The sequence below is a fragment of the Phoxinus phoxinus genome, assembly GCF_949152265.1.
Source record: "Phoxinus phoxinus genome assembly, chromosome: 18".
Lineage (NCBI taxonomy): Eukaryota > Metazoa > Chordata > Actinopteri > Cypriniformes > Leuciscidae > Phoxinus > Phoxinus phoxinus.
Genome location: NC_136893.1, coordinates 23,525,090 through 23,638,872, shown reverse-complemented (window position 1 = coordinate 23,638,872; position 113,783 = coordinate 23,525,090). Strand labels below are relative to the sequence as shown.

Here is a 113,783-nt window from a genome sequence, read left to right as displayed (position 1 = left end):
CAGATGACAACGAGTGACGACAGGTGATGAAGATGATGATTAACAATGACTAATTAACTAAACAGGTGACGAGAATGAACTAATGAAAATGACGACAGAGATGATGAAAACACTGAAGATGGAAAACAAACTAAAAGTCCATGATAACAACAGAAAACACATTAACAATGTGACAGAACCCCCCCCTCCCCCCAGGCGCGTCCTCGCGCCGTAAAACATCCAAAGGGGTGGGAGGGTGGGCGCCCTGGAGGCTGATGAACAGGTGGCCGATCTGGAGCAGGAAGTCTCCAGGGCGGAGCAGGACGTGCAGGTGGGCAGGGCGGAGCAGGATGAGGGCGTGGCCATGGCGGAGCAGACGGACCCTCAGGCGTCCAAGGTGGTGAGGACCCTTCGGGCGGCCACGGCGGAGACGACCCTTCGGGCGGCCACGGTGGTGAGGACCCTTCGGGCGGCCACGGCGGTGAGGACCCTTCGGGCGGCCATGGCGGTGAGGACCCTTCGGGCGGCCACGGCGGAGACGACCCTTCGGGCGGCCATGGCGGTGAGGACCCTTCGGGCGGCCATGGCGGTGAGGACCCTTCGGGCGGCCATGGCGGTGAGGACCCTTCGGGCGGCCATGGCGGTGAGGACCCTTCGGGCGGCCATGGCGGTGAGGACCCTTCGGGCGGCCATGGCGGTGAGGACCCTTCGGGCGGCCATTGCGGTGAGGACCCTTCGGGCGGCCATGGCGGTGAGGACCCTTCGGGCGGCCACGGCGGTGAGGACCCTTCGGGCGGCCACGGCGGTGAGGACCCTTCGGGCGGCCATGGCGGTGAGGACCCTTCGGGCGGCCACGGCGGAGACGACCCTTCGGGCGGCCATGGCGGTGAGGACCCTTCGGGCGGCCATGGCGACCGTGTCGGAAGGGCCTCCACGATCCCCTCAGAGGACTCATTGCCCCCCCCCAAAATTTTCTTGGGGAGGTCAGCACTGGACTGGACCAGCGGCGAAGAGGGCTCTGAGCTGACCGGGGCCAGCGGCGAAGGCGGTCCTGGGCTGGACGGGACCAGCGGCGAAGGCACTGGGCTGGACGGGACCGGCGGCGAAGGCTCTGGGCTGGACGGGACCAGCGGCGAAGGCTCTGGGCTGGACGGGACCAGCGGCGAAGGCTCTGGGCTGGACGGGACCAGCGGCGAAGGCTCTGGGCTGGACGGGACCAGCGGCGAAGGCTCTGGGCTGGACGGGACCAGCGGCGAAGGCTCTGGGCTGGACGGGACCAGCGGTGCAGGAAGCTCTGGGCTGGACGGGACCAGCGGTGCAGGAAGCTCTGGGCTGGACGGGACCAGCGGTGCAGGAAGCTCTGGGCTGGACGGGACCAGCGGTACAGGAAGCTCTGGGCTGGACGGGACCAGCGGTGCAGGAAGCTCTGGGCTGGACGGGACCAGCGGTACAGGAAGCTCTGGACTGGACGGAACCAGCGGTGCAGGAAGCTCAGGGCTGGACGGGACCAGCGGTGCAGGAAGCTCTGGGCTGGACGGGACCAGCGGCGAAGGCTCTGGGCTGGACGGGACCAGCGGTGCAGGAAGCTCTGGGCTGGACGGGACCAGCGGTGCAGGAAGCTCTGGGCTGGACGGGACCAGCGGTACAGGAAGCTCTGGACTGGACGGAACCAGCGGTGCAGGAAGCTCTGTGCTGGGCAGCGATGAGGGCTCTGTGCTGGGCAGCGATGAGGGCTCTGTGCTGGGCAGCGATGAGGGCTCTGTGCTGGGCAGCGATGAGGGCTCTGTGCTGGGCAGCGATGAGGGCTCTGTGCTGGGCAGCGATGAGGGCTCTGTGCTGGGCAGCGATGAGGGCTCTGTGCTGGGCAGCGATGAGGGCTCAGTGCTGGGCAGCGACGAGGGCTCTGGCGCAGGGTCAGCGGGCTCAAGATCTGGCTGGACGCGAAGATCTGGCTGGACGCGAAGATCTGGCTGGATGTCTCCCACAGTGAGTGAGGAACCACACACCCAAAGAGCTCTGTCCATAAACTCAATAAAAGGTCTATCTAAGTCCCTGAGCAGCAATATCTGGGCTAGAGGATCATCAAGTCCTCTCCAGAACCGTTGCTTCAAAAACTCCTCCTCCCAGTAAACATCCTGATGAAGATGAAGGTACACTTCCACCAACTCCTCCAATGAACTCCCATTCTGATTGAACAGAAATGCCTCCATAGCGTTTTTGGTCGGTCAATCTGTCACGGGTATGGTGCGGATGAAGACAGGCAGAGGCCTAAGGTTCCAATTCAAACTTTTACTATAATAAAACTTAAACAAAACTGGTACAGGCAAGGGTAACACTCTCCATACAACGTAACATAAACAAACAAGCATTAGCATAAGCATTAGCAAACATAGACCGACCACTGAAGGGTGAGAGACAGGAACTTAAATACACAGATGACAACGAGTGACGACAGGTGATGAAGATGATGATTAACAATGACTAATTAACTAAACAGGTGACGAGAATGAACTAATGAAAATGACGACAGAGATGATGAAAACACTGAAGATGGAAAACAAACTAAAAGTCCATGATAACAACAGAAAACACATTAACAATGTGACACCTGGTTAGTTTCCGGGGCCTCAAAACTGTGCGTTTTTACGTGAAAAAACACGCCAGACAAAATTCATACCTCAGTTTTAATCGGCACTTTTCTTTCTATTTCTATCAATCCGCGCTGCTGTCGACGTAAACAGTGCGCACGTTCCGATCAGCTGTTGATAGCGCGACTCGCTGACAACATGTCTGACTACGAAACTTCTGATGATGAAACCAATTTTAGTATATCCCTATATACTGTTTTTATATTAGACTTCTTTTCACGTGATTTCCTCTGGAGTCTAAACATCAGCTTGTTTACCGTACAGTTTAAACATGGGATCATAAAGTTAGCTTACCCGTGGTACTGGTACAGCAAAACTCTTTAAAATTTGTTTTCCTCCTTGGTTGGGGATGTAATCGTCTTCGCTGAAGTGAGCACTGCACACACGAAAATCCTTGATTCTGGAAATTTTAGCTCCCTCAGAGTAGCCGATGGCAACCAGCCAAAGCTGTCTCAGTTATATCCGATACAGGAAAACGATGGAATCTGAACGGTGATGCCGGCACATTCTTGTAGTCACAACCTGGGAATTTACAAGTTCGCACCATTGTTAATTTTCGACTTTTTACGTCGTTGTCATTCGATTGTGTAAACACTATAGAATAGCTGATCGGAACGTGTGCACTGTTGACGTTGATAGCAGCGCGGATTGATAGAAATGGAAAGAAAATAGTGCCAATTAAAACTGAGGTATGAATTTTGTCTGGCGTGTTTTTTGTGATGTAAATTAATCAAGCTTTGAAACGCAAATAATTTTTTCACGTAAAAATGCACAGTTTTGAGGCCCCGGAAACTAACCAGGACTACTTTCTTGAAAAACTTCCAGCGGCCAGAACTCTGACCAGGGAGGTGACCACAGAGTGGGTCCGTGTGTATGCACTACAGTGCTAGTAAGGATTGCATACAACTTCATGTCTTAAATGGGCGAACTAACCCTTTAGGGCTCAATTCTTGTTCATTGCTCAGGCCCGGTTTACACCTGGTGTTAAGATGGGTTTAGGTCGATCGGATCACAAGTAGACGATGGAGACACATTTCCATTTACACCTCTTTTCCCGTTTAGAAAATATAGAGCTGATTATCATCGGCATAACAGTGAAAACTAATCCCATGATTCCTAATGATATCTCCCAAAGGGTAGCATGTACAGAGTAAACAGCAATGGTCCTAGTACTGAGCCTTGTGGGACTCCATACTAAACTTGTGATCGATACTTTGCTGCTACAAACTGATAACAGTCAGATAAGTATGATTTAAACCATGCTAATGCAATTCCACTAATGCCAACAACATTTTCGAGTCTATTTAAAAGAATGTTGTGGTCAATGGTATCAAATGCAGCAATAAGATCAAAGAGCAAATAATTTGTAACTCTGAGAGCAGTCTCAGTACTCTGGTACGCTTTAAATCCTGACTGGAAATCCTCGCAGATTCCATTTCTTTCTAAAAAGGAACCTAGGCTAAAGTATGTCCCTCCTATCCACTCTGATAGCACACAATAGTTTTAATGTTTCATTTGTCCTTGCGGCCTTCCATAGTTCTATCACATGCAAACGCCTAATAATCTTCGGAAACACTACGGCTGCGTCCCAATTCGCATACTATCCATCCTAAATAGTAAATTAGAATTAGAAAGTAGAATTAGTACATCCCAAATCGTAGTACGTTGAAATGAGTGTTCCAAAGATACCTGAATGGTCCTAAACTCACCCCTAAACCTACCAATCTTCACTCCATGATCCCTAAACCCACCCCTAAACCTACTAATCTCCACCCCTTAGATCTGGATCCAACTCTGCCCCCCGGATCTTGTGTACTTAAGTGAGGTGCTACTGTTGAGATGAGCAAAATCTGCAGAACCGATCACCGGTGATTAGCGCAAGATGCATGCCATTTAGAAATGTGTCTGAGTGCGGTCCGCCTTGCTCTGATGTCATGCTGACGTATGTACAATGTTGTTGTGACTTCTTTACTGTGAACAAAAATTTGATTAAATAAAAAGACAAACTGACCTGACCAAAGGCTCAACTAACATCCGCCACAAAGAGGCATATTTATAATGTTACAACTTTTTTGAAACTAGGTTGTTACTATAAAGGCGGGTACTACTGGCTAGCCTAGCCACATGGGCAGGTTTCATCAGCTCAAGCTCCACTGTTTCTGTGAGAGGTACAGTGGCTACAATAAAATGCATGTATAATACATAAATAAATGTAGTAATATGCACTCGCATGTAATCATGGCTATGGCACAATTTGGTGCTACATGGAGAGACTAACCTGATGCTCCTCGATAGGCTAAAAAAAGTCAGTCACTCTTCTTTCTCTTTGATGTGGCGGGCACCTGCAACTAACACATGTAAAATAGTTTGGTGATGTAAGGCTTTGGACTACATGGAAATATAGTTTCTTACTGTACACACACACCTTTTTAAAGTCTATTGTTTGTACACACTATATTATGGCAAGTTGCAACGCGTACTTTCGACAGTTTCATGGGATCTGTAAGCTTATCTAATAATACATTGGAAGTAATGCAATATATCTCGCATTTGTTTGCACATATGGATGCGCTCATAACTGGTGATTTGTTGAATGTGTGTATGTGCAAAATTAATATATATATCGTTCAGACAGTTCAGGCCAGGGTAAGCTCACTAACGTTAGCCACCTAACGTTATCTATAAAACGTACTACAGGATCCGAAATTGAAGGGCATTGCTTTCATCAGGAGTGCTCACACATGATTCTAACATCACATTTACCATTAGGCCTATAGCAAACATGTATCTCTAAAAAAAGTTAGCAAGCGCTTAGCTCACTAGCCACCTGGCTACAAACGTACCTTGACGTACCCAAACAAAGTTCTGACGATTGTATGAGGGTGTAACTTAAAGCTACAATATGTAAGAATTTTGTAATAAAATATCCAAAAATCACTTGCACAGTGTGATATTATATTTCCTGCAGTTGTGTACTTACAATATCCCAAAAGTCTCCAAATATTTTTTATTTCGGAGAAATTCCAATTTTAAATAATGCCCCGTCCCGGAAAAAAAATGTCACCTGTCAATGACGCAATATCGCGCTATCCTCGGTTTCCTCGTAGGCTACTGCCATAGCCATGACGTAACCATGGCGACAGATGTGGACAACTGCGTAGTGCATAAAGTTTTGTGGCATGCTGTTCTTACCATGGCAAGCAAGCAAACTTTGGGACAAAAAAGGAGAACTAAACCGAGGATCAATATCGGCGTGGCGTTTTCGAGATGCAGAGCTCCACGTCCGTGACAAACTTGGACTTGACAGAGCTTCACGAGTCACGACTTGACAGCGACACCGCTCTTGAACATTCTTTATTAGACAGGTGAGCAAATGTACATAACACAAATCAATGTTATATAGCTCAACATGATGAAATGTTAGAATATGATCTGTATGTTATTCTAATGTTGATCTAGCTTACTAGTAAGTTTCATATAGCAAACGAACTAACACATATAATAACATTATAACTTTCAATACATGCTGTTTAGTACGATAGTGTAACGTTAGACCAAGTGAAACAGCGCTGCGTTACCTCACAAGTTTAATTTGTCAATTCCTCTACTCACCTGTGTGAGTAGTAATTCATCACTAGCGAGTAGTTCGGTAAAATAAAATATCCTTTTTCCTTTATCCACGGGACCTGCGTGTGATATCTGTCTATTATTAGCAATCGCGACCTGCTTCATACCACTGTAATGTTAAAAAACATGAATGTTTTCATCCATTAACATTATTAGATCCATCCTTGCTTGACAGCAAGTCCCAGCATTCAGCTCGTCACTGCGTAAACCTACGCCTTTATTGTAAGAGGTTAGCGACCCCCTAGCGGCGAAAACCATTACTGTAGCTTTAATGAACTTCTGCCAAATCATCCAGGCATTAGATTATATCTGTCCTACTGGCGTCATAAGCGCTCACATGATTCTAACGTTACATTTACAAAAAAACGTATCATATGATTCAGTAAAACGACATGTAATAACATTTATCACTAAAATAAAAGTTTTAGGATAATGGAACTTCTTACTGTCGATTGTAATGTCAAATACAGTCCTGCTCTTTAGTGACCCCAAGTGGACGTTATGTTTCAAAACTGTAGCAATACGTAACGTTACCTGGTGGTACATATTTGTTGTGCTGCAAAAACAGTGTGCAGAGGTATGTTTTTCCTATGAGATCATGGTTGGCTTTACTATTTTTTCCCCCTTGTATAATTATTTTTCTATCTATTTCTTTTTCATTTTTATAGAGTTGTCTGTTCTTGAGGACATTTATATGGGTTCGTATTGCCTTTTTTGTGTTAAGGCAAAAAAATTAAAAAATTAAAATAAATCTCGCCGGAAGTAGTAGGTCATCCGGGTACTTTGTCTACTCTTTTATGAGTACTGTGAATTCGGACATACATCTTTAGTCATACTGTTTTCTGATGCAGCAAGTGTTCTGACTGTTATTGCTTTAACGTTCTTCTTAGAAATGAATGGAGTGTCTTACACTTTCCAGTAGCCTACTCGGAATATAAATAACAAACTACTTAATCTAGAGAAGGCAAAGAAATTAACGGCTGATCATGCAATCCAGAAGAACAAGGTATGATTTGTGTATTTTTTATGGCTATTATATGTTAACTGTTTTCTTGCAAAGTCTGAGCTCAACATTCACTGTCATTACACACATGAGCCACTGGTGGGAGCCATTGTTATTTTATTCTTCGGTCTGATTGCACTGTTCCCCTTCTACTGAGAATAAAAATAAGAAAACTGCACACAAGAGAGAAGCACTTTAGAGCAACCAAAGAAAATGTGCAGGTAGTGTATATTTGACAAACATCTGAATTATATTAATTGAATCTCATTTCTTTACAGTTTCTTATATCTGGGTTTATTGTTGTTAAATTTTCAAAGGTGCACTACATTCACATCTCTCTGAATTGTTCAGTAGTCCTCAAGACATACATTTATGAAACTAGTAACTTTATTAAATCATTCTTTATCACATGTGTACAGAAATACGAAAATATTTACATCCAGAATAGTGTCTGTTGTACAAAGATCTTAAAATTTCAATATAAAAAAATTACATTTTAATATACATTTAATATAAAAAGAATAGAAATCAATAAGGATAAAAAAGGTATAGCATGCTAGATCAGAGGTAGTTATATTTTACAATACAATAGCTAGCCTACTTTACAATCTGTAAAAGATCCCGACCAAGCTTTATTACGACCTAATCAAATCACGCATAGTTATTTTTATATCTTCAGTTTATAGCACTGACATGTTCATTTCACTTTTTGCTCTTTCTTAATCATGTGGCCTTGACGTAAAAAAATGAAATGCAACTCTGAAAATAGATGCTGTGAGGCTCAGACATAGTCTATGCAAGTACATGAATGCACTGCTTCATTGCATTCAACATATGTTGTGTTGGAGAATTGGTTTGAAGAAAGTCAATCAGTTAAAACAAGTGGTCAACATAACTAGATATCTGAATTTATGGCACAGACATTTGAAGGTGACTGTTCTCTCAAAGTTTCTTACCACCACTATTCATGTTAATATGTACAGTGGGACTGGGAGATTGCTGTTCATTGGCCAAGCCTTTTGTGTACTTGCAGAGAGTGTTTCTGGCCTTATGTTCTAGCATCTCTTGGCATGATGTATTTTCACTAAATATTATTTGACATTATACATAGGTATTTACCATCCCATACAAATTTATTTTAATTCACTAGGTGCACATTAGCAAGTTACGACTTGCAAATAATTAACAAGGATATATACACACTTGGAAATGAATGCATAATGCTTTGAGATACATGACATAAGAATTGAGCTTTATGCAGAGACCTTTTTCACATTGACATATTTAGATACATCACTCCCTTTACATCAGCAAACATCCCTGTGATCTTTTTCTAATTAAAGGAATGTTCCAGGTTCAAAACAATTAAATGTGTTTGGTAAAGCACAAAAAGAAAAAAAAAGAAAAAAAAAAAGAGAGAAGATGTTGGAGCTGTAAAGCTGTAAATCATATTAGCTTCGTTTCTGGTTATGCATTACCAAATACGTGGTGGATTTGTTATTATGTAACACTGTTTTGTAGATACAGTGTGAATTTTAATATTTATACCCATCTGTACTTTGCCACATAGACTTCCATTGTACGTGCTTGTATTGTTTGGTTTGTTTTTGTGGAAGGAGTTGAACGGGAAATTATTTTATTTGAAAATCCTAGTATTCCCATGATGATTATAATGATACTAAACCCAGAACATTCCTTTAAGCCTAATTACACAAAGTTACAAATTACAAAAAAAATAAATGCGGATTTGATTTTGAACATTGCTTAAATTACTGAATGGCCCACAAGATTGTGTCACAAAATGTGATTAGGCTTTTTTATGCCATGTAGCAGTTGGGACAGTATATAGTCCCAAATTAAAACAGTTCATTGTTCATTAGCTCTGAAAGTTTTAGGGGTCAGATCATGTGTAGGCTCACGACTTCTCAAACTCCTTGGGTCCTTGAAAGCTTTAGAGTTTAGGAGAAGACTTAAGAATGAGCTGAGAGAATCGGGGAGTGGTAGACTCCAGAAAAAAAGGTGCCATTATGAGTTTCCAGTCCACTGCTCCTGAAATACACCTGCTCTTTGGCAATGAGTTCTGGTGTTGACCTGACCAGGTTTTCTCCAACGCTCTCCCTCTCTGTTGAGGGTTTCGTCTGCATCTGGCATGGGATGAGAGGCACTGAGGGTGGGCGAGAAAACCGTGCGACTGTGTCTGGGTTTGGTGAACTCTCGAACACTGCATCCGCCTCAGCGGCAAAGGACACCAGGGCTTGAGTGGAGTCATATGAGCTTTTCTCCGTGTCAACCGAGACGAAGGAATCCAGGTTGTGGTCATGATGGTGGTGAGCTCTTCTAAAAAGGAGACGTGCGTCTTCACGGAAGTGGGGATTGAAGAGGAGGTAGAGCAAGGGGTTGATGCTTGCAGGAAGAGGCAGAAGTACCAGGACGACTGATTTGACAACCTCCTCGCTCACAGGAAAGAGTCCCAGAAGAGAGGAGAAGGTGAGGAAGGCTACGGGACAGTAGAGCAGGCAGTTGGTGAAGATGAGCCAGGCCACGTGCTTGATCATGGCACAATCCCAAATGCTGTCGAAGTCACCCTTCATCAGGTCCCAGTACAGTTTGATGTAAGTTCCGGTGATCACCAGGAAACACAGGGAGTTCATCATTATCAGAGCGACCATAAAACCCAACGTGGAGGGTTCGCCATCTGGCAGTGGTGAAGGCGTGCAGAGTGGAGTCGCCCCGTACTCCCCGACCCCAATTAGCGGCAAAGCGGCGACTGCCAACGAAAGTGCCAGGCACGCCACAGAGGCGGCTCGCACGCTTCCCAGGGACGGCGACTTTCCGTAGGCGCGAGCACAAGACACGGACACGCTGCACTGCACTGCAGCCAAAGTCAGAAAGAGTATGGACCCCTCCGAGGCTAGTACTGAAAGAAAGCCTGTTGTTTGGCAACCAGCTCCCATTTCCCATTGAGCTCCGTGCAGGGCGAACTCTCCAAATGTCCGGGCATCGACCAGTGCCAAGGTGCCGGTACACAGGCCCGTAAGCAGGTTGGCGCCACTGATGGTGCCGATGATGAACTTGACAGGGGAGAGATAGCTGGGGGATGCAAAGACAGTCAAGAGGAGAAGGCTGTTTCCCGTCAGCGAGACCAAAGAGATGAGCCACATGCCAAGCCGTACCACCCAACTGTCAAACAGGTTATCACATGGTTTAAATGGACCTGAAGGGGTGAAATGATCAATTAGAATAGTTTTACTACGGATCAAATACACAACAAAATAATACACGCAATATTTAGTAAATCTTTCTTAAAAATCATTCTTGCATCAATTGTTGCTTTGAAAGAAGTGCAAAATTTTTATGTAAGACAAGTTTTTTCAAATTAAGTACACAAGTTTTTTGCTTGTTTCATGAGCCCCTATGCAGCTTTATTAGCATATTCACACAAAGTCAGAAATATAGTACTGTAAGAATCTAACTAGATTATTTCCCCCATAATTTCAGAGAATATGGCAGACATTTGTGAATGGTTTTAATACAATTGCTTGTACGTATAGAATATAAAAGAGAATAATAGTAGGCCACATTTGACCTTCTTCAGTGTTACGCTCCATGGTCATTTACATAAACAGGGACTAAAACACTCGCACAGCACCAAATGCGAGTAGAAATCGCGAGAATTGGCGAGAATATGAATCGGTGTCAATCGTCAGTTAGCTGGTCACTTTTTAATGAATTCTAACAATGCAATATAGTGTGAACATAAACGTGAACAAATGTGAACGAAGTGCTGCATTATGATGAAAGTTTAAGCCTTGCCAAGTTTAAATATTCAAGTTCAAGAATCAACAAAGAAAAAATGACTCACTGCTCTTGACTGAATAACTTTTGAAACTTTAATAAGGATTAATCTGTTTAATTTATACAGTGAAGACTTTTACATTTGATTACTTTATATACTGTAATGTCTCTACCTGAAAACTACTGTTGCTTGTCTTTATTCATGTTTTAAAGTTAGGCATGTACTTATAGCTGTGGTATCGAAATTGGAATAGAGAACTGTGAATTTTCCTTGGTATCTAATATTTTGGCGTCATAACTGGCTGTTTTTGCAAAAACAAAATGTTCATTTCGAATATACTGAAGGACATTCATTAAAGGTTGTCAAATCTTATTAAAATGCTAAATAAAATATAACAACAATAGTAGTTTTATAACTGGGTCACAGCTGGAACCATCTTTCTTTTTTATATCAGCACCGTTTCTGGAAGCAGGAACACTTGAAATTTCTTCACATGGTTATCAAATCATGCTAAGCTGAAGTGTTAGTGGAGATTCTGAGAAGTGTGCATAGATTTAGGTTAAAAATGATTTGAAAAAACTTTTTTCTTCAACATGCGTGTTTAGTTTGTTTGTACTCTATATGAACACAGTCTCGGTGGAATACATGTGACCTAGAGTTGAGATGTGTTGCTGATTGAATTTACCTGGGATGGGGGTACACTGTATGCTGGTTTGTAGTTTGGACTCTTCAATAGCTAACTGGAATTCCTCTAAGTCAAGGTCATCTGCAAGTGAACACATGAAAAGCATGAGGCACCTTTGGTTTGTGCATTTATGGCAGTATGATGAAATAGTCTTCAGTGTTCAAGATGCCATGATGCACTCAGTCTGGCAGCAGATAAATCACCATGTTATGGACATCGAGTCTGCTGGAACGGATTAATTTATCTAAGGGCTTTAGCACCACTCAACACCGAACACATCTCAGTTGCAACTTTCCATTTCTCCTTCAGTGTGCAATCAATCATCAGGCTTTGTTCACGCTCTGGTTTTGTTATTTTCCGATAAGCCAAATGGTATGTTTTGGACCTTGAATTGTTAATGTTTATCTAATTTCCCATGGAGTGTAATTACGGAGGGCTGCTTTCAAGTCTGAAACCTGATCAGATCGCATCGAGGAATGCATGGAGAAAAGACACATTTTATTTCATCTGTCAAATACCTGTGGTTACTGTAAGGCCCTGACATGTTTCTACTGTGCTAATTAAAGATGAAGAGACTGGCAGATAGAAGAGAGCAAATAAAAATAGACTCGCGCACTTACACACACACACACACACACACACACACACACACACACACACACACACACACACACACACACACACACACACTGTGGAAAACCGCTACAAGTGGTGCTTTAATGTTCCTTTCATATGAGGAACGTGTTTGTGTAAGGTCAATGTTTTCATTTTTGGCTACAGGGACTTTGATAAAAGGTTTACTGTACAAACTTGAGTGACTTGATACAATACAGTATTGGAGTTGGGAAACTTGCCACGATAAGTTCAGATAATTTAAACTTAACCAACTGGTTTATTCTAGCCGTTTGCATGTCTATTAAGAAGGTGAAGAGACCTCCTCGGAAAGTCTAAAACCATTTTGATCTAAATGCTTGAAATCTTCTTCACTTGTGGATGGTCACTACGTAATTCCCACACTACTGTTTGTGTTATGTAATAGTTTCAGTGACATTATTATTGTTGTACAATGTGGAAAATAGTTATAAATAATGAGGAGGTGTCTACATTTTGGACAGGTAGTGGTGGTGGCTGGTGGTACTTCAAATTATTATCCATGTTATTACCATTGTACAAAGTTAAAAAAGGCACTGTTCACCAAATGGTGCTTGCTACCACGTTCTTCCTAGTCACAATGGTGTGAAATGTCAGACATATTTGTGAGATGGCCTAGTTAAGTTGTAGGACTTACAGTTGTTGTCAGTGTGAATGGGGAACAGGGACAGCGCTTTCTTCTGGAGATCTTCCTCTTCACTGCCCATCTGTTCTTCCCACTGGCTGGCTGCTTTGTAGCCGTTACATGCTCCGAATACACAGCACTGATAGGCATATGGCATCTCAATTACCCTGTTTCAACAAAAGTGATGTATAAAATTTAAAATAAGTGTATATGTTCCATCAAATAGTTGTATTATTATGTGCCAAATGGAGTTTTAACATTAATAATAAGGACATATTGCATCAGTTTAAGGAAACATGAAAACGATAAAAGATCCCATTTCAGAGGAAAAAATTATTCATCAATCTGCAAATAATGCATGAAGTAATCTAGCAATGCATCTAACTCCAAGGGCTATTTTAAATGTATTTGGGTCACGACTGAAACCGTGACTTCTCTCTAATTGTAATCAGTTGCTTTTTGGAAATGGTAATACTTGAAATCTCTCATTTCTTGAGGTGCTAATCAAATCACGGCAGCACTTAAGGCTGAAGTCTTGGAGCGCTTCCAAAGCCCTGTGCTGTTGATGAATCGGGACAGGATATTTATAACAGCCTCTCTTGTATTGAGAATAAGGTATCTTGAAATAATCTTTCCGCCAGTCAGAAGACTTGCATCAAGCCAGATATTCTAGGGAACCTAACAGAAATCGTTTACTCGTACAAATGAACAGAATGTTCCTTGGGGCACAGCCTGTTCCAGATTGTTAGTATCTTGAAACTGTCAAATCTATAAACGGTTGAATGTTTCTCTGAAAACCTTCATGTGTTTTTGAGCTATTCGAGGCATTTGTGTTGTGGCACTTAATAACCAGATACACTTGTGAATTTCCTTTGATGGTTTAACATGAAAGTGTTTTAAGTCTAGCAAATATGTTGTTGTGCGGGATAGCGGAGTTTATTTGCGGTTATTGGTTATCACAAATGTACCTTATGTTGGGGAAGTCCTCCTCTCTGAAAGAACGCGAGAGTGCCATGTTGCCTTTCAGTTTAAGATGAGTAAGACTTGTTAGCCCAACTAGCGGGAGACTGCTCAATCGGTTCCCGGTGAGATCTCTGGATGGAGAGAGGAGATAAAGATGGATCATCATGTGGAAAAAAAAGTTTCAGATGGAGCTACACTTGAAGTACCTACTTAAATTTCCCATATTATACTACAAGATAATTTGTGTGACCGTTTGTCAACATTGTGCCAACATCTTCTGTTGGAAATCTTGAAATTTGAGTCATGAGTTTTTAGCAGCTATTGAAGTGAAATGTGTTAATGCGTGATGCGGTTAAAAAGGCAACCATCACATTGAAGTTTTTTTTTAACATTTGAAGCCGTTATGCAGTTAGCTGGTGCTGGTGATTTTAGTAGATGTGTGAAGTCAGTTTTCCTCAAGTTCACATAGTATCATTGCATAGTAACCACAGGTTCATCGCATTAACTATATGAACATGAAGATGATCCACTAATATCTTGCAACCAATAAGTGCTCTGATTATGCTTTTTATGATTTTACATTTCATGTATTGTAATAGCTGTTTGATAATGTAAACGGTCTGCAACTTTTTAAAGATCAAAGTGCAGATAAAGGGAGTTATTGTCTCCCAAGCAAACAAATCGATTTTAAACTGCCTGAAAGGAGTCGTCAGTAATTCCAGTCTTAATTCCTGCTCAAAACTACATAGATTTGTAACTAATGTTCATAATGCTAGCCTATGGTCTTCATTGGCTGCCCGTGAACAATGTCTACTTTGACCCTCAAACACTGTAGCTGTAGCTGAGACGAAGAGTTTGGTCTGTATTGTCGACATATCAAGAAGACATGTCTGACATTTTCTGATCAATCTGACCAATCAAAGCAGAGTAGACCAATCACAACAGACTGGAGCATCTGACCAATCAGAGCAGAGTAGACCAATCACAACAGACTGGAGCATCTGACCAATCAGAGCAGAGTAGACCAATCACAACAGACTGGAGCATCTGACCAATCAGAGCAGAGTAGACCAATCACAACAGACTGGAGCATCTGACCAATCAGAGCAGAGTAGACCAATCACAACAGACTGGAGCATCTGACCAATCAGAGCAGAGTAGACCAATCACAACAGACTGGAGCATCTGACCAATCAGAGCAGAGTAGACCAATCACAAAGACTGGGCCATCTGACCAATCAGAGCTGAGTCGACCAATCACAACAGACTGGGCCATCTGACCAATCAGAGCAGAGTAGACCAGTGTGTGTGTGTGTATGTGTGTGTGTGTGAGTTAAATACCAGTATTATGCAGTAAAGAGGCTGTGAAGTTTTCTAAATCCAACAACACTTGTTGATAGGAGAAAGTTTTATTTAAACCGACATGTTTTGGCACACAGGCCTTGAACTTTTAACCCTGCTGAAAGCTGAAATGCATCAGTTTAAATAAAACTTAGCATGTTCCAGGTTCAACACATGTTAAGCTCTATCGACAGCATCTGTGGCATGCTGTTAATTACCACAGAAAATTATTTTTGCTTGTTTTTACAAATTGAAGGACGAGGCAAAATTATTTTTTTTGTGGTAATCAACAGCATGCCATAGAGACTGTCGAACGAGTTGTACTTGTATTGAGCCTGGAACAGTGGTTTGCCTTTTCCATGCACTTTGTTTGGTAGTGAATTTGCCCCAGAGTAATTACTTAGAGGTTTATACGAGGTCTATAACTATTGCAATATCTACTCGGGTATGACTCTGTCATTCACTGCTGCACACATTTATCAGCCTCACTCTGTCACACTTTATCAGTCTTCCTCATTCATTCATCACATTCTTCACCTAATGCTGCTTGCATTTAATCGCCTGTGACTGACGATGCACGTCTTCAACACTACACAGAGCTTTTAACCATGATTACGAGCACAGTCTTTTCACTTTGAGCCAAAGAAAGCATTGCACGAATGACAGAAACTCAAAAGTGTGCATCATGGAATCTCTGTTTGTGCAAATGGGATGGTTGTGCAGTCACAGTTTAATAACAGTTTTGTACATCTATACAGACAACTTGACTGTGTGAGCTTCATCTTCAGTGGAAAATCCAAAGATACACACTGGCAGTGTTTTGCATATAGTATACTTACAGTTTAATGAGAGACTGAAGAGAGGAAAAGGCGTCAGGGTGGATGGTGTTGATCCGGTTCCAGCTAAGATCCCTGTAATGAAACATTATTTACTCATCCATACACCTGTCATTTCTCCTTTTCTCATAAATATAGAAATGCTTTTGCTAAGAACTTGACAGCCAACATGAAAGTTTCTATCCTTATCGGATATCTGTCTTGGTTTAACAATAATCATTGTTTTGCATATACTTTTCTGGCTTTTGGTTGGCAGTTGTTAATTGGTGAACTTGCCTTGGCCTCTAGGTGGAAGTGTTGGTGAGCTTTACCAATTATTTCTATGAATTCTTTCTATGAATTTTTTCTTGGCCTAATATTAATGTTCTCAAAAAAAAAAATATATATACAGTGGAGTTAATTTAAAAAATAAACCCCATTTAAACTTGTGAAAGGTTAATGCTGGAAAATGTGGAAATTAATAAGGAATATTTAAGACGTGTGAACTTGATTTTTCTCTCTCAAATCAATAATGCAGTTTGATTGCCTCTAAGCAAAAAGGGGGACAATTAAGTATTTATTATGTTTCAATTTGTAATGTAAAATGTGTATTAAAGGTACACTGTAACTTTTGGATAAGTAATGGTTAAAAAAAAAAAACTGCATGTATTTTGCGGAAGAACATTGTTTTGGTTGTGCTTTGCCTCTGCTTGACTGTGCGGATTAATATGGTTATCTTACTACTCATAAAACATTCACTACTCGGCTTAAATGTAAAACTAGTTTAGAGGATCTCAAGCTGACTAGCTGAAGATGTTACTGTAGCTTTACCCATTAATAGACACGGTACTTCCATGAAAATAAATTTCAGCACAGCACTATCATGAAATTATCTTCACAATAGATAATGTTTTACAATGATCTCTGTTAGAGAGCTACATATGGCAATTCATCTGTTCAATAAAATACCTTACTCGCCTGCTGAGTAGTAAAATCACCATCTCCTTTTACAACATTTCAAATCCCTCAGTTCTCGCCATCTCTGAGAAGTCAAACTAATGTTGATTCTTGTTTTATTATTGCGTTCTCTTTTTGCCAGCAGACTCTCCTCTGTTTGGCGTTTGTTTAAAACGGGTGATTCCCCTGAAATTGGGAGATTTAGCGGATCCATGTCAGGCTTTCTCGCTCGCTGTGATGGCTAACCTCTGCCACTCACACACCAGAAACGTGTCAAAGTAGCCGGACTTTACTCTATTTACAGATATGATGAGACACGCTTGGGCGAGTGACGTATGTACGCAATTTCCCATGAAAACCATCCCATCAAGTCTAAAATATACACACTTATAACAAGCTAACCAGTGAGTCATGGTAAGACAAAAAGATTGATGAAGTATCGACTCAATATTTACATTTTGTACATTTTGAACAAAAAAATGTACATAGTGTTCCTTTAAATTAGAAAAATGCAAATCGGAAACATATTCACTGGTGCTTTTATATTGTACTGTAACTCTTGAGGCCATCAGAAGATGTGTGTGTGTGTGTGTGTGTGTGTGTGTGTGTGTGTACAGTACTCACAGTGAGCGCAGAGAGCCGAGTTGTTGGAATGTGTTCATCTCAATCTGTTTGATCAGATTGTGCTGCAGGCCTCTGCCGAGTCAAAACAAAAAAATCTGGTATTATTGCAACACACACACACACACACACACAAACACACACACACACACACACACACACACACACACACACACACACAAACACACACACACACACACACACAAACACATACACACACACACACACACACACACACACACACACACACACACACACACACACACACACACACACACACACTACGCCAGACATACACAGCGACCAAGGACACACTTGAAAGCCTCCAAATTATGGACAATGATGGATTGCTACTGTAATGACGTTCATTTGTCATTTGTCAAATACTATGTGGGTTATTTAGGGCTCTTAGAGTTATCTTAGATATATTGGCAATATTACTCTATCACACTAGAGAGAGACGCCTGAACTCACATCTCTTGAAGTGAGGCACAGTGGTAGAAACTCGGCAGCTCTTCTATGGCATTGTGAGACAGCTCCCTGAAATCAAACAAATATAGATCAGAAATGTCTTCACATGAGACTTCTTTATCTCAAAAAGCATTTCTTACTGTAGCTCACGAATAAAGACAGAAGTTGACTGGTAACACTTCACAATAATTTCATAATATTCTTAACATAGGAGTAGTTTAATATCAAATAAATACAAAAACATGAATGAATATAGAAATACACAAATTAAAGTTATAATTATTTTGATGTATTTTCCATTTCTATCCCAGTTTAAGCACTGATGGGTCTGTGACAATAAGACATAAACATCACGTAATCATTATTCATTCATTATGTGTGGCACAGAAATTACACACTTGAGCCTCAATGGCCAATTATCAAAGACTCATTCATGCAAGTCAGTTCAAATATAGTTTCTATTTGAATTTGAATGACCAACGGTTCGTAAAATTTCAACAATATTTTTTAAACTGTAAAGAAAAAAAAATCACAATAATGGTATGATTTTGCTTATTTAGTTTCAATTAACATGATCTGAAATGAGCATTACAATGCTCAATTTTTCCTACAAGTACACCATCTCTCACGTACACTGTTATGTACATGTTTCTTTAATAAGTGCTCCAAGTTTCATGTCAGTATGAGTTTAGTTTTAAGACCATCTTTTAGTGTTCTTTCTTTTTACCCAATATAGTGTTTATGCAAGAAGAAACCTTGGAGAGAGAATAAGCGAATATAGAGAGAGAATGGCATGTTAAGCAGCTACTTTCCCCCAGAGGTCCAATTCATCATTTGAACAGTTACATAAAGTCTCGCTTTTCCTGCAGGGGTTTCTCTAACTCAACTTGTTCACCTGAAAGTGGTTGCTCCTAAACATGTTAAAAAGAGAGAGAAACATGTGTGAAAAGAAAAAAAAGTTGAGATCCAAAAATAATTTAATTAAAATGAATTTTCAACTTTCAAATTGTTTGCCCAAGCTTGCGCAAATGATACAAAATAAAAAGTAAAGTTGGCTAAAAATATCCACCTGCTGATGTTTTGAAGTTCATGTTAAAGGAGGCTTTTAGGAACTCCTTGAAAGTTTGGATACTTCAAATCCCCCTGGGGGAGTTTACCTCCCTTTGCCAGTTCTTTAGGAATCTTTTAGAGCTGAGCTTTTGAATGTGTTTGTGTGTTGCAGGTGCGTATTTGTGTTTGGAAACTCACAGCACTCTTAATTTAGGCAGCAGGTGGCAGAGATCGTATGGCAGGCCGGTCAGTCCAGCTCGGGTCAACGTACTGAGAGAAAATCAAAGAGGAAAGTTTACACGGTGTGTGTGTGAGTGTGTGTGAGTGTGTGCGTGTGAGTGTGTGTGTGTGCGTGTGCGTGTGTGTGTGCGAGAACCAGGAGAGAAAAACAGTGAGTGAAAAACAGGCAAATAAATGAATGTGAATGCACTGCAAAAGATGACTTAAAAATAAAGAAACTGAGATTTATCTTAGAGCAAGTTTAAAAAATATGCTAATTCAACAAGACAAAATATTTAATTATTTTACTTATATGTATATTTTCAAAAACACAAGTCTTGGTTTGAGGGTGTTTCAAATTGATCATTCAAATTGATTAATTATAATAAATTAAATATAAGTCAGATTACTGTAATTTTAAGTTGAAATTACTTAAACATCCAAGTTGATTGTGCTTAAAAATGTAAGGCAGCAACTTTTTTTTTTACAGTGTAAAAATTATAAACACTGTTGCTGTGTTGGGGTGGTCAGGTTCCTAAAACTAAGCAATATTTTGTGTAAAAAAAAATTTAAACACTGTGGCGCTATCAAAATGTTGCTTAGTTTGAGGAACCCGACCAGACCAACCAACACAGCAACTTTGACTCGAACAATGGCGTAAGATTGGGGTGCGACCAAAAGCTGTATGAAAACCCTTCCCCCTTAACTCTAATGAGTGGTTTAATGCTCCGTGGCTTTTAGGATCAGTAACTATATACTTCATATTAACAGATGCTTCACCAGTAAACATTGAAGGGCTCGGTTCAGCAGGCCCTTGCCCAAGCATCGCTTTTACCCTTGTACGAAACCTGCTGACATGCTGAGAGATCAGTAAAAGCATCTCTATTTTGTCAACGGTTATTCCATTGTCCTCGACGGTGGGAAGAACTTCTGGAAGTCTCTTAAGTGAAACCGATCCTGCGTGAAATGGGGACATTTGATCTCAGACTCACAGAACTTGCAGGCTGGTGGTTCCTTTCAAATCTGGAAACTCTCGGATCTCAGTGGCCCCGTTCAAAGAGCTAAAACGAGATTAGATAACTCATTAGTGAGGATCGTTCTGCTAATGAAGATGTCGTCCAGCAAAACCACAGGGATGTCTACTGTTACCGTACACACTTAGCTCTCCATCATCTAGAGGGAGTATTATTCCACTTGATTCCATCATTTTGATAACACTTGCAGCGCTAACCAAAGTCAACAATGGAAGACGGTAGACGTTGTATAAAAAAATAATGAATGCTGAATAGACACTCACAGCATTCTTATGCATTATCTGTGTAATTGGAGAGAGGTAAATTACTTTTTTACTGGTTTTATGAAAAGCTAAATCTCATATTCTGACATTTATGAGTTTATAATTGAAACGTGCTGTTTTTTGGAGACAAATTACTAGTTTAATGTTTACTTATGAGAAAGGTGATGGCAAGAGGTGAGCAAGATTACAGTATTCATCAAAATGAAAGCGATTATGAAATGGAAATTATACACATTTGCCAACTGGTACTTTAGAGGTGCCCTATCGGAAGCCAAACTGTTCTGTTTAATCATGTGTATGTGACCATTTCACACATAGACGTGTACTTACAGTGTGTGTAGCTTTGGCAAGAACTGAAATGCTGATCTTCCAACAAACTGAATGGGATTCTCGTAGAAATGACTGAACAGAGAAGAAAAAGACATTAGTTTTTGTTAGAAATGTAATGGATCATTCTAAACGGGTGCCTGTTCCATTTTGACAAGGATATATATATATATCCTTTCAGGAAAGAATGTCTTTAAGTATTAATAAAGTACATAATTAATAAAGTGCCATAACCAGCTAAATGAAAAAAGCTTAACATATGCTGAGACATAACAGTACTGTTTCGTGTACTATATTGTAACAGAGTTGACAATTAATTTAGCCATTAACACAATTATTTTTAAGGATTAAAACAGAATTTAATGTTGACTTTTATATCAACTTCAACAAAAAAATGTTGTTCTTGGTAACGGGGTTGAGATGTAAAAAAAGTAGTAACAGAGTTGAGATGTAAAAGTAATTTGTAACAGGGTTAAGATGTAAAAGTAATTGGTAACAGGGTTAAGATGGAAAAAGTGGTAACGGTTAAGATGTAAAACAAATAGTAACAGAGTTGAGATGTAAAAAAAATGGTAACAGAGTTGAGATGTAAAAAAGTGTTAACAGAGTTGAGATGTAAAAGTAATTTGTAACAGGGTTAAGATGTAAAAGTAATTGGTAACAGGGTTAAGATGAAAAAAGTGTTAACAGGGTTAAGATGTAAAAAGAAGTAGTAACAGAGTTGAGATGTAAAAGTAATTGGTAACAGGGTTAAGATGTAAAAAAAAAGCGGTAACAGGGTTAAGATGTAAAAAGAATTAGTTACAGAGTTGAGACGTAAAAAAATGGTAACAGGGTTGAGATGTAAAAAAATAGTAACAGGATTGAGATGTAAAAAAAATGGTAAGAGGGCTGCTGTGTGCGGGCCTCAAACCCGGTTCTCTGGCATGGGATGGGGTCGCTCTTAAATGGAGGCTAAAGACCGCAGTCTCTAGCGATAGTTGCTGGAGCGCCTCTTGAGATCAGAGATTGAGGTTTTTACTCGCACAGCTCTTACTAGCTGGCCTCCTTTACATATATACAAAATAAAGATAATTTTGCTTTTATTTTATCTCTGTCCATTTTTATCTTTTTATACCTACCCTGTTAACATCATGGCTTATTATAAAATAGAGTACTATTCAGCAGATAAAATTACATTCTTTGACATTGTTTAAAATAATGTTTCATTTGTTAGCATTAGTTAAAGTATTAACTAACACAAACTATCAAATGAACAATACATTTTGTAAAGTATTTATCTTTGTTAATGTTAGTAAATAAGAATCCAGCTGTACATTGATTAGTTAATGCACTATGAACTAACATGAACAATGTTAACAAATACAACATTTGATTTTAATAATGTATTAGTAATTGTTGAAATTAACATTAAATAAGAATAATAAATGCTGTAGAAGTATTTTTAAATTCTTAGTTCACGTTAACTAAAGTAGTTAACTTATGTTAACTGATGAAATCTTATTTTTTTTTAAAATAAAAATCTATATATTTGCTAAAACGGGTAGGAGAAAGCAATTCAACTAATTTAAAAATAAAGGTACTGTATTTTTCTTGAGTTAGTTCCACATATTTAAACATGTTAAAAAGGGATACAAAAGGCACCGGTTTTGTTAAACGACCCAAATATTTGTCACATATTTCCTGCTCTGTTGGCTGAGATAAACAAACTTCTATAACATGTTCTGTCTGTTACATATGTTTAGTCAACAGAAAAAGGCTTTACTGTCGTTTCTGAGACAAGATACTCACATGGTCTGCAGAAGTGGGTTCCCCACAAACGCTCTCTCGGGAATGGCCTTAATGTTGTTGTTGTGGAAACCCCTGCGAGACACATGGAAAGTGAGAATATGACCATCTGCACACTTAAACACAGTCTACTATAAGATGAGGAAACACAGTCTACTATAAGATGAGGAAATCCAGCGATCAAGACCCGCTTTGCGGAGTGCTTTTGCTAACTGCATCTGTTCCGTATAGGCTATAAATTGTAGCGCTGACGTGCTATTCGGAGTGGCCACACATTCAACCACTGCAACAGCTTATAATTCATCATCATCTGCCGTCACTATGAATATAACATGCTAAAGTTAATTTATGGCACACATGTTGCCAGCAAATTGTAATCCGAAAATTCTAAACAGTCTAAAATAATTACACGTGTTAAATAAACAAGGTTAAAAGGTCTTTTTTGGGTGCCGAAAATGTATTCATCACCTTGGACAATCGAGTCCAATTGCATTTTATCTTTTTATAAAGTGCAGAACTCTCCCATAAGCACACGTGTAAACCATTTGGTTGCGTCAATTCAAATCTGCCCATGTAAACATCCTTTGTATCTTACAGAAACACCTGTCGGGAGGCAGTCCCGCAGGCAAAAAACACTTTAGGATACTTGAGAAGGAAGGACTTAAGCGCTCATCTCTAAGCATCTGCTTTTTTGCAGGAAACTTGTGCTTGAGAACCACATTCTAGGGACTAACCGGGATTTACAAGGAGCACGAGGCCAGGCCAAGCGGTCCACTTTAAAGGAAGCACGCTGACACATGTATGCTGGGTAAGTTAGTCTCGGTTACTTACAGTTCCTGAAGCTTGGCCAGTGTGCGAATGGCCACGGGGAACTCTTGAAGGTCATTGAAGTTCAATTCCCTAGAGAAAGAAGACCAACCATAAGAGCAGAAGAACTCTGAGGACCATGAGCTAAGAGAAAAGGATTTATGATTTAATATGGAAAGCTACGTCCTTTTTTAAAAGTTGTGTCTTGCATAAGACCACCTTTGGAACAACAATTAGCTCGTCACATATTAGCCCAACTGTTTTGACGTTTTTATTTGATCTTTCATCCTACGTGTCTGTAGCATAAGCAAACACTTAAGAACTGTGGTTCCAATCAGTCAAAATCTTTCCCTGTGACCTTGCGGGTTTTCCGTGTTGGTCGTCCTTGGAGACCTAGACAGCTGTTCTAAGCTAATCTGACATGACGTGACCTCTCCTCTGCATACATTATTTTTGTTGTATGCGTTTCATTAGCGTTCTAGGAAACCTGCGTCAAAAAGCGCGCTTGAACCAAAACACGGGCGGTTGCTAAGGGCGAGCGGCCTTACACGCAGGTGCAAGAACAATGTGTTTATGGCCACAGTTTGCATGCTGTTTTCCTTGGAATTCAGCGCTCCTTTTCATCTCTGATTCTTTCAGTTTTTCAGAGAATAATTATTGGGAAAATCCTATAATTGAACAGGAGCTTTTTTTCCCTCCACAAACCTTTTGCCCAGTAAAAGCGACTGGGCGGCATTAATAGGTGCCTTTTGGCCTTGTATCCCCTCGTGAAGGTCCAGGTCTTAGTCATATCGTCCGCTCCCCTCAGTTACAATACCTAATGCTGAATGTCTCTTCATACCCATAATTATATGTCTTATCCCTTAGTGTTAAGTGTACGCTTTCAAAACACTCCAAATGTTTATATATTTTAGTCTTTTTCTTTTTCTTTAAGGGGAAAAACGTTTCTGGCAGGTGGCCAGTGCGTTTGAAGTGAGCTTGGTGAATAGGGGTGGACCCGCGTTGGACGCCATCCAGAAAGGGCGAAACACTTGCTTAATTCCAGTGTGCGTGGGTGTACATGTGTTTGTCTATATGTGCGTGAGTGTGTCTGTGTTGCAAAACAGTCTTAAAAGCGAACTGACCTTGGCCCATTTGAGGTGAATATATAAGAAAATTCTTGATGTATGAAAAATGATCATTAGCCATTAGCGTCACTAATGAAATTGCAAAAATAATACTTTGTAAAATACGGTCTAACCCGCAGTTAGTTCAGCCCTAAACTCATGCCATTGGTTGAAACGATTTTGGCGGGCTGGTCAAGATGCTCCAGAACCTGATTTCACAAAGTACAACATGTTCCTGGATCAACATCTTTGTTTATCCAAGAACAACATTCCAATCAACCAATCAGATTTGAGGGACAAGTTTAAAGTTTATGTCAGGTTTTGGCTTACAACCAGGATTAGGTGCTTCTACATCAATGTTATTTACCATAATTTCCCTCTAAACCTTTTGGGTAGGGGTAGGAATATGGTAGGACTAAATTTATGAAGAGGAATGTTGTTCCAGAATCAACTAAACTGAACAAATTGACCCAAGAACGCATCTAACTCGGTAACATCAGGACGTGCCAGGAGACTCAAACAAACAGCAATGCTTTGGTAGTACCACAGTACCACTGGCATCGATCTACGAATGGCTTACTTGTAGATGACAAAAATAACATTGTATACTAAACAAATATACTAAACAAGAGAATCAAAAGTATTGCATAACCAGTACATGAGCAATTTCAAAAGGATTGCGTAATCAGTGTACGAGCAATTTAGATTTATATGAATGTGAATCTTTTTTATTCATCAGCTCTCTCACTTCTAGTGAGTTATGTAAGTGTTTAAGTCATTTTCTTCAGACATTGCATGCAAATTCACTCACATTTTGGGCCTATAAAATGGGCTGCATATGGAGAGAGGGAACACAGTGCCGTGGGCGAGCCGCGCCGCGTGGCTCTGCCATGTCTACATCCTGGTTTTGTTTAGAACATCCGTCAGTCTTGTTTGGAGACATTACTTTGATATGGCAGAGAAGAGGAATGCCTTTCATTTCCTGGGAAGACCTCATTGTTTAGAACGGGAGCTGTCAGTTACCTTGATTTACAATTCGTCAAACCACGCAGAAGTCTGTTTGAAAGCCAAATCATCAGGCATCATAACAAAACAACACGGCGGTGGCCACTAAGTCTGATGATTATGAATGCGTTTTTAGAGATAATTATAGTGATGGGGATTACAGCAGCATCAATAAAAAGGTGCACATTATCCCACAAAAAGATGTCTGAGACCCTTTAAAGAAGGCTAATATGTTTCCCTCCGTTGTTTCAGGAAGCTCAGCACTTTCCAAACACACATGTGCAACTGAACGGAGACAGCTGGCATGATTTCTTACAGTGTGTCATGTTACATATAAGAATATTTTCCTCAGGAAGATTAGTTTCTTGCTTAGCCATCATTATAGCGGTGATTACAATGTCATTCAGTATACAATATGACTACATATTACGGTTTCTGGGACTTTTTGTTTTACTACTATGACATTTTAATTGTAATGCATACACATTTTAATACTTTATACTATATATACAGTATATAAACAGTTTGGAATGTGTCTAATATCCACTGTATATATCTATCCTGATTGAGAAACACTGTCCTACAGTATCATAACTGATTCTCCTATCACCCTGGCCTTTACTAATAATACAAACATTTTCCATCATTTTTGTAATTTTCAAGTGCTTCAGTCTAGTCGAATAAATATTTTTCCTTAAAATCAAATCCCCTTCCAAACGCTAAATTTATCAAGCCGCAGAATTTTCACGGGAGAGTTTCAGCACACGGTTCCTCTGTGATTGCTCTCAAATGAAGTGTTCAGTTCAGTGTGTGCAATTCTCAAGGCTGAAATCTTCTCGTAAAGAGGTAAACGTCATCTTTAGCACTTCAGCAGGCTGTTAAAAAGCAGGTGTGAACCTCTCGGTATCCTGGAGACCACCATGACTTTAGCATATGCGTAATCCTTTAAAGCCAAACTCTCATAGCATGGTCTATATAATGTCTTTCATACATTACATTACAAATATGTGTTGGCTTTGGTTCATAGGCCCCTTTCAACATTTCTCATGAATTTTAAAAGCATTTCTCATGTATTTATTAAGCCTATTTAACATTTGATGGCTCAATCTACTATGTTTGGTAATGTATAATAAGTTATATAGCATGAATCTGGCAGAGAATGTGTGCTATTGTCCAGGTGTGACTATGAAAATTGTAGCCAGTAGACATACAATTATTGTTTATTAATTGATTCATTCTCATATATTTGTATGAATTTTATTATGACTGTCAATTAAAACTTGATCCAGTGTAACATAATTTCAAACACCTCAAACATTGGTCATGCTATTGACATTGCCTGAACAGTCCAATATAATTGCATGGGTGATAGAACACATAAAAACTCACATTATAAAATAAATTATTTCCCATGACATTTTCCACTCATTTAAATTACCATATTTACTGTATTGCTGAATATATGAAGCTAAAAGGGAAACACAATAAAGCATAAAACAATATTTGTCGCCTGTAATACCAGCATAAGCCACTAGGGACATCAGCCTGATAACCACAAAGGGCCCCCTAAAAATCCCTGTATAGTTTGCTCACTGCTTACACATATGAATACTTTCGTATGGAGCACTAAAGACATCATCCAACACTGAAGTAATTGTCAGGGAATCACTGCTGCATCTATTATAGAAATTGAAAGTCTGCCATAAATTCTTATTTCATATGAGATTTTAATAAGAGGTACGAGTGTTTCTTAAAAGCAAGGTACTGCAATTAACATGTTCATATCACAACAGCACAAGTATTGTGTAAAGAAAAGTTCATAGAAAGCTGAACCACTGAACATACACTAAGTAGAGTCAGGGTAGTTTGCTGGTAATTTTGATTCATATTTATAGCCACAGCCTCTTCCATAATTATAACACAAGGATGCCAAAATCAAATAACAGATCAGGGTCTGTTTGCATTAAAAACAGGAAATACTTTCATGTTTTTAATCTTTCATGAAGGGACGATCATACTTACAGAGTCTCGAGGCTGTGCAGTCCCTCAAAGCAGTTCTGTCCGAGGGTCCGGATCATGTTGTTATGAAGATGCCTAAACATGAAAACATTCATTATCGTTATAGTAAACATCAAAACAAACCTCAGGAATGACACCTGTTAGGCTGTGCACATTGCTTCAAATAAATGTGAACATGGCAGATGATATATAAACTTAAACCACACTGTCATTTCACTGCTTTGCAATTGAAAGAGTTTAGGATTGTTGCGGTGTCCTATCAAACCAAGGCATGTGTTCAAACTTCCTCTGATTTCCTGGTTTCCATTCCTCACACCGATACTTGCACAATGGTTAGTGTGATGTACTCCGAATCAAGGGCATTTCTAAGCCATGTTAACATTTAACATTTTTCTCTGATGTAGAGATTGGATATGGATTGGATGCTGATCTAGGAATACATCCAACTAGTTTAAAATATTTTGTGTGGAAGTAGATACGTACAGGACAACCAGGTTGGAGAGGTTCCTGAAGGCATAGTCAGGGATGTGGGTGATGCGGTTTAAGGCAAGGGTCATAGCCTGGAGTGAGGAGAGGTCATTGAGGGCGCTTATTGGGATCTCTGTCAGGGCATTGTCATCAAGCCACAAGTGCCTCAGTGACCGCATACCCAAGAGCGTCCTTGCTGGCACCTCCATAATCAGGTTGGCATCCAGGCGCCTGTTTTTTATTTAAATGAACACAATCAGATGTTTATTCCTGTACAAAGGTTATGGAGGGTGCAGAAATGATAATGCATTCAGTCATGTTTAACAGTCACTAGTTGGTTAAACTTTCACCTCAAAAATGGGCAATTATTTCATGTCAAATCAACAGCAGACATTAGTTAATATGAGCAATTACTATTGGCACGAAATAAGAGATGAAAGCCATTAGGCTTTACGGCACTGGTGTTATATGCCTTTCCTTACAGATGAATCACTGAAGGAAGTTTCTGAACCTGTGTAAGCAAGACCCACCTTCCATAAAAATATACTTGGGGCCAGATTTACTAAACAGGCAAATTAGCGTGAGAGCGCAATTCCAAAAAAGCGCGACGGGAGTGGAAAGTTCTGCACGTGATCTCCTGACGACACACAAATTAAAGAACACAGACACAGTCAGATCATTTCCATAATGACCAACGCAATCTACCAAGAGCAGCACAAATTAACATCTGGTTTAAGACATGCTTTTTTTTGCTGGTAAATAATGGCGCAAATACCAGAAAATTGATGATCGCAAACCTTAGTAAATCACTGTGATTCTTCTAAATACTCTCCCCTTCCATAAATTGTGCATCCGAAACAGAAACTCCAACAAAATCATATGCAATAAGGTCAGCTGCAAAGCAACACTGTCCACGCCTTTTCAGCGCAATTTTTAAAAAAAATTTGCGCTAAAATCCTGACAGTAAATTTTTAACGCCAAAAAGAGGGTTTGCGCTGGTGCAAGCTGCTAGTAAATCTGGCCCATAGTAGGGTCTCCCACTAACTGTAGACTTTGTTGATAATGAGGCCTGACCTGGCATGACTCCAGCCCAGTATTTGTGACCCAGTCAACGTAACACTCCTTGTCCGTGCAGTGTCCTGACATGGAATCTACCTTTTTCATTTCATTCATTAAACTGCCAAGCCTTGCAGAGGTATATCAAAACAGATGAACAAAGGAGCCATAAATTGTGGCTAAATAGAAAGAGATACCATGCTGTGGTCTGCGGTCACAACATTTCTGCTTTGACAATATCACAATTAAAGGATAATTTTGTTGCCTTTTTGTTTCAATCTTTTGTTATTCTGGTGTAAGGATTGGCACCACTACCTAAGCACTTTAGTCCCCCTCCCCTCCTTCCCCCCTTTAGTAGCTCCAGCATGGACTTGTTTAATGAGAGTTTTGGCATGATTGCTGCTCTAAACGTCTGATAAAGAAGCATCGGTAGCCCACAGGTGGAGTGCTCTGCTTTGTGGATTTTCACATTTTTTAATTTAAAGCTTTTGAAGAAAGAAAGGGTGCTTAATCACAGCAAGTGTGTTTCAGAGGATACAAAGAAAAGTTGTGCAATCACAAACCAGGCGTACAAGGGCTGCCGAGGCAAAGATTCCACTCTCGATCCAACCACATGAAGGCATTTTGTAAATTGGCCATTTCTCTTTCATTTCGCTTGCACTCATATGGTGTAATAAAGCACCGATTGATAATTTGATGGCTTTGTGGCATGGTGAGCTGATTTTGTTAAAGCCACCAAGCAATTGTTGCTCCATACGGACTGGAAGACTTTAAGTCGCTATTGAATTAACAGTTTTTTCTCTGATTTTTGGAAAGAGACTGAGCTAAAGACAAAAGCTGTGAAAAAAATCTGAGGTTGCTGGAGATAATTGAAAGTGCAGACGTTCGGATTCTCTCACAAATCTAAGAACAGAGTGAAACACCCCCCATTTCTTTGCAAGGCTGTTGTTCACAAACCTTGACATCTCCACAACCAAGATGAATGTCCTCCCTGTGTCAACAAGTTAAGCCTTTGATCTAATGAATGTTGCCCCCTGGTTTCATTGGATGGGGGGGGTGTTGAACCTCAGCGATCAGCGAATCGTGATGTATGATAGCAGCAGAGCACGTGGAGTTAGCCTCAAGCACTTCCTCTGCATTTTTTCCCCATGACCTTTCACACACATTAATTTCCACTGGCCTCTCTTCACCTCCCCTCTGGCCTCTTCAACCCTCAAGTCCTTCAGCTCAAGGTAATGCACGATGAGCATCGTCAATAGTAGAAGAACTTGAACCCAAAGTACAATGCTATTTGGCTTGAAGAACTCCCCATATTCTCAGACTACGTTCTCCATGCTGTGCAAACCTGCTAGGTAGCAGTGATTCAAACTAAACACCAATATCTTGCTGATGACATCTCAATCATCTGACTTGATAGGTTTAAGACTTGGAATTACATGTGTAAACATTGCTTTAGTCATCTATTTTGTGTGGAATCTCATTGGTAACCAACATGTGATCAAGAGGTGTTGTATTGCCTCTGATTTAAGGAAGGTAAGTTTTATTGTTGCTCAGCTTTGACTGCACCTTTATCAGATCTTTCTTTCATAGACTCAATCCTGGAAGGATGGTCTTGACATCAAAGGATGCTCTGTGCTGAGTGTAGCAAGCATAGACTCTAGTAAAGAAACAAAGATGAGTTTCATCACCAATCCTCTCTCCTGCCCCAACTCATCTTCCCTCTGTCTACATCGGGCGCCAGTGGACTTCAAACCTTATAGCCCCCCCAGTGGTTAACCGATCCCCATCTTATCATTACCCTAAATTACATGTTTGTTGAGAACTAAATGCCTTTCTACTCTTGTGGGAACTCAGGATAGAGCACCTAGCTGAATCACTGCATATTCTTTGTTATGGGGGATTGAAAGTGAGCGTAAGTTGCCTGGACGAATGCCAGAGCTCTGTCTCACTACAGGGAGGGCCTGGACACAGTCTATGCACGTCTGGAGCCTCTTCTGGAACCAGGCACGTCTTCCATGCGGAAAAAAAACTCTGTTGGTGGCAAAGGAATTAAATTTGTACGCCATGACTCTAATGAAAACATCCTTGCAAAGGTAGAAGGAAATGAGCGCATGGATATTTACATGGAATTATTCATTTGGAAAAAGTGGGTGTGCGGCTCCGCACTGAGATGCTGACTGGCATCGGGAAACTGGAATAATTGAAAGGAGTCGTGGGGTGGATGTGAGTCGAGCAGATGGACAAGGCCAGACAAAATCCCAGACAATATTTAGATTCTGACCATTTCATGGGGAACCAGTTAGGAATAGGGGGCGTGATTCCGATTAGGAGGAAAACTTTGGACCTAAGGGAAGAGTAACTGATGGAAAATTGGGCTCTTCACAGCTCATTGAATCTCCCAGTGCTCGCTCAGGAGCCAGTGTGCAGTGTCTGGCGGTTTCCTCATGGGTTCCAGATGCGCCAACAGCCCTGTAAAGGTCCCTCTTTTTCACCGTTCTGATATTAAATGTGACGTAGTCACGTTTTGTCTTCCTCAAAAACACTGACCTCTGGAATATCATATTTGTCTCTGTTGCGAATTAGCATTAAGGTAATAGCTCTTATAGAGAAAGTATAAACCCAGATACACTGAATTCATTTTCAAATTGTATTAATTTAAAATCCAGAATTATACAGACCACACAATAACTACTATGACTTTTGTTACTCTTTCTCTGTTCATTATTTGTTCTTCCTATGCGAAGAACTGCATCGCATTGTTTGCAAATGAAAATACAAAATAGAAGGAAATCTATTACTAAAAATCTATGCGTCTCACTATTACACAGCCAAAGAACACCTGTTTTACCACTTCCATGTGTGTCCTAAATTGCAAACTTGATCCTCCCTGGTGGGGAGTTCTTTAATGAAGGGCCTAATGGTCCTAATAGGCATATAAATAACTGGGCTTTCCTGCATCAACTCTATTAGAGAGAAATGCCAAGAGTTACCTCATGGCTAGATTGCAGTGTAGACCAAATAACCTTACTGCTAGAGACTTTATCTGATAGAGGGGTGCTAAATCAATCATTTTGTTACTCGTGCTGTGCTTATGATGTAATATTTGATACATAATTATTCATCATGTTTTCTGGACGAACGACTCCACTTCCACTTAGACTTCTTTTGTTCTATGACGGGGAGCATCTTCTAAGCAGAATAACATTTCACATGAGACCAATCTTTAAATCAATTGAATCTGTTTTATTCCAGCTGTTAAGCGTGAAGCTGTGGTCACAACCAGGCGGTCTACACTTGGCATGTGGACCTATCCAATGTTCCTTTAATATACACCATTGTTCCATGTAAATCTCTTACAGCCCAAGTTTGCTTTTGATCACTTGAAGTATGTGGTACTTACAGAGACAGCAAATTGGGTAATTCCCATGGGTCTTCACTGGGCAATCTCTCCAACTGGTTATTCTGCAACATCCTGCAAAGATACCATAAAATAAAATTAGACAGGTAATTCATTCTGCTCTGGTGAATATTAAATCATAGTAATTTTTTAAAAACACTAAGTGTGATTTTAATACATTTAAAAATGCAATCTAGTATAATCTAAGTGGCATTCGGTTGCCTTCTTTTTGTATTAAGGAAATATAAAAAAAGTCACCACTAGTTCCATATGTGTAATTTACTGAGTGGTGTGTTTTAAATGTTAACACTTGTCAAAAAACAGACTCTAGAGACATTTTCGAATTGAGAATGACAGTATGGCTTCTGGGCACAAGAGTTTTCCAGCTTACTGCTGATGAGGTTACCTGTCACTCACATCAATCAGTCAAGAGATATGATTTCAGGTACTGTGTGGTGCACTTTTCAGTGGACAAAACCAGAACATAGGAGGGGCAGAGAGACTGAACAAGACGAAACAGAACGAGGGGGAGAAACTGCCTGGGTGGGCCACTGAGGTCATGCTCACAGGACTCATCGAATAAAAGAACGAAAGAAACAGGAAGTGGTAGAACAATGACACCAAGCTCTTTGAACAAAGCAAATTATTCCAAAGTGAGAGCATGAGGCCACAGACGTTGAGCTTTAATTACAAGGCAGACAGCTTTATCATGTCCAATCAAATGAAACTCCTGACATTTGACCACACAGCCAGTGTTTGGAGGAATAAATACTCCTTTGTGGGCAGGATGTCCTTATCAAGGAAATCATGGTGCCACCATAGCCATTGTGAATCTAGACTTAAAATGTCCAGCAGTCTTGATATGACATTGTGAACAAGCCTCTATTATTTAGTCATTCAAATGCCACAAAGTGTGTATTCATCCTCCCTGCACTTTCAGTTTAGTGTGGCATTGTCATATTTTCACCAATTGTTCTTTATGTGACATTCCCGCCATGTTTTTCTTGAAGTTTTGGTTGTTTTCAAATTTACATGATTCTGTCTAGCTCATTGAAAGCTGAACATTAGTTCAAAAACATCAGGTCAGGTACTCGTGCCTCAGACAAGTTAGGCTGTTGAATAGGATAGTACGAAGCACAATAGAGCACAGAAAGCAAACAGAGAAAGATTTGTAACTATTGTAATACCCAACCCAATCCCTTTTTGTCTACACTGACCACAGAAATAAGATACCTGACAATGACATACATTATCTTGTTTGCGAAAACGGGGGAAAGGGCATCAAAATATTAAACTGAACTAATGTTCTCATTAACCTACTAAACTGTAACTCTAGTAATGGTTAAAGAAAACGTTTTTGAATAAGGTACAATTACTGAAAAGCTATTGGCACACACATTTTTTATTCCACTTTATGGGGTAATGAAAGGATTTGATGTGGCAGGGCAATTTTCTTGAGATGTGCAATTGAATTGAAGTGTTGAATTGTTGAATTGTTGAATGACAATACAGGGCAAATTTACTGAAGCTTCCAGGACAGCACGGAAAGGTGCATGGAATCCTGAGTGGAAATTTTGAGATGAATGTTACCGTGAATGTGTTTCGTGCCTGGCCTTTGTCTGTCCTTTTCTACTCCATCAACTGGTTTTAAGTCAGTCAATAAAATTACAATCTGTCAATAAAATATCAACAAACACCCAGGCATAAGGAACAGCTAACTGACCATTCACCACAGAGCAAAACTTGAATCATCACCTGTCAGCGGTTCTGTTTCTAATTTTGCCGTGAATGACACCAATACAAGTCTTTTTCAGAATGAATCACCCTGAATGTTATTTTCCATAGAAGCATTAACTGAAACAAAAACGCTCTCACTCTTTCTGTCTTTCGTTACTCACAGGACTTTGAGGTTGTAGAGTCCTTGGAGGACGGGGCCAGGGATGTGTCTCAGGTGGTTGCCCGAGAGTCTCCTGTGGAAGGACAAAAGAAGTGCTTTGGTTCATTTGCAGTCCAACACATTGATGACTTTAACAGAGAGATGAGAATCTGGTGAATTCATAAAGGCGAGGGTGCATGTGTGAGTGTTCAGGAGCCCACGGTGAAAACAAAAGTGAGAGATCTCCTTGGACACACGAACCACAGCAGCTGTGGTTCAGATCTCTCTGGCCGCTGGTCTTTACCGCTCACGTACAGAAATCTCTCTTTTGAATGGTCTCTAAAATACGTCAACGCATTTTGAAAGGAGCCAAGATATGAATGCGCTCTAAGCTCCTTTCGCCTCTTGTGGCAACAAACACGTCATAGTACGGCTGAATTTATATACAATGGCCAAAGATAAAATGGATAGAATTGCTATTGAGGTGGAAAATTCACTCTACGGTACGTTGTTAGACCTTGTGTTATTGTTTGAGGGCCTCACACTACAGTCAGGGTGCAAATTATGGAAGTTTGGTGTAAACCAAAACACACAAAACAGTGTTTTCAAGACAGAGTAGACAGAGCTCATAAGGTCACATGATGCCAAACAGACAATCTTAACCCTTTCATGCATGAAAGGTGACAACCTTAGTCAGGATTATGGCATGAAAAACAAGATTTGAACTTTAATTTTTTACACATACTGTATTTTTCAAACAGATATTCCGATGGCCATTTGAGGTTTTTTATTTAACTGAAGCGATACAGTTTTAAACATAATACAGTAATAACACACAATAATACTGTGTGTGTGTGTGTATTTAACAAAGAAATTAATAAAATGATTTATCATGAAATCATGTGAAAACTATCAAATATATACAAAAAATAATAATATTACAGCTTTAATTATTGCAAACGCAATAGAGTATTATCCCGGTCATAACTTCATACAAGTTGGATGTCACTTGTCTTTGATATCAGAACATAACGGATAAAAAAGGACGTGATTCCATAAAAGATCTGGTGAAGGTACAACTCTGTGGAAACCCAAATCAGACTATGTAGAAAATGCTCATGCTCCCTCCAGTCTACCAAAGTATGTATGTTATTAGCTGATAATTCTGATTATGTTCAAAAACGGGCACATGTGTACCGTAACTCTCCTCTCTGAGAAAACCTCAGACTCTATTGATGTTTTCAGACTGTTAAAAAAACTAGTGATCAGGTGTCTTCAATCTCATCTTATATGAGCAGTGTTGGGGGTAACGGATTGCAAGTAACATGCTTAATGTAACCAGATTACTTTTTGATGTAGTGAGTAAAGTAATGCATTACAAGTGACATGCATAACCTAATCAGATTACTTTTTGATGAATACTTTTTGCAGATAACTGCAAATTGCATTCTAATAACACAAATACATTCATTTATAGCCAAAAAAAAAGGCACTGCAGATGAAGTATTTTCAAGAGCTACAGTCATAATAGTATGAATTGTAGCTGAAATATAGTTAGTGATGCATGATGTCCAATTTAGTGGACAGATGATTAATCAGAATTTCCTCCCAATCTAAAATCAATACTTGGAAAATGTAACAATGATATGAATTCTTAGATGTTACAACATTCTCACCTTCAAGAGTCTGCTAGAATAGAAGGAATGGATGGATATTCCGGAGAAACTTGGCAATTCTGACTGGCTGTCGGCCATCTTTGTTTGAAGAAATAAATCCACATACGATGGCTTGCCACTTGGTGGCAGTGTATAGAATGATGGGTCAACTGTAGAGGTTGATGTGCAACTATGCCATCAAAACTCGTGCATTTGCAAGAAAATGCTTTTTAAATAGCTGTTGTCTACTGTAGTGACCTCTATGTGTAAAAGTGTTAAATATGTCATGTTTAACAAAGTCATGTTCGGACCATTGGCTGAACATCTGATGCAAATGGGACACTTTTTAATGTTTTTTTTTAAACATTTTATCTGGATCATCATCTGATGGGCTGAATTCTACAGGATGTCCGGGAGATGTGTGTCGCGTTCTTTAACAGTCCGCCTGGAAACAAAGCCGTTGTGTTGCCAAACCCCCTCATGGAAGAAGAAAGCCCCGTGTTTACAACTGTGACAATGTGCGCTTATCAGGATCAACTAAACACTGGAATTTCAAAAGTATGTGAACTTTGTGGCTCCATTGTTGCAGTCAACATTATTGAATGAATAATTTCTTAGATGCACGCTGGCCTGTTATCGTTAGGACGTTGACTTTATATTTTCACGCCCCTAAACATGACGGGGAACAAAACGAACTGTGATTGGTTGCTTCACGTGTCGGACGGACACCCTTTTGGGCGGTCCTTGGCCAGTGAAAGCTGCGATAGAGTCCAGACCTTCTGCCGTCAGTCTGAAGGTCTGGCTGCGCGAGATTATAACCATAGCAACATTACGTGTTCAGTGCCATAGGTGGGCTATTGTTGCCAAAATTAAATTTTAGTTGTGCAAGACGAATTTCAACAAATCATCACTTAAATTATCTATCAAAATTCCAAAAGATGACCCGTCAGAAAATCAGCATATGAATCGCATGCAGCCAGAGCCAAGTGGCTGATACCTCTGAAATTACTAAATACAAGGGAAAGACATTCCCAGAGAGAATCAGAGCAAATATCAACCAGCTGTAGGCTCACCCATCCAGATTAATCAATTTGTTTATCAAACAAATCACTTAATAAGCGTTCGTGCCTGTTTTTTCCTGGGTGGCAGAGTTTGAGGAAAGTCTGTCGAAGCCTCACAAGGAGTCATGACAGCCTAAACAGGACCACCCATACCTCCAAACTGCTTTGCCTCAAAATCGCTCCATCCTGCCGGAGTAGCCTCAGCCTCCTCTTGTACGCCAAATGGTTCTTTTTGTATGACAAGATGAAATTTTTGAAAATTGCAGCCAATGTTTAGCATGTAAGTCAGCTTAGCTAATGTGATGGGTGCGACAGCTCTGGCAAAGCAACAACCGTGTTGTATACAGGCACATCAGGGGCGACACAAGCCCAGAAAACAGAAAGGCAAAACCTAGAACTGGGTCCATGACAACGTCTGACAGATCTTCACACACTCCCTTATGTGCTCACACACACACTACCGTTTTCCACCATTGAGCCATGCAGTCTCTGAGGTTTTTAATGGCTATCACTTCATGTTGTGCCAGACCACACTCCCATCCGTAGACTCTATTTCTGGTAAGACCGTGTGCCGCCACTCTTTAACAAACATTTGTTTTGCGTAGGGCGAAAGACAGAGGGAAATGAAGGAGATGGAGGGGCTGGGGAAGGCAAAAATAAAAGTGTCAGATTTGGAGGCTGTGAAGCTTAGCGGTTCACCCCATGTAAATAGGCCAGTGATGGTTTCACATGCGTGTCGGATGAGGTTTCAGCCACGTACCACAGCAAGCTGTTCTGCTGAAAGCTTGTGCCAGCTCTGCGGTCAACTTTTATCCCTCGTTATAATTCAGTCATGCATCTAAACACTGGAGCTCTCGGCTTTATGTATTCTCTCACATTACAGACAAACATGGCTCTAATGCTAATTTTCCTAAGTCACTTGTGTCAACATGTTGTATATTCTTCTTAGAAATATCTGGAATGATGAGTGTATCATTATGAATATTCAGATGTTTGTAAAATCAGTCACACTTTACCTCAATAAAGTCCTAATTACTGCTTATTAATAGTTAGTAAGGTAGTTGTTAAAGGGGTCATGACATGGTTTTTTTTATTTTATTATTATGTTCCCTTAGGTGCAATTATAGTATTACTATAGTTTTTTTTACAAAAAACTTTTAAAATGTAGTGATTTATGACCTTTTCCCACCCTGTTTCTCATCCTCTGATTCAAACAGTCTGTTTTGGGGGTGTTTCCCCTTTAAGAGTTCAGTGTTAACGCCCACTGTTATGATTGGCTAACGTCAGTGCCTATGCATCAATTATTAACGCCCCCAGCCACAACATTTGCGGATTCGGCGCAACTGTTTAATAGCGGGTGATGCATGCGAAGCGATGGCTCTTGCAATGATAAAACCTTATTATCTTTGAGCCGGAATCAGATGAGGAATCACCACAAAATGAAGCATCACCACAACAACGAAGACTGGATCAGCCCGTGTCCACATGGAAAGTGAAACTATTTTGAATTAATAAAAAAAAATTAACCCGAGACACTTGAAAACGGATTATTGTTGCATAATTATCCTATAGCTTAATTTGCTAACAGTTTAACATTATTTAACTAATTCCAATGAAATGATAGGGTGTACCACGGACAAAAATGCATGCACAGGCCATATTTGAAGATGCAGCATTGATAAAGGCAACATTTTTGATTTTCTATCACATGTAGGCCTACTAGAAAGGCGACATATTTTCAAGATTCTCTTATACAAATCTGTTTATATTAGCCATGGTAAAAAGTAAGTTTGCGTCGTCGTTATTGAGCCCAGAAGAGTCGGCACGGACGTATCTTTGAGCAACAGTTTTCTGGCAAAGCCAGCATCATATTGGGATTTTTTCCTCAAAACAGTCATCCTTAAATGTACAGAACACTGCCGTGACTGGGACGTCCGCAAAAAATAAAGTGCATCCATTTTTCCCTGACGACTGGATCTTTCAGCGTATTTAAAAAGTAGTTTAAAGTTTTAAATACATTACTTACAGTTTGCGTCGTCGATGTTGAGCCCAGAATAGTCGGCACAGACTTATCTTTGAGCAACAGTTTTCTGGCAAAGCTCAAAAAAGTCATCCTTAAAATGTATAGAACAAACGCTTAAACTAACACTGCCGTGACTGGGACGTCCGCAAAAAATAAAGTGCATCCATTTTTCCCTGACGACTGGATCTTTCTGCAGCGTATTCAAAGATGTTGTTTGTCCACAGCCAGGAACAGCACATCTGCGGCGTCGTAATCTCCCTGTACACAGATCCACTCGCTGTCCGTCGACTGAACGCTTGTGAGGCGCGCGGCGCGGGCGCGACAGTGATACGAAATGAGCGTAGTTGTCTTGCGCTTTAAGCGTAGTTGTCTTGTTCTGGAGGCGGTCATAATGCAAACGCTGGTACGTCACTTCGTACTGTGACGTCACTTCTTACCGTGAATCCAGAACGAGCTGTATTTAGAGCTTGATTAAATAAATGATTCGTTTATAATGGGGAGGACGTCTTAAGCTATGAAACTTGCAGGACGTTTTAATGGTACAAAGACCTCTTATATACCAAAAGATCAAGGCAAATTTGGTTTCTCATGTCATGACCCCTTTAAGTTTAGGTATTGGGTGGATTAAGGGAAGTATAATATGGTCATGCTGAATAAGGCATTAATATGTCCTTTATAAGTGGCTAATAAACAGCTAATATTCTGTTAATATGCATGCTAATAAGCAACATTAATAGTGAGAACTTAAACTAAAGTGTTACCGTAAAATCTTTTTCAAAATGAAATCTGGCCATAGAAACGGAAATTTCAAATCATATTTCTTTAATATCTAAACTCAGATACACTTTGATGCATTTTATATACAAAAATAAATGATAAAGACATACAAAATGTGTACTGTTTGGGATACTCCAGGACCAGGGTTGGGAACCACTGAGTAAGGATACACTTTGCGCACCACACTTTCTCACTAGAGCAGGGGTGTCCGATCCTGCTCACGGAGGGCCAATGTCCTGCAGATTTTACCTTCAACTTGCTCAACACAGATATCTGGAAGTTAGAAGTTTCTAGTAATACTAAACATCGTGATTAACTTGATGAGGTGTGTTTCATTGGGGCTGGACCTAAACTTAGTCTGCTTAACAGTGGCCCACCAGAAGTAGGATTGAACACACCTGCACTAGAGATTTTGGCTGCATCTCAAATCGCATTATTCCCTACCATATAGTAGGCGAAAAACAGTGTGACAAAAGAAGTATGTCCAAATTCACAGTACTCCTAAAAGAGTACCCGGATACTTCTTCCGTGGAGAAAGTGTCCGATGAGGTGAAGCGACGCAACTGATGTTGGTAGGTCACATGATAATGACAACATGGCGGATGTAGTACATTCAGATTACATTCATACAACACACATGCATACTATATAGAACATACTTTTTAGCGGATGCGAAGTAATTGCTTATTCAAAATAAGTCCCCTCATTTGGTTGGTTTGAAAGTGGTATTCTGATCATTTTGTGCACAAACAAATCACGATAAAATCTACACATTCACTTCTTGTCGTCAGCCAATAGTGCTCAAGGTGGTCCTCACATTGATGATTTGGAAAGATGCCAGAGATCTAATACTACACATACTACAACAATTCCAACCCAAAAGTACAGTTTGAAAAGAAACTAGTGGAAGCAGAAGGAGGGGAATAGAATCAAACTCAGTTTCAGACCAAGCAATCAAACCAAGTGTGAAACCAGCCTAAGAGACAACGTGTTAAACAGAACCTCTTTGAACCCGTCCCAAATAACCCATGCCAGCCTACTAGTCTTTGTTCTCAGTCCAAAATTGTCCAAACTGCCCTTAACACTCCACTCCACTACAAAGAATCATTGAATGGTGAGATTAAGGAAGTGTGAATGAGAAAAATATGCTATTGGTGGCAACCATTTCAAAAGCTTCGATACATTTGGGTTTCAGCTCTAAACTGATCCTAAGACCAAATGGTGTAAAACTCAAAAACAGTTTTTCAAAACGGAATTAATGCATTTTGTTGGATGCAAGTTACACAAAGCATATTTACTTGCTGTAGTGTGATATCTGCAGCATCTGTCCAAGTCAGACCAAACAATAAAAGCCTCCATCAGATGAAGTGCGAGCTGAGCCTTTTCATACTGCAACTTTTACCACAGATGTTTGTTGAAATGAAGTGCGATGGCACATTTGGTTGTCAAAAAGCGTAATCACAAACTACTAACAGCTCCATTGTTGCAGTTCCAGTCTGTTTTTAGCATCAATTGCGACCTCATAAAGTGGCAACCGCATGTTTATTGGGAGTAGTTTACGAGAATCGGCTGCGTCGCAGATAGTGTGTGTAAAAAGGTGGAGGCTGGACGTTGTCATTAGACCACTGAAAGCTGTTGACAACAAGCAGTTGACAACAAGTCAGAGGCAAAGTACTTTGGGATGGCTGGTTAGTGTTAGGCACCCTGCAGGACATCTGTCTTCTGTTAGATGCCTCATTAGGGGCCAAAATACCATAAAACTTTAATCATACTTGTCTTTTTTTTAAATTTGCTTTGTTCATAGAGAGGTAATTTAAGTTGAGTTTCAGAGAAGAATTGTTAGCAGGAAATACGGCATTGATTGGACTCACACTGGTGGAACTCTTGATATACTCTCCTTTGCCCTCATCCCTTGGATGTATCAGTGAGTAAATTGAATTGAGAAATGTTTTCCTCATCCACATGGAATCTACACCGGCAGAACCTTTGGAAAACCTCTCATTCACAAAAATGTAAATCCCATGCATAAGCATTTATTTGCAGAATTGATTCATTTCTGCATTGCTAGCGACACAAATCAGAATTAATGATTGTTTTCAAACAGCTTTCCCGAACACTCCCCCTACCTGCCATTGGTCGGAAAAACTAATACCCCTGCCTCAAAAAACATATCCCACTGGTTGAAACAATATTGCTATGTTGGGCTGGTCAGGATGCTTAACTTATGAATGTCTTGCTTGTATATTAACTAGGGCTGTCAAAATGAACGCGTTAATAATGCATTAACTCAAATTCATTTTAATGGCACTAATTTATTTAACACGCGATTAACGCAGCACACATTATCTGTTTGACCCATTGCCATAGCCCGTGGTTGGAGAGATAACGGTTATGCTGCGTTCACACCAAACGCGAATAGAGCGTCTGGCGAGTGATTTCAATGTTAAGTCAATGTAAAGACGCGTCTGGATGTCTCGCGGCGCGAATGAGGCGTTTAGCACGGCTCGGTAGACGTCTGTTTGAGCAACTGGCTCAGTGCAAAGAAAGAGAAATAATGGTAACCTGTGTTTTTCTATATTCTTTTCCCCATGTGTTTAATAGACATGAACAAGTTCTTTGAAAAACATCTTTATGTTCTTTATGATCTATGTTTAGGGTGGTTTCAGTAATAATACATGTAAATTGTACATGTTCAGAAGAAGTGTTGTGCGAAAATGTAAACAGTCTTGTGTAAGTAAATTGAGTAAAGAAAGAGAAGTAATGGGAACTGTCACATTGTTAATGTGTTTTCTGTTGTTTCCATGGACTTTTAGGTTGTTTTTCTCATTCAGTGTTTTTCTTCATCTCTGTCGTCATTTTCATTAGTTCATTTTCATCACCTGTCTAGTTAATCAGTTAATCACCCTTCATTGTCATCACCTGTTGCACCCTCGTCATCCTCTGTATTTAAGTTCCTGTCTTTCTCCTTTCAGTTGTCGGTCAATGTTTGATTATGTTACAGTGTATCGTGAGTGTTTCCGTTTTGTGTAAGCTTTATTATAGTAAAAGTTTGAATTGGAGCTTTGTGCCTTTGCCTTTGTCTTCATCCGCACCATACCCGTGACAGATTGACCGACCCAAAAAAGTAATGGAGGACGCTATGGAGGCATTTCTGTTCAATCAGAATGGGAGTTCATTGGAGGAGTTGGTGGAAGTTTACCTTCATCTTCATCAGGATGTTTACTGGGAGGAGGAGTTTTTGAAGCAACGGTTCTGGAGAGGACTTGATGATCCACTGGCCCAGATATTGCTGCGCAGGGACTTAGATCGACCGTTTATTGAGTTTATGGACAGAGCTCTTTGGGTTTGTGGTTCCTCCCTCACGGTAACACCAGCCGATCCAGAGGCACCGCTGGTCCCGTCCAGCCCAGAGCTTCCTGCACCGCTGGTCCCGTCCAGCCCAGAGCTTCCTGCACCGCTGGTCCCGTCCAGCCCAGAGCTTCCTGCACCGCTGGTCCCGTCCAGCCCAGAGCTTCCTGCACCGCTGGTCCCGTCCAGCCCAGAGCTTCCTGCACCGCTGGTCCCGTCCAGCCCAGAGCTTCCTGCACCGCTGGTCCCGTCCAGCCCAGAGCTTCCTGCACCGCTGGTCCCGTCCAGCCCAGAGCTTCCTGCACCGCTGGTCCCGTCCAGCCCAGAGCTTCCTGCACCGCTGGTCCCGTCCAGCCCAGAGCTTCCTGCACCGCTGGTCCCGTCCAGCCCAGAGCTTCCTGCACCGCTGGTCCCGTCCAGCCCAGAGCTTCCTGCACCGCTGGTCCCGTCCAGCCCAGAGCTTCCTGCACCGCTGGTCCCGTCCAGCCCAGAGCTTCCTGCACCGCTGGTCCCGTCCAGCCCTGAGCTTCCTGCACCGCTGGTCCCGTCCAGCCCAGAGCTTCCTGCACCGCTGGTCCCGTCCAGTCCAGAGCTTCCTGCACCGCTGGTCCCGTCCAGCCCAGAGCTTCCTGCACCGCTGGTTCCGTCCAGCCCTGAGCTTCCTGCACCGCTGGTCCCGTCCAGCCCAGAGCTTCCTGCACCGCTGGTCCCGTCCAGCCCAGAGCTTCCTGCACCGCTGGTCCCGTCCAGCCCAGGGCCTTCGCCGCTGGTCCCGTCCAGCCCAGAGCCTTCGCCGCTGGTCCCGTCCAGCCCAGGACCGCCTTCGCCGCTGGCCCCGGTCAGCTCAGAGTCCTCTTCGCCGCGGGTCCAGTCCAGTGCTGACCTCCCCAAGAAAATTTTGGGGGGGGGCAATAAGTCCTCTGAGGGGATCGTGGAGGCCCTTCCGACACGACCGCCATGGCCGCCCGAAGGGTCCTCACCGCCATGGTCGCCCGAAGGGTCCTCACCGCCTTGGCCGCCTGAAGGGTCCTCACCGCCATGGCCGCCCGAAGGGTCCTCACCGCCATGGCCGCCCGAAGGGTCCTCACCGCCATGGCCGCCCGAAGGGTCCTCACCGCCATGGCCGCCCGAAGGGTCCTCACCGCCATGGCCGCCCGAGGGTCCGTCTGCTCCGCCATGGCCACGCCCTCATCCTGCTCCGCCCTGGCCACCTGCACGTCCTGCTCCGCCCTGGAGGCTTCCTGCTCCAGATCGGCCACCTGTTCATCAGCCTCCAGGGCGCCCACCCTCCCACCCCTTTGGATGTTTTACGGCGCGAGGACGCGCCTGGGGGGAGGGGGGGGTTCTGTCACATTGTTAATGTGTTTTCTGTTGTTTCCATGGACTTTTAGGTTGTTTTTCTCATTCAGTGTTTTTCTTCATCTCTGTCGTCATTTTCATTAGTTCATTTTCATCACCTGTCTAGTTAATCAGTTAATCACCCTTCATTGTCATCACCTGTTGCACCCTCGTCATCCTCTGTGTATTTAAGTTCCTGTCTTTCTCCTTTCAGTTGTCGGTCAATGTTTGATTATGTTACAGTGTATCGTGAGTGTTTCCGTTTTGTGTAAGCTTTATTATAGTAAAAGTTTGAATTGGAGCTTTGTGCCTTTGCCTTTGTCTTCATCCGCACCATACCCGTGACAGGAACCTGGTATTTCTATGTTATTTTTTTCATGTGTCTAATAGACATCAACAAGTTATTTTAAAAACATGACCTTTGATACTATGATACCTTTGATAGATGTCTAGTCTTCATGCTGTTGAGAATGGTTTCACTAATAATAAACATGCATTTGCTTAAAGCATCCATATTTGTCCACACCCATGTTGATTAATGTATTCAAAACTTGAAAAGTATAAATTTAAGGTACATTTAGAACTGATAAAAATATGCGATTAATCGCGAGTTAACTCATGACAATCATGCGATTAATCACGCTTAAATATTTTAATTGATTGACAGCCATAATATGAACCAGAGGTGGAAAGAGTAATAAAATATTGTACTCAAGTAAAAGTACTACTACTTCAATGAAATTTTACTTAAGTACAAGTAAAAGTACCGGTCTAAAAATCTACTCAAGTAAAAGTAAAAAGTAGCTAATTTAAAATTTACTCAGAGTAAAAGTTACTTAGTTACTTTTTTAACAGCGGGGTGGGGTGGGGTGGGGTGGGGTGGGGGGCTCTCCCGTGCAGGGTCGTAACGGTATGAGATTTGCACAGTATGGCAATGTCTCAGAAAATATTACTATTTAAGGGATAGTTCACCCAAAAATGAAAATAAGCCCATGATTTACTCACCCTCAAGTCATCCTATAGGTGTATATGACATTCTTCTTTCAGAGTTATATTTAAAAAGTCCATTAAAGTGCCTCTATTCATCATAAAAGTGCTCCATGCGGCTCTGGGGGGTTAATAAAGGCCTTCTAAAGCAAAGCAATGAGTTTAAGAAAAAAAATCCATATTTAACATGTTACAAAGTAAAATTCTAGCTTCCGGCCAAACGCAGTCTATTTGCGTCTAAAGCACAACTTATGACGTTGAAGTAGCGTAGTGCGTAATGGCGTAGCTTTAGACTTAAAGGGCACCTATTATGCCCCTTTTCACAAGATGTAAAATAAATCCAACACACATTTATGTTCAAACCTCATGTTAAAGTGAATTTTGCATAATAGGTGCCCTTTAAGTGGAATCTGTATGTTCGTGTGGCCGGAAGCTAGTTATTTTACTTTGTAAAGTTTTAAATATGGATATGTTTCTGACACAAACTCATCGCTTCGCTTCAGAAGGCCTTTATTAACCCCCCTTTAATCAATTAATAAATAAATAAACGGTTATAATAAATTATTGTTATTATTATTATTATTATTATTATCAGTTAAAAAATGACAGTTAAATGAATGAAAACAGTTTTTTTGGTTTAACAATGCTTTTATTATAACAAACTTAAAATTATGTGTTTGTTTTGTTTATTAAATTTTCAATAAAACATGTCTAATCAACTAAATTCAATAACTGACCAATGACCATTAGATGAACTATTTTTAACATTAATAATTTATTAAAATGTTTAAGAATACTCCTATGAAATGTATTTTATTCAGAAAATGGATGTTTCTTTTTATGATTTAATACAAATAAATGTAAACTGTATCCTTTTATTTTTTGGGAAAGTTCTGCAGAACAGATTTATTAAATTAAACCATGGACCCAAAAAAAGATATTCCTTAAATAATGTTAAATCTTTTTAAATTCAAATTATTGTTGTTATTATTTTGAGAAGTATGTTCTATAGGCATACAATAGTAATGTATGCTATTTCTATCATAATTTCTCCTAGTTACACTAAACTTTTATTTTGACGGGTTCTAGTGAAGACTTGTAGTGTTGACAATGGTTTTTCTCAAACAAAATGAGGAAAATGCTCATTAGGCGTTCTCTCAGAGCAGCTCTCTAAATGTTCATGTATTCATGTCCTCATATTGTTTGTGAGAGGCTGAAAACACAATGAGCATCAGGGCATACTTGAGTATGTAGTAGGCGCGACGCAGCTCATTCACACAGAGGCACGCAGAACAAGCATATTTACATAGCAGTCTTTTTGCGCTTTAATATTCAGAGACCATGTCGCGATTGGATTTATTGCACAGCTCTACTTTCAATTTATTAATATAGCCTACTACATCATTGCGTGTTTTACGTGTCACCTGCGTTATGTAAATTGAATTTTCATGACTGGATTCCGGGATTCACTCTGCAAACGGGACATATCTGCACGGATGGATGGTGTTCTATGTTTCATCCTTTTGCAGCCACATTGCATCCACACTTTTTGCACATTGGATAGGCTATCTATCCTCGAGGACAACCACGCGTTTTTCCTACATCTAAAGTAGCCTATTCACATACTGGCCATATGGTTCGCTTCATAAGAATTCGACGGCGTTTCACTTTCAGCTGGGTCTGCATCACCTTTTATGCGCGTTTGTTCTTCCCATAGATAGACGGTTCTCCCGCCCTTCAATCAATGCAGTAGTTTCCGGAGCGCGATTATTATTAATTTTTTTTCTTGAAAATTATTATTTTATTCATTTTTTACTCAGTAACGGATATGATTTTAAAATGGAGCGAATTACAATACTTCAAACAAAACGTACTTAAGTAAAAGTAAAATTACAGATTTAAAAAACTACTTAAAAAAGTAGAAGTACACAAAAAAACTACTCAATTACAGTAACGCGAGTAAATGTAATCCGTTACTTTCCACCTCTGATATGAACACACAAAAATTACACTTTAGCTTCAAATGTTTTTGCTAATGTGGTTATGGTTGCAGCTAGCAATAAGAGTGTCATGCTCTGAAGTTGGTTTAACATATTCTGCCATGATGAAATCAATTCTGCAGATTTCACCCCTCATTCAGTGCATAAAAAACATCCATTCCTTCTGGCCCTTCTCATCCATAATCAAACAGGACAGAATTGATTGACACATTGCATTACACCTTCCAAACTGTAACCCCCCCCCCCCCCCCCCCCCTGCCCTTGAGGCAGTTTTAAAAGATCTCTGTTTCATTGTCTACCAATTACATTATTTATTTTTGCAATTACCTCAAGCATGCTGTAAGACAATGGCAAAAAATAAACCTGCACAAATAGTGATACTTTAACTACTTAAACCACATATGTATTGCATTATTGAACCACTGGATCGGAAGAATTCTCTGACTGGTGAAAATATCACTGGTTTTAAAACTCTAAGAACCGGGTCATATTATTTGCAACGCAGTTTCCTATGATATCAGTTTCATAGCACGATGGAAAACCTTTCTATAGCTAAATCATTTTCGATTGGATCCTGGCCTGAGGAGGATCTGCAAATGGAAAAATGTACACGTTGTGACTCTACTTCCCCTGGCTTTGAAATTCAAACTCGCCAGCTCCCTGAAAGTGACCTTGTCTTCTCCTCAAATATGTATTCATCATCACTATAAACTCTGACCTGTGCAGAAATAGTCTGCGCACGGCAACTTTTGATTCTCTCGTAAAAAATTGGATTGGCATTTACACAGATCTTTATCACAGGACTCTTGCTCTGTCCCATGTGGGAAGGAAGATAACAAAAAAATCCTGTAATATGACTATTCTATCGTACATAGAGCAACTCAAATTCAACAATTCAAAAGAACAGATAAGACTTAAGACATACTCCCCATACCAAATGTCCTAACTTTGATTTCACAAGCCAGTGTTGTGGAAGCTATTTTGAAACGGTATTCCAACCTGCATGCTATTCATAATTGAAAGTAGTTGAATTGCAGTAAAGATACACTACTAGTTTGTACACACTTTATTTCAATGACCCACTATAGACATTCTACTAACTATAAGTAACAACTACATGTCAACTAGCAGTCATTAGACTATTAGTAGACTGTGCTTAATATGTGCTATCTCTTTATTTTGATGCTCCTCGAACAGACATTCTACAGACTATAAGTGACTTTGCAACTACAAGTCAACTTATTCTACTAACCCTAACCTAACAGTCTACTAGTTTACTGAAACTGTAATGAGAGTTAGTTGACATATAATTGCAAAGTTTCTTATAGTTAGTAGAAAGTCTAAAGTGGACCATATAAATAAAGTTAAACGCATTGTGTCCAAATGTTTTGACTGGTGAAATAGTATAAACCTGTAGCATTATAGCTTTAATAAAAAAAAAAAAAATACAATGTGTATAATATATAAATAAATATGTTATAATATAAGAAATATTCACACATAAGCCTTATCTGATATCTAAAAGAATCCCTAAGGGGATCAAAAAACATTCAGACTAATCAAAAAATAAAGTGTCAAAGATACCCAGACAGTTTGAGTCATAGTTCAATGAAAATCAGCTCGGGTAAATGCAGTGCGATACCATGTTTTGGTTACTAAAGAGAATCAAAATGAGGGTAGACTCTGGGGTGAGGTGAAAATGTAGTGGCCGCATGTGAAAGGCATTTCGATAGCTAATCTTTCCAGGTGGCATTATCTCTGATGTAGAAAAGATGAGAGGAGAGAAGAGAAAGGAGGAGAGGTTATCTGCAAACGCACGGCCAGGGTGTGGGTTTTCTACGTAGGTGCTAATCTAAGTGTGTTTATCTGTGTCTGACATTGTTGACTGTAATATCAAATCACTGTCTGATGAAAGACATCTGCACTGAGCTCTCGATTTGACGATATTTTGTTCGGTGAATATCTACGAAAGAAAGGAGATTATATCTAAAATAAAATACAGATGAAAATGGTTGCCTTTGGGCCACTCTTTTCAAGAGGGCATTACATCTTTCTTTTATTATCATTATTTTTGTTTTAATAATTTAAGCTTGAATTATTAGTACGTTGTTGTTAGGGCTGTAACGATTAATCGCGATTAATCGAAATCCAAAATAAAAGTTTGTGTTTACATAATAAATGTGTGTGTATTGTGTATAATTATTTTGTATATATAAATACACACACATGCATGTATATATTTAATAAAAATGTGTTATTTGTATATAAAATAGTTCTATTTATATATAATATAAATCATATAAAAATATATATGCAGTATATAAATGCAAATATTTCTCAAATATATACATGCATGTGTGTGTATTTATATATACAAAATAATTATACACAATACACACACATTTATTATGTAAACACAAACTTTTATTTTGGATTTTGATTAATCGCGATTAATCGTTACAGCCCTAGTTGTTGTTGTGTTTTGTCAAGAAAGTATATTAGTCATTTATTAGTAGTATTGTATGTATCTGTATCTCTTGACAAAATTAGGTTTCTGTTTCTGAATTAGGATATAAAATGTTAAATATGTTGATGAAAATATCACTTGTCTAATGGATGGGTCCAACAAATATCTTTCCTATTATTCGGTAGAATTAATGACAAATTTGTTGGGCCTTATCCATGCTTATCTGAATGAGGTATTCGTTTTCAGGCACATAGTCCTTCTGTTGTTGAGAAACTTTCTCCCTACTTTTCCCTCTCCATGACCGGGTGGCTTAAGTTTCTGATCATCCAATACTGAAAGTTACAGTACGTTTTCATAGTACAAGCACTTTTATCTCAAAAGATCAAGTAAAATGCGATGACTCATGATACGACCCCTTTAAAGGTTGACGGCGTGTTACTTCAGAGGCACGCGTTGCAAACAGTGCATGACTTAAAAGCTACCATTGGCTTACAGCTAGACCGTGGAAATAAAAGTAAGATTTTTATCTCGCAAGAAGCCAGATCTCAATACTCTTTCCCAAAAGATTTCAGTTCATCACAAATTAAAGCATGACAAACTCAAACGTGCCCTTTTGATCTGCCTGCTCAAGTAAAACTCTTGAAAATGTTTTTGCACAGCCATATTTTTCAGATTTACTAACAGCTTGCGCCAGCGCTCTTTTGGCGTTAATAAACTACTGTCAGGATTGATTAAAGACACGCAGTGAAATATTAGCGCTGAAAGGCGCGGACAGGGTTATTTTTGCATCTGACCTTATTGCATATGCATTTAAGTTTCCCTTTCAGACGCAAAAATTATGGGAGGAGAGTATTTAAATGAATCACAGTGATTTACTAAGGTTTGCGCTAGTCAATTTACTGGTATTTGCACCATTATTTACCGCCCAAAATGGCACGTCTTAGGGTCTGTTTACACGACACCGTTTTAACTAAAAACGTAAAACTTTTTAAGTGTTTTGGGCGTTCGTTTACACGACAACGGCGTTTTAGGTGCCTGAAAACTCGAAGTTTAGAAAACGGGTTTCATATTGTACGTTTTTGAACACGGTCTCCGTGTAAACAACAAAAAAATCTCTGAAGACAATGACGTCATGCACATGTATATTACACGTGTTCAGTCTATTGTGTTTCATCGCCATCTAATGGCCTGGCAGCAGAATACAGGGGTTTTCGTTCGTTTTCGCGAATCCGTGTGAATGGGGAAGGTTTTTTGACAATGGTGTTGGCTATACGCGGAAAAAAACTCAAAGGAAAAACTTCTCTGTTTTAAGCCTACCGTTGTCGTGTAAACGTACCCTTAAACCAGATGCTAATTCGCGCTTGTTAGTAGATTGCATTGGTCATTATGGAAATGATCCGGCTGCGTCTGTGTCCTTTAATTTGCGTGTTGTCAGTAGATCAAGCACAGAACTTTCCACTCCCATCTGCGCTTTTATTTATCTCACGCTGCATTTTTTTGTAAATCTGGCCCTTAAAGTCATTATAAAATGTGTAATGAAAATGAGGTCATGTCATCACAGTATTGTGGAAAGGCTCCAAATAAAGGATAGGATACAGTGCAGTCTGATATTAAGCTCAGTTATTAAAGCAGATGTGCTATAATGCTTTTTTTGTTTTGATGACTGTAAGCTTCTCTGTCCTCCGGTCTGCACTCACTCCAATTATCCTTCATTAATTACAGGATATAAGACAAACCCAGAACTCTAAAGATGGTTTAATCGCGCTTCACTCACAAGTGTTAAATGAATGCTTAATGACAGGGATTAAAGATCAATGCGAGATTGAAAAGAAGGGCATTAAAAGAGAGAGGGGAGTGGCGCGCCCCAGGAGATCATCTGCAAAAAGCAGGTGGGTGGAAACCTCCAGTCTAGTTATTTATTTAGCTTGATCTGCACAGTGACCATAGAGATGCGTTTAAACACTCCTCAATATGGTTAGTAACAATCCTCGGGGTAAATATCTTATTAAAGATAATGCGTTTCTTGCCATTACTGTGTCAGAGACCTAACAGTAGTACTAAAGGTGTGTCTAAACGTCTGACTGATTCTTTCACCATGAAGCTCAAACATTAGCGCAATATGCTAGCAGATACAAATGGTGTGGTTTTAAATCACTAGGAATGCACAAATTTATTAAATATCAGTCTAGGCTTTACTTATATCTATTTTTTACTTATATCAGTAAAACGTGCTTCTACCTATATATTGCCAAACACGTACCTATACATTCAATTCACTTTCCAGCTGAAGATAATACTAGAGGCAGTAAAACACCAACACCAACTTTACATGGGAAGATTATCGATTAATAAAGGCATTTTCAAGCAGTGTTCCTTGCACAATCCTATGAAATAACCTCAAAACACTTTTACCCTAGTGCATAGTTTATCAACGAATACATTTGGACATTTGCATTACTCCATCAGCTCCATATGTCTGGCTTTTCTGGTAGGCTATGGCAAACTTGCTCAGTAGCTCACCTGGTCGGGTACGAGTCCCGTGAAACATAAGTCATGATAAAACTCAAAGACTTGTAGAAGCAGCTAAAGTGGCATATCTCACGTTTGCTTTTGTTAACAATATCGTTTAGGGTTAAGTAATTTTCAAACGTGATTTATTATTTTCAAAAGAACAGTAACCTCTTCATCTTTTCAATTAGGATCAATGTAAATCATTGCCAGATTCACGTGCATCTAGTTCGGATAAAGGTATAAAGATGGTCTAAAGATGGTCTAAAGCGCACGCCGCAAGTGCACTTAGTGTGTGTCTGAATCTATTTTTGCTAGTTTAACGACGGGGGGAAATGGTCGGCGCACCCGGCGCATGGTCTAAAAGGGTTGTCCCTGTTCTCTTAATGAGTTAGGGGTGTGTTTTGGGCGTAACGTGCAGTAAACCAATCAGAGTCTCATCTCCCATTCCCTTTAAAACCGAGTTGCGCTCGCGCCATGGCGGATTCGCTATTTACATGGTGGAATTTGCAAGCGGAAAAACTAAACGCTTCTCTAGCGAGGAAACGGATCTGCTTGTGCGCGAGGTTAAAGTGCGCAAGCAGACCATGAACGGGACAAAGTGTACGCGCGTTGTGGACCCGCCTTTTGGCGCACATTACTAATGCGCTCTTTAAATAACAAACAAAAAAGTTTTGCGCCATTGATTTTAGACCAGGTTTCAGTTGGTCAATAGCTCAGTCTACTTCAGTTGCCTCAGAATAGCGACGCGCCAACAATGCACCTGAACACACCTCGTTTTCAGATCAATACAAAAAAAAAATGCGCTGAAAAACCCATCATTTTCATGGGTGCACAAATTGGTGCAAATTAAACAACTTTTGTGTTTGATGTGTGTTTGATACTTGGCCAAAACTTTACTCCACTAGTATTTCACTTTGAAAGAGTTGTGAAATGTGCAAGAAGCAACATAATGATATTTCGCATAAATGTCCGGTTTTTTTTAGCCTGAGCTGCAAAATATATACAAATGCAATGTACGTCTCTTAGGATAAGCATCTTACAAATGTGTAAATGTAATTATTGGGCTCCAGTAAAACTGTATAATATATTCAATTTGAGGAAACAAGTTCCACCTTCCTCCCTCTAGTTATGTGGCCATAAACAATGATTCTTCATAAAAAGATTTTAAACATACAAAAAAGAAAAGAAAAAGGAATGAAATGTTTCAAAGGAAACAAGTGAAATCTAGGTTGTAAGATCTCTAAATACAGTAGTGGCAGTTTTGGCGGTGCGCCGAGCTCTGCCACAACATGTTTCGTTCTGCGTGTCTGCTAGGTGTGTTTTAAAGGACCTATTTATATTCACAAGAAGTTTTCCTTTGATGTGTGTAAATAGAGATCTTCCATTCGCTTTAAAAAGATTCCTGAAGTTATACTTTCTAGCTAATAGCAGGACTTTGATTTATTTTGTGGCAGCTTGCTGTTTATCTTACTGTGTAAAGCAGACGGTGTCGTTTTTTAACATTTTGCGCAAGGTGTTATTTTAAATGCATGTCAACGGCCTTCATGCTGAATATATATGATCGAGCGTCTGTATTTGCTCATCTGCTCGGCAGAAGCTTCCTCGGATCTGAAGACAGCTGTGTGTGGTTCTCTCTTTTCATAAGTGCGTGTCTGTGTGGAGTGTACAGCTCATCTCCATGATCACTTCACATTGATCTGACGACCATCACATTGAACAAGACATGTTACAAATTACTACACTGAGTCCATGCATGTGCTCATGTGCGTGTGTGTGTGTTGGGGGTTGTGTTTGATGGATATAGCAACACGGGCTGTGTAATTTGCTCCATATGAGTTGGGCTGCCGGTTTATTATGGCAGGACCGAGTGGGAAAAGCATCCAGAACTCTGCGGTAGGTGGCTCCAGTGCTGTCACCTGCTCTGACAGCTGTCAATCAAAATGATCCACTACCAGGTCATGTGACTGCATCCTTAAAGAGAGAGGGGTGATTTTGTTCTCCCACATGGCCAATTTGTAAAAATGTGTAACTTAAACAGCTTTAATGAAGATTACAATTTTGGTTTGTAGATTTTGACAGTTTTATGGCTTTATGACTTTTCTAACTGAGCTGTATTTGGGATTACGTTATTTTGTAAATGTAGATTAGCGGGGTGGTTGATTATGATTTCACTTTTTTAACTTTAGTTAGTGTGTAATGTTGCTGTTTGAGCATTAACAACATCTGCAAAGTTACGACGCTCAAAGTTCAAAGCAAAGGGAGATATTATTTTACAGAAATCGCTTTTTAAGAACGGCTGGCAGGGACTACACAAGCTTCCTCCCGGGTTAGTGGCATCACTGACCCTAATATTTACATAAACCCCTCCCCAGGTACATGATTTACAGATTATCATGACAGAATATGCTAATCAATGACTAAAAGATAGTTAACTCCACATCAGCTGCATAAATCCATCAACTAACCATTCAGAAATGTCCTGTTGCTTCTACATGTTGTCACTTCTTCTCAAGTCTCTCCATCTTTGTCCGACTCCGGTTTGAACATAAAAGACTAAACATTTTTCGAAATTTTCACTGTATGTCTGTGTGAGGAAATTGAAGATGCACAAGCTCTTGAAGCTCCGCCCCCTGTGCCGGAAGCAGCAGCTAATTTGCATTTAATGGGACACACACAAATGTCTTTGCTCACCTTCAAAAAGTGAAAATTTTAACATGCTATAAAAACATATCTGTGGGGTATTTTGAGCAAAAATGTCACATACACACCCTGGGGACAAGACAACAGATAACTAAATTGTTTTTATTTAGCATTATAGGACCCCTTTAAAGCGTGGCATGGAAATGTTGAATTTAGAGTCTGTCTGTCTTCTATATATACCTGTCTGTATGATCAATAAGTCATATATATTAAAAAAGTTAAGCAATTTTCATATTTTTTATACAAGTTTTTAAGTTATACAAGATTCAACACATTTTTTAAGTCAGTTTAATGTAATTTAAGTTGAAATGACTTAGTTGATTGTACTTAAAAATGTAAGGCAGCAACCTATTTTTTTTTTTTTTTACAGTGTATCTAAATTTGGAATTATGTTATTTTTCGTAAATGTAGAGTAAAGCGTAGCATGGAAATATATTAGAGCTTAAACATAATGTTAAAAAATGTAACTTTGTCCTGTTGTCTTTGTTTCAAACCTGTACGACCTTATTTCTTCTGTGGAACCCAAAAGAAGATACGTTGAAGAATGTTGGTTTTGGTGACCATTGACTTCCACAGAAGGAAATAAGTCATACAAGTGTAAGTGACATGATGGTGAGCGAATAATGACAGGATTGTATTTTTTTGGATGAACTATTCCTTTAAAATCTAATCTACCGTCCTCTCCGCACATACCGCAGTTCTGAAAAAGATTTATCCGTCTCAAACTGTTTCTCGTTACCTAGATTTTCGCTGCAGCTCAAATGTAAACACAATTTTTTGTGTGAAAATACACAAATTACATGTATAAACATACACCAAACAGATGTGAATTCCAAACATTGTCAAGACGTGATTTGTGTGTTTTTGCTGTGGTTTGTGTTTAGTAAATTTGCTGAGGACCCCTCTGTATTTCTTGGACAATTACGCTACACTGTCATTTACCTCCCCTTGTATCGTAAACTATGATGTACCAATGATTTCTGCACTTGGATCACAGTTGCACTACTGTTTGTGTCCTCACGAAGGTTGTTCACTCATTCATGAAGCCAAGTTTAGGCCTTTGTGTTTATTGCAGTTCCACATGAAAATCATCAAAACTCAAAACAAAACACTTTAGATTAATTGTTCTTTCTCTATCCATCCCTTCATCCCTCCATCCATCCATCCATCCATCCATCCATCCATCCATCCATCCATCCATCCATCCATCCATCCATCCATCCATCCATCCATCCATCCATCCATCCATCCATCCATCCATCCATCCATCCATCCGTCTAGTATCTATCTATCTATCTATCTATCTATCTATCTATCTATCTATCTATCTATCTATCTATCTATCTATCTATCTATCTATCTATCTGTCTGTCTGTCTGTCTGTCTGTCTGTCTGTCTGTCTGTCTGTCTGTCTGTCTGTCTGTCTGTCTGTCTGTCTGTCTGTCTGTCTGTCTGTCTGTTTGTCTGTCTGTCTGTACATCTATTTATCCATCTATCCATCTATCTCTGTCTGTCTTTTTGTTTTTATCTCTGTCTGTCTGTGTCCATGTGTTAGTGTTTTCATTCATGCTTCATTGTTATTCTGTCCTCAAAAGGGTCAAAACACCATTAAAATCCTCTCCATGGCAGTCACGTCCTCACTGGAAGCAACACAAAGCAACAAGTATGTCTCATAAAATGTTACAACATGAAAGTGGACAGTGGAGACCAACAAAACCGCTTGCGCTCCTCCAAGGCTGAAGTCTGCCAGAGACCTGAGCTCTATATTTTGTTTTTTTGGCTTCTTGTCATAAAATCGGAGATGGGGACCAAAGCAGGGTTACGTCTATTGAGGGGGTTACATTAAAATCGCAGCTGGTCTTTTTCCTCATATGATACCTTTCAAGGCTTTCATCTCGAAATTTGGCCCCAGAGAACAGAGGAGAGGTAGAGAGAAAGAGCAGTATTCATCACATTTTCATTGATTTGCACAAGCCTTTGTAAAGAAAACATCAGATGCTGAGGCTTAGTTGGGTACACGTCAGAGAGGGCCTGCGAGAGAAGGGCTTATGGGTCATCACAACCTGGTCCGCTCCAGCCTCATTTCATCATGGAAGTCCTATGCTGGATTAGGCTCTAAGGGTCTCGCCTCACCAGGGTGCCGCTGAGGGCCAGGTTTCCACTTACATACCTCAAGCGAAGAACAAACTGGTATGACGTCATTTCGAACTAAATCTGGTCAAAACGAAGTTTGTTTCAGGAGTTCCCCACACTCTAAAAAAATGCTGGGTTGTTTTAACCCCATAAAAAAAAAAAAAAAAAAAAAAAAATTACAAAAAAAAATTAACCCAACGGCTGGGTTTGTCCATATTTGACCCAAATTTGGGTTGAAACAATCCAGCATTTTTTAGAGTGCAGGAGAAAGAGCTCCTCAAAGCGAACTTTCTGGAAAAGCCTCCTTTGACAAGGGAATCTTCTCCGGTTCCTTTCTTCTGTTCAGTCCGTCGATGTCTGACGTGAAAACGTGAACACACTGGAGAGCTGCTTTATAGTAGAAAACGAACTTGTAATTCTAAGTGGAAGCGACACTGACACTTTTCTCATGGTTAACACTGTAAAGCTGCTTGCTTTAAAGCTAAATATTTTACAAAGTGCTATATAAAATTAACGTGACTTGAATGCCGAATTGCAGAGCTGGTGCAAACATCCACATCTCTATGATCTAATGCTTTCTTAACTGCTGTTCTCTCATTATTTTGTACTGTTATTATGCTTCTTGTTGTCATCTGTTGACGTTGAACGAGCAGAATGTGACGGTTGGTCAGTGTGGCAATTGTCCCGCCCCTCCTTCACTGTGATTGGACGGTGATGAGCGCTGAGTTTTACCCAACGTTGAACATTCTTCAACTCTAGGCGACCGGTAAAAATACGCTAATCGCCTTGTTCATGGCGTTTTACAAACGCGGCGCTCCCGTTGAAAACAATTGGAATAATACGCCAGCCACGTGAAAAAATGCTTTGGTGGACATACGGCCTAATAGTCATAAGAATTTCTGTGCACATTCAAATATATCCATTTGCTTTCCCGTTCCTCCTCTTGAACCTACCAGGAAACCGTTCTCATGAATCTCCTGACAGTGTGTCCAGTTAACCTTCACTCGAGAGAACGTGAGAGCTTCCCGCTCGCTACAAATCGCAATTAGTAAAGCAAACACCAGCAGAATTTCCAGCCAGCCGTAATGCCGTCAGAGATGCTGATTAATGGCTTTCGCATGAGGGATTAACCGTTCTCAAATGGGGCAACAATGCACCCATTAAACCCCATCAGCAGTGTCCTGTGGACTGCAGTGAGATGGAGATACCTTTAGCCCTCTAATGGCTCAGCATCAGCTTTCAATAATAAAGCAACAGAGCAATCTGGCCGGGGTTTGTTTGGTTGATGACGAAGGAGCCATGAACTGTGATTTCAGCTGAGAGCCATTACAGACACAGAACGAAAGGTGGGAGAGGGGAGCTGGCCGTGGCCTTCAGTCTCACACAGGATGAGGAAGATTAGAAGACTTAAGAAAACAGGAGGACGGGTGTGAGACAGGAATTCCAGGTCTTTAGCATCGGAGTGCTCTCTCCTTAACGTTGCTGACATGTCAGTCACGGCTGAAGCCTGAGAAAGAAGCTTGTACTTCAGCGCTACCGGCATATGAAGTTTAGCTGGTCTTCCAACTGGTTATTCTGGTCTGTTTTGATTGTTTTAGAGGGGTTTTGGACACTTGACAGGTCGGGAAGCCAGCTAAACGACTAGAAGGCCAGATAAACCACTTTAGGCTGGTATAAATTGCATTTTTCTCAGCTGGGCAAATCATGGTTAAGTTTATGAAATAGGTACGAGGTATTTTTGTAATCAAGGTTATACTTTTTTCTACTTTTTACTTAATACTAAAGGACTGGAATTCCTGTCTCACACCCATCCTCCTTTTCTTAAGCCTTCCTAAGTGCAAGGGAATGTTTCGCCGATCAATATTATCAATATCTTTAGCGACCCGGATCTATATCTAACACGGATGGATCTCTACCTGTCGCGATAATATAAAACTCTCCTGATATTAGAGTAACAATTACAGAAGGATAAAATTAAGTATATTTTGTTACCTTTCGGAGCTTGGAAGGGTTCAGTTTGAGCTGATGTTTAATACCTTCATCACTGTCTTCGTCAAAGCTCTTTTCAAATTACATTCAACATCTGGCTCGTGTTCACGATCTCAAACATATACTTTTCAACATCTTTTGATCGCTGACAGCTTCTTCACCAGATCCGTATATAAAAATAACCCCGTCTACACTTTTTCAGAGCTAATTTTTCACTGCGTGCCGTTAGTAATTCCTGACAGTAGTTCTTTAACGCCAAAAGAGGGTTTGCTCTGGCGCAAGATGTTAGTAAATCTGGCCCAATATTTGCCACAGCATGTAGACAGTATACAAAGCTCACTAGCTTTTGGAACGGAAACTCAGAAAATCATCAACTCTAAAGAAGGTGAGGTAGAGCAGAAGTCAAAAGGTGGGGTTTAGGAAGTAAAAAAGGACACGCTCGGCTCAGATTGCATTTCATCTGTCCCAAAGGCGCACAACAAGACTTCCTCTTCCCCCTTCCACACTCGCAGATGACCTTGCAGTTGATAGGACAGCAGCCAGAATCTGACAGCCGCAGGTCATGGGAGAAGTTTATGTAATGCTGAGGGACTTTGGTGGGTTATAGTGTTACAAAAGTGAACAAGTAGATATTGATGGCTCAGTCTGAGCTCTGATTGAAGTAGACACGCACCGCATAACTCAAACACAGGATGTGGAGGGATAGCGTTTGGGTCGGGTCAGATCCGCCCGGACGATAAACATAAAGACTTGTCTGTATTCTCTCATCATATGCATTTTATCACATATGATTGTTCCAATTAATCATTCGATTCTTTGCGGGCAGCTTAAGGTGTAACATAGACTGAAAGAAAAAGCGAGAACTCTCAATGAGCCCGCCGTCGTCCCCGGGGCACACAGAACTTTACAGATGATCCTCAGAATTGTAATTTAGACTCGTGAAATTACTCTGCAAAGTGCGGTGCCTAGGGGTGTAAATGAGTACCAGAAAGGGTAAAAACACACAAATTCATCATTCCCAGCAGCACATCAAAGAGAGCTAAGCTTGAAATTTATCTCACGCTAATACCACTTTAATGTGTTTTCAGTCAAACTGTCTCTGGGAGTTTCTTGCTGTTCATAAAGCAGTTATTGAACAAAGGAGTCTATTATATTCCTTAACAATAAATACAGTCAAAATAAAAATGATATGATTTTAATGAAGTGTACAATAATACGGTTTCAGTATTTCAGCCAAGCAGCGCTTGAGGCGTTACAGTCATATATCATTATATCCCAATTATTTTTCTCACAATATTACATCAACACTTTAGATATTTTTTATTTTTATTTTTAATGATGTATAATGTATAGGTGTGTCTGCATTTGTTTTTTATTCCTTGATACTAGTATGTTTTTGTGTTTGTTTATCGTGTGGATTTAGTTTTTTTTCTTCGTGTTTGTATATTCATTTATTTCCGCTTGTTTTTGTTTTTGGACTCCCTGGTAAAAGAGAGATTGTATCTCAATAAAACCTTCTATACAACAATCATATATCAATATATTGCGATACAATATTACAACCAATCAATCGTTCATTTATTCATTAGTTTGTTTGTTACCTACTGAACTATTATTATTTTTTTATATTTATTAATACAATCCAACATGTATTGTCACACAATAAGATACATGAATTGACATTTTAAATGCATTATTATGTATTTATTTATTACTGAATTATTATATTATTGTTATTATTATTTTCTATTTCTTAATAAAATCCTTATATCCTAATACATTGTTATATAATAAGATCCTTGTATTGATATTTTAAATGCTTATTTTTTTTATTATTATTATTTATGAATTACATTTATGTGTGAATTCATAGAATTTCCTGAATGTTAATTAACACAGAATCAGGAAAATTAAATATTCCCCTTCTTTGAGACACTGGGAAAAAAAGTGAAGTGCATTTTCAGTCACAATATAATGGTGATGCATCTTGATGTATTGGCTCATGATGACACACTGTATTACGATGTGTATCGGGAGGCAATTGGCAGCACCTAGCCTTAGTTAGTTAGTTAGTTAGTTAGTTAGTTAGCTAGTTAGTGTAGTTAGTTAGTTGAACAGAGGGGTTAGGACTCAAGGGTTTCAGACAGAATGGTTTCAGGATTGCTATTTTGTTGAAGCTTGGACATCTTCCTCTACATCAACCTGTTTGTTTGAAATGTAGCAACAGCACGCTATTCCCAGGGAAGTAAGGACTAATTTAGTGAAGTGGAATGAGGAATTGCCCGTTTGCTTTGACAGCCACGCCATAAATATTGACTCCTAGAAAAACGCTACATTTCCTGCAGGCCTCCTGCCGTCTTGCATGTTCCCCAACACTTTCTGACAGCTCTGGGCATTCCCAATCCATCCTGTTAGTGTCAGTCAGGTGTCCCGACTCCCAGCTGCTCCGCAGACCTGCTCCTGCTGACGCTAACATGTGCGAGCTGCCGCGGCGGCCAGGTGCTTTTCATTGCAGTGTTAATGCTCTCCAGAGACTCTCACAGGGGTTACGCTAGGGCTCACCTGAGCTAATTGGTCCTTCAGGGGGAAAAGTGTGAGCAGACGTGCTATATTGGCTTTAGTCTTCAACTTATTTTGATTGATGTCCGACGTGTAAAGGTCTAGACAGAGCATGTACATGCTGGATGTTGGTATAAAATATGTTTGATCTTTAATGTGGCTCTGATGAAGTACTGAAGGAAGTACTGTATCTTTGAGCTTTGAAGAGAGCATTTCTTTCTGACACATGCAGTGTGAAACGTGTCTGACATATGAAAATTGACATTTTTGCCCAAAATAATATAAAAATTGGTGCGATGAAGATCATATATATGAGTAGGTGACATCCTGCGGTGTTACACTTTATATATTTATTTATTTATTTTGTAAGCATATATATATATATATATATATATATATATACAGTATGTATATAGTGTGATATATATATATACCGGTATGTATATATATATATATATATATATATATATATATACTGTATGTATACTATGTATACTGTCACGGGTATGGTGCGGATGAAGACAGGCTGAGGCCCAAAGTTCCAATTCAAACTTTTACTATAATCAAACTTAAACAAAACTGGTACAGGCAAGGGTAACACTCTCCATACAACGTAACATGTACAAACACAAACATAAGCATTAGCAAACATTGACCGACAACTGAAGGGAGAAAGACAGGAACTTAAATACAGAGGATGACGAGGGTACAACAGGTGAAGACAATGAAGGGTGATTAACTGATTAACTAGACAGGTGATGAAAATGAACTAATGAAAATGACGACAGAGATGACGAAAAACACTGAATGAGAAAAAACAACCTAAAAGTCCATAGAAACAACAGAAAACACATTAACAATGTGACATATACAGTATATAAATTATGAGGGTTTTTTTTTCCAAGTATAAAATACTAGTGAATTGAAATGGTCCATCCCTTATATTCATTTTAATGTTGGTAAAAAAAAAAAAAAAAATAGGGTAATAAATTAATATGAATATACTTTTAATAGAAATAAAGTTAATCAACATGTTATACGTCAACTACCCAAATACACAATGCATGCTAAGGTCATTATCACCCAAGCTGATGATTTCATTTATTTATTTATTCGTGGTTTTATGGTATCTAGGTCTTGTATAACACATCTGGAATTGCGTCATTGTCCAACTTAACCTTCACTGAAGCACTTCACATAAATAACCACTCATCAGCGGGATTTTTTTTGTGTAGCCTACACCGTTTTGTCACACCATGGAGGTGAATGCAACTGCCATTCAGATGTACTTACAGTTCGCTGAGGAAGTGCAGGTTGTGGAAAGCGTTGGGCTGAATCTCACTGATGTTGTTCATACTGAGATCCCTGAAATAAAGAAGAGAGAGAAACAGAGGGTCAATGGCAATGATATCAGTTATGCAGTTTCCAGCATCATTACTCCAGTCTTCAGAGTCACATGAGATCTGCAGCAATATGCAGCAAAATAGGAAACTCGCAAATTAATACTGGCCCAATAATCAAGAAACAAATAATTTTGTGAATTTGTTTTCTCCTCCCTTTTAAAAGTGCATTATAACTAAATTCTGCACACTTATAGTTAGTTTTATTGTATTATATAAGTCTATGATTGTTTTTTCCTGCTGTATCAGATCAGAACTGTGACTCATTTTGGATCATGACCCCACCAGTGAAAAACTTCTCATTTGTTTAATCTAAGTCTACGTGTGTCAGAGAAATCCTGATATTTAGTTTATGAGTTTATGCTTGATTAGTTTATGAGTTCATTAATGTAACGTAATAGGCTCCACGGCCGCATATTTCACTTTTTGGCCATAACTGGAGCCTCATCGTGGTCGTTGATTTCCGTTCTTGCGATATTCATTAAGCATTAAGCGCAATCAAGATGAAAAACGGCACAATATTGATTTTGCTCCTAGAGTAATTATAAGTAATCCAACACGGTAGATCTCACATTTCAAAACCCGTCTACATCAGTTGGCTGGCTTCAAAAACAGAGCAACAATACAACCCTTGATTACAACATGTGAAATCTGGCTTTGTGTTGCTTTTTTCTTTTATTATTATTATTATAACAGATGCCTCTCTCAATTTCCCGGTCGATTAATTAATGGACTCCAGAGCCAGAGTTAGTGTGGTGATTTTGTGCACTGCCCGAACCCAATGAGAGCAGACTGATCTGATGTCTTCATCAATTGTGCCAATTACGTCTAATCAATAGAGTTGATTATAGACCTTGCCTGACCTAGACAACACCTTCCGTCAGAGACCTGGACGAGCTCTGGGTCAGCTGACGAGAGGCTCTGGCTTTGATGGTTTCTTCCAAAGGCAGCCAAGATCCTTCCGAATGAAACATGTGGACTCTCATATCAAAGAAAACCCACACCTGCACGTTTTACCATCCATCAGAGAGGAAGAGTGGAGAGAGGAAAAAATAAAAAAAATAAAAGAGGAAAAAACGTTCCACTCTGAATTATTGTTCAACGGATGTAATTTCCTCTCTGGTTTGCAGTAAGTGTGTGCGAGTAATTGTGTTCCAGATGTGTTCTGCCTTCAACCTAATCAGACCATCCTGATCATCTTATACACTCTAAAAAATGCTGGGTTGTTTCAACCCAATTTTAGGTAAAATATGGACAAACCCAAACGTTGGGTTAAAAATTCAACCCAACTACTGGGTTTGTACATATTTGACCCAAAATTGGGTTGAAACGACCCAGTATTTTTTAGAGTGTAGTTTTTCTCTTTTCAATTTGACCTACTCCATCAAAAGACATTTATATATATTCAGGTATATACACTCTAAAAAATGCTGGTTTGTTTCAACCCAAATTTGGTTAAAATATGGACAAACCCAAATGTTGGGTTAAAAATGTAATGTAAAAATTTAACCCAACGGCTGGGTTTGTCCATATTTTACCCAAAATTGGGTTGAAACAACCCAGCATTTTTTAGAGTGTGTGTATTGATGTTTACCCTTATACTTTACCCATCACAGTGTGTTATGAAATCATAAAGGGTTAAAAATGAAAATTATCCCACAATTTACTCATCATACAGTAGGTGTATATGACTTTATAGTTATATTACATAATATCCTGGCTCTTCTAAGCTTTATAATGGCATTGAATAGAGCCTTAGTTTTTGAAGCTCCAAAAAGCGCACCCCTCCATCATAAAAGCATTCCATACGACTCCAGGGGTTAATAAAGGCCTTCTAGAGCGCAGCGGTGCATTTTTGTAAGAAAAATATCCATATTTATAACTTTATAAACCACAATCAGTGGCTTATGGTAAAGGGCATACGCGAGTCAAGTTCAGACAGAAGAGAGACCCCTGACCCGACGCATGACGTATTGATGACCGCGGAAGTGCAGAGGACAAAACAAAACACTGGATATGAATTAGAAGTCTAAAACAAGAAGTTGTAAAGAAAAATGTTAGAGGATTTCGATATAAGAGAAGAAAAGCTGCGTCATATGTTGGGTCAGAGGTCACCCTTCCGCCGGAACAGTGGTACGGCGATTATAGTTTATAAAGTTATAAATATGGATATTTTTCTTACAAAAACCCATGGCTTTGCTTTAAAACGCCTTTATTGACTCCACTGGAGTCGTATGGAGTACTTTTATGATGGATGGATGTGTTTTTGGAGCTTCAAAAACTTGAACACTATTCAATGCCGTTACAAAATTTATATTCAACCAATCCATGTTTTCACTGTTATACGGTAGGTAGGGGGTCTATTACGCATCTTCTGAAAAAGTACAAATCTCCTTATGCGAAGAAGAAGCAGAAACAAGCATTGCCTACACACACACATACAATAACACGATCATCAATAATTAAACAACATATAAATCAAAATTACTGGGTGAAATGTCGACCCAGGACGAGACTGTGAAGCTTTGGGGGAGTGGATGAACTCGATCTACTCCATCGTGTTTTAATCCCATCCAGACGAAGTCTTTGACAAGAACATGAATTCCTAAGCTTTTTGTTCAAAATGTTGCTTCTTTTTTTAATTAAACGTACCCAAATATATATGTACAAATATTTAGTAACTACAGGACTTGTTTGTCAGTGGAAGAAAATGAAACAATTGAAATCAATGCATTCGTTGACTTCTTTTAACTGCTCTGTCAGATGCCATTGCTATTCTTTCAAACAAGATTGAGGGACACCAAAGACACACAGTCTGATGGATCTCAAAGGTGTCACTCAACCGACAGGTGCAATAAATGATTCAAGCCGAGGGTTGAGCCACTCCAGAAGTGCAACAGCGCTGCAGTGTTGGTGTAGCGCTAAGAAGAACCAGAAATCGGCTGGAGTGGTTTTCCTCCGAAGTCCTTGAACATCTGAGCTTGAACTGAGGCTTTCATTTAGGCGATGTCGAGTCGACATTGATGCAACCAAACTGCAACATTACTTCATGTGTTGTCCCTGGAGGTCTGGAACAGCCAAAAGGGCAGCTTCTCATAACCGTAGACCACCAGGCTTGAGAAGATAAACTGAAAAAGTCTGAAAATATTCATCACGGAGACTTTGATACTTTGCTGTTTATTTGTTTTGTCAGTGTGTCAACCATGACAAGGTGAAAAGCTAATTTGCTGTAGATGGGGCCTGGAAAACTTCACTCACAGAAATGAGTTGACCTGACCACCACTGTTTTCCACTGACATGGTGGCATGGAATGCAGTCAACACAAACCTGTTAAACTGGAGGGAATATTTGGGTTTTGAACTGCTCCCAATATCGCACACATGAGCTGGTATTTATGACTTAATGAGCGTTTGCCATCAAGGTGTTGACGGCTTGCCTACAACGGCTACAGAGAACTAACCAGAATATTATATTCATATCAGAAAAAAAGGATTTATAGCTGTGTAAAACAGGCCGCAAACCACTGAATAACCTGTGCGCTAAAATCAATATCAGCAAGTCACAACTGAGGATAATGGGATATTACAACTTTTTGTAAGACGAGTTGATCAAGGATTTATGGAAGCTTGTTTCTGCCAAAGAATGAAAAATAAAAAGGGAATTGAGACTTATTTTCTCACAATTGCGAGTTTACATCTCGCATTACATCTGATATAAAGTCGCAATTTGAGTTATAAAGTCAGAATTGCGTTATTTAAAGTCGCAGTTGTGTGTTATAAAGTCAGAATTGCGTTATTTTAAAGTCGCAGTTGTGTGTTATAAAGTCAGAATTGCGAGAAATAAACTTACAATTCTGACTTTTTTCTCAGAATTGCATGTTTGTATTTCACAATTCTGACTTTATAACATGCAATTGCGTGTTATAAAGTCAGAATTGCATTATATCAAGTCGCAATTGTCAGAAAAAAAGTCACAATTTTTTAACAGGCAATTGTGACTATACAAGCAATTTTGAGATAAAAAGTCGCAATTAGGCTATGTTTTAAAATGTTTTATTCTGTGGCGGAAACAAGCTTCCATAAGGATTTATCAACTGCTCCTTCATTTTAGTTGTTTGGTCCAGGGTTTGTGTAAAAAAACAAACCACTCAGCAATAATGTATTAGCTAATTAGCAACCTTGCTTGCATCACAGACTATATCGCCATCTGCAGGTGGACTGATGTCTTCTAAACAGATTAGACGGGAGTGACCCAATTCCAATTTTCTCCTCCCACGTGGCACAGATCAGATATGACCCACGATCGTGTAAGCAGTAGAAAAACCACATGGGTTCAGTGATTTCAGATCGGTTTCAGGCCTCGTTCATGTGTGGAAATAAATCTGATATGAATCGGATACGCGTGCATCTGCCATGATAGCGGATTTTCCCGTCAATGCGAGTCATACGTCATTGAAAAAGCGACGCTGGCGAATGAACGACGCAACCGCGATCACATGACTCTTTTCAAAGGCACAATTGCAGCATGAGCTTTTCCAGGTCAGTACGTCTACCTTTGGTTGTTTTGCCAAGTGTATAGTGTAAACGCAGATATCGGATATGGGTCACTTTTGAAAGTCGTCAAAAAGATTGGATATAGTCAACAAATCGGATCTGGGTATCAAGACCTTGTGTAAATGCGGCCTATGAAAACGATTATATAATTTTGATTTGTTTGGTTACTTTCAACATCTCTCTTTCATCTTATCTGTAGTTCATTTTGTTTTTTTAATCTACGAAAAAGTCAACAGCTTATGTTTTCAGTTTTAGTGTATGATAATAATAACCCCGCTGTTCCTTTTCAATATAAAACCGCTCCCTCATGTGGTAATCCTTCGTTTTTTTCTACACTCAACAAACACATGCTGCTTTTTACTGCAATAATTACAATTAATGAAAACGACTTTTGTCTTTCAGCCAAAAGGGCAGTGTTGATTTAAGACATTACGGCGTGTAACCGATCTCCTGCTGCCTTTACGGAGAAAGTCGTGTTCTTCACACTCCACATGCAGCTTCTTATTGCCACCACTGCAATCAAGAAGATATTGCTTTTCTTTATTTTATTCATTTTTTTCTTCTATTTTAATTAAAGAAAGGCAGATGTGATAGGCGCAGTCTCGGTTCACAAGAGGTCACAAGCACAATGTTTTGAGACTGAAGGAAATATCTGGCAGCCATGTTTTGGCGCTGAACACATGGTTCCTGATGATTATTTCAGTTATTACTAAGTGTGTTCAGGCAAGGCGGCAAGTATGCCTTGCGGGAGACGGTATATATTGAGGCTGTGTCGCAATCTCTTCCCCCACCGTTTGCACATGTAGGGGTTTTGATGCACGGCCATCGGAAAGATGATACTCGTAAACGTCAACACATGCAATGAAGACTTTACTAGTTTCAAACAGCTGCTGCCTCTCTCTCTCTCTGCTGCCCTTTCCCCCCTTCATCATACATTTACATGTTATTCTGGCCTTTGTCTTCAACTTCATTCTACAGCTGCCTCGGCATTTTCATTGGAAAAAAAATTGAAATTAAAGGGATAGTTCACCCAAAAATGTAAATTCTGTCATTAATTACTCACCCTCATGTTGTTCCAACCCCGTAAGACTTTCGTTCATCTTCGGAACACAAATTAAGATATTTTTGATGAAATCTGAGAGCGGTCTCACTCCTCCATAGGCTTCTTAAGGGATTGAAACTTGCCGGCCCAGAAAGTTATTAAAGACATCGTTAAAATAGTCCAAGTGACTACAGTGGCTCAACCATATGTTTATCAAGCGACGAGAATACTTTTTGTACAAACAAAACTAACGGCTTTATTCCACTATTCATTATATTCTCCGTGGGCCTGAGTGTATTTGCGTTGTATAACTGCGCAGCGCTTCTGTGTTGCACGTCACCACGTAGGCTTACTATTGGCCGACCCTGGTCATGTGTGTGATGCGTGTGACGTACTACACACACGCACAAAAAGTATTCTCGTCGCTTGATAAACTTAAGGTTGAGCCACTGTAGTCACTTGGACTATTTTAACGATGTCTTTAATAACTTTCTGGGCCGGTCATTTTCAATACCTTAAGAAGCCAATGGAGGAGTGAGACAGCTCTCAGATTTCATCCAAAATATCTTAATTTGTGTTCCGAAGATGAACGAAAGTCTTACGGGGTTGGAACAACATGAGGGTGAGTAATTACTGACAGTTTTCATTTTTGGGTGAACTATCCCTTTAAACTTTAATGTTGAGGAGATGCCTTGATACAGTATATGACTACAGCATGGCCTTAGTGTCTCATTGCTTTTATTAATTAACTATAACGTTTTCCATTTATAGGAACAGGTATTTGGTTGTCTACACTGTAAAAAAACAAACAAGTTGCTTCCTTACATTTTTTTAAGTACAATCAACTTAGAAATTTAAGTCATTTCAACTTAATTACCGGTAAACTGACTTAAAAATTAGTTGAAACTTGTGTAACTTGTAAAAAAGTTGAAAATTGCTTAACTTATTTTTGTTAAATTTGAGTTAAAGCAATGCAAAAACATTTGTTGTCATAACTTATTGACCATATCGTTTTTAGTGTAGGAACAGTGCTGTTTGATCTTAAAGTGAGTGACAGCATCTGCCACTGCAACTGCAGAATGACTCCTTTATATATAGTGGATGATTAAGTGAAATAGGACCAGCGGTCCATGTTTTCATGAATTTAACGCTCTGGATAGAGGTGAAGTGTAGGTTACAAAAGCATTTTTAGCCCTCTGAGGACGCATGATGACATAAGCCTGGCTAGAGAGAGAAAGATGGCATGTGTTGACTACCAGCACAGTATTGCACCTATCCCATAAAGATGTTTATCATTTACAGAGAAATGATAGTCAAGAGTATTTACTGTACTAGCAGACATATCATAGTTACATTTAATAGAATATGCAGTGATAACAATTGTTTTCTTTTCTGCTAAATATAGTCTTATACCATTTCATATTGGGTCAATGACACACACCCAATGCCATTGGGTTGATGTCCAAAAAGAAGAAACATCTTGTATCACTTTTACCCCTTAAATAATAAAGATGTTTCTCACTTGCAGGAAGTTAAAATAACAACTCCAAAAGGGATTTTTTTTCACAGCAATGCCATAAAAGAACAATTCTGGGTTTCCCAGAGAACCGTTTAGTGAATAGTTCTTAAAATAACCCTTTTTTTTTTCTTAGTGTGAAGAACATTTTTATAAAATTAAGATCGCTTTTCACTATGAAGAACCCTTTGTGTACTGGAAAAGTTCCATGGATTTCAAAGGTTCTTCATGTAAACATCAATGCCACTGAAGAACCTTTATTTTTACTGTAATACTTGAAAAGTACAATAATGTATCTAGTAGAATATGCATTTATAATGTTAGTTTTTCTGCTAAATTTACAGTACGCTTATGCCTTTGCATTTCGGATCAATGACAAATCAGGATGTCCAAAGATGATGAAAAGAAAAACCTTTTGTGCATGTGCCCAGTTCTAACTATTTGAACCATTTTTTGAAATATTTTACATACTTTAGGTTTTTGTTTTATGGCATTAAGGTTTTTTTTTTTTACTTTGAGTCCCACAAAAATATTATATTTTTTTAATATATTTTTTATATTATTTATCCCACTTCATAATCTAAATATATTTTACCTTCTACGTAATTTTTTTTTACTGTATGCAATGCATATTTGTTTTTTACAAAAACATTTTTTTTATGGTGAACCAGATTTTACCATGTACAACATGTTCCTGGATCATCATCTTTGTTGATCCTGAAACAACTTTCCAATCAACCAATCAGATTTGAGGTTTACAGTTTATGTCACGTTTAGGCTTACAGACAGCGTTCGGTGCTTCTACATCATCTACCTATCATTTCCCTCTGACTTTAGGGGTAAGGTACGGGTAGGTTTAGGTTTAGAGGTAGGGATAGGGATAGGGTTAGGACTACATTTTAAGACAAGAATGTTGGTCCAGGATCGACAAAATAAGTTGATCCAGGAACATGTCTAAATCAGGCAAAATCATGGTGACCTTACTTAATCTAGGCCTACACAAATATTTTTCACATCATTCACATCAAGTGCATATAGGAGGTGGACAAAGACCAAAGCAGGAGCTGCAGGAATCCAGCGCTGGAGACATGACTGGACTGCTCTGCCGGTCGTGTCGAGGCACAGCTACAGAGAGGAGATGTAATAGCCATCTTTGAAGTGGCTCTCGAGGGCTCGCTCCTTCCGCCAAACCCTGGCACAGGTATGCTTTAATCTCTACTGCCTCACGCCAGCTCATCATCAAACGCATGACATGCTATTCCCATTACAATAACTGCATTCACTGTATACAGTCTGCCTAGAACTAATGTGAGAAAACACCATCTCCACTGCAGAAGCTAAAAGCTAGATGGAAACCAAAGTCGCAAGTGCGCTCAGCACTTTCCAGTTTCGAAAAAACATTAAGGTGTGTCAGAAGTTGACAATGATGATGATGATGATGAATTGGATGATGATGATGACTTCAATCTCTGAGTCAGACCTACCACATTAGTAAGAAACCTTTGGGGCGAGTTCACTGCGAACAGCAAGGAAACTTCTGGGAATTTTATTTGACAAATGCAAAAATTCCTGCTGAGGAGCATAAGAATATTTTTAAAGACGAAAGGAAAAGGGGAAGAGTGGGTGAGAGATGCATAGATTAAGAGGCTGTTTGGGAGAAGTTGATACAGTCTCCATGGTGAGAAACCTCAAGCCCTTTTCGGGTGAAACAAAGTGTGGAGGTCGGAGCCATGCTTCAATTCATCATTCACTCCAAGTTGACGTAATGGCATATCAGAGAGACCCAGGGACCCAAAACAACAGTCCTAAACTCGCCTCAGAAAGTGTTTCCTGCGAGCAGTTCCCACCTCGCACACAAAGGACAGTGAAGTGATAAGCTAACGCTCTAGTTCGTGCCGCTTTGTTTGTTGATAAGGTCGGTGCGAGTGTTATTTGAGTGTTCATTAGAGATATTCTATGTCTTTCTCGCCCCGTTGATGACAGCGACCCATTTATCAGCACTACTGGAACAATCTGAGCATTGTTTGGCACGTTTCCTATTTTTTGTCTCCCTTGCATGGACGCTCACTAACTCACAAACTCTTTTCTGTAGGTCAGGGGCCAAAGCTTCTCAAAGTGTCTTTACACTAGCTTCAGAGGAGACCACCCTGGAGAGGAAAGAAGGATTGAAGTTAAAGCTTCACAAAATAACATGCGATAAGGCAAAAATCATAGTTGCCCTTTAAAAGACAGAATGAGGATGGGGGTTGCTCTTTGTTCAATGGAACACCAGGCCATAGAGACGCCCGAGTGCACAATGAGCTCTTGCTTCATGGAAAGGGGTTTGAATTTGATTGCTTTACATTACTTTTTATTTTAGCAAATTTCTATCAAATCATTATCAAGGTTAAAGTTAAACTTCATGACCTATGGTTATATTATTATTATTATTATTTTAGTTATTTTTTATCTTCTCTACTAATGACCAAGATTCTTCTTTTTATTTTGTCAGTTTTACATTATATTATTACATTTTTATCACATTTAAGATATTTATTTTATTTTTATTAGCTTTTAAAAAACGTTTCTCACTTGATTACCAAGGTCTACTGTTTTATTTGAATTGTATTTTATTTAATTAAACTTCTATCACATCACAACCAATTGCTATTTAATTTTAAGTACTTCTTTTTTAACTTCTCTCACCAAATGACCAAGGTTTCCTTTTGAGGGAACTCGCGCTGCTTCGATAACGGTTTGGGAACAATTTAGCGTTCCCGTAAAATGCGCCTAATTATGTATTCCGCGTTATATACAGAAAAAGCAGGTGAAAGCACGCCTCTATTTCGCGCTGAAAATTCTCCGCCTCTTAAAAGCAGGTTAACTTAGGAAGCGGGTTTCCTGGCATATGCCTCCTGGTGAAATGTCAGCAGTAATCCTAGCAAGACGAAGACATAGGCTAAGGTGATGAGCTGAAAACATTTTTGCCACAAGAATCACACCTTTTCAGTTGAGTGTAAACAAAATCATTAAGCGTTACAGATTAAGCAGCTACGCAATATTACAGTTACGGAAATAAATCAAAGATGACATTGAATCTCCGACTCAGCGTTCACATTCCATTCCAGCCGTTGTTAAACTCCTCGCTACATTACAATTATTGGCATCAGGATCATTTCAAACAGTCATAGCATGATGGAAAGAGAGGAGGAGGCCCATTCAATTGTGCGTTTAAATACGCGCAATTTACGGTATAGTGGGTGGGGACAGGCGCTGATTACCTGATGAACTGCAGGTTTGGTACATTACACGCACACTGCCGTTTCACATCAATCGCTTTCTGCGTCTTGGCCATGGCGCTATTAACGCTGCGTTCATAAATGTACGTACATCTGGCCCTCTAACTACAAAAACATGAATTTGTGAAAACGGTGATGTGATGTATTATGGGTTCAGTCTATAGGTGTGTAATGTTTCTTTACAAAGTGGCAATGCCATCTACTGGCCTGGCATGAATAATACAGCGTTTTTAGTCATTTTCGTTGATCTTTGTAAATGGGTATCGTTTTGTACGTGTTGTCGCCAGTACGCGAAAAACGCAAAGGGAAAATGTTTTTTACCGTTTTTAGTACATCGTTGGCGTGCAAACGTACCCTTAGGCTTGTGTTCCCGCAAAAGCACTGCAGCACTAATATTTTATATCTTGCCTGTGTATCAGTCTACCATTCTGCTATTTAGTCAATAATAAGAATTCAACAGTGAATTTTTAGAAGGCACTATTTATACTACAAAATGCGGTAGAATAGAGCAGAAGCAAAATGGTGCGCACCTTCAAATCTGAGATTTATTGCAAAGCTTTATGAGAGTAGTGAGATAAGTTACATTTACCACTATCTGTGATGATATGCACTCTCTTCCCTCAAACAGAGGATATAAATGATCTTTGTCTGGTGGTCCCTGTCATCTCCAGACTGTTTGACCTCTTTCTCTTCCTAACTACTTCCATCCAGTCCCACCCACTAAGCTACTACAACTCCTCAATATCTGTCTTTCTCTCTGTCTTTCAGCATTTTCTGCTCCATTCATACTCTCTCGTCCTCCTCTAGACTGGCAGACCTAATCCTCCCCTTCATCACCCTCCAACCTTAAATGCTGACATGTTTGGGTAAACATTACACAGTCCTGTGAATCCTGAGCCACTGGTGGAAAGCCACAAGACAAACAGGCCGTCCTCAGGTGCTGCTGTCCTCTTCAAAGCTCTGGATCTCATTCAACAGCTCTCTGTCGTTAACACTGCTGCTCTAGTCTTGCTGTTCTTCGGTTAAACCCACACATGCACCCAAAAGAGAAAAGTAGGCCCAGCAGACATATCTGTCTCTCTCTCACGCTCTCTCGCTTTTTCTCCTTATACGCAGGTTGTGGCTCATGTACTTTCTTCATCTTCTTCTTCCTAAACTATTCTAAAACAAAAATAATTTACTCACCCCCATGTCAAGCCAAACTTGTATGACTTACTTTATTATATAAATAAAAAAGGTATTCCAAAAAGCAACAGATCATAGTGATCGTGGCTGCTGTACGGAGCTGGCTGTTATTTATAACATACATTAAAACCAGGGAATTAATTGGTACAACGTGGTCACGTTTTAACTAAAAAAAGGGAACGAATGAATAAAACATGGCCACAATTTAACTAAAATGAGTGAACAAATTAGTACAACCTAGCCATGATTTAATAATTCATGGGAACACATTTTCAATAAACACAATATCTATTCTTTGTTCCACATGTCATGTGCAGGACTTTGCATAGTGTTAAGCTTCATGACAAAAATGACAAAAAGTAATCCAAATATGAACTATTAGTTCTAATGTGTGATTCATATAAAAGAATAAGACTCAACTCAACTCAGTGGCTCAACTCAACTCAGTGGCCCAACTCAGTGGCTCAACTCAATGGCTCAACTCAATGGCTCAACTCAACTCAATGGCTCAACTCAGTGGCTCAACTCAGTGGCTCAACTAAACTCAGTGGCTCAATGTAGTGGCTCAACTTAATGACTTAACTAAGTGACTCAACTCAACTCAGTGGCTCAACTCAGTGGCTCAACTCAACTCAGTGGCTCAACTCAACTCAGTGGTTCAACTCAGTGGCTCAACTCAACTCAGTGGCTCAACTCAATAACTCAACTCAGTGGCTCAACTCAGTGACTCAACTCAATGGCTCAACTCAGCTCAGTTGCTCAATTCAGTGGCTCAACTCAACTCAGTGGCTCAACTCAGTGGCTCAACTTAACTCAGTGGTTCAATGTAGTGGCTCAATTCATTGGCTCAACTCAGTTACTCAACTCAGTGACTCAACTCCACTCAGTGGCTCAACTCAGTTACTCAACTCGGTGACTCAACTCAACTCAGTGGCTCAATGTAGTGGCTCAACTCAACTCAACTCAATGGCTCAACTCAGTGACTCAACTCAATGACTCAACTCACTGACTCAATGATTCAATCTGCAACTCTTAAATTTCAGTTTGTTGCTCAGAAAAAAAAGTTTTGTGTGGCTTCAGTATCAGGGTAAATGAATATCAAACCTCGAGAGCTTATAGAATTCAATTTGAAAACTTGTACCATTAATATTTGCATTTTTAAGTTGAAATTTACACTCACAGCTCTAATGTGAATATCTGAATGTTTTGATTTGTATACACACAGACAATAAGCTGAAGTAAATTAATTAAAGATGCAAAATGACATCAAAATAAACAAAAAGACCCAAATGTGATACATATTATAAATTTACTTTTGCACTACAGTTTCGCTGTAGCTTACAACCTCTCAAGTCTTACAGTACAATTTCAAGTCTTTTTTCTCGTTGCAAAACTCACTTGTGTACTCAAAGTAGAACCAGGGGTGGGAATTAAATCCTTTAATTGGTTGATGGCTGACCACCAATGAAGTGGGATGTGTTCAGTTCTTCTATACTTAAGATGTTGAATTTAACGCACAAGTTGTGTGAACTACCTTTATGGTGCTTGTTTTTCAATTTTGGAGCTTAACCGATGTGGCAACTATGAACGATTAAAGAGAGCTACATGAAGTTTCTTCAAAAGACATTCTCCTTTTTTCTTCAACGAATAAAAGCATATGGGTTGGGAATGACATGAGCTTGAGTAAATAACAACATTTTCAGTTTTGTCTCAACTATTCCTTTAAATCTTTAAACGTCTCTCCATTCAAAAGTCACTGTGTTCCCACACAAGTCTCGACTCGCTCCCGTCGATAACAGCTAATATATACAGGAACATATTAATGTGGACAGGAACGATTTTGAGTGCATGCTTAAATTGCTTTGAACATTTAAAGGTGTATTTTGAAATGGGTGCCAAGATGGATTTGAAAAGGAAATGTTTGAAGGATGATCCAAAAAGAAAAAAACTCTTGAAATGTCAATTATGCAATCGACTGAGGCGAACTCAACAATGAAAGGGGATATGATACCCCAACTTGAATGGACGAAAAACTGTGGAAAACTGAGAGAGAAATTTGGTGAAAGGAAAGAACAACAATATTTGCCCTTCCTCGAGCCATGAAAAGGCAGTCTGGCTTAGCATTCTCCTCACACAGAGTCACAATGACACAGGAAGGAGGAAACAATACTCACTTCCCCTCCTTCTGTTTTCCTAGAGACATGTTTTTCTTTTACATACAGGTCAAGCTTCCTGAGCTCCATATTCTGTCTTTTGTTGCTCTGAGTGGCCTCCCTTTCACTCATGCACAATGAACAAGAGGACACTCTTTTACCTGAGCGAAAAACACAAGACGAGCGCTAAACAGGGAGGAAGAGAATGAGGACAGAAAGAATGAGGGAGGGAAAGACGCATTCTCATTGGACGTCCTTTATTTTCTGTATACCACAAATGCTTAATGGTTTAAAAAGAAGCAGAGAGAGAGAGAGAGAGAGAGAGAGAGAGAGAGAGAGAGAGAGAGAGAGAGAGAGAGAGAGAGAGAGAGAGAGAGTCAGATGTCTGGGTGGCTAAATTGGATGTTTAGTCTGTGGATGTGTCATGGGAGCTGCGCTTTATACTTCTCTTTCCCTCAGGGCATTTCTAGGATGTCATTTGATTTAACACACACACACACACACACACGCACACACACAACACTGATAGGGCTCAGAATTCCTGTTCGGAATCATAATCTTCATTTCATTGATGCCTTGCTGCCTATCAAGAGATCTTGTTTGATGTTTGATTCTTCTTTTTGTTTTATTTCAACGTCCTTTTTTAAGTCCATCTGAGATGAATAACTGTCTGTATCTTCTGCATCACTTTGTCGAATTTCCTCTAATGCACTCATGAGTAAGTTTGCGGAAAATCTGCCTTGGCTTTGCGGATCTTTAGAAGAATTTGGCTCCAAGAGAACGTTTTTGTGCGCTTCTATAAAGCACCAAGAGAAAATTGAATTCAGAGAAATTCAAATGTGATACAAACACCAGCATCAGAGGGTAAGCCTACACAACATGCGTTTTTTTTGCACAGAAGGCTCTCTATATCCCAGAATTCCCTCTACCTCCCACACGGACACAGGCAGAACAGACATTGTTCTGTTCCGTCGGCCTCTTTTTGCATATAGACAAAAGATGACGTGGTTTGGACTAGAGGCATGAGTCAAAGGTCACACCTCTGGATAATACTCATAGGAAGTGGACTGATAGACCTACTTCCTCTATACAGCCACAGAAACAGTCACAAAAAAAGCCTGTTCACGCTATACAATATCCGGCAGCCTTTGACCCGCATACATGGCAGTGGCTTTGTAGCTTTTGTTTGAAGTGTCCAGCCACAAGTGCACCACATTATCATGTCGATATTGTGTCTAACTGCATTTTGTTATTAGCATTTAGTGTCTTACAACCCATCAGCTGAGAGTCGGTTTTAGGGTGTAGGCTTTCTATTGTAATAACCCACGATTTTAATGATCCAATTGAAAGTTTTTGCCTCTTCATGGGATCATTCCGTGATACTTTTGCGTCTTTTTTAAAACTTGACGCTGGTCTCAATTCACTACCATTATATGGCTGACCAATTTTTCTAATTACCCTCTTGTGGTCCGAAAAAGAAAGAAGGGCATGCATTAGGACAACACCAGGGTGGGTAAATTATCACTTAAAGAGTTAGTTCACCCAAAAAAATGAAATTAAGTACATTAAAAATCAAGTAATTCTGTACTTTTACTCAAGTAAAATTTAAAATCATATTTTATTAGGGTATCTGTACTTGTATTCAAGTACTTTGCTTCCACCGCTGTTGAAAATGCAAAGGCATTGGAATATAGTCGGAGGGAAGGTTCGCAATTGTTCTCAGAAACTAATGAAAATACCTGGATTACTTGCAGAATTCCATCACTGATTCTTTCAAGCACTCTTAAAGATCATCTTACCCACAAAACAAAGTCTTTGGAATCCAAGATGACAGTTTAAGCGTCTCATCTGCTATTTAATGTGCGATTCATACTGATTTGTAATTCGGTAAGAAAGAACTTCTGGACTCTGTCTGAACCGCTTGCCAGTTGCACTGTTGCCTTATTGCGGCTCCCTGAAAGGAGACAATGTGTGTGACACCTAAGCCTCCGCCAGTGTTCTCCGTGAGGACTCTATTTAAAGTGCCCGTGTCCTTCAAACAATCTCGATATCGGTTTCTCTCCCTCATTTTTCTTCTGTCTACAAGGGCATGGAGATGACACTGCCTCTTTAAAGGGAATAGTTCACCAAAAAATGAACAAATCGTCCATTACTCACCCTTATGTATAACTTATTTTTGTCTGCAGAACACAATACAGGTTTTTTTTCCATTAAAGTAGAACAGAATAAAAAAAATAAAAAATTGGATATGCAAAAGAAATTCGTGCATTAAATTACAAGTCTTCTGAACTCATATCTGTTGTATTTGTGTGAGAACAGACAATGTACCTAATTTGTTATTTACACACACACACACACACACACACACGCACACGGTACGTTTATGAGAGAAGTAGCGATGTCAGATTTATGAAACAATCTTCTTTGAGCTTCTCAATACATTAGTTGATCTGATTCACACAACTGGTTGGAATGATTCGTTCATAAATCAAACTGATGAGATTCTCGAGCCACAGGAGGGAAAGATTTTCAGTAAAGAATGAATTTCACACTCAGAAGCCTTGAAATAAATGCACAAGCGGTTTTAACCACTTTTATGATACTTTTATGAATCATTATACTTGTAACCAATGAATCACGCTCAAAATAAAAGAGCAGGGAAACGGGGAGAGTAACCATAAATGAACAAGAAATCATTTACTGTTGATCGGCACTTGCTGTGTCAAACATCCCGTCTTTTTACGCAATCCAAAAAACTTTTTTCAAGCATAGTGTCTTGCTTTCACCTGTCATCTCAAAATTTTGTGTACCTTGTTTTTTTATATCACAGTTATCGTCGATATCAGCATATTGTGATTCCCTAGTGAATGCATAGAAAAGCTCAACTAGTCTTCATGCTTCCATGTAAGAAAGTCATACAGATATTGGAACGACACACTGTATGAGTGAGTATTTTTGGGAGGACAAACCCTTTAATAAAGACATTTCGAGTGTCTTATTCCCATCAATGTGCTCCATCCCAGGACCCCTGGACCCAGCCCCTCCCCGTCCTCCGCCAAAAAACGCATTCCTCCACGTCTCCCACCGCCTTTGTTGGCTCTAAGTGTCGCTGTGATCTCCCGCTTTTCTTCCCGCTCTCCGTTGTCTCGTCACAGCGCTCTCCTTTTCTCTGCCTTGTAATCCTTCCTTCCATAGAGTGGCATTAGCACAGGGACTCTTATCGTCTTTGATGCTACTGCAGGGATTTGGGCAAGCATTAAGTGTCATTAACGCCGGGACTATTTATCACCTGCCTGCCAGCGGATCTGGCTGCTGCTGGATGAGAGCTTTGAGCAGGCTTTACTCACCACACTTGGCCAAAGATCTGAGCCCTGGATGGGTGGGAGGGGAGTTTACGGAGAGCTGGGCCCGCGGTACGTGCTGACTGTGGCTTGCCACGTCATGCTAAAGCACGCTGACGAAGTCTTCTTTAGGGTTCGAGATATACCTGAAAAAAGTTGAGCTTAGAGAGTTGAGGAAATGCATTGAGAGCTAGGAAATGGTGTGATGGTAGTAGACACTACCAGTCAAAAAGTTTCGGGTCGGTACGATTTTTTTATGTTTTTAAAATAAATATCTTCTGCTCACCAAGGCTTCAGTTATTTGATAAAAAATACCCCCAAAAACAGTAATATTGTTAAATATGACAATTTAAAATGACTGTTTTCCTATTTTCATATATTTTAAAATGTACTTTATTCCTGTGAGTAAAGCTGAATTTTCAGCATCATTTCCCCAGTCTTCAGGGTCACATGATGGGTAACCTAGGTTGAATAAAAGGTTATGGGTTTGAAGCATCATGGTGGTGGTGAGTAGATTATGATAAAATGTTAATTCCTGGAAGAAGTGGCAATTTAAAGACAAGATGTTTTGAGTTGCTTTATATTATAATGTCCATATTACATACATATCAGGCCGCTTCTCATTGAAGGTTTTAAAGGAGTTCCTGTACACATCATCTTGTCAGCAACTCCAGCTCTCATCTTCCTGTTAATCCTTCAGTTCTAACGAGGCTCACTTTGCCAAACATGATTGGTTTGAGGACAGTCTGCCCGGGTCTGGGACTGAACACAATGCCCCCTTTGTGGCTGGAGAGAATGGGGGTTGATGACAGGACAGGGGTCCGGCAGATTTCCATGGCGCAGGAGGAATCTCTGCAATGCGAGCGTGCACATCCTACCCTGTGGGAGTGATCGCACAACATGCACGCAATTGCGCGGTGCTACTTGGATGAACTTGAAATCCATATAGTCTGCAAATCACATGATGTTCACTGGATGTTTTTGTTTAAACGTATACAAACAAACATCGTTAAACAGGCCTTTTCTAAAGCGAGTACAGACCGGACGACTTCCTTCCTTCCCATCATCACCTCGTATCAACTCCACAATCTCAAACCGTGAGTGCAAACATTGACACTGACACCTTAGCTCTCTTTATTCCTTTGACAAGAACAGGAAATATCTCTGTGACTGAGCAGCTTACTCTCTTCTTTGTCCCCCCCCCCCCCCCACACACACACACACCCGCCCGCCCTTTCTACAGCTATTGTTGGAGTAATAACCCTGACATCTAGCATCTGTCCCAGGGCAATGTACATCTTAAAGGTGGGGCGAATGAAACCTCATGCCTGCCACCTCCTTCCTCCGGAATATAAATGTGCCTTTGTCTTCAGCGGAAGCTACATTGTTTGTTCACAACGCCACTGCATCTTTAGCTCCTGAGGGACTTTCATTGAGGGACTGCACCTAGGGTCACTCTACAAACTGCCTGTAAATAATGCGTTGGGTAACGTTCAAATGTGTTTCATTGAATTGTTTAGATTTAACTGTTTTCAAGTCAGTCAACATGACAACACAAGATTACACTAACAAAAGTAATTTTAAGGGTCAGATTGGTTAAAAATAGTGACATTTCTTTGGTACTTGCAGCACCAAAAAAAAAAAAAAAAAAGCCTGTTTTCAAACAGGTTTTCCATGTACACCCCCAACCCCCTAATCTGCCACTGGTCAGTCAGACAGCTAGCCCCGCCCTAAACTCACACCATTGGTTGAGCTGTTGTTGTGTCAGTCAGGGGTGCGTTTCCTGAAAGCACTATGGTAGCAAGTTCTGTCGTTATTAGCATAGTTGAACGAGTCTGTGTTTCCCGAAACCATCGTTCCAACGTGCATTAGCAAACAACATTGCAAAGTTGTGTGATCATCTGAGCGACAGCTCTCGACCTGTGGTTACCATAGTAGCCTATCTCTTGTTTGTATGACATGGAGAAAAATGTCATTTTGTCAGCAAGCTGACATTTTTATTTATTTAGAATACATACAAATGTCATTTACATCTTTCAGTTTGTCAAGAGATTGTAGGCACCAAGAGTGCGCATGTGCGAACGTGCTCTAATACGTAAGAACGAGACTATGATTGAATCTGGAAATAAAGCAAAATAACTGAGAAAAATTTTAAATAATCCTCAGATGTGATGTCCGTAATTTATAGCAAAACATCTAGTATTAATTCAATCTCAAACAGATTCACTTAAAGGGTTGGTATAATGCCCTTTTCACAAGATGTAAAATAAGTCTTTGATGTCCCTAGAGTGTGTATGTGAAGTTGTAACTCAGAATACCCCACAGATATGTTTATAGCATGTTAAATGTGTCACTTTTTGAGGGTGAGCAAAAACGCTTTGTTTTTTGTCTGTCCCTTTAAATGCAAATGAGCTGCACGGAGGGCGGAGCTTCAACAGCTTGTGTCCTTTTACCTCAGACAGACATGCACTGAAAACTTCAAAAACTTTTAGCCTTTTATGTTCAAACCGGAGTCAGACAATGATGGAGAGACTCAAGAAGTTACAACATGTAGAAGCAACAGGACATTTCTGAATGGTTAGTTGATGAATTTATGTAGCTGATGTGGCGTTAACTATCTTCTAATCATTGATTAGCATATTCTGTCATGATAATCTGTAAATTGCATTCCCGGGGGCGGGGTTTATGTAAATTCTAGGGTTGGTGATGTCACTAACCCGGGAGGAATGTCGTGTAGTCCCTACCAGCCGTTTGTTGTAGTCCTTTTCTTTAAAAGCAAATATTTTCCTTTGCTTTGAACTTTGAGCGATGTAACTTTGCAGAAGTTGTTAATGCTCAAACAGCAACATTACACACTAACTACAGTTAGAAAAGTGAAATCATAATCAACCACCCCTTTAAAGAAGTTATGCAGTTGGTTGAACAACCAATTTGCTGCAATATGGTTACGGTAAACAGTCGTGACTAGCTAGTTGATTTCTTCAACGATGTATCGTACTATGGTAGTTAAGCAGCGAGTTACGTCGGTGTATGGGAAACACACCCCTGGTTGGGATGCTCAAACAAACAGCAATGTTCTGATAATGCCACAAAGCTACAGTGTTGCACTTTTTGGTGAAATCAAATCGGGCGGAAACCTCGTATCTCCAAAACCCCAAATGTTTTAAGAAATTAAACATTGTGTTGTAAAAGTTGATATTGTGGATTTACATATTGTCAAAAACGTGCATGTGTCATTATGTTATTAACATATTACCAAAATCAAGCTTCAAATAGAGTTTCGTGGTTTTTGACCAGCGAATTCTGAGACATACTGCACGTGTTCTGATGCAGTGAGTGTATCACATTACGTTTTCATCAAAATACAGCTTGGACTAGTCTTAAATGTTAGTCATCTCAATCTTTTCATCAATAATGCCCCTAACTTTTACATAAAATGAGTCAGTTACATACAATTAGTAAGACTGATTACCCTTTGGTTAACTACTAATTGGTCAAACTAGATCTTAAAAAAGTCTTAACATAGTGGCTAAGTTTAGGCAACTGGCCCCAGGTTATAACAGGTTAATACAGGAATTATGTCCTAGAACAAAATGTGTGGCATGTCCAAAAATTAGGCAATTACCAGGAAAACGTCTGTTTTATTGTCAGTATTGGCACACGATAATTATTCTGTCATCTATTATTGATATTGAATGATTATTTTTGGCCATCCGTACAACCCTCCACAGTTATTTGACTATTTAATGTGTCAGAAAGGAATGTGGATTGTTGAACTCAATAAGAATGCAGAAGGAAGTTATTAAATTCTCTACTCCATTGTTGCTATCAAAACCATGTTTTCCTATCCGCCTAAGAAACGTGGAAGAAGCCACGGATGAACTGTGCAGTCACCATAACGTCCTGGGATGAGGGCCATCTACTAATCCAGAGGTTATGAACCAACACTAATGTTGTCATTCCTAATTGAGTAATGAAATTCATAGGCAGCACACAGGCAGAGTCGGATTCTCTTGTGATTTTGGTGCCGTTTGGCGAAAGTTGTGCTGAGATAAATCATGCATTACGAGGAACGTGTAGTGTTGAGAAGGCTTGTAGAGAGAGCTGTGATCAAAGACAGTTTTCCAGAGGATTCGTATAATAGTGTTGCTGGGATGTTTTGGAATTAGATACACGACTGTTCAAAAGTTTGGGATCCGTACGATTTTAATATATTTTAAAATGTAATTTATTCCTGTGATCAAAGCTGAATTTTCAGCATCATCACTCCAGTCTTCAATGTCACATGATCCTTCAGAAATCATTTTTTATATGCAAAACATTTCCTATTATTATAATTGTTGAAAATGGCTGCTTGGTGTGATTGTTTTTCAGGACTCTTTAATAAACAGAAATGTAGAAAGAACAGCATTCATTTAAAATATAGCATTATACATATCTTTACTGTCATCTTTAATCGATTGAATGCATCCTTGCAAAATAAAAATGGCAATTTCCGTAAAAACAATGAAAAATTAAATAATAAAAACTAAAGTGATTCCAAAGCCCCATGTGCTCAGTGGATACTAACATCTAGAGCCACCAAAATAAGTTCTAATAGAGACTTTCTGGTCATCTGAACTCTGCGGGCTCCTCAATGTACTGGCCCTTGAGTAATTACAGACATCTATCTTTCACCCAGTGCTGTTCTCTAACAACTTGGTCCTGGCCTGCAGCCAAACACACACTGAGCCGGCAGCAATGTGAGCAACATCAAACCGCGCCCTGTCCTCCTCAACAGACTCCCTGTCAACACGTTTCCTTTGAGTCTTCAAAGAGGGAATCGGTGACTCTCTGAATGTACCTGCCTCTCACCGCACAGTAGTGCACTATGTCCATTCAGTGTTTTGAAACTAAAGGCTTTACTCATGCACAGATATTCAAAAACAGTGGAATGAAAATGAAGAGTCCACATAAAATCATTAAAACTTGTCAAATGAAAAATTACATTTAGAGGAATGCACTTAAAATGGATTAAATGGGACAAGATTGGGATAAATGCTAAAATGTACACGAAAGGATTGTTACGTGTTTAATTGAGACTAGTGAGTTAAACTTGCTCTAACCAAAGTTATATCCAATCTTTCAACTGTCATTACAATATAAAGCCAATAAAACCGATAAGTATTTTAAGCAATATGCTTAAGCAATGAAATTACCATATATATAAATGTATTCAAAAACACATCAAAATGCAAGTCAAACACACCAGGATTTGAATACGCCTCTTCTACAATCAGTATGTTTTTAATCTCTGAATTAAAATTAATTTAGGGTAGATTTTTTTTAGCAGCATAAATTTAAAAAATGTGATACAACTGTCCTGATGATCATAATAAAGAAAGAAGCCACAGAAGATGTCACCAGTATCAGGCATGGCATAATTTTAGAGGCCAACTTGGAAGCTAGCATGGATCATTCAACAAAAAAACAATAGGATTTTTCCATTGGCTTTAAGGTTATTGCAGAAACTAAACTATGTGGTCAACAAAAGTTTATGACATTTTGTTCATTAAGAGAATCTTTACAAATGAATAGAACTTTTGAAGCCTAAATACAATCGCTAGAAGTAAAAAAAACTAAACATAGGCTATAAACAAACTACACCATGGTCCCATGACTTGAACTTCACCGTCATGAACTCTTTCCCCGCCAGTGTTTTTGAAATAAGTTGCCAGCCACCACCAGCATTTTTGATCACTTGATCAAAGAACAGAACTTCTGATAAAAAAAACAACAACAAAAAAAAAAAAACTTTTATTATAGATTCATGCTTTCTTTTCAACACTTGAATGTGGGCAAGTTTCATAAAAAAAAATAAAAAAACTTTTTGAGCAAAAGCGGAGAAAATTGTGTTTATGTCAAACACTTCCAGATCGGATTCTAAATGATGATCAAAACATACAGTAGATTGAGAAGATCGAGTCCATCAACACCCCCAAGCTTCCCAGTCCTATTCTGGGTTTATATTTCAATCAGTAACATTAGGCAGTTTTGATTTGTATGCTGTTAAATGTTGATGAGCGTGTTATTTTATATATGTATCTGCTCTCATATGCTATCGCTTGTTTCTGCATCTTATTTGCACGTGTTTTAACGCGTCTAACAGTGAAGACATGGAAAGCCGGAAATTTCCGCCAAGCTTCTGGCAGCTCTTTCAATCTGTATTTAAAATCTACAAGTTTGAAAGTTTGAGTTCGATTATAAAGACTGTGAAGGTGGACTAGTTAGATTATTTTACCTGTTCAGTCCCACACAACCTCTCTAGTTCCATTTACACACTTGTTATCAACCGCTTTTTAAACGTAAAAGCTTTTTAAAAAATCACAAGGGGGTATTACTAATGTATTTTATGTCACAGAATAAAATGATAAAATGTCTTGAGCTTGTGTTAGCTCTATATAGAGCTTAACTTGTAGAGAACCCATACGTAACATGCAAAACAATTAACATTAGCATTGCTATTCATAGGTGAGTGTTATCTTCAAAACGCTAATTAACAGGTTACTCTTTGCATGTGTAGTTTTTATCCATCATGCATTGTGGATTCTACAGCCTCAAGCCAACCCCCAAACCAACACCCACCCCTCCCTGGTAAGATGGGGGGCGGGGGGCTCCAGGTCTGCGAGGAGTTTGAGAGGGAGCAGTCTGGAGCCAGCGGCCTGATGCTGGGGGCTGATAGTGGGCTTGTCCCGTCGTCTGGCTTCAGCGTGGCTCCTCTCTCCTCAGCTGCCCGCCTCTGAACACACTCCTGTTTACAGTGCGGCTTGACCTGGGTCAGGGCCGATAACCATCGCTCCACTGACATAATGGGCAATCCGCATGGAAACCATTTTTGTCTTATGGAGAGGAATGCAATACGGATAAGGGGGAAGCTAAGAGGAAGAGATTAAAGTTTCGAGGAAGTCTTTGAGAGAAGTGAGACTGTGTAGGGCCAAGACACACGCGAACATTTCCGACTTTGCCACTTGATATGAATGCGTTTCCAGTAGCACGGATTTGCTATTCTCTCAGGGACTATACACTTACTTTATGTCAATAATTGTCTCATTTGTGTCAATCTTTTATTTCTGTTTTTATTTCTTTTAGAAGAAACATCTGAGATGAAGAAGAAACGCAACTGGGAACCCTACAAACAGTTTGCGCCAGCGCTTTTGGCATTAAAAAACTACTGTCAGGATTGAATAAAGACACGCAGTGAGAAATTACCGCTGAAAAGGCATGGACATTATTTTTGAGGCTGACCTTGTTGAATATGCATGCATTCGTAGGAGTTTCCCTTTCAGATGCAACATTTACAGGAGGAGAGTATTTAAATGAATCTCTGTGATTTACTAAGGTTTGCGCTTGTCAATTATTGGTATTTGCACCATTATTTAACGCCCCAAAAAAGCATGTCTTAAAATAGATGCTAATTTGCCCTGTTTAGTAATGTCAAGGATTCAGCACATTAAATGATATAGCATACCAGTGAAGTGCCCACTGAAATCAACATAACTCAACTCATGGGTTTGGCTTCAATTTATACAGCCGCAAAGATAAGAGTGTGAGACCGAGAGAATGAAGCAAGAGTGATTGAGAAAGAGACAATGGAGAAACAAATAGATCTAAATATAGACAGAAAGTGAGGGACCAAGATGCGGGCGGCAGAACAGAGTCGCTCCTGCATGTGGTCTCACCCTCTGGTTACGAGAGTCTGGGTGGTCCACACACACTAATACACACACACACACACACACACACACACACACACACACACACACACACACGCACACACACACACACACACACACACACACACACACACACACACACACACACACACACACACACACACACACACACACACACACACACACACACACACACACACACACACAGGCCCTCAATTTCCCTCAGCTCTTAATTCGCTTGTCGTGGTTTTCTCCACAGGCCAGACTCTGGTTAGCCATCACCACTGCAATGCGTCACATAATGACAGCAATTTGCGGTCGCGAAGGGAGAAAACTAGAAAAGAAGACAGAAAGACATGAGCGTCTTACTCCCTTTGTGGAAGATTGAGCCACAAATATCTGAGAGTAAAGGCATGAGTCAATCTAGTGGATGAGGAGTAGAGAAAAAAAAATGTGGAAGGACAGACAGACAGACCCCTGATCTGTGGCTTTGTTTTCCCTTTTGCACATGGCATTAACATATATCCATGAGATTGCATATCAGGACCGATGTGTGGATTCACATTCTGTCAAAACTGTCAGCATATTACGTAGCTTAGCAATGTTTCTAAGGTGGAAAAATGCCGTTTTTGTAACATATGAAATATGATTTTTAAAAGACAGGTCGCAGTCTAGTATAACACCCAGGTCTTTTACTGTAGAGGATAAAGTAGCAGGACATCCTACTATGTTAAAGTTGTATTGTGAGAGGTTTTGTGGGCGGTTTTTTGAACCGATGAGTAGTACCTCCGTCTTGTCTGGATTTAATAGAAGAAAATTACGCGTCATCCAATCTTTTATATCTTTAACACACTCTGTCAATTTTGATAATTTAGCGTTTTCATCCGGCCGTGATGAAATATATAATTGAGTGTCATCAGCATAACAATGGAAACTAATTCCATGTTTCCTTATAATATTTCCAAGTGGCAGCATATATATTGAGAATAATAGAGGGCCTAGCACAGATCCCTGCGGCACTCCATAGTTTACTGAAGTTATGATCGATTTTTTTCCATTTAAATAGACAAAATGGTAGCGGTCTGATAAGTATGATCTAAACCAGCTTAATGCTTGTCCTTGAACGCCAGTATAATTTTGTAGTCGATCTAAGAGTATTGTGTGATCTATAGTATCGAACGCAGCACTAAGATCAAGTAAAACTAGTATTGAGATACAGCCTTGGTCTGAAGCTAAAAGTAAATCATTAGTGATTTTAACGAGCGCAGTTTCAGTGCTATGATGTGGCCTGAATCCAGACTGAAACTTTTCATAGATGTCATTTTCTTGCAAAAAAGAGCTCAGTTGAGCGGACACAACTTTTTCTAATATTTTAGACATAAATGGAAGATTTGAAATGGGTCTATAATTTGCTAGATTATGTATAATTCTCCAAATGTACGTTCATAACTTTTAAAGTCAGGTTTCAGATACAGTCCAGAACTCATTTCAGTCTACATATGACTTTTGTGCTGCAAAGAGAGTTTAGTAAATCACACATGTTTTCATTTTTATGATGCATTTAACATGTTCCACTCGCCATTCATCTGGAACGCCCGATAAATCATTACAAGGCCAAATCTGTAGTTTTGTTTCTGTCTTTTACAAACAAAATTTATTTATTTTGACATACAAGTTTACACTAAACCACTCCGACCAGCTTCTGGGAGAGATGCAGAGAGGTGGAGGTCGAATCTAAAGGAATCCTGATGCCGACATACACGTAAAAGCCAATCTATAATACAGTCTTGGGTAGCTACTTCAACGTTACTACTTAAAAAAAAAAAAAAAAAAAAAAAGTGAATATATCTCATTTAAACTATAATATGCATTGCAAACTAAACAATTACTCCCTTCTTATATAATAAAATAATCAATCAAGCAACCGCATTAACACCAAAAGAGGCAAAACATCCAACATCTCTCTACATGTTAAGACTATTTGCCACCTCCTGAAAACTTCACTCTCTAATCAAGTATCAAAGAGAACGTCTTTCAAAACCTTTTCAAAGCAGAAGTGTGCTATTTAATGTGTTGCCTAGAGAGATGATTATTGCAATAAATTTCCTGTTGTCCCCAGTGGCGAGCAGCTGAGGCAGCTGCAGGTCGGGCGGAGGAAACGCCCTCTCTGTCTATCCTCTTCACTGGCTGGAGTTCACCCTGTCTCTAGAGCTCCCGGTCCTGACCTCAACCTCCAAAAAAAGATGCACAAGATGGTTTGCTGGACTTTGCAAGACATGGACATGCTGCTTACAGATAAAGATTGTTCAACGTTTTTTCCATTGATGTTTGCTTTTGTTTCCCTGCTGTGCATGATTTGGGAAACCTAATCTGCATGTCAAAGCCAATGGGAGACATTGAAACATAAATTTCAGATGGTGACCTCAACATCAGCTCTTATTCTTTTCATTTATTTTCATCAGATATGCTGGGAATGCTTTTGCTTTTCTTAAGTCTCAAAGCAGAACAACTGTCCACATTCAAAGTGGCAAATCATCTCTAATGCCTTTTCGCCTATACCTTTGATGTTTGCCAGCAGTCTGGCAAGTGAGAACATGCAGTGGTTTTAGTCATAAAGGATTGTACCTGCACAGACCGCAAGGTTCTTGGCTGGAATGGAGTTTCTTAATGGCATTATTGGAAACTGATCACAATCATTTATCAGCTTTACCATTTGGTCAGTTTGGAGATGCTACCTTCAACCAGATAGTACACTAGCACTCAATCTTGTTTAACTTTTGGCACACGTCCAAGTAGGCCTCTTCCGTCCATCTGGGTAAGACTTCTGAGCTGTAATTTTAAGTTTATTACAATAAAAATGACTTTTATTCCATTTACTCTTAAAATGCAAGCTAAGTTTTCTTTGGCACAACCCAACGTAGCATCAAACAAAGTTGTGATGTTCAAAGATCTTATTTACAAGGTTGCTGATGTGTAGATTTCTCATAGTTTAAGGACGCCACCTGCATTTCGACACGTGCCTGCGAGGTATGAGTGTAGTTGGCTGGGTTGGGCACTAATAGATTTGTTTGGACTGTAGCTGTGCTTCTTTCAGAGAAGTGATGCCACTCCAGCACGTCATGCACACCTCATGGCTCGAATAAACTAGATCGTCCTTTTCAGAAATGTCTTGAGTCACTCCCAAAAGCACAACAAATTGTCATTCCAACTTGCATTTTTGTCTCATTACAAAATGTTTCCACATACTGCGCAAACCTTACTCCGATATTGAGAGGAAAGCAGGTCATGTGATTCCCCTTTCCTAGTTTAGTGAGGAAACCTTCTCATATAAGCCTGATACATAGATAGTAACCAGGATTCAGCCAGTAATCTTTCCTGATGCAAGGCACAGCCCTAAATAGTTCAGATAAGGAAACATCTCAGTTTAAAATTCCTGATTTGAGCCTGCCTCTGTCTGGCTATAGATATCCTTCCTGGTCCACACATTGCAATCTGGGATGAGTTGTATATTCTCAATGCAGCAAATGTAAGCAAACTCATTAAAAAAGCATTAGGGGGGGACTGTGTAAGCTGTAAGCTGTATGCATGTAAAGTAATCTATTTGGAAACTCAGAAGGTTTAATTTGCCCCTTCATATGAGTAGATGACTTCTCCCATATGTGGATCCCAAGCATCTCTAGATGGGAAGTTTCTCCTCTATGGTTAAGATCATGAATCTGAAATCTGAGCTTCTGTATAAACCATTTCCACTTAACGATCAGTATTCTGGGTCTCTTCCTTTGTCCTCCCTTAAGGTTTCCAGTGGTGTTGAGGGGGTGAGAACATGTCACCTCAAAAGCAAAGTTTATAGCTTCTGTCAGATCCAAAGAGCCGACGGTGAAATGTGGCTAAGGACTTAACCACAGGTTAAGAGACCCCCACACAGACCCCTACAGAGGTCTACGATGGATTGTCAAGTTTGCCCAGGGGCTGATTTATGAACTTCTGCCACTGAAAAGGACAGAATCCACACTTAACCACTCATTCGATAGTTAGTCCCTCAACAGAACCCACATGAAAAAAATATATATAAATTCTTAGAAGTTGCTCTTTCATAGTTCAGGGGAACTCTCACTTAGGTTCACTTAAGAATCAACTTTGTCACAGCTATTCTTCCTAAAGTACCCATAGAGACAAATGAGGCCATTTTTAAAGTCCCATGAAACAGTAAAATGAGAATGTTTGAGTATATTGAAATGTCGTACTTATGGCAAAATACCTAAATCTGCCATCATATCTGTGCATAGTTTGAGACTCTTCTGAAATTGTATGTGCATGCAAAACTAGGAGTTTAAAACTAGTCTAGGAGAACCACTATATTTCATTCCTTCTTTTCTACAGAAAAAAGAGAGAAGGAGAAATGCCACGTCTTCATTTTAAAGACGGATCATTTAATGATCCAGAAGGGAAGTTAGTCTCCAACATTGTTGATAGTACAATCTATGATATATACAGTAGTTGATGATGTAACCAAGGTCTACATCTCTGCAATCCTACACAATATTTTGGGGGGTCCCACAAGGGGTTCGTTCTTCAGGGTTGGTTATTCTACAATGCGCTGAGCAGAAGAATTCGGGTCTTCTCCTCCAGCTCTGGATCTATTTAAAGATGTTCTGGAGATGAGGCAGTCTGCGGTAGGTCCACTGGGTTTATTTATCCTGCATGGGCTCTGACTATTTTCGGGCTGACTTCACAGGGCACTAATTGCTCTCGTTTCACTGTTAGGTAACGGGAAGAGAAGGAAATGAACAATCACTCCCATGTTTGTTTGAGGGTGAGGTTGAGTCTGCGACTCCGCATGTGTACTAGCTTGTACACAAATGGAGTCGTGTGTTAATGACAAGACATTCTACAAGGAGGAAAAAAAATGCAGCCGGCCTGTTTTTTGTTTATTTGTTTTTCTTTCCATTCAGCCTTTCTATCCGGAATTTGAATTGAGGAACTGAGGAATGTATGAAAGAATGTGTTGTTTTTTCCTCCATGAATTGCGTAAATGCACTTTAAATGACCATTATATAATGAAGTTTAAAAAGTTTGTTGTCATGTATAATGAATGTGATTTGGTTTGGCAAGTAGGGTCATAACACTCTCAGGTGTAAACATACCTCTGTCTGTCTTACAGCCTGGAGGGTATGTTGTACACCCTGACCCCTCTCACTCACTCACTACATTGCACATCAGTGTGGCAGATTCCTAAGTCTGTTTGAATTGTCCAATGCTCTGAAAAGATCAGACTCCCTCCCCATTGCCTTGTCCATGACCTGTCCTGACACACAAAGCAGGTAAACAGGCCACTGGGGTACCATGAGTTGAGATCTACGGTCAGAGTCTAAGCCTTCTTCCCGCTTCTACCAGACATAATACATTACTTTCACCTGCGTCTTGCTTCGGTCATGAACCCATGCCGAAATTTCACCCCAGCAAACACGTACGTCTCTGTAAACTGGAGTTTTTTATTAAAACTCACCATTCCAGATACCCCGTTGACATTTGGAGCCTCATTTGAAGAAAGCTTTTTATTCTCTTTCTCTGAGGAACAGTCTGCGAGTACGCCAAATTTGTCCATGTGTTTCATATATTTGTTAACTTTGAGTATTTCTTATTGGAGACTCTGGGTTTTGGTAATGGACTGTTGATGGGGGTACACATACAGCAATATAAATCCACCGGAGCACCTCAGCTGTGATGTTATTCCTCAGCACTTTGCTCTACGCGTGTCCTGCTGCGTTGCTTTGTAGCGGTACCGTAAGCATCAAAGCTGTGAGTGATTGTCTGTGCAGTTTGTCTGCTAGCACCCCCTGAGGGATCAGCCTGCAAACTTACCACATTATAAAGCTCAAAGTGTTCACCACTGCCAGGATGAAAAGACCATTATCACCCTGTTTCATTGAAGAGCTTAGGTGGTTAAACTGAGAGAACATTAGAGCCCTTGGAGCCGTTTAATGATGCAAGCTGCCAGAGCTGAATTCGCTCGGATTCAAAAGTGCGTAAACAACCCTTAAGGTCTGAGACCCGATCTTGAAAAGGCCTTCTTCTAAACTCTCTGCTCACTTTTCACTCATATTTTTTTACCATTTTTATTGACAGCACAGAGAGGGGACAGGAAATGATGCAACAAAGTGGTGGGAAAGAGATCGGAGAATAACAGTGTAGGCTATGTAAGCCCTATACTAACTTCTCTTCTCAATATGAGCACCATGTAGCAACTACTAGGTCATGGCTCCCACTTTGCTTCCTGTAAATACTCTACTGCCCTGCCAACCAACCAACCAACCAACCAACCGACCAAATAAATAAATAAATAAATGGATAAATAATGAAGGAAGGAAGGAGGGGAGGAAGGAGGGGAGGGAGGAAGGAAGGAAGGAAGGAAGGAAGGAAGGAAGGAAGGAAGGAAGGAAGGAAGGAAGGAAGGAAGGAAGGAAGGAAGGAAGGAAGGAAGGAAGGAAGGAAGGAAGGAAGGAACGAACGAACGAACGAACGAACGAACGAACGAACGAACGAACGTATAGCTTGCTCCTCCTTCCTTATTTATATTTGGATAAAGTCCTGACTAATTATCATCATTGAATATCAATATTTATTTATAAACACATCCAATTATGGAAGTAAAATGGGTTCCGAACAGCATTTCATGTCGAATTAATTAAACTCAAATGTGTTTCATGGTTTCGTGACATAATTGATAAATGTATATACAATTTGTTCCAGCTGTATGTAATATTTGACATCATGATTTAGGTGTTAACTCTTCCTGTTTGACCCTTAAAAAATAAATCAGTGGTCAAAAGGGCTGCAAATAGATTTATGGCCCTAAAATCAGATAACACAACACACTTCAGAGCTTGAAGGCATCTTTCACACACTCACTCTGTTCTTGTTTCTGACTAAAAGGTTTCAAGGCCAAAGCACTGGAAGTTGAGGCGGGCCAGTAAGCGAAAACATGTGTCTGTAGCCCTCAGCTCGAGCTCAACATTAATTTGTGTTTGTGTTGAAAATTGCCCTGAGAGAGATGAAAATATATGGCCCTTGGCTTCTGGGAATGGGTTGACAGCTTTGAGGTTTGAGCTGGTTGTATGATGATGTTTTAGCTGGTTGATGCTTGTACTCATCTTCAGTTGAGCTAACCTGGTATCAGTAGAGCTGACATGTTCTGTTTTCTTTGCATGGAAATGGTTTTATTTTTATTTTAGTTATTTAAACATTGGATTTGCCAAATACTGCCTTGAAGTACAGTTCAGTACCCCTGCTTTTCAAATGTACATGAACCAACTGTCATAAATAATGTTATGTATAGTATATTGTTTGTTATGAGCTCAAATATACTGCTTAAAACTATGTAATATTATTTTAAAGTATTTTAACCAAAACTGAATCTTTAAAACAAAATATGGCAATTATTGTTATACTACAGGGCAGAGTGCTTGAATCTGATCGGTTGACAAACGTTAAGGTGTGCAATTATTTTCAGGGAAACGAACGGCTGAAGTAGTTCCAGGCTGGCCTTGACCGCATTACCAGTTCCATATCACTTCGCCAAATATTTTCAGTTATTTCAAAGATCCTTACAGCGACAACAGCAAATGAACCAAAACCCAAAACGACACTGACCAAGTAAATAAATCTAGTAAACAATGGGATAAAAAAAAAAATTCCATGTTTTGTTTTTGCCACAAAATCACGTTTTATTATGTAAGGAAAGCATACACTCTCTCTCTCCCACTCAAACGCACACACATACAGTTCGGACACACACTCGCACAGAAACGTGTTGTCAGCGCTGCTCTGAAGATTTTAGCAACTTAAAAGCTACATGACAATTCTCACTAGCGAGGTAATAACGGCATTGTTCTTGAAGAAGATTAACTTAAGCCCCTTTCACACAACGCATTGATTCCGGGAAATTGGCGGGAAATTACCAGAGTGCCTTCTGTGTGAACGCAAACACGTCCCGGGATTGATGCCGGATCTGGGACCTAGAAACATTGCCCTGTGTGAACAAAAGCCAGGATCAATGCCGTAAGGGGTGTGTCGTGGTGATGACGCATGTGCCATCGCGCGACTCTAGTAAGTTTGTGTACGTCATCAACAAAGAAAGAACTAAAAAACTGGCTGCAAACTGGAACGAAGCAGAGACCAGGAGCTCCTCACCATCCGTGATGAAGCTGAGATCGTTCGCCAGCTTTGTGGAACGGTAGTTAGTGTCATGTTTATGACGCGTACGTTACACGTCTCATCCTGACGTCATGTGTCTTAACGGGATCTTACCGGGATGTGTGTGAACACACTCACAGATCCCGGAAAATCACTGGCAATGTGAATTAACCAAAATCAAACGATCCCGGGACAAATCCCAGGTCACATTATCCATGTATTTTCCGGAATCTCTGTGAAACGGGCTTTACAGTGTCACTATTAGTTACTGCTGCCGAATACTGTTGAGAGACGTACAGACTCAGGTAATTCACACACACTTGATAACTCCGGTCCATCAAATTATTAGAAAATTAGAAATAATTCAACGGCCCGTCGTCACTAAAAAACGGAAACTGTTTCATCATTTACTTAACTTAATAAAACACAAAAGAAGATATTTAGAAAAATGTTTCAACTGTTTTTTGCTTATTCAATGAACGTCAATGTTGTTTCGCAGAAAAAAAAGAAAGTCAAAATGTTTTGAAAAAGACATGCGAGTAAAAAAATCTAAGAATGTATAAACCAATACACAAAAGGTTCAAAACAGCCTCAGCTGGGTCACAATGTATGATATTCACAAACTCTCTGCCATGATTGTGTGTATCAGTGCATTGATGTACTGTGATAATACACTCAAAATATATCTGATGTGCGCAATCTTAATGCATCAACACAGTAGGCTTTTTAGACATTGTACATTAACAAATATGAACCACTCAACAGTTAGTGTGTGTGTGTTTAGGACTGTTCATACGAGCAGTCTCTAACTTTTCCTTGTCGGATGTACCTCAATGTCCACTCCTGTTGAAACCAACAGAAACAAACAAAAACCAGTGCAAAAACAGACTGTCTCTGTGACAGACTTTTTCCGCGCCCCAGGGCACCTGTTGTCCCATATGGGCGATCGCTGCAGAGCGAGACAGGACAGGCATTTAATACTTGCAAAACGTCCAGCGCTGCTGCCTGCTTTCACACAGCTCTCACTTGTGCTTTGCTTTTCACTCTATGAACTGTTTTATCTCAATTTAATGTAAGACCTAGCAATAAAAGCATAAAGTAACATTAAATTCATCTATATTGAGTAAAAGAAGCAATGAAATGATAACATTGCTCATTGCATGTTATTTTCTTAACAAGATAGTTTAAGAAGGTTTGATTGTCTTTGCTAATGTCAAATATTTCAGATCCACTGGATGAGCAGTTAAAAAAAAAAAAAAAGGCCAATAGAATTCCATGATAGAACTTTGAGGAAAATGTATTCTGAATTAGGAGAGGGAGTTAGATGTGAAATCTGAAGTCTCAAGCTCAAACGGGGCAGCTGGGATGACATATTGTAGATTTAAGTACTGGTTGCTAGGCAACTATACATCCCATAATTAAAAAAAATAATAATGCAACAATTGGCCACAGACCCTTCATGCATTAAAATGTTGGCGAGTTTTTAGAAAAGGGATTAAAAGTTGTAGCTGTTCAAAGTGAAATCATAATGACAGGCCAGTGCAAAAGCGAAAGATATCAGTCCGGAAAGCAGTCGCATGTTCTAATGCAAACACTTTTTCTTGGTTTGTCTAAAAGTTTGGCATGAAAAAAGACGACCGATGAATGAGCACTTTCAGTAAACGGCGTCAGAAGAACAGACCCTTCTTGCAGAGCGGTCCCCGTCGTACTTAAACACACACTTTGACATCTCAACAATGACACGCACATCAAAGCTCAGTCAATATTTACATCAATCTCCTCTCCTCCGGTGAAGAAAGAAAGAATTGCATTTGAAAGACTTCTGCTGGTCTGATCTACACAGACTCATACACAGAAACTTTGAGGGGAAAAAAAAACTTTTCATAAAGTCTTTTTGAAAAATTGTGTGAAAAACCTCAATCTGACCAATATAATTTCCACGATATTCAATGAACACAAATATTCGCTAGTGAGATTGTATCAAAATTTTGTTAGGACATGATCAGTCCTCTTTATATTAATTCGATTAGCACAAAATTATCTGCAGTGATTAATAAAAGTAGGAAATTGACATGTACTTCAAATATGAAACTGAAGTCATGCGATGTATTGCACAACGCAATAAAATTCCCTACAACATTGGCAGGATTAAAAGAGATCCAATCCCATGCACTTGCAAATGTCTAGAGACACACCGCTCAAGACGTTTCAATATGTTTGAAAGGTTGCGGTACATGTGTTTGCAATCCAATTCCCAACCATGAGCTATGCTTCCTCCAAAGCCTGAAACACAACTCTCTCCAGTTATTGATTCACGTGAGCTGCACAGCGTTTTATGAGCGAACATTTGAGTCCTCCTTTGCGTCATCATTCACAATCAGGGGACATATGGCATGCCTTAGCGATTAGCATGGACTTAAACCCAACAGGCTTCCAGCTGACATGGAGAAACCCAATACTGTACGGAGCGCCCCTCTGCATCACTCTCCACACACGTTCCCATCAGATACCGCTGCACTGAGAACTGTCACAGGACACATGGGAAACGAGCATTGCTTTTCCCGTTTGGTAACGAACCGCGCGCTCTGTGCGGTTCCGCTCGTGCCGAAAGTGTCCCGTTTGGGGCAAAATAGCTTTGCTAATGTGAGCGGAGTTTGTATTACAGCTCTGATCGAAGGTGCACGTCAGCACCAATCACTCAAGACGGATCACATGTATGTCATACGTCCTGAACTGGTGGGTCGCGATCCAGAAATGGGTTGCAGGTCACGGGGAAAAAAACAAAAACAGTGCTACATTTCAATAATATACCACATCTAATCGGATACCCTAAATATATTGAATTAGAATGATTATATAGGAAGCACTTTATTTTACAGTCCTGTTACCCATGTATATACTATGCACTTGTTATAACTAGGTAATAACTATGTATTAACCCTGGAACTACCCCCAAACTTAACCTTAACCCATGTAGTAACCTTTTATTACCCAGTGCTTTCTTAGGTAAGTACATGTACTTAAGAGTGTAAGCATTATTTAAAATATAAGTCATGTTGTTTTTGGTCATGCCTTCACTTTAACCATGGTATTCAAGTGCAAGCCAAATCAGATGTCATGTGTGCGCTTATCCTCATAAACCATGAACAAAACGACTTAAGATAAAGGAAAACATCCTACAGACATTAAATGCAGGTGCACTTCGAATAATTATGAATGGAAAACCAAAATGTGACTGTTGTTGACTTTTGAATGATCAATAATATTGGTACTGTGTTGGGTTTCCACTTGATGTCCTGACGCAAAACCAGTTATTAACCTTAAGCCTTTCATATCTCCTAAACCCGGCGTCAAACAATAATCTTACGCCGTCCTTTTGAAGATATTTAAAGTAATCAAACCGAACAGCTCTCAAAGATCTATTCGCAACACCTCGCTGTCTCAGCAAAAGCAGGTGATGGAAGAGGGAGGGCGTACTCACAGGTAAGACGTCAAAGGACTCAGGTCTGTTGGCACGCTGGATAGTCCCTGTTCGGAGCAGTCCACGAGCAGAAGGATGCCATCCTCCTCACACTGGCACGCAGACGGGCACTGCTTAACAGGCACCGCGGCACCCGGCGGCCCGTGAGAATGGGCACACGAGACGGCATGCAGGATCAGTAGCACCACCAACATGACAATGACTCCAACTCTTGTCTTTCTGTGGATGGGCTGTGTGTCTGTCTGTCTCTCTGCAGTCTCAGTCAGCTGTAGCTCTATTTGTCTGTGTGTATGTGTCTGTCCTCTCTCAGCTCTCTGAAATGTTATCCTAAGCCTCGTCTCTGTAGATTTATTCTGTCACTTCAAACTCCCATGGGTGAATGAGTCAGTCAGGGGCTTACGCAGGTCTTCTCTCTCTCTCTCTCGTCTCATCTCACTTAGGAGACATTCACCTATTGTAGTGGAAGCTTGCAGCGCTCCTCTCATTGGCTGGAGCTTTTGGAGGGCGGAGCCGCCCGGCACAGCACTCCTCCTACTTTCTCTCGCGCGCTCTTTCTGCCTCGGGCAGCTGGGGTGGATGGTTGGAAGAAAGCAGGGGAGCCGATCTCTGAGAGGGGGAGAACTGACGGACAGAACGGAGATCTCAATTTCAACTATGCCTTCTCATCACACCTTTAGATGTAGCACAATCCTTCCCTCATAATCACTTTTCTACAGCTGCTGACATCCAGAGTTGCCCTAGATCCTGCAGCGTAACTGTAGCCGTCCGTCAAACACTGACCACTTCTCCTGCTGTTGCTCCTCGTATAAATCACATGCGAATATTGTTTCGCTCCATTTCTCATGGAGCAACGCTTACATGGTGTTTTATAACCCGAACAACAATAATTGAGTTAAGCTGCGGGCTCCCCTCAGCCAAACAAACTACAGATTTACTACTTCACTGTCCCAGCTTGTACAGCGGGGTGTCTTTTCACCGCAAGAGGCATGAATATCCTATACAGAGCGAGAGACATTTGCATTGCTTGCTCGGTGGGTCTCACTTTAACTGAGGAACGATGATGAATAGTGCTGTTTATTCAATTAGAAAAGTGGACAATGGGATTTTCCAGATCGCTAGGTGATAAATACAATCTGTTTATGTCTCGAAGGATCATGGGAACTCCTGATCGATTGCCGCCAAGGGTCCTAGGAGTGGCAACAGCTCAATTTTACCTAAACATCTCAGAAAAACACTAGAAAGATGTACCACAACATACACGTTTCCAGGAAATGTCCAGGATATTTCCAGAAGCTGTGTAAGACTTCCTTCAAGATGTGACTCCAAACATCTGCGAAACTCCTTAAGTACTGTCACTGTGGCCGTATTATCATGCACATGATGTTTTATGTTGTGAATTGTGTGTAATATTTATGTGATTTGGATCATCTACAAGGCTAAGTTGGCACTGGTTTCTGGAAAAGTTCCCATTAGAAATCTTGCGTAGTAGTGCCCAAAGCACTGTCCTCTCTTGTTCTGCTTCATTCTATTAGGTTTTTTTAGCTTGTTTTTGTTATGTTCATGGGGGGTCTCGATTGTTAGCGTGACACATTTCCTTTTTTGTGAAACTGTGGCCAGTTTCAGAGAATCAAATAACATTAGTTTGAGTGCTTCAGTTGTTTTTCATTAATCTTAGTCATCACATCTGTTTCAAAATCTTCCTTTCTAGGAGTCGATGCTTTTTATGCTTTCAGCGTTACAGTCCAGCATGAGGATCTCCAGCGCTGCTCATTCATCTGTTTTAGAGTCATTCACAATGGGCTCAAATGAATTCCACTAATTCATTAAAATTCCTCAGCTGAGCCTATTTTCTGTGGAGCCTTTGTTACATGCCCTAAAAAAAAGAAGAACTGTAGTCATTGATGCACATTATGTCTGTATTATCCACACACACGCACACACATACACACCAGCAAAACTCTCACACACCAAAACACCATCAAGAGCCCAATTCTCATGCAAACGTTCATTGCAGTAATTGCTTTGCCCGAGGACAGCCTCAATATAGATCCACAAACATGCAATACTCCCCTCTCTCTCTCGGTTTAATTTATGTCAGTTCAGTTGCCAGTCTTGTCATGCAAGAAGAGATGCAATGTAAGAGATGCTGAATAATACTGGTAGCACTTTATTTTACAGTCCTGTTCCATATGTACATACCATGTAATTACAATTACTGGGTAATAACTCTGATCTTACCCCTAAACCTGATCTTAAACCCATGTAGTTACCTTATATTGCCCAGTACTTTCTTAGGCAAGTGCACATACTGTAAAATAAAGTGCATTCGAAATATTAAATAAATAAAACATAATGATTGCCTGTACCCTAAGGAAAGTTTAATCGCTCAAGGATGCTCTGTAGCTCATAAGACTTAACAGAGCTTTTGTTTCTGGTTCTATCCCTAACATTTCTTAGGAGCAATAAAAAAAAAAAGTAGTCATGCATGAGCTACAATATACAATTAAGATGAGGTCAGAAAATTTGGCCATGGAGGAAAGATGAGAAATGTGCAAGTTTTGATATTGGAAAAAAAAAAAGAAGAGTGTTGATAAGCAAACTTTATTTTGGGCACAGTGTGAGATTACGGAAATCACTTCGGAAACTTTAGATATAATGAATGTGATATTATAAGGGTATTTTTCTTTGATTTAAAGTCCCCCTGTAGTCAGTAATTGTATCCCTTAAAACTCATCTTTGATCACCAAAATTGCATATTTAAACGTTTTTTTTCCCTTAAAATAGCTTAAATGTAACTCTACACCCTTGCCTCATTTAGTATACACGGTTCTATGAATATGCAAATTAGCCCCGCCTCCACTCACTCACACCAGCTCAGAGATCCACTCATTGACGATTACACGTTGACCTGATTGGAACAAGCTAGTTTGTGACGTCAGAAATACCAGCGATTTCAAACTGCGTTTGTGAGACTGTCTTTGATTCACTGCAGTTTTAAGGAGAAAACATCCTTTAGACAATATGCATAAAACGGAACAATATATTTATACTTGCATTAATATCTTGCTTATGAAATTGTATTATTAAAATTAAATAATAAATTAAATAAAATTAAATAATTAAATATATTAAAATTAAAATTTAAATAAGTTTTTTTTCCCTTAATGATAGCATAAACCGTGCAAAATTGTGTCACATTTATGCTTAAAACTAACAAAATATGAATGTTCTCTAAAAACAAGTTTTTATTTAGGCCTATGTATTATACCTGTCAAGTAAATCTCGGAAAACTGGATATTTTTAATGGAAAACTATCCAAAAAGAAAAAAAACATACTAAGAAAAAAAATTGTTTTGCCGTGCTGCAAGACTGAGGTTTGTGTTTTTCCGTACAGCATGAATGAAATCTGCTCTCACTATTTCTCCTGAAGAGCAAACCAGAAAGAACAAGCGGGACTGAAAAGCTCAGACGCTGAAAAGCAGGGATTTGTGAACAATGTGGCGGCAGTAAAGGAGAAGTTGAAAGTTAGACGTGCTGTCACCAAACACAGCTCTGCAAACAGTTCCCACCTCTGGGCACCTGCTCGCTGAGTCGGAGGCCAAAACAGGGTTGGGTTACCTATATGGCTGGAGCTACAGGGACCGCTGGAAGATTTGCCCCATTCCCTGCCCCTGAAGATCAAAGGCCTACACTCCCCTCTCAATCTCATATCCACCCACACACACTCTATCCAAGCATCGGCAATCTTTTAAGGCACAAAAGGGAAGCAGTTACCTGGCTCTCACCTGTCTGAATCTGCCACAGGTTATTCGAGCTCCGTCAAGCACGGAAGTCCATTCAGCGGCTGCCTGATGAGAGGGAGAAACTGGAGACCTGGTTCTACCCACTTACCGAGGCTGGGAACAGACAATTACGGGTGAACGCAGTCATATCTGGCTGCTATGACCACCTGCTCGGTTCACTTGAGGGAACGTCTCAGAATAAAAGCACACGGCTAGCAAAACAACCCTCAAAACTTCTAAGCCTTGACCTCGCTGTGCAACATTCTGGTTAAAATGCTGCAATAGTCATCAAACTGCTACAATATATCATTCTAAAGTATAAAAGGGCTTTTAATGGGCTTCCTTCCCAGATTGAAAATGCTCCCTGTTCCTGAACAATATTTCCCAGTAGTATCAGCCGTTCCATTGCTAAGGAGTTCAGAGTGTTCTTTGTGGTATTGCAAAGGTGTTGTGGGTGGTTGCTAGGGGGTTGCTAAGGAGTTCTGAGATGTTGCCAGGTCATTCCTAGGAGCTGGATAATAACCAGAAACTGGATAAAGCCTAAACGGCCTAAACGGTTCATGGCATTATTCATTTGAATTTAGTTTTTTTTACTTACAAAATTATACAAAATGTTTCAATTATATTTAAGCAATATCACACGAGCAAAGTGCTGTTGTTCCGACAACAGCACGACTGTGAGTAGGATGCATTTGTACAACCGTTTTAACAGTTAAAAGCAGGGTAGGCGATTTGTTCCAGAAACATTGTTGTTATGCTGGTTGAAAGTCTCTTCACATTCTTATGGCAATCGCTAAGTTATGTGGTCTAAATGTAGTTATATGTATATATATTGTCTGTGGAATAAAATGCTCGTCCAATCATTGCATTCGGTCCGAATGTTTTTCCAGCCTGTCAACTTATGCATTTCTATACCTCCGCGCACTTGCTCGCGCAGACGTCACACGTCATCAGCGTGTTTCATGCTATGCAGAGTTAGACAGACGTCAGTCACTGAGCGCCACAACCGAAACAGCAGCCGCCTTTTACAGTTCCTCCTGAACCAACAACGAGCTTATGCTGTTTTAACGCAGTAACTACTCTCATTTGAAAGAGATGGAAACCTGTGAGGTTATACTTGGAGCGGTTTGTGACTCGAATTTATGCGTTTCAATGCAACACTATCAACACCGAAATTAATCTGCAGCGGTCAGGTGGTACAGGTCATTATTATTGTAATGTTATGTGCTTTGAGACATGAGCTAGTTTAACGCTGTCTCTTACGATGCTTTGCTCCCTGTTTTTTGTGTTTATGTGTTTTGAAGGAGCCATGGCTATGAAGACTGGCGGGAGGGTGGGATGGGATCTCATGCTTGAAAAGCTAGCTTGCTTTTGCTAGCCTCTCAGAAAATTGCCTACTCTACCTTTAAAATGAACAACAAGTTACTTACATGTTAGATTGAGTATGTAGTTGCAGTGCAAAAGTAGTTCCACAGTCAAAACAGAATCGCCGCTCTTCTCTAAGCAACAGACAGTAGATGCAGCATTTCGTTCCTGAATGAATCAGTGTTTTCAGCGAATCAATGAAATCTGTTTCTTGTCGCCACCTACTGGCGTAAAGATGTAAAATCCGCACGACTAATGCACAGACTGACATCGCACAAGTGAAATGATGTCGGAGTGCCGCTCTGCCAATCAAATTTGAGTATCAGAACAGTATTTTATCTGTCTGTTACGCTGCTTGATGGTGGTAGCTGTTTTTTCTTAACATTTTAATGTATTATCGTAATCATAAACACACTGGTTTGTCGAGCAAATAGTTGTACTGTTTACTGCAGTTTTTCTTTTTCTTATAGCTCCTAATGAATTGAAGTCTCATGCATTCACAGGAAATAATTCCGCATTGAAAAACAAAAGTGGATAGCCAACTTTCCAGTTTGTAGATTTGGTCATTCTAGTCATTACTTAATTGTAAAAGTTTTTTTTTAGTTTTTTATGGCACACATTTTTGGATTATCAGACGTTTTGTTGTCCACCACTGAAAAGTGAAACAAACAAACCACACGATTTGAAGAGTATAAAATATAAAGTTGAAAATGTTTTGGGTTTTAGTTTAGTTTTTATTCTAGGCAGACATTTATTAGACATCTCTATTAGACTTGGATTGCTGGTGAAGACATTAACCTGTGATCCTGCGCAAGGGTTCAGGTCCCAGAATGTTTACCCCCAAAGACAGCGAGCTGAATTCTTGTTGGCTCACTCGTGAGAATCACATTTGACAGTATAAAATACAGTCAGCTAGTATACATGATAACACACACACGAGTCAGAGCCTGCCAGGGTGAACAGAGGAAAGAAAAGGATCTTATTTTGATTCTATTTTAAGTCTTGCCATTGGCACTCCAATTATAGAAGCAAAGGTAAGGAGGGGGGCATGATTTAAATGGCAATAAATAAGGATGATAAATTATCGATTGTCTCAAATTTGATTGCTTCAATTATTTCCAGGCAAAGACTTGTTGCACGTGTTACTTTGGGACAAGTCAGACTGGTTATAGGGTTAGAATCTAAACTCTTCCAACGCCTCTGCGTCACATTCAAAGTGTGGAAGTAAATATTAAAAATAGTTACTGTATACTCAATGCTATCTGCAGAATGCACTCAACTTGACCATTTCCAGTGTGACGAGTGAACTGTTAAAATTCACGGCTGCTATTGTTTGGCATATTTTAAAGGGGTCCTTGATTATGATGCCACTTTTTAAACTATAGTTAGTGTGTAATGTTGCTGTTTGAGGACTACAACAAACGGCTGGTAGGGACTACAACGAGCTTCTTCCCGGGTTGGTGACATCCCAAACCATAAAATTTACATAAACCCCACCCTCGGGAACAAAAGGGGTGAGGCCATGTTGAGCTGCTTTAGAGAAGAGGAAGAGTTGTTGTCGCAGTTATTTACACCCCGGGAAAAAAGTGTGTCCTAAGGCTGACAAACTTAGAGAGGTTAAAATGTATTTTTAACACTGTTCCTGAACATTATAACCTCAACGTTTGTCTGTGCGGCTTCCAGAAGAGATTACAATGCAGGCTATACGCACAAAAGCTTCTTCTGAACGACGTAGCCATTCCCATTTTGTTGGGACAATCTGTTGTTTATGGATCACAGCTTGTAAGTATGTCTTATCATTTTTATAGTTGTGTTTTCTATTAACAGTTCCAATTATAAGCTTTATGTAGCTGCTATGATAGCTATGATGAAAATGAAGGGCAAAGCTTTGCCTCCGCTAGCCTGCTAACTAACATTACGGCATTGATGTAGTGTTTACTGTAGCTTTTGTAAGATCTCTCACCGCCCCCTAGGATAATTATCCAGGATTTTGTGATCGATTACTGTTTGTATTATCATAGTTTTCCGGCAAATATGATTAAATGGTGGATAACATCGTATTTATAAGAAGAAGAAAAAAATCTTCCCACTCTGAAACTTCCTGTGAAATCCGTGCTTGAAAATTCGTTCAGCACAATCCTCTTGTTCGTTAACATTGTCAGGGTCTGAATCGGGGCTCGAAAGGGTTTGAAATTGACGCCATCGTTAACATTAAAATCTGAGTAGAGCTTGCGGTTATGAAAAGGTGTGACATTTAATGCTGCCAATCACAGCACACTGGGCCAGCTAACCAATCACAGCACATTTCGTATTCCGGAAGGAGGGGCTTAATCGAAAATGGCGCCTTCAACCAGACTGGGGAGAGAGGAGCTGTAATAATGTAAAATATGTGAAAAAGAATGCGTTTTTTTAACAATTAAGCTTGAACACGCCAAAAACAAAATCAAGACTTCATAAAAGCCCATAATAGGACCCCTCTAAGTAATAAAAAAGGCCTATGACAGTTTTCCAAGTTGATGACCAAACATCACTCACAATATAAGGAGGTCATGTGACAAAACTGTACATACTGTTTGAAATGGTTATTGTTGCATATATTGCACATTCTACTTTACAAAATAGTCAAGAGCACTCTAGTTTTCCATTCTGAACAGCCTATGTAAAGGTGTTTCTGTGATGGAAATTTAGCCTACAACTGAGATGAGACGGCACTTGTTCGGGTGCGTGGAGCTGTGTTTGGATTCATGCGACAGATACGTACACCAACAGCGGGAGAGATAGAGAGAAAAACACATTACAGTTCAGTAAGTGATGATTGTATCTGGCATGCAAGCAGCGATTACAGCTCAGGTGGAATGTTATCATTGCCCGATAATATTTTACTGTCTCATTTTGAGTTCAGCCAACCAGAAACAGAGAAAAATGATTGACCTGAAAAGCAGAAGGTGTTTGTGTCCATAAAGGTGTGTGCGAGAAAGAGGGACTTCTTCATCATCACTTCCAACAACGAGATAAGCAGATGAGATGCTTTTTTGCTTTGTCATTTCAACGATGACTAACCAAAAATACTTTGTTACTTTAAAGGCATTCCTTCCCAGAATGCTTTAACGTGTAATACTTAATGTGTAATACTTGTGTAATAACTTAAGTGTTGCATATTTGTATTTTAAAAGCTAGTAAAATATGTGTGGATGTGCTGGTACTGTAATATGACAGCTTTCTTGCGTGCTTGTACAACCTCACATACTTTTTATTTAAAATAATATCCAAGAGCGCCTCCTAGAGCAAAAGGTAAAGCATGACACTGACATATAATTGATAGCAAATACATTGAAACATAATTACAACTATCCATTACTAAATCTACTCCTTAAAAATGAATAAAAACAAGTCATAACGACATTAACCATGCATTTTCTATTAAGCACATTGAAGTGTCCTTAAAGGGATAGTCCAGACAAAAATGAAAATCATTTTCATAACTTTCTCACCCTCATGTTGTTCCTAACCTGTATAAATTTCTTTCTTCTGTGGAACACAAAAGAAGATATTTTGAAGAATGTTGGTATAACCAGACCATATTGTATGGATAAAAGAACACACACTGTAAAAAGAAATGTTGGTTTAACTTAAAAAAGTAAGTTACCTTGTTGCCTTAAAAATTTTGAGTTCGTTGTAATTAATTAATTGAGTTAATACAATGAAGAAGAATGGTTTAATAAACAGAAACTCAAAATAGTATGTAATCTTTACACATTAGTTATCGAAGTTGATTTGACAAAAGATATAAAGTTGTGATAACAAATCATGAAAATATTTTTTTACAGTGAAGATGCATTTCTCAAAAGGTTTGGAACATAAACTGTAAAAAAAGAAAAAGAAAAAAAAAGAAGAAGAGATGGATGACGTGTCTCCACCTTCCTCCCCTGCAGAAAACAGAAGCCAAAACATCACAGAAACAGTCATTGCTGATAATACGTTTTTTGTGGAACGCAAAACAATTGCGAGAGAACGCAAAGGCTATAATTTTCCCTCACATTTTTTCCCATAACCATGTATTTAGGGGCTCTGTAGTACAAAATTCATCCTTGCATCCTAACATCTCATTTTGTTTTCCATTGACGAAAGAAAGCCAGACATGGGGTGACATGAGGATAAGTAAATTATGCCTAAATCTTAATTTTTAGGCCAATTACCCCTTTAAAAACATCAGATCTCTGTTCACTATAATGTGTTCTCAACTGAGCTTGTTATACATTGTAGATTATCGTTACAGATTGTATGTCTTTTTTTCAGTCATGGTCATCTTCAGGTTAGCATAGCCGTATTATTTAGTCTGTGGCAGGAGCAGGTGTATTCAGAGTTTGCTATCAATGGCTCCCTCTTCTGGCAGACGAAAAGACTGCATTTTGGTAACAAGGTGTAATGCCTGAAGAATGCTACTTATTATTATTCCCATTCATATCAATTTTACCTTCACTTCTAATATAGTAAAACATTACAATACAGACTCAGTCAAAATATGTCAGTACTTCCAATGGCTGTCAATGAAGATCCCAAGCACGGGATAACTTGACCACGCTAACCTGACAAACCTTGACCCCTTGGGCGTTGTATTTAACAAGGCTCAAGGATTGTTTTGGTTAGCATTGTCCAGTTAGCATTGTAGGCTACACCATTTTTCAGGCAAATGCTTGCAGTACTACCTTCCAATGGCATATATTTTAAGCGAGATAATACGTTTGTTTGGAGGCCGTCATTATTTTATATACTTTAAATACTTTAAATTTAGAAAAACCATGAAAATTGTGGAAGATCTTGAAGGAAACTTTATAAATATATATGAACGTTCACTGGAAACGTATCATTGCCCATATGCCTTTACTCTCCTAGGGTTTGCTGTTCATCACAAGGTTGACGGCAAATAATGAACAAATGATTGCTAACGCCAGATGGAGAATGACAGTATAACCAGAGGGACTACAGTATGTTTCATAACAAAGCAATGTGTGTGTGCTATTATACTTCACTCCTCGTACCGTGGGTCTGTTCTGATGTCTGTGGTCTCAAGCTAGTCCTGCATGAGACACTTGAAGGCTCTCTCCCGTATCTTATCTTTCCCACTTGAGAAAACATGATTTACATTCATGTATGTTCTACCGAGCTACAGATAAAATGGGCTTTGTTTGTCTAGAGAAGTTTATTGCCTTTGGATACTCGCTGGGAAAGTTGTGTCCCGTGGGATAACAGTACTGGATCCGTAAGGGCTTGATGTTTGATCACCAACATTCCTAGTCCTAAATCATTTTTGGATAAGGGATAATATGAAAGACACTAAACTGTAACCTTTTCGATCGCAGAGGACAAACATTAGAAAAGCTTTGTGTTTTAAATGAAATCCACATTTGCCTTAATTTGTCTGGGATCGTTATCTTTTATGAGCTGTCAGATACAATAGAGTTATTGTCTATTGTGTGTCGTAGATCAGTGTTATAATGCTACAGTAATCAGCTCTCAGCCGAACTGGGCGTTTGAAGGGAAGGGTTTTCCCAGCTTTATTGTGGACATTTGTGAAACTGTTTTGCTGCATGTGCAGATCATGATTAATCAGCAGTTATGGTTAGATGAGCAGCATACAATTATATATTTGACTATATAGCTGCTTTAACATGAATTAGACAGTTACTGCAAACCTCCCAAAAGCCTTCATCGGTTTAGAGGCTATTGTTTTTCTTAACACTTTTATTCAGCAAGGATGCATTCAATTGATCTAAAGTGAGAGTAAACGCATTTATAATGTTACAAACGATTTATGTTTCAAATATGTTCTGTCGCCTATTAAAAAATGGTAACTTTTTGCTGCCTCAAATTTTTCAGTAAAATCAGCTTGGTTGTGCAAGTAATTTCAACTTAAATCATATTAAACTGCCTCAGAAATATAGAGCTGAATGTTTATAGAGAAGAAAATGTTTAATTAAAAAATAACCTTTAATTTAATGCGCTTTGCAGGAGAGAATGTCTGATTTGTATGTTATGTTGATTGATGGATGGATGGATGGATTGATGTACGGGTGGATTGATGGTTTTATTGATTGGTTGGTTGGGTGATGGATTGATGGATTGATTGATTGGTTGATTGATTGATAGATTGATTGATTGATTGATTGGTTGGTTGGTTGGTTGGTTGATTGATTGATTGATTGATTGATTGATTGATTGATTGATTGATTGATTGATTGATTGATTGATTGATTGATTGATTGATTGATTGATAATCAGATTCTGTAAGCTCTTTCTTTGTGATATTGTGGCCAATATGTTCCAAACCAAGAGGTGACAAACTGATATTCGTTATTACATATTGATTTAGCCTAGTCTACAGGTATGCTTAAGGCTATGGCCTAAAACTGTTCATTCCAGTGTCAATGCAAAGGTTAATCTTTATAAAAATATGATATACTAGGGGTGTAATGATACCCTCATGTCACGTTTTGATACATACCACGATACTGAACTCACGATACAATATTATTGCGATACTTCAAGACATATGATAAAAGGTTAACCAAAAATGTACTGTTGATTAAAATGCTAAATTTGATATAACATTGCGGGTGTAAATTAATAGGTTTGGACTTGGGGCTGGAAAATCAATGCACAGGCCAATAGTGAAGCTGAAAATATATATAGAATTATTTCAGAAGAATATGCTTGCACTCTTTCACTGACTAGATATCTTTAAAATAATGTAACATTTTACTGGTAACATCAGACATTTGGCATTATCAGGACCCACAAATATTCCCCCATTGCATTATTATACATTGTATTCAACATTATATATAGAAGCTTGATGAAGTACTGACACTAAAACTCTGTAAACTTGATTTTTTTCTCACACATTAATTTTCTATTTATGAACACAATATATATAGTCCCTATCCACAATACATATTGTTGCATTTTTGCATTGCGATATATTGTTACACGATATATTACACCGCTATTTTATACTGTATCTTAATGTAAAAATCACCCCCCACTGAAGCATACATTTGGGTTTGTTTATGCTCAGCAATATTTGTTCAGTGATTGAAACTGTCCATAGCACCATGCCTGTGGGCCTTTGGGGGAATTTCCCGGCAAACCTCTATCTACCTGTTGCTGATTTGCTTATAGTTTGCTATGTGTGAATTCGGTTGGGGATTCTTTCTAAACCGTAAAGTACACCTGCACTATGACTCAATTACCCATACGTTTTTCCGACCAGCTAAGACCCGTGACAGGACAGCACGCAAACCCCCACCAAAAGCCTCTTCAAAATACACAAAATACAGTACAGCTTGATAAAGGCCTGTTTGTATATCAGAGAGATAAAGAGAGATTTGCATGCTGGAGTACACAAGTACAGTCAAACAGACACCACTTCTGAAAAACAAGATGAAAAAGAGATGTTTATCTTGCTCAGAAAAAAATATTATTTGAATAACTTGTGTATATACGAGAACAATTTAAAAACCCTGTTTTTAAAATGTATTACATTTAATAAATCTTTCGTTGAATTCATTACTTTGGGCTTCATTACAAACAATAAGCATGAACATTAAAAGCATAAAGAAAGAAAAAAGAATATACCTCAATGATAATTAAATAAAATATATAACCCATTTCATATTGTAATTGCACTTACAAATGACTGAAGATTTATAATGCAATTGTACTTATTTTATTATTGTATTTGATAATTTTACAATAACCAATCGTGTCAGACTAAAAGTCTACAACAAATGGCAAATAAAAAAACAACCCATATCAAATAACATCAGCTTTTATACTGAAAATCATAGCCTTATTACACATTACATCATTCATTCCTACAGTATGCCATGTTTCTTTGCCTTGTACAGTAGGACTAACTATTAATAGAAGCCTGCAGTTATTTTTAGAAAACACTTTCCTCATTCCTGTCAAGGTTAGGTGAACTCTATAAGCAGATTTCAGTCCAACAACAACAACACACCTCAGAAGTCTTACGCAATAAACAACTTGTTTTGATTGATTTATTGGTTTTATTGATTGTCCATTCATTCAGTCAGTAATGATTTATTCAGGTGTTATTTAGGTAACACTTTATTTTGATGGTCCACTAGACATTCTACAAATGAAATTTAACTTTACATATCAACTCTCATTGTATAAGTAGACTGTCTGCTTAATATCTGCTAACACTTTATTTTGATGCTCCTCCAACCAGTGCTGGGCAGTAACTGATTACATGTAATCTGGATTACGTAATCACATTCCACAAATTAAGTTTGTGTTATTACATTTTTAATATTTATAATCAGACAACAGTTGTTGTATTATTGATTACATGTTATTCTCACAATGGCAGTACGTTTCTCATGATTAATTGATTCTACTTCCTTTTGTCTTTTAAAATTTTCTTACCAAAAAAAAGCATATCCTTAGCTTATATCCATTCAGAAAGTATTTCAGCTTAGAGGAAAAAATTGCACAGATAGACCAGCGCTGTAAAATAATAGTTGTTTCAACCTTAAAAAAGTAAGTTTTGTTTTGCCTTAAAATCTCAAGTTTAGTGTACTTAGTGAAAACTGGGATATTTGAGTTGACTGA

At 39.5% G+C, this 113,783-nt stretch overlaps 1 protein-coding gene across 3 annotated transcripts; it reads right to left on the bottom strand.

The window, feature by feature from the left end:
* Positions 1-8,646: 8,646 nt before the first annotated feature.
* On the bottom strand, positions 8,647-103,862 carry lgr6 (leucine-rich repeat containing G protein-coupled receptor 6). 3 transcript variants are annotated; one of them, XM_079587453.1, is made up of 18 exons: positions 103,774-103,862; positions 63,439-63,510; positions 34,620-34,691; positions 32,725-32,796; positions 28,284-28,499; positions 27,804-27,875; positions 23,695-23,763; positions 22,867-22,938; positions 21,079-21,150; positions 20,444-20,512; positions 19,431-19,502; positions 18,186-18,251; positions 17,715-17,786; positions 16,158-16,229; positions 13,983-14,108; positions 13,027-13,181; positions 11,739-11,819; positions 8,647-10,471 (listed from the first exon to the last, which is right to left on the bottom strand). In XM_079587453.1, the coding sequence occupies exons 2-18, from the start codon at positions 63,498-63,500 to the stop codon at positions 9,228-9,230; spliced, it is 2,664 nt and encodes an 887-aa protein (XP_079443579.1). In that variant the 5' UTR covers positions 63,501-63,510; positions 103,774-103,862; the 3' UTR covers positions 8,647-9,227. The 3 variants fall into 3 exon arrangements, with proteins under 3 accessions (XP_079443579.1, XP_079443577.1, XP_079443578.1); XM_079587451.1 differs by lacking the exon at positions 103,774-103,862 and adding an exon at positions 100,000-100,433; XM_079587452.1 differs by lacking the exons at positions 19,431-19,502; positions 103,774-103,862 and adding an exon at positions 100,000-100,428.
* Between the last annotated feature and the right edge of the window lie 9,921 nt (positions 103,863-113,783).

Coding starts and splice junctions, on each gene's coding strand:
- lgr6 (XM_079587451.1), bottom strand. CDS start 100,193: ATGTTGGTGGTGCTACTGATCCTGCATGCCGTCTCGTGTGCCCATTCT. Junction 21,151..22,866: donor AACCCACTTCTGCAGACCAT/GTGAGTATCTTG, acceptor TTCTCTGTTCAG/TCATTTCTACGAGAATCCCA. Junction 19,503..20,443: donor ACCACCAGCCTGCAAGTTCT/GTGAGTCTGAGA, acceptor ATTTTCTCTCAG/TACGTTGACCCGAGCTGGAC.